We start from the raw sequence: 144,179 nt of genomic DNA on the forward strand, positions 1-144,179 counted from the left end.
AATCTTTAAAAAAAAAAAAGTGGGGCAGAACAGGACTCAAACCGACAACCATATGGGATGCTGGCACTGCAGGTGGCAGCTCTACCCACTGCACCACAGTGCCAGTCCCTATATTGAATTTTTAACATTGGCACTGCTTGGAGTATTTGCTTTCACCGAATTGTCCTAACTTGGGAAAGAGTCTTTGTCTTTCCCAAATTTTTACTACAGAAATTGTCAGGAGTATAGAAAACTTGAGGTAAGAATAGTTCAATGAGGGGCCAGTGCTGTGGCACAGCAGGTTAAAGCCCTGACCTGGGGCGCAGGTTCTAGTGCCAGCTGCTTCTCTTCTGATCTGACTCTCTGCTGTGGCCTGGGAGGGCAGTGGAGGATGGCCCAAGTGCTTGGGCCTCTGCACCCACGTGGGAGACCCGGAAGAAGCTCCTGCCTCCTGGCTTTGTATCGGCACAGCTCCGGCCGTTGCAGCCATCTGGGAAGTGAGCCAGCGGATGGAAGACCCTCTCTCTCTGTCTCTACCTCTCTCTGTAACTCTTTCAAATAAATAAAATAAATATTAAAAAAAAAGAATAGTACAATGAATAACCAGATACCCCCCACCTTGGGATTTTCAGTGTTTCCTGTGTGGATATCATTTGAAAGGTACTAACATCACAATTCACCTCTAAATATTGCAGCTGTAATTTCTAATAAGGATATTTTCATGTAAAACTATAATAGCGGGGCCGGCACTGTGGCTTACTTGGTTAATCCTCTGCCTGTGGCTCCAGCATCCCATGTAGGCGCCAGGTTCTAGTGCCGGTTGCTCCTCTTCCAGTCCAGCTCTCTGCTGTGGCCCAGGAGGGCAGTGGAGGATGGCCCAAGTGCTCAGGCGCCTGCACCCGCATGGGAGACCAGGAGGAGGAACCTGGCTCCTGGCTTCAGATTGGTGCAGCGCCGGCTGTGGTGGCCATTTGGGGAGTGAACCAACGAAAGGAAGACTTTTCTCTCTGTCTCTCTCACTGTCTATAACTCTACCTGTCAAATAAATTAAAAAAAAGAAACTATAATAACATTACTGCCCTTAGGAAATACAACAGCAACAGAGAAATATAACAACAATTCATCCAATACAATGATTTTCAAAATTCTCCAATTACCCCCAAAATTTCCTGTATAGTTTCTCTTCAAATAAAGAATATAATGAGATATTCAAATGTGTTTATTTGTTAAGTCTCTGGAAACGAAAGCTTTTTGAAGGATGAAAGTGAGAGAATTATTTAACCTGGGATCTAAGTGTTGGGACCAACTTAACAGTCGGTCGATTGCATTGAGCAGCCAGGTTTATTTTCTCATTGAAAGTGCTCTCTGTGTCTCCAGCAAATCAATTCAGTTGACAAGTGCATTGTATTTAGGAGCCTTAGGTCAAGGGTTCACTGTCCAGATGGGTCTCCTCTCACTCCATGGAGAATAACCCCTGTTCATGTGATGGTACCTTGTACTCCTTCTCCTAGGTAATCAGCTGATAAAAGATTGGCCTTTGTGACCAGCAGAAACTGAGTGACTGTACACAGACAGTGAGGTGAAAACCTATTACACTTTTGGGGAGGGACCTCAATAAATCATAAACTACTCTTTTGCTGAGGCATCTTCCTATACGGAATAGCCCATTGGCTTAAGTACATGCTTACATCACAGGGTGCTTTGCGCTGAGCCTGGCAGGGTCAAGGAATATGCCAAGAGAAATGCCAACGTTGGACATCAGTCTTGACCATCGCACCTGCCGAATCATCAAAGCATGGAAAATACTAAGTACAAATATTTGAGCCTACTTTCAAAGGCTAGTATTTTCTCCTTTCACTTCCTTTTCCCTCTCTGCCTCCTTTGTCTTTAATGGAAATGCCAACAGGAACTTGACAGTGATGAACGCCCGATAGCACCATAATGAAGTTTGTAGGTCTTTGTTTCTAGCTGCACAAGGCTGAGAAATGATTATAACTCACCTCTGTGCAAATATTTAAATGCAATATGATGTCCCGGGATGCCAAGTGCCTCGTCTGAAACGGTGAAACTTCAAGCTGTGTATTTGCTCTGTTGTTTTCAGGAATCCAAGTAAATGTTTATTAATGTTCTCTAGATCCTAGCAATAGAAAGTTCTCCTCCAAGCTTCCAATCGTGCCTGTGAGCTGTGCTAGAGAGGACACATGACCAAAACAGGAACATTTGCACTCTGACTACACATGAGGTACTACCTCGATGAGCCTCCGTCTTCCTTATAAATTCCTCCCATATAGTTCAATTTGGTTTTCTAGCAAAACAAATATCTTGGGTTTTCTGTGCAGGTTGCTTTTTTTAAGATTTATTTATTTATTTGGAAGGCAGAGTTAGAGAGAGAGAGAAGGAAAGACAGAAATATCTTCCATATGCTGTTTTACTCCCCTAAATGGCCACAACGGCCAGGCCGAAGCCAGGAGCTTCTTCTGGGTCTCCCAAATGGGCCATCTTTCACCGCTTTCCCAGGTACATTAGCTGGGAGCTGCATTAGAAGTGGAGCAGCTGGAATTCAAACCGTCGCCTGTATGGGATGCTGGCGCTGCAGGCCTTGGCTTAACCCGCAGTGCCACAGCGCCAGCTCTTCAGATTACTTTGTAAACATAAATGCTTCCAAGGGTATATTAGCGACAGTGATGATGGGATTAGCAGTGGTTTTGAAAGTTTGACGTGAACAATAATCCTCTCCACTTGTACGTAGCAGGTTTTAGTTTCAGGCTGCCACATGATTTGCCCTGCCTGTCCTGGATGGCAGGCAGGTGTTTCTACTCACACTGTCTTTCCTTTCTTTCGGGAAGGCCGCTTTGTTTTCAGTTGCTCCACCCCAGCCTAATGCTCTCCCTTGCCTACAGTGTGCTGGAAAGGCACACAGTTAGAGGTTGCAATAATTCAAATATTAGGGAATCCTCTGTAGTGCATTCTGTCAACATTCCCAGCCCACTGGAGTTAAACATGTCTATTACTGGAAAGTAAATGGAAATAGGGTTCAAGACTCTAGTCATTGCCGATGCTCCAAGACCTTGCCATTTTGTATTTAGGCTGATTCAGACATCAATCTTGAAACCCCACTGGACAGGACAGCAACTGGAGTTGGACATATTTCAGAATATGTCAGAAACTGCGATCACAAATAGTTGCTCATAGGAGAAGGGGGGGGGGGTCCAATTCACCTGTGTGTGATGGATGAATGGGAGATGAAAAGAGATTTGATAACCAGTTTTATGATTAGTGGCTATTTCTACAGCCAATTATTCCTCTACTGAGCCCGTAGCAACAGCAGGTTCACAAACCTGTGCATGTAAACATTATCCATCAGGAATGCTCGGAAGAAAAACATAGTTTGCCTTTTCCTGCTATGTGAAAATGATCGTTTTTTTTTTTTTTTTTGTCCCATAGCTCTATGTGTATTAGTTCCTATTTCTGTCTGCCATTCTGAACCTCAAGGAAAAAGCCTTCTGGGTAATAATAAATCACGTGATTGCTTCAACTAATATAACAGTGAATCGAGTATTTTGTTAATAGTGATATTAGGGAGACATTTAATAGTCATGATGGAAAGCTGTTTCAGGAAGTATATACGCACAGGACTGTCTTGCCAGTCCTGGATACATTTCAAGCTTTTATTGAGCCTTTTGGCAGCATGCAAAAAAGAAAATCACAGAAGCATATGGAAAGCTTGACTTTGTTTAAAAGATGTATTTACTGAAAATATTACAAAAGTACACAATAACCCAAAAGGGTTGAAAGGCTGCAACGTGGTTGCTCAAAGGAGGTTTTGGGATTTTGTTAGCACCTCTGTGTAACCCTGTAGAAGGAAGTAGGGTTGTGGACTGACCTGAAGTTAAAAGTGAAGCTCATGCAAGCCCTTCTAAGGAACTTCTGGGGCATTCGGAGTCCGTTGACAGGCGAGTTTCTCATGGCAGAATAGGGAAGAGATGCAGGAGACAAGGAGTTCTGTGCCTTAGATCGCATTGCTCCCACACCAGGGCCCCAGGTATGGGATTAAAGAGAGAGGCAGTAGGAATGAGGGACTCAAAGGGCAGGAATCAACAGGCGGTAGAGGTATTCCCTTCCCTACTGGGTAGCAAAGACCTTGGCTTCAGTGCAGCGAAGCTCCTGGGAATCCAATGTGGACACCATCTAGAAATAACCAGATGTGGCTGGGCATCATTCATGTCCTAGGGCCGGCAGCCTGGGAGTCGAAAGACGCCTGGGGTAGCTAAGACCAAAGTGGGAGAATATGCTTTTTTTTTTGTGAGTCCATGAGAACTGAAATTGGGAAATCTCAGAAATAAACAGATGATATTTTAAGTGGAACCAGGATTTGTATAGTATCAGGCAGGGGTACGAACCAGTGTTCTCCCATGAATGTTAGCCCATGTGCAATAATAACCATAAACAACATTTCCTCTGAGTGTCTTACATGTCCCAAATTGTCACCTTTATGAGACAGATGTATTATTAGCTCTGTTTTGCGTGTTTTTCTTTTAGATGAGAAAACTGAGGCTAGAGAAGTCAAATGACTTGCCTAAGGTCAACCCAGGGAATAAATGTAGAATCCAAATCACAGCCACACAGACTGTTTGACTCCAGACCCCTTCCTCACCCCCTTAACTACTCTGTCTTACAGCATGAAACCCTGGTCCAAGAACAATCAGGCTACATAATGACTTTCTACCTTAACTTTTGGAACGTAATCTAGTCATTATAAATCTAAGTAAAAATTAGGAACTGTTTATAAATACTATACATTAATTAGCATTGAAAGATGTCTAAATACAATTTGATTTACAAGACAAATGGCTCTCTAGGTTAGAGATGGCTAATGAGTGTTTAAAAGCACTAGACTTATTAATGTGAGAAACTTAAGTACTCATGACTAACTAGCAAATCAATGAAGCAAAATTAAAAATATTAAGAGGTTAGCTGAGGGAGCTAGGCATATGGACCGGACAGAGGGTGAGAAAAAGCAAATTTCACAGTGAATCTTTGGCTTCACTTTTTTTTTTTTTTATTGACAGAGTGAGTGAGAGAGAGAGACAGAGAGAAAGGTCTTCCTTCCATTGGTTCACCCCCCAAATGGCCGATCTGAAGCCAGGAGCCACACGCTTCCTCCTGGTCTCCCACACAGGTGCAGGGGCCCAAGCACTCAGGCCATCCTCCACCGCCTTCCCGGGCCACAGCAGAGAGCTGGACTGGAAGAGGAGCAACCAGGACTAGAACCCGGCGCCCATATGGGATGCCGGCACCGCAGGCAGAGGATTAACCAAGTGAACCATGGCGCCTGCCACTGGCTACACTTTCTTCCATATTCACTCTACTTCTTTAATGAGAGGCTCTAGTGAGTGACAAGACAGAAAAACTTTCAAACAAACAAGTAAACAAGGAAAAGCACAACCAGAAACATATAGATAGTTCATAGGAGAAAGCTACACCTCTGTTCATCACTACCTTCTGGAAGCCGATGTACTATATAGACTGATGGGGGTGTTTGAATCTAATGGGCCAGGGTCTGCTCTGAGCATGTAAGGTAAGCTGAAGAAGTGGTTACCTTCTGTGAATTCTAGTCTTAGGGGATTCAGCCTATGAGCGGATAAGAGCTCTTCCTCTCTATTTCATTGAGATGGGACTGTGCTTGTTACTTCAGGCTGAAGCAAAAGGAAATGTCCATTTTCACATTGCTTTCTGGCTTGCCATGATGGACAAAGGAGAAAAGGATTCAGGGTCCCAGCCCATCATGTCGGTGGGACTAAAGACTGCTTGATACTTGCACCCCAGCTCTCAAGGAACTTATGCAAGGGCGGAGATCAGAAAGGAGCCAAGTCTTCGTAACCTTGTAGTGAGTTAGTTGACTACTAAACATTAAGTGTCAGATTTCTGAATTCCACTTACAAAATGACTCCATCATTATGTGTCCTGCTTCCTAGAGTTGTTTTGAAGATTAGAGGAGATGACCTACTGATAACTTTTAAGAAACTAGAAAGATCTTGTTAAACCGAAACTCTTCAACCAAAGGGTCTCTGAAATAAGAGAGTTTATTGAAGGCGTTACAAATGCTAGCCAGAAAAGGGACAGATCTCAGGACAAGCTCCAGCAACGACCAGCGGCAAGGCTACACAGCAGGCAGATATACGTCTATTAGATTTAGACGAAAGAGTGTTTTTTAAACTGAAAATTTCGGACAGGAAGCATAAATTATTTGCATTGCACCTCATTCTGTACAAGGGAGGCAGGGTGACCCCAAAGAGAGAGCCTGTAAGGAGACATCCTTGCTGATTCTGGATTGGTAAAGGCTCAGTGAACAGGAGGTGCTGGGACCTGGGCGGTCAAGCACCAGGGGCTTTCCAGCCAGCGTCTTCACACAGATTCGGGAAGGTACAATAGTTGTTTTGTTGCTAGTTTGACCCACAGCTATCAACTGATTAACTTCTCTTAGTACTTCTCCCCACTATACTCAGCCCTTGTAATTAAATTTAGGGCACTTAGGGGGCTGACATGGTACTGCAGCTTGCTATGCCTGCGTCTCATATCAGAGTGCTGGTTTGAACCCCGGCTGCTCCACTTTTGATCCAGCTCCCTGCCAACATGCCTGGGAAAACAGTGGAATGATCTTCCAACTGCTTGGGTCCTTGCCATTCACGTGGGAGATCCAGATGGAGTTCCAGGCTCCTGGCTTCAGCCTGACCCAGTACCAGCCATTGTGGCCATTTGGAGAGTGAACCAGCTGACCAAAGATCTTCCTCTCTCCCCCTACTTCTCTTTGTCACCCCACCTTTCAAAAAAACTAAGTAAATATTTTTCTAAAAAATTGGACATTTCAAAATTTTTCTCTTATCAACCTTTTAACTAATAAGTGATAGCTATTAAAACTGTACATTTGTTTGCCACAGTTTTCCATTAATAGTTATGCTTGTCTCAATATTCTGGATTCTATATTCATTGCAAAAGCAGGGATTTTACAATGTACTTTAGAAATTAAGGTCCATCACACATTGATAGTCTGAATTCCTATTCAAGCTGAATGACTTTCTATTTTTGTATGTTTTAATATTTTCCTAGATTCTGAGGGACTTGAGTTCAGGGAATATTGCTTTTTTCTTTATTTTTAAGCCCCTGCCACTCAGTAAAATATGTGGCACTGGTAAATGACTATGCAAGCAATCAGCGATTCATTAATAGCCACCGAGGGGAATATGTGAAGAGAACAGGACAGAATTCTTTTCAAGTGAGAAATGGAGATTCTGAAATTTTTTTGAGAGAGCAACAATTTTGAATTATTTGCTAAATTAATGTATCAAATATCCTCAGTTCTTGTTTGACACGCTGGAGGTCCATAAATTATTCCAGGCCTCTCTTTTACTGGATGGTGCCCTGGTGACCTGTAGGATTCATGAAGGCTGGCTAATTTATGCCGGAGGCTGGCTCACTTCTCAGTGGAAGTCCCACACAGCATAGAGAAAGAGAGGCAGCAAGGGGTGAGAGACCGAAAAGCCTCACTTTGCCACCACCTGGCTGTGTGACCTTGGGCAGTCCACGCCTGGCTCCTGAGCTTGGCCCTCGACGACTACTGGTTTACCACAGACCTTGCACCATCAATAGTGTGCCTGCGTGTCCTGGACAAATTCCGAGGCAATGCTGCAAGGGAAGAAAGCCCAGAACTCCTCGGAGAATATTTTGTGTCTGGGGTTTTGTTGTTGTTGTTGTTCCTATTACGATGCAACCCAGGAATCTGGTGGATATATTTTTGACACAAGAGCTTGAAAGCTGATCCCTAACTCGTCTTCCACGCTCAGGTCGTGTGAGGGCTGTGAATCGCTGCGTAATTTTACCGAAGGAGACAAAGCTGGCCGGGAGCCAGAATTCGTTCTAGTGATCAAGCCAAAGCCTGCCCCTCAAAAATAATGAGCTGCTGAAGAGGATAAAGCTGTTTTGACGCTTACAGTGAGCAGCCTGCTTGTAATAAAAGGGCAGCAGATTTGAAGTTGAGAGTGTTCCATTCCCTACAAATCTAATATCCACATCAAATGAATCTGCCATAGACAATTAGAGTTGCAAAAATTAGAAATGATTGTTGTAATGTTTCCCTTAGAGTTTAACCAGATGTGACAGGGAATATTTTCAAGGTTACCTGCTGTATTTCACAAAGGAAGCCATTTTCTTATTCTGTGTGAAATGCTAAATCCCTTTCTAAAAAATGAAATGAGATAAAATGATCGTTTGCTACATCTCAATGAAAGAGAGAGGACGAGACAGTGTGTTCCAATCAGCATAAGCAGACAACAGAGATTCCCCCTTGTGCTGCAGTGCCGGATCTGATAGAAGACCTTGTGTCTGGCACACGTTATCAAAGGAGGATCAGAAGTATTTTGCGGCGTGACATAAACAAAGACACAGAGAGCAGAAGGGAGAAGAGAGCTGGAGCCGCCATGGTGGTAACTGAAGCTGCACAGCATTTCGTGAGCCTGTCCACAGTTCCAAGCCTCCAGAACGACTCTCAAGCAGGGAGTCGTTTCTGCAGGAGTAAAACTGAAATCAGAAGATTTGTAACAATTCTAAAGGAGCAAAGAACAAAACCCAGGTAATCACTGGGAGAATGTGCAATGACAGAAATAATTAGAAACAGCCAGGAGGAAAAGAATCAGTATCTAAAATGGAACAAATTGAAAACAAATAGCTCCGTACTGGGTTATGCCACTTTATATTGCAGCAAATCTGCCTTAACCTCCAGGCAGGCTCTGCTGGGCGGCTGGTTTTGTCTGGCTCTGCTTGGAGTACTGGTAGGACGAGATTTCTCGAAGAAAGCCATTGATCTATGTAATATTTTCAGGACTGAGAAGAGTTCACTGTAGGTGAACTTCTTGGGAGAGAATTCTCCACCGGTCTTCAGTGTTGCTTTCTGCACATGTTGTGACGGCCTGTTCTGCACACCCTCAAGGACATCTGGACAGGGCTCTCCGGAAAGTTCATGGAAAATGTGCATTATGGAAAGCCTATGCATGGATTTCAAGATTTTTTTTTGAACCCAAATAAGCTTATCTTTGAATTCCATTTTTTTCCATGAACTTAAGTCCTGTTGTATTGAAATAGACTTTGAAGATAAATGTTGCCCTTCAGAGCAAAGGGCAGATTTACTTACAGCCTCTGAGTATGTGGTAGCAGCCTCTAGAGCACTGGGCAGAGGTGCTCAATACCTAGTCAAACAAGGGTAATACCTCCCCCGCAAAGCAAAGGGCACACGCTTACTGCTCACTGGAAAAGATTCTGGCTTTCCAAGTCCAGGCTCCTTCCCTGTAACACACCCAACAGAGTGTTTCAACGTCACCCGTTGTCTTGTGGGAGCTGAGAATCAGGAAGCAGCACAAAAATTCTAACTGGTCTGACGGCGGCTACTGCTGTCCATCTGCGATGCAGGAGGCGCCCTTTCTCCCAGCCACCACGGAACTGTGGCCGCATAGTTTGTAAGCGAGGAAGTTGGGTGCGAATCTCAGAACCTGTGCAGTCCTTGGCAAATACTGAAACTGACAATTCTCTGGAAACCTTGTGGTCTCTTCCCAGGACTTTTGGTGAATAATGGGAAAGAAAACATCATGTGTTTGAGTGAATGATTTTTCAGGATACATGAGCAGAGTTTTACTGTCATGTAGGGAGGAGGTAGAAATGTGTGTATAGAATCTGACCGAGCACCCCAGTAATCAATTGTAATGTTTTAGTCCTTGATGCTGGTACAGGTCTAGGTACTAACAAAAGTCATATGTGATGCCGTTCAGTCTGTAATGCTGATGTGTTCACTTATATAAAAAGAATACAGTTTCCATGTAGATCAGAAGTTTGCCAGAAAAGTGTGGTAAGTCTCATCTCCTAAGTGCAAATACAGAGTAGCGATTAGAGAGACTGAAGCATTCTCGGTGGTTGGTGTCAGCAGGTCTGATACCGTGTGTGACCCTTTGGTAGAATCCAGGTTGGCCAGTCACACCGGTTAGGCTGGGTGCTCTTCTACACGTTCACCTGATTCCAGGTTGAACAGCCGCAGTAACTAGTTTGCACAGCAACAGCGCTTCTGGACCGTTCTGAATAACCACACGTTTTATTGTACAGGATTTCCCTTTCCAGAATCTGTTCAGACCACTCTCTCTTTTTTTCGGATGGCACATGTCAACTGATCACATTTTATCTCGCTCTGTCACAATTCCTTCCTAATAATTTAGTTTCACTGAAATACAGCCTTTGTACCTTGGCCGGGCTTGGGGGTTGCCCAGTCTTTTCTGTCACACACTTAGAGATAATAAAATGACGAGTTTCGCCAGTTGTGCTTTCACTCTCCAGATGAGGTCTGGGTCATTGCCCCTTACATTCTAAACACGTGCAATGGCTTAGAAGCTGTTTCAGGCTTTGGGTCTCAAGGTGTGGTCTCCAATCCACCATCATCAGCATCGGCTGGGAACTTGTTAGAGCGGCAACTTCTAGGATCCCAACCCGGATCTATGAGCCTGACATTCCAGGGGAGCAAGCTGGTACTCTGTCTTAACCTGCTCTCCAGGTAATTCTGATATATGCTAAAGAGCCGTTGTTTTAGTGAATTCTAATTAGTTAGAATGAACTCTAGGAGACTGCTAAAATTACTGGAAAATTTCTGATTTGCTCATTTAAAAATAAGCTAGCCACTGACTAGACTTGAAATATTTTGTTGTGTACAGAAATATATGTTAGGGATGGGCACTGCGGCACGATAGGTTAAGCCGTCTCTTGGGACACCTGCATCCCATATTGGAGGGCTGTTTCAAGTCCTGGCACCTCCACTTCCAATGCAGCTGCCTGCTGGAGCTTCCTGGGAGGCAGCAGGTCATGATTTGAATGCCTGAGCCCCTACCGCTATGTGGAAGACCTGCATAGACTTTCAGACTTTTGCATTCAGGCTGACCCAACCTTGGCTGTTACAAGGAGTGAACTAACAAATGAAAGATCTCTCTCTCTCTCTCCCTCTCTCGCTCTGCTTTTCAAATAAGTTAAAATAAATAAACATTAAAAAAATAGTATCAATACTTGTGGTCTTTAGGGGAAGCTGGATTAATGAGCATAGTACCTCTTTGCATTATTTTTATTACTTGCTGCAAGTCTAGAATTATTTTTAATTACTAAGTTTTTAAAAACTAAAAATGTATGATTTGTATAAGCAAGGGAATTTATTTTTATGTGGAATTAAAAGAAGTGCTCAGGGCACATAAATGAGAAAACAAAGATGTTTTCTATGCCACAAGTGCTCTACTGAAACTTCTCTCATATTTTTCTTCATACCAACTAGAGGGAAAGAAGGAGAGCTGTATCAATTCCAAAGATCCAGGTCCACTTGGGACCTGTATGACAAAAATATCAAAATTTAAACAATATTCCCTAAACAAAACTTATACAGGATGTGTGATTATATTCACAAAATTTTTTACAACTCTTAGATATCAGAATTTAATTCACAAACAGGTAGGTCTAAGTTATATGGATTTTAATTGACATGTTTATGCTTCAAAGGATAAAAAAGACCATATGTTAGAGGATGGGTGGCTTTTGTGTTAGTTCAGATCCTCTGAGAAGCAGATGCCACGTGGGATTAGATGTGCAAAAATATATTAGGGGAAATGTTTGTGAAGGATAAAGGGGAAGATGTATGGAGAGACAAAAGGAGCCATCAGACGACAGTGTAGGTCTCACATTGTGAGCCCCGCCATCAGGGAAGAGGATTAGGTAGAAGCCGCACACTGAAGCATGTGTCTAAGTAAGGTTTGGCCAGATCAAGGGAGAATCTTTGAGACAAAGTTGCCTTGGGGATGTTTCCTGCCTGCCGCTCCACTAAGCCCCTGTGTGCTTAGTCATCGTCTGGGAACAGCCCGGGGAAAGTCTGGCCCTGATCCATGTACCCTGCAGCAGGAGATCTGAGAGATGCATTTTCATGGCCACCGGTTTTCAATCCTGTGATTTCAAAAACGTAAAATATATAATTACATACACAATACTGCTCTGCCTGTTCAATCTGTGTAGTTATCAAGGTATCATTGTATCTCACACCTTCCACATCTCTTTCCTCTACCTGCGGATCTTTGAAATGAATATAACAAGTAGAGATTGAGAAATTTTCAAAGGAATTTTGTGTTAGAATTTTGATTATGTGATTTGACACCAAAATATCCTCATATACCACATGGTAAAAATTAATAGAATAGCTTTAATCCATACAGTAAAATACCCGGTGTAATTCTTTTGTGACTCTGCTGTCATGTGTCCTGTACAATGTGGGACACAAAGCCGAGCACAAGTTTGGCAATGACTGGCAAACAAGGCTGCAGCACCATTCAGAACTCTGTGATACTCCAGGTGCCCCCAGAGCAGCCATCAAAAACCTTTCTGTTTTTTATTATTACTATTTTTTTTTTTGACAGGCAGAGTGGACAGTGAGAGAGAGAGACAGAGAGAAAGGTCTTCCTTCCGTTGGTTCACCCTCCAATGGCCGCCGCAGCCGCTGTGCCAGGAGCCAGGTACTTCCTCCTGGTCTCCCATGGGGTGCAGGGCCCAAGCACTTGGGCCATCCTCCACTGCCTTCCTGAGCCACAGCAGAGAGCTGGCCTGGAAGAGGAGCAACCGGGACAGAATCCGGCGCCCCAACCAGGACTAGCACCCGGGGTGCTGGCGCCGCAGGTGGAGGATTAGCCAAGTGAGCTGTGGCGCCAGCTGTTTTATTATTATTATTATTAGCAGGTAATAATAATAATAATAAACTTCATGTTTTAGAGCAGTTTCAGCTTTACAGGAAATTTGAGTAGAAAGTACCATAAACTACTTCCCCCACCCACCCCAGCTCTCCCTGTTAATAATATCTCCCATTAGTGTGATTTATTTTATGAGCCAGTACTGACATAGGATTATTAACCAAAGTCCACAGTTTACTGCTGGGTTCATTTCTTTATGTTGCGTGTTCCGCAGGCTTTGATAAATGTATGGAGGCGTGCATTCACCCCTAAAAATCACTGTGCTCCACAGTGCCACCGCGAACCCTGGCAACAATCGATCTTTTCACTCTCTCCATACTTTTATCTTTTCCAGAATGGCATGCACTTGGAATCCTAACATATGCAGCTGTTTGAGGTATGCAGCTAAGATATGTATTTAAGCAATATGTCCTTAAACTTCTTCTGTATCATTTCATGACTTGATGGAAACTATCTTTTCTATATGTTTTTCAGATTTATTTATTTGAAAGGTAAAGTGACACAAAGAGAGGGAGAGAAAGAGAAAGGAAGAGAGCGAGAGCGAGAGCGAGAGAGAGAGAGAGATTCTTTCATTTCCCAAATGGGCTCAACAGCCAGGGCTGGGCCACGTAGACGCCAGGAGCCTGGAAGTCCACGCAGATCTTGCTCATGCGTGGAGGGGCCCAAGCACTGGGGCCATCTTCTGGGGCTTTCCTAGGCATGTTAGCAGGGAGAGGGATTAGAAGTGGAGGAGCCCCGTCTTGAACCAATGCTCTTACGGGCATCACAAGTGGTGATTTAACCCACCGGACCACAACCCCAACCCCTATCCTGCGTGACTTGTTATGCATCGTCTAGATAAACTACAGGGAGTTTATCCATTTATCTCTGGAAGGACATCTTGGTTGTCTCCAAGTTCTGACATTTACAAATAAAGGTTCTTGTTTCAATGTACGTTTTCAACAAATTTGGGTAAAATGAAGAAAGGTGATTGCTAGCTGATGTAAGAGTGTTCAGTTTGATAAGAACCTGCCAAACTGTCCTGCAAAGTGGCTGCATCACATGGAAGATGTGTCCTTTCTAGAGGGAGCGAGGCTGGGGCAAGGCTGGGGCTCCTCTAAAAAGCCAAAAGAACGCCTTTGTGAAACCTCTCCTGATGTTCCCTGTAAGAGCTGCTGTAGAAGAGAGTAACATGGGGGCCGACCCTGCGCCCGTGCTGGCATCCCGTGTGGCCACCGCTTCGAGTCCTGGCTGTTCCACTTCCGATCCAGCTCTCTGTTGTGGCCTGGGAAAGCAGTGGAAAATGGCCCAAATTCTTGGGCCCCTGTACCCACCTGCGAGACCCGGAAGAAGCTCCTGGCTTCAGATTGGCGCAGCTCTGGCTGTTGAGGCCATCTGGGGAGGAAACCAGCGGATGGAAGACCTCTCTCTCTCTCTCTGTCTCTACCTCTCTCTGTGACTCTTTCAAATAGAGAGTATCAGTCAGGGAGGACACACAGAGAACTTCTCCACTTCACATGGGCCACTCTCCGATCTCTAGCACAAACTAAAGCTATAGAGTAGGAAGTACTGTTTATGTCTCGGTCTGACTTAACATCAGCTACTCATTAACATCCTTTTGGCAAGAAAACATTGAGGTTGTAGCCTCAGCCAAAGCTTGTATTTCTAAAACTTTGTGAACAGTTGGTAGTTTCTAAATACGTTCACTGAAAATAGCAACGGAAGGTAACGCTGGGTGGTGGGGGAAGGTATTAATTTTCTTCCTCTAGCTTTGCAGTCAATGAGGACAGATTTTAAACCTGTTTCCCTCCCCTTAAAAAAAATCTCTACAAAGAGAAACAGATGGTCTACCCCACCTGGCACACCTGTTTTGTTGGTACTCGTAGACAATGGTTCAGACACAAAAGACTCACACCGATAGACTAAAACCATGGAAAATTATCATGGACCATGTTCGTCTGCAATATAAAGGACCTGAGGTGGTCTCCAATTTTTTTTTTTTTTTTTTAGTACTATTGTCATCAATAGAGTGAGGTTTCACTTTGCCATGGCTGTAAACATTTTTTATGTTCTGTACATTTTTTTTCAGGTCAATACAGTTCTAAATAATCATTTTTCAGCTGCTGAGTATTCAACTGTATAGCTATGTCATAAATTATAATTCTTATATCAAGTATTCTAATTTCTATGCTTTAAATGCAATGTTACTATATCTATAAAATATTCATGAGGATTTACTTTTATTATCTTCTTAAGATAAATTGCTACTAGTGTAACATCAAGTTAAAGCTTATGTGGTTTTTTAGGTTACATACTTGGCAAAATTGCCTACCAAAATGTTTTTACCAATCTGTACTCCTACCAACATTACAAAAGAATTGGCATTTTCTAACCAATTCAGCAACCACACATGCTTGATAGGTGAAAATAACAACAAAAACACTTAAAATGAAAAATTGTGTCTCAATTTGTCTCTAGTAGCATTTCTTTAAATCTTCGGTTAAACGTATTTCCATTGGCCTAGTGGCTATTTGTATTAATTGTGTACTTTGCCTATATTTTTATTAGACAACATTTTTTCTTACTGACTTGAAGATCCCACAAAACATTAGATTAAGCAAAAAATGTTGTTCCTAAAGAGCTGCCTTTTTGGGGTACATTTCTCTGTGGAAGCCTCAAGTTTTAAATCTTTTCTCTAAGTATACCAGCAAATTGCTGGCATTCTGCTGAAAAAACAAAGTGCATTTTGTTAGGTCAAAAATGATTCAAAAGTTTTTACTTTCTATTCTCAAAAGAGAATTAATGACACTTATAAAAAGATATATCCGATGATTATTTTAATGATAATTATCTGAAAAACTTTGTTACTGACTGGTAGTTAAAATCAAGGCAAACTAAACACAAAGCTGATTTACATATATGAACACATACAGCTTTCTGCTGTTCTTCTTTGTCAGTTCTCCTGGGCTCTAAAATGGTAACACATAATGTCTGCTTGGTGCGTGGTTTACGGGAAAGAATGAGGACTCAGGAAGTCAAAGGGCACAACAGAGCACTCCCTTTGTGAAAATGATGTAGCCACCTGTGTCCCAACGATGCTTTAATTAGGCACTCCATGTTACACCAGGGAGAGCAAGCCACTCCAAATTAATGGCTTTCTGTTGTTTCCTGAACATGGCAAATTCAGGCAGCTCCTCAATTCAGTCCCGGTTTTGCGTTATTTCAGGGAAGCCAAAGAATGTGAAATTCAGGCAGAGAGAACCCTCCCAAGTTTCTGAGCCTAGAAAACAAGGAGGTGCCACCGTCCCTGCTTAGCTAAGAAGAGTAAAATAAATAGAAAGATCAGGAATGTAACACACGTAGGTTTTTTGCCATTGTATAGGTTTCTTTGGTTAATTTTTACCTTGGCTTACTTCCAATGTAAGGAATAGATTAATTTTTAATCCATCAAAGATGTAATAGAAAATATGCAGATTTGTTGTATATAGAGACACTGAGTAGGGACTTAGGCTTCAGTTTTAGGTCATCTATAAAGAGATCTAGAACAGAATTCTGTAGCCTTTGTTACCTATAAAAAGAATACATCTCAAGCCAGAAGGAAACATGTTACTTAAACTGATTCTCCTCTCACCCCCATACAGTAAAAGGAAGGATCTGTTCACTCAATGTATATAACTGGGACATGATATTTTGCTCATGTAAGGTATAGAATCATTCATCTGGGTCGAGATACAAGTAATGGCAAGCAAACACTGAGCCTAGTGGTTAAAATGCCCACATGCCACATGGGAGTACCTGGGTTAGGTTCCCAGTTCTGACAGTGCGGACTCCAGGATTCTCTGATTCAAGTAACTGGAATCTGCCACCCATATGGGAGACTTGGATTACACTCCTGGCTCCTGAGCCAGCCCCAACCATTCCAGGATGTGGGGCGTGAACCAGTGGATGGGAGTGCTCTCTCTCTCTCTCTTCCTCTCGAATTAATTAAAACAAACAAAAAAAGACACAAATAATTAAAGATGAAAATTAAAGTGTGAATTCCTTCTTCCTCTAATATTAATTATTGCTAAAGGAAATGGTGGAGTGTGCCAAATCTTTGTATAAATCAGAATAAAATGTTATTTTTTAAAAAAAAATATAAATCTAGGAGCAGGTGCTATGGCACGTAGGTTAAGCATCTACCTGAGGCACCAGCATCCACTTCCAATCCAGCTCCTTGCTGATGGCCTGGGAAAGCAGAAGAAGAAGGCCCAAATGCCTGGGCCCCTGCACCCATGTGCTTCTGGTTCCTGGCTTTGGATCAGATCAGCTTCAGCCACTGTGGCCATTTGGGGAGTGAACCAGCAGGTGGAAGATTTCTCTCTGTCTCTCCCTCTCCGTGTTTGTAACTGTGCTTCTCAAGTAAATAAATAAATCTTTAAAAACAAAAAAGGATTTATTTATTTATTTGGAAGGCAAAGTTACAGAGACAGGGGGAGTGGTGGAGGGGGAAGAGATTCCATTTGCTGGTTCATTCACTGAATGGCCACAACAGCCAGGGATGTACCAAGCCTGGAACTCCATCCAGGACTAGCACGTGGGCAACAGGGACCCAAACACTGAGGCCATTCTCACTGCTTTTCCAGGAGCATCTGCAGGGAGCTGGATCGAAAGTGGAGCAGTTGGGACTCCAATCAGCACCCATTCGGGATGCCAGCATCGCAGGTGGCAGCTTTACCTGCTGTTCCACAGCACCAGCCCCAAGATGTGATTTTAAAAGTGTATATAAAGTATTGCCTTGTCCTTATGTTTACTGCTTGTTTTATAAGGATGTCTTATTTCTAACTTAGATTGTAAATTCTTTTTGGCCAGAGGATTTATCTCATTGTTTTTGTGTATTCCCTCACAGCATATATAATGAATATTTGTTTAAATTGCTTTGTAAGGATTTAGGAAAATGAGTTAAAAGATTTACCAATAGGGTGGGGAGTTGGCACAGAGCGGAAGCCGCCGCGTGGAGTGCCTGTGTTTCACACTGGAGCAGAGCGCTCCTCAGCTTTCTAAAAGCTTCCCAGTAATGGGCAACCCGGGAGGCAGCAGATGTGGCTCCATGCTTGTGTCCCTGACCCCTAACCTGGATTGACTTCCTGGGCCTCCTGTCACCCAGATGGAAGGCCTAGACTGAATTCCAGCTCCTGGCTTCAGCCTGGCCCAGCCCTGGCTGTTGGGGGCATTTGGGGAATGAACCAGTGGACAGAAGATCTCTGTTTCTCTCAAATAAATTAAATGAATAAAAATGATGAAAGAAATTTACTACATGCATTGTTTTGTACAGAGGTGCTTCATTTAGATGGTTGCTTATATAATGGTTTGCATTAATGTCATTTCGTAATGATTTGCATCCATATCACCATTCTGTATGGACCTTTGATCATGTGAAATACTTGGTGCAGTGAACACTGGTTTTAGTTTTTAAAATACATCTTAAAACATTTTAAGTTCGCAATAGACTGTTTTCAATAAATGGTTAAGTCTACATAACACACTATGAGTTAATTATACATAAAGTTGACTAAATTTGAACATCGAAATTCTAAAATAGCCTAGGAGTGTTACAACTGCTACCATATAATATCAAGAGCATTTCCAAACATATGTTTTTGTGGTTAACCTTTTTCTTCTTTTCCCAAAGCCTGCCATGTTTAAGAAGAAGGTGCACGTATGAATGGACTACACAGCGACTGGGTTACCAATGTGGCTGCTCCCACCCCAGGGAGAGGACAGTCAGTGCATTTTACACCCTGTGGCCCGGCGCCCTCACCTGCTAGTACGTGCTTTGCTCTCCGAATTTTTGTTTTAGTGAGAATCTACGTGGTATGCAGGGGGAAAAAAAAAGAAAAAGAAAACCAATAAGTTGCATGATCTATGTTTGCCCAAGTAGTCCATTTTCTGCAACAGATTCAGTTTTCATGCGATCCTAGAATCTGTCACTATAATAATATAAATAATTACCAGGTACTTAATGTGCCTCACGCTGCAAGTGTTCATTAAGTATTTAAAAATAACTCTCTGAAGTAGATATCACTAAAGTCATTTTACAGATGTAGAAACGGAGGCTTAGGAAATCTAGCGGACTTGCCCCGGGTCACAGAGCTAGTGAGTCACGCCCGGAGATTCACATCTGTTGCTCTCACTCAAGGCCTGTGTTTATCTCTGTTCCTTGCTTCAGAAACCTCTTAGCAGACACCATGTGTCAATTGCCTTGCTAGATGCTGAGGAAAATATAGGAACTGATTTCAACAGAGCTTATTAGGAAAGAACAATTAAAAAAAAAAAAACCAAGTAACTGAATAATTATGCATTTGTGTGAGGCGGGCAGTGCAGGCTCAGATGTTCTCCCTGACGTCCGCGCATCATCTAATTCATGGAAGACACCTGTGGTGGTCTTCATCCTGTCCTGTCCCAGTTCTCAAGCAGTGTGAAGGAATGGGACACAGCAAAGTCTGTGTTGGTGACGAATCCATCAATTGGGTCATCTCTCCCGCTCGTAAAGGAAGCTGGAAGAAGATGTGCCTCCGGAGATGAATCCGGATCATTCCAGAAGCTTGCCGACTGGCCCCAGGGACCAAACTGCCGTTCAGAGGAGACTCGGCCCCAGGCCTGCCTGCTGGATAGAGTCACATGTTTTCAGCTTGCACAGTAGCGCAGACAGCTTTGAGTTGATACAGACGATTTGGCTACTATCTCACTTTCAGCTAATTTTATGATTGTATGGGCACACGCTTTCCTAACAAGTTCCAATCCTATCTTGTGGCCAGTCCACGTCTTTCAGAATGTAGTGAGATTCATGGCTTCATTTTAACCTCGGGCTGTTTCCACCATTGAAATCTTCACATCAGGTTGCTAGAGACACACAGGATTGCCTTTAGTCACTTGACTTGAACAGGTGCCTTATGCATGTATTCACTGGGTGTTCCTCCCACACCTGTTCTCCTTTGGGAGCCTTACAAGCACTAATTACTATCAAGGAACCTAATCCAAATGGTCTCCATGGGTGCTCCAGTCATGAGGGCCTCAGGCGTTTTCCAAGCAGTGTCGAAAGTCTCTCTTTGCTCCATGTGGGAGATGGGTCAGTTTGCTAGGGCTGCTGTAACAAACTACTACAGACTTGGATGACTTGAGCAACAAGAATTTATTTTCTTGCTATTACGGAGGCTCAAGGTTTAAGATCAGTGGTTTGGGGGTTGGTTCTTTTGTAGATTCTAGCCATCATCTCCCTGGTCCTCACGTGGTTTTCCCTTGGTGTGTTTCTGGATCCCCACCTCCTCTTCTTAAAAGAACACCCTTCATATTGGATTAAAGCCTGCCCTAATGACTTTATTTCAGTTTAGTTTTCCTCCTCAAGGCCCTGTCTCTGCATACAGTCACATACTGAGGTCCTCGGGTTAGGACTTCAAAGCACAGATGTTGGAGGCAAAATCCAGCTCATAACGGGGCAGTGCGCAAAATGTAAGTGCGTTCCCGACAGACGTGTCACTTCGTGATGGAGTAGAGGGTTCATGGCACCTCCTCAATTCCCGCATATTCCACAGGGCTGGCCTGGAGCCACCTCAGGGCCTGCTCCCTGTCCCTGTACGGAGAGCAGCCTCTGCAAGCACAGTGTTTGCCCTGGACAGGACATGAAAGGGTGGAAATAACATTCACTCGCAAAGGGAAAGTGATTTAATTTCCTTGCAGGCCTGAGGAAGTCCTTGGACTGTCTCCGATTGTTGGTAATGCTTTTAACACTTGCTAATTCCTCCCTACATGCTCTGGAACCATTTTTTCTTTTCCTAAATAAACAGAAATCACTGTAGGCCCAGGAGCTTTTGGCTAGCAACAGCATCTAGCCCTAACGGAACATTGTTTTTGTTTTGTGTCTGTTAGGTTTGCTTTCATTCAATGCATGAGGTTACCTTGCATTTCCATTTGTGGTGAGTGACCGTGTTTTGCTATGGTTGTAATTTAGCATAATGCATTTACATTTTGGAAAGTGAAACTCCTGGAAGAAAAATATTAATGGTAGCACAGGTGGTTGATAGATACGGCAAGAGTATTTGCACCAGCCCCAAGAGAATGGAAGTCTTCTAAATGCTGCTGTACTGTGTAAGATATGCAGAAGACTGGTCTTCCCTGGTCTTACAGACTTGAATTGCCCATCAAGGCACATTCGTTCGAGCACCTGGCATCTCTGCTTCTAGTCTGAACCACAGCCTTGACTATTATGCCCAAGCTTGTTTCCAGGGCCATGTGCCACATCCCAGCACAGCGTTCCTTCTTTACTGGGGCTAGGAGGACACAGAATGGGGAAAAACTGCTTGCTCGTGAGGCAGGGTTCCACCCCATGGATTCCTCTCCCTGGACTCAGCGCCAACTCCAACAACAGTAAAGCCCTCGTCTGAATAAAGGAGCAATTAATGAGTTTTAGGACCAACACATGTCGACAGAGCCACATTTTTGGCTTGAATCTGAAAACTTGAGAAATCCCATATCTGATTCATAATTCTTTCCCATGTCACACTTCCGTGTTACAATTTGGAGTTTCATTCCTTCCTTCTCTACTGCATCTCTGATTTCATTCCAACTTTAAGGGCTCCGGTAACTTAATGAGGAATCTAGGGTTTTGTTTGAGTTGGCTATTCTGGCTTTATAAATGTTTTATCTGTAAGAGCGAAATATCAAAAAAAAAAAAAAAGAATAAAATCTCTCTCAAGATCGGTTAACCTCTCTTATAACTGTATGATGGTTTCAAAGGAATTAAGAGTACATATAATATTCCTGGTTATTTAAATGAAGAAAGTATGTTACAAAATAGCCGTTCTGAGCCGGCGCCGCGGCTCAATAGGCTAATCCTCCGCCTTGCGGCGCCGGCACACCGGGTTCTAGTCCCGGTCGGGGCGCCGGATTCTGTCCCGGTTGCCCCTCTTCCAGGCCAGCTCTCTGCTGTGGCCCGGGAGTGCAGTGGAGGATGGCCCAAGTACTTGGGCCCTGCACCCGCATGGGAGACCAGGACAAGCACCTGGCTCCTGCCATCAGATGAGCGCTGTGCGCCAGCTGCAGCGCGCCAGCCGCAGCGGCCATTGGAGGGTGAACCAACGGCAAAAGGAAGACCTTTCTCTCTGTCTCTCTCTCTCACTGTCCACCCTGCCTGTCAAAAAAAAAAAAATAGCCGTTCTGATAAAAGCAATAATTGTTTATTTATTTGAAAGGCAGAAATACAAAGAGAGCAGAGAGAGAGATATATAGAGAGAGGGAGAGAGAGAGAGAAAGAGAGAGAGAGATCTTCCATCCATCCACTGGTTTACTCCACAAATGGCTGACGCTGGGCCAGGCTGAAGATCCAGGAACTCCATCTGAGTCTCCCACCTGGGTGTCAGGAGCCTAACTAATTGGGTCATCTTCTGCTGCTTTCCAAGCAGCAGGGACCTGGATTGAAGGTGGAGCAGCCATGACTTGAACCCATGCTCATATAGATGCTGACATCACAGGTGGTGGCTTAACTCACTGTGCCACAATGCTGGCCCAAAGGCACTGATTTCTAAAAGCATCTTTGTACAGGCCAGTGCTATGGCATAGTTGGTAAAGCCACCATCTGCAGCACTGGCATCTCATATGGGCACTGCTTTGAGTCCCTACTGCTTCTCCGGCACTGTGGCCATTTGGGGAGTGAACAAGCTCCCTCCCCCCTCACTCCCTCCCTGTAACTCTATTTCAAATAAATAAGTAAATTTTTTTTAAAAAAAACCATCTGTGCATGTACTTGATTCATATACAAGCACATTCAGAGGATTGTGCTGTGTTGTTATCAATGTTTCTTTACATTGAAAATTTAAATGTTTATTCTTCATTCCATTGAACACAGACTTTATTTGCTATACTGAATTTGTATAAGATACAGCTAGTATTAAAAATTTGTTTTCAAATATTTCCAAGATGAAGTTGATCCTACCTAAAGGGGCGCCACTGTGGAGCAGGGCTTTCTCAGAAGTCTTTTGCCTTCTGCTGAGAAAAGTTTAACAGAGCTCCAGTTAGCCCTGACCCATTCCCTACCCAGAAAAACATCTTAGATATGAATCAGAGTCAACAAAGCACAATCAATTTAGTTGATTTTCCCAGAGCTGGGTTAGCTTAAAAAATTATTTCCCTTGAAATGAAAAAAAAAAAAAAGCAATAGTTTTTAATCATAGAATTTGTGACACCAGAACATGGAGAGAAAAGAGGCTGCCCCTAGAGCAAAGTATTCGTAAGCAGTGCACCATTTGATTCTTCCACACCACTGGTTCTGATCCCTCATCATCTCATTCCTGAGAATCTTGTCATGTCCTTCCCAAAGGACCCAGTGTGGATTCCAAGCATTCCTGGTGTTCAGTGGGAGACCCTGGTGCAGATGCAAATTTGAATGTGGAGAATTATAGCCGAATAAAAACAGTCTAGGGCTGCTGGTATCCCCTTCATTCGATCATTACTTCTCCACAATGTTCTGTTGCCTTTTATTGGATATTTAGAGCAACATCAAAGGCCACCACCTACGGAAAAGCTTCACTCTCTGCCTCCAAATATTCTTAATGCCACCCAAGCTCCATTGCTAGTTCTTCCTTGTTGGCTGTGCCTTAACTTTCTTTGTGTTTGCACGAACTTCAGGGAGAGGTGACTTCATCTCCAGCTTTGGAATGAGGCCTGGTTAATTCAAGGATAATCTCCACCTCTTGCAGCAATGACTGGTTTAGGAACAGGGCCCAAGAAATTCAGCTGCAGGATTTCGCTGACCACAGTAGTACAGGAATGAGCATGGGGGCCACAGCAAGCCAAAGTCTCCAATGCTTGGAAGGAAATTTCCTTGCTGCTGGGAGAAAGCGCCTGGAAGGGGCAAGCTGCCTTTCTCTGGCGGTCCCCATGTGCTGTTGTGACACGCAGGAGTGTCCCAGCCTCTCCCCAGCGAAGGAGGCTGACCCGAGAGTGAAACAGCTCGGAGACGAGGGCACAAAGGAGGGATTTGAAGGGACTGCACCAACCCTAAAAGCCCTCCTACTTCTCAGGTACCAGAGGTACACGTTTGCTTATTCTGTGAGCTGGCAGGATAAAGTCTACGTGCTTTTGCAGCTGATAGCATACTAACACGGATGCAACATTTGCCGTATTGAAGAATTCTTCAAGCTAGAAGCTGGCCGGAGTGGGTATTGGAGTAGTGCTTGATGCTGCTTAGGAACACCTACATCTCATAGCTGAGTGCCTAGGTTTGAGACCTGATTCATCTGCTGATTCCAGCTTCCTACTAACGTGCACCCTGGAGGCAGCAGACATGGCTGAAGCACCTAGGTCCCTGCCACCCATGTGGGAGACCCAGATTGAGTTCCTGGCTCCTGCAGGCATTTTGGGAATGAACCAGCAGATAAGAAACCTCAATCTCTCTCTTTCTCTTTCAAAATAAATACATAAGGACATAAATAAATAAAACTTAAAAACATATAAATTTGTCATTTTATCACACCTTGAGTTTCCCTTTCTAGGTTGAAAGGAATAAGAAAAGACAAGTTGCTTTAGTCTCGGACTATTGATTGAAGTTGGTCATCTAGAATAGCATCTTAAATATTAATTCTAAAAGTTTCCATTAAATACAACATGATAATATGGTTGGGTTATAAGAGATGTGGGCTTTTAACAGTCACAAAATGTCAATGATCTTAAAGCAAATCTCAACAATAGGATTTGTACTTAAACTATGTTTTACCTGTAATATCCTTGGGATCCAATCTTAAAATATCAATGCTGATAAGAAGTAATTAAAATACATTATTTTATGAATAATTTATGTATCACATCATCGAGTTGAAGACTTACATTGAACAGAGATTTTAACAATTCTTTAAGGTAGCAGTGGAAAGCAATACTTGTGATTTTAAAAGTGGGATCTTTTCAGATCATTTATCCCCTAATATTTATTGAAATCCTTAAAAATATTGTTAGAGCTTTAAAAATAAAGGCATAGAAATAAAGCTATAAGAAATAAATGTAAGTTTCTTTTTATTATTTTTAAAAAAGATTTATTTATGTATTTAAAAGGTAGAGTGATAGAGAAGGAGAGGCAGAGGTGAGAGAGAGAGAGAGAGAGAGGCCATCCTTGATTTACTCTCCAAGTGGCAGCAACAACCCAAGCCGAAGACAGAAGCCTGGAACTCTACCTGGAGCTCCCGTGTGGGTGGTGAGAACCCGAATACGTGGGCAATCGTCTGCCGCCTTGCAGGCGCGTTAGCAGAAAGCCGAGCTGGAAGCACAGCGGGCCCCGTTTCCACACCAGGCACTCTAATATGGAATGCAGCATCCTAAGCGGCAGCTTGCCCGGCTGTGCCGCAATACCTGCCCCTGAGTCGCTTTTTCAAAAGGCATAAAATGATCCCTCTCTGGTGACATGATTCCACGGTCCGCTTTGCAGCTGGTGTGTCTAGGAGGTCAGTACTTTTAGGATACAGTGAGAAGCAGAGGTGATGAAAACCGCATGTGAGCACGTGTCTCTCTTCTGGGATAAATCTCACTGCAGGTGTATGTCTTTATTTAAGATTACTTAGGTGCCAGAATACTTGTGGAACTTGTGTTACATTGTGATAGAAAACCTTCTGCCCTTCAGACATGCTCATTTCAGGTTTTCTACTTTCTCTCCATTAAACTCAGCAATATTTGTCTTGCAGACTACACATCCCAGGCACTCTGCCATCCATCTTCCATTATCTACTTAGATTTAATTTGCTGGATTCATACATTCCTACATATTATAATAGCATGAGGCCACTGAGGAAGTAAGGTATTCAAGCTAGCTGAATATTGATCATCTAGATTTAAATTGATTTCTAGTTTGCTGACACAAGATAGTAGGAAAAAGAAATAGGTACATCCAAAGAGAAAGCTCTTAAATTAAGGAAAAATGCATTAAATTAACTCTGTTCTCCTAGCATGCAGAAGTCCACATTGGAGATTTTAGAACGGAAGGCCATGAGAGATAAGGCCTAAACAATTAATGTGAGCTGATGTATAGGTTCTAATTATAAAAATCTAAAACATTTCAATCCAACAAGACTTTATTTTGAGGGTGGGAGACTTATAAAATATCTTACTGAGTGAAATTTTGACTGAACTAAAGAACATGTCTTCATATGTTATCATCTTTGAATATAGCCAGTATTTATTTATTGTAGGGCTATGGGGAAAGGAAAAATGTACTGAATAATTTTATCTCAATTCTGGTTATCAGAGCATTTAAATGGATTTGAAAATGCTGAATACAACAATCTGCTATGAAGTTCTACCTTTCCATGTGAAAATGCTAACATTAGGGACCCACACTCATGAGAACCAGGCTTGGTAGGGAGAAAGCTAATTGATCCAGGCAGAAACACTTTCATGGAAAGGAGAAGAAAAGCAATCTGACCACATGTGTAAGTTGAGTGCTCCCTGAGCTCTGCTGTTGGAGCGCTAAGTTGCTCTTTGGATGGGGTGATAAGCCGGCCCATTGAGATGCATTCACTATGCCATTTAATACTTTATAAGTAGAAGCAAATTCCAGCTCTTGTATGCCTGCTCAGTTTTCCTAAAACTGAGATGCTTACTTTAATAAAAAAAAAAAAAAACAATAACAGTGAACTCTACTGAAAATATATACGATAAATTCATTCAATTTCCCTATGTAAGTTCAGAGGTAAAATCTTTCAAGATATACAGTGATATGGGCTTGGATATTTGAAATTTAAGGAAACTCTTGGGAATCTTATGGTGCCTGGTGGTTCTATGTTGGTCCAGTTAAGAAAGAGAAGAAAATTTCACAAAAGTAGTAAACTACTAGCAAATATAATAAGGTGATACTGTCACATTTTCTTTTGAAGAAATCAATAGTCCAAGAAAGGGTTAGCATTTCCATAAATTTACTCTGCAGTAGGAGACAGTACTCCAATACAGGACGTATGTAGGGTTAGCATTAGAGTTCATCTCCTGGCTAAATTCCATTATAGCTTTGTCCATTCACCTGACAAAAATATGGAATTCCTATGGAATGGCAAGCACTATTCCAGCCCTTGAGGATTGGGAGTTAAACAACCACCCTGTCTGACATTAATTAATTAAATCTCTGATATTAATTAATTGTATATCACTGTGCTAGTGATATAACAACTTGTTAATTTAAACAAGGATTTAGGCTGCACCATACCAAAATAGTGCTAAAATTCCCAACAGGAACATAGTAAATAAACAATAAAATTTCTTTTTCAAGTTCACCCTCCTGAAGCGACATCATTTGGGTGTACTGCTGTTTCCTGATAGAGTTCACATGAACCACTTTGTTTATAAGCACTGCCTGTGGCCAGGCATTTAGTGCAGTGGGTTAGGACTTGGCTTTCCTGCTCATGTCCCATGTCACAGTGTCTGGGTTCGTGTCCTGGACTCTGGCTTCCTGTTAATGAACACCCAAAGTCTGCAAGTGATGGCTCAAACAGCTGAGACTCTCCATCCGTGGGGGAGACCTGAATTAAGTTCCCAGCTCCTGGATTCAGCCTGACCCAGGGCTGGCTGTTAAAGACATCTGGGGAGTGACCAAGCAGATACAAGATCTCTCTCTCTCTCTCTCTGCTTCTCAAACAAAATAAAGTAAAACACAGTAAAATAGATAAAACATTGCCTAAGTGGCATATATAATTGTAATACCCCACGTTCTGATACCATTCAAATGTTATATGAATAAAAATTATTAGAACTGATAGGTGCATACTATTCAAAAACATATTTAGGGGCTGGCGCTGTGGCGTAGTGGGTTAACGCCCTGGCCTGAAGTGCCGGCATCCTCTATGGGCGCTGTTTCGAGAACTGACTGCTCCACTTCCGATCCAGCTCTCTGCTATGGCCTGGGAAAGCAATGGAAGATGGCCCGAGTCCTTGGGCCCCTGCACCCACCTGGGAGACACGGAAGAAGCTCCTGGCTCCTGGCTTCAGATCGGCACAGTCCCAGCCGTTGCGGCCAACTGGGAAGTGAACCAGTGGATGAAAGACCTCTCTCTCTCTCTCTGCTTTTCCTCCCTCTGTGTAACTCTGACTTCCAAATAAATAAAATCTTTAAAAAAAATAAGAACATATTTAGAAAATACCTCTTCTGTAGACTTCAGTTCTACAGACCCCTAGATTTTTAACTTCTTCCTCCCTTCCTCTCTTTCCCCCACCATCCTTTTCCCGCCCCATTCCTCAGGCCCTTCCCAGCCTTCCTCTAACACCCTAATGAGCCATCCTCCCTGACTGTGGGCTTCAGTGAGAAATGCAATGTAGCAGGAGTTTGGTATTAGGTCTCTCTCCTTATCTTTTTCTTAGATTTTCCTTTTCCCTGTTAGCATTTGTAGGGCACACTTTCTCAAGTTAACCTACTCGCCCTCCCTGTGACATTCCTGCCAAGTCACCTGTGTGGAGCCAGCCCAGCCTTGGAGCCTCTCCCCAAATCACCACTCCCTGCCCTTCTCTCCTTCTCAAGTTCAATAAATAATTTGTTTTTTGTATTATTGAAGAGTTTTTGAATTCAAGTAGATTAAAACTTTTTTCTCCATGTATCAGAGAATGGCTAGCAATTTTCTCTGGTCAGTCTGAACAAGACAATGTCCCAGCTGTATTTCTTGATTTGCATCTAATTATGTATTCACCTTTATGTACTCTACGAATAGGAATTATATCTCAATAGTCTCTATCAGTAATGCAGATACAATTTAACATTGTTGTAAATGTAGCCTAATTCATTTATTTAACCAGAAGTATTGAGTCTCTGCTACAAATTTATTCAAGATACTTCTAGGTACCAGGGATATGGTAATGAACAAAATGCACAAATTTTATGACTTACTATAATTTACACTAGTAAGATTTTGAAATGTATTTCTGGCTAATGTTAGGATAAGCCAGTCAATGTTAACACTGTAGATTCTTAGTCAAAAATTTTTGGAATCAACTCTTATATGGAACATTAATCAGTTGTATGATTAAAAATATAACTCACATTTGTAACAACTTACAGTACATAGATATTTTGTTATCATATTCAACAATTTTAAGAGTACCTCTCATTTTAATATCCACCCAAGTGAGAAAGATCTTCAAAAAGTTCATGGGAAAATGCTTATAATGAAAAAATTACATTGGCTCATTCCATTTTCCACAGCATTTTTCTTTTTTTTTTTTTAAGATTTATTTTATTTATTTGAAAGACAGAGTTACAGAGAGAAGTAGAGACAGAGAGAGAGAGAGAGAGGTCTTCCATCCTCTGGTTCACCCCCTAGATGGCTGCAACGGCCGGGTCTGTACCGATACGAAGCCAGGAGCCAGGAGCTTCTTCCAGGTCTCCCATGCCGGTGCAGGGGCCCAAGGACTTGGGCCATCCTCCACTGCTTTCCCAGGCCACAGCAGAGAGCTGAATTGGAAGAGGAGCAGTTGGGACTAGAACCGGCGCCCATATGGGATGCCGGTGCTTCAGACCAGGGCTTTAATCCGCTGTGCTACGGCGCTGGCCCTTCCACAGCCTTTTTCAAGGTACCCTCATACATATGGAATAACTAGAATTTTCAAATGAGTCTTCCTAAGACCTTGCCTCACTGTATTGCTGGAACAATCATTTTAACATGTAACTAGGATAATAGCTTTAATCTTCTCCAGTCCCATTGAGTATTATGTAAAAGTAGGACATCACTTCCCCTTAGATATTATATTGTCCCCTTTGTGGTTACAAACAGCTTTTTTTTTATTAAAAAATTATTTATATATTTGAAAAGCAGAGTGCAGAAAGAAAAGGAGAGACAGAGACAAAGATCTTCCACCTCCCAGTTCACTTCCCAAATGCCTATAAAAGCCAGGGTTGGAGCGTTCCAAAGCCAGGAACCTGGCAGGTGTCCACGCAGGTCTCCCACATGGGTGGGAAGGGTCTAAGTACTTGGGCCATGATCTGCTGCTTTCCAAGGCTCGTTAGCAGGGATCTGAATGAGAAGCACAATGGCCAGGTTTGAACTGGTAGGGACTTGGGCTCAACTCACTGCACCACAATCCCATCCCTCCAAAAAGCTTTTAATGTGACCATGGCTCAAGGACATAATGAGTTTCTCAAAATCAACCAAGTGGCCCCATAAGTGTAGGGAACCATGGACAGTGTTTTGGTGGGATGAGGGATAAGGATGTGATCCAAAACAGAGTTCGAGATATTATGTTTTATCTTTAAAAAGTCAGGCAAAAATGGATTATACCTGCATACTCGTATGTTTGTTTTCATGTATTTTAATTTCTTGCCACTTGGTGAACATTATGACTCACAATATGATGCACTGTGTTTTGCACAATATGATGCACTGTGTTTCCTTTCCTGGCATGGCTCCATGGCTCAGGGCATGTGCAAACCCCCATCTGAGAATCACTGTGGTGGCTTCACATGAGCACTGAGAAGACTGAAGTACTGATTGTTACCAAAGTGTTCAAGTTACCCAACTTCCAGCATTCTTAACTGTTAAAATGTAGCTAAAAAACCAAAACACTTTCCTCTCAACTGTGCAGAAATGGGGAACCTTTGTGCTGCCGAGGACCATCTGGGTATTTATAGCATCATTTGTGGGCCATACAAAATTATCCACTTAAAAATGAGCCTGCTTTAGATTTATTGAACTTCAAGTTACACCTGCAGTGACCTTGGCAGGGCCAGACCACATGATTTTGTGAGCAGGTCATTTCTCACCCTTGGTTGCTGGAAAGATCAGAAGATGCTAAAGGTATAATTTGTTTATTCAACAACCTGGATTTGTGTTACGTACACTTACGAAATGGTTCCATTGTCCCCAATGACTGCTTTCAAGTTTGCTTCAGTGAGTCCCCCTTTCCCCGCCCCTTAATGACAACTTGGTCAGATCCAAGGGCTTTTCAGCTATTAAAATGTCAGTTCAGTCCATGTAAATCCAAAATTCCACTTCCTCTTGGATGTCATCTCCCATCCCTCCATTCCAGCAGTTTCCACTGAAGGCACTTGGCGTGCAGAAGTGGGATCAGTTTTTCCGCCCCCTTTCACTTCTCTTCTGGGAGCATTCTCCTCCAAAGAATTGGGCTGAGAGGGAGACTGCAAACACGCGTCACGGAGCGGACGCAGGTGTGCTCATCACGTGTTTGCTGCTCCTTCTCTATCCAAGATCCTCTGAACGGCGCCCAGGCAGAGGCAGACTCTCTCCCGGGACGCGTGTCAATTAGCTCTAGGGGTGGAGCTAGGGGAAGGGCTTTACCATGTGTCTGTCAGTCCTGGGGGACTGCTTAACTCGGTGAACCTGCTTAACTTGGTGAACCTGCTTACCTCTGCTCCTGCTCGAGTGTTTCTGAAACCCAACCCATTCCCTCCCTGGGCTCTACACTCCCCTCCCCAGCATCTTGCTCCTGCTGCAGCCTCCTCATCTCCTGGCCTGTCCCGTTGGACAGCAAGATGACTCCATCAAAGTGACCCTCTACTGTGTTCTTCTTTAAGATTTATTTATTTTATTTGAAAGTCCAAGTTACACAGAGAGAGATGGAGAGGCAGAGAGAGATAGAGATACGGGGCGGGGGGGGGGGAGGTCTTCCATCCGCTGGTTCACTCCCCAGTTGGCCGCAACAGCTGGAGCTGCACCAATTGAAAGCCAAGAGTCAGGAGCTTCTTCCGGGTCTCCCAGGCGGGTGCAGGGGCCCAAGGACTCGGGCCATCTTCCACTGCTTTCCCAGGCCATAGCAGAGAGCTGGATTGGAAGTGAAGCAGCCGGGACTTGAACCAGTGCCCATATGGGATGCCGGCTGCAGGCAGCAGCTTTACGTGCTAAGCCACAGCGCCAGCCCCCCACTGTGTTCTCTTGAGTCACAGAATCTCACACATTTTTGTCACTGCACAGTGCAGATGCAGTTTGCTAATCAATCAGCCAGCTCTCGCTCTCTGTCTCTGTCTCTCTCTCTGTCTCTCTCTCTCTCTCTCTCTCTCACACACACACACACACACACAATCTGTTTCTTTCCTCCCTGCTCCACAGTGAGCTGCTAACCAGCAAACCCTTCCATCTTTGCGTGAGATTCTCTTAGACTCACTCCCTTTACTAGGCTTGGGGCTGAGAGGGGAAGCGCTGGCCACTTCTAACAGAACTGGCTTCTGGCGCATTACTCACCACGCCTGCCTCTTCATTTATGCACAGAGTGCTAGATGAGTGCCAACTGATGCTTGTGAGTAGCCAGGTCAGCTTGGTCCTCTCTTACCCAGCCTGGGAGAAGTCTCTGGGCCTTAGTTTCCTTGGGTGCTCTTTAGAATATGGGGGGACATGACACCTGTTTGTCATCTTTGAGGGTCAAGAGTGACAAAATCAAGGCAACAGCAGATAAAGTCCTCTCTCAACATCCTCTTGGCTGGTATGCTTGCTAGAACCTGCTTGGAAAGAAACACAGTCCCTCCAACACACGCGTTATGTTGGCAGCAGCAAGGCACGCCATCCGTGAGGAAGGACGGTTTGTGATGGATGCAGTCACCCAGTGATGAAAACTTTGTCACACTCCTGGTGCAACCTCTGGACAAGCTCGCCAGCGGTGGGCTTGGGGAGCTCCTTGCACTATCGCTTAGTGAGGTTGAGGAAGGCATTTGTCTTCTCTGATTCCAGGCCATACATCTAGAACCTCCTTTGAATTCCAAGGAAGGTGTTACTGCCTGTTGTTGTGTTATGATTATTTGTTCATTAAAATCACAGCGAAGTAAGGGACAGCGTTATACCCCCTAGGTTATTTGTAACATCACAGATTAGTGGAACCCTGGAACCAGAGATATCTTGTAGTGTGGATCACTCTCTGTTTCAGTTTATTGGTATCAGACTTCCACCACCAAAACACCCCCCAGAATTTCACCACCAGACAGACAAGGGGCTGGCACCAGCTTTTCCATCAGTGTTGGCTTCAGGGTGTCAAAAGGAAGTTTTTCAGAAGAAAAAACAAATGACAATGACACACATCAGACATTACACAATACGTGACTCAGCAGTCCATGGCCTGCATCTCAACATCACAGTGTTACAGTGGCAGGTCTTTCATCCCAGCACCCGCCATCTGCCCATGGCATTGTCCTTGCAAAGCAGCCTGGGCATTATTTTCTCTTTGCCACAGTTCCATCAGTGTCACCAGTTCTGACTGTCCGCTGCCTTCCCCAACCCTGCACTTTGCCCTTTGCTTCAGAGAGAGCCACCCTGGCACACACCACGACACGACAGGGTGGCTCAGAGCTCAGTGTAGCCTAAAGTAATCCCATGAAGCCACAGCACAGAAGAGCGCATGCAAGAAATGTTGCTTTCCTTTTTTATTTTTAAAGACTTATTTACTTATTTGAAAGGTGGAGAGAGAGAGAGAGAGAGAGAGAGAGAGAGAGAGAGAGAGAGATTGAGACTTCCATCCACTGGTTCACTTCCTAAATGCCAGCAACAGCCAGGATGACGTCATTTGGGTCTCCCATATGGGTGGCAGGAATCTGAGCATTGGGGCCAAAGTCCCAGCTCTTTCTGCCTGCCAGCTGCAGTCCAGTCTCAACATCACTCGGGCTGCCCCTTCCACACAGTGTTGAGCAGTGGTCTTGGAGTTCTCACTCGGAGCGAAGACTGAGGGGGCCTTGCTGGTCACTGATAAGCTGTCCAATATCCAGGTCAGCCCGGCCTCTGTTAGTCTAGTCAGTTGACTGATTCTGAGTCAACCCAGGGCATGAGCATCTGTGCAAAGGATGATAGGTTGGGGCCTACGTCTTCCCTAAGGATTCCATGGGGTGTTCCCATTCCCGTTCCAAGTCCTGCCAGACGTGAGTGGCTCCTCTGCACGTTCATCCTAATCCCTTTTGTGCCCAGTTTTAGGTCATCTCTTCTATTCTCCTTACCACTCTTTTTTCTGCCCTCCAGAGACACCCGTGGTAGTCACGATCGTGAATTTAGACTACAGATAAGTAAGGTGCGACTGATACAGGTATTTGGTGTGGCTCCTGCAGTCTTTCTGTTTTTAAGGTGAAGTTCATTACCAGCACTTACATTTTGATGAAATAACATCAAAATCCATAATTCTAGGTTCCTATGAAAATCTAGCTACACGGCAGTGACCAGCTGTGACAGGGAAGGTGGAGGGATAGACAGGGTGGTGCCACCCTTCCGCAGGCCATGTCTAGCCCACTGCTGTCATTTATAGCTCCAGCCTGACCTGCAGGTGTGGTTCACTTGGGGATGTCTCCACTGTGCTCTTTCACAAAAATCCAGGGACAGGGACTTTTGGGGGGCTGTCACCTTTAGCACATGGATATTGGCCAAGGTGGGGGAATATAAAGAATCTGATTATTTTTGCCTTGCAGAACCAGAAAGGGGGAAAAAATCGTAAAACATTACCACAACAGATGGTCCCTCCAAGCTCACAATAAGTGACCACATCACGGTCTCAGCCCCTCGTAGAAGCAGTGCCATTTAATCCTCACACAAGCCATGTGACATAAGGGTTATTCATCCCGTTTTACAGATGGAAAAACAGAGGCTTGGAAAGAAGCAACCTGGCCATATCACAGGCTAATACATTGTGGATTTAATCCTGGTATGAATGACTCTTTGAAGCTCTTTCTGGTCTTTGATGTTTGTGTTTCTTAAGATATACATTAGTGGCCCTTCTTTAAGGGATTAAAGGCACCCCAATTATTTGCTGAGTGTAGTTGGATCAGATCCTGCATGGAAAGGGTCATCTGGGCACTAAATGGAGGGGTCCTGGTTACTGCTTTCACTCCCATTCCTTCTTCTACACGGGGACTGTTTTCTACCTCTTGAAAGGCAGGGTTTGGCTCTACACATTTACAAATAACAGCTACTCAACAAATTTGCTGATTTGATTAGTCCTGGCAGCTTGCCTCAAATTGTACCAGCTTTGTGTATGAGTTTGTGTGTGCATGTCTGGGGAATGGGGATAAAACAGGGAACTACAGCTCCTGATCCTTCCTACGGTGGGCTACTGAAATTGCTGAAAAGATGAAAAAATACAGAGAAATACTAAGCATTTTTTCCACAGCATGAAATAGTTACCTAAAAATAAAGGCTTAAAATGGATTCAGAACCTATCAGTTTGAATTAACGTGGTGGTATGCTTATAGGGCAGTGGATCACACATTCTCTAATAGATGAAAATTACATATGTTATTGGTGTTTATTTGCTACGTATTTTGGAACAGTAATTGGTACTTCATATACTTATAACAAAATTTTCCTTCATGAATTTAAGCTCAAATGTGATGATTTATGCCAGAAACTGAAGTTACTCCTGTTTAACATAGAATATGAAAGGAAATTAGATTACAGACTAACAGATATAGATGGTAATGGAATTATAATTCCATTTGTAGATGGGAAATTTCATATTTATTAATTTTGTTCAGCCTGTAAAAAATGCACCATGCCAACAAAGTTGATGACTGTTTAGTATCTGTGATTAGGTGATTTTATAAGTATTAATGATGTTTGTGAGGGAATCTAGATAAAGAGAACTGTGTGAGATTTTTACCACGTAAGAAAGTTTCTTAGTTGATATAATGATTGGTTAGATTTTTCTATGACTTGGATTTTTCTCTGGCATGCAGTGGTAATTTATAGTCTAGGTTTTTAGCCTTGCTCGGCATCCCATCGCACAAGAGCAAGATGCATGGATGGGCACTTCCTGGGTCTTTTATTGCTATTTTGTAAGGCCTGAGACTTTGTAAAAACATAGTAACTGGGGCAGGCCTGGTGACTAAGATGCCAGTTAAGGCGCCCATGAACCACATCAGAGTCCCTTGGTTCAGTACCCAGCTCTGACCCCTGACTCCAGCTTCCTGCTTAGGTAGACTGTGGGAGGCAATGGTGATAGCTCAAGTAATTGGACTCTTGCCTCCCACGTGGGACACCAGGGGTGAGTTCTCAACTCCCAGATTTGACCCTCTCGCCCCAGGCCATTTTGGGCATCTGGGGACTGAACCAGTGGATGGGAGTTCCTTCTCTCGCTTTGCTTCTCAAACAAGTGAAACATATAATAATCAAGTGGCGTTTACTATATTTAAATCTTAAACTAAGAAATCTTGTATGCCATCATTTTATAGCTGAAACCAAGGCTCGAAGAGGTAAAATGGTTTGTCTGGAGCTACCTGGAATTTGACAGCTAGAGGTCCCCTAGGTGTCCAACACAAAGCTGGAGATTTTTGGTCGGGCTGCATGGTTCTCGCTTTATATACAGTTTAATGCTGATTACTCTTTTCGCATATACTTTTCTTGTTGCCACTGATTGTTTCCCAATCTATTAGAAACGTTGTCACCGTGAACATACTTATTAGATCTCTCAGCAGAGGCTACGTTCAGTGACAGCACGGCCCTCAGACCACCAGGATTTACGCTTTGGTAAACTAAGGCAGAAAAAAAGCATGCAGGAATGAATTCTTAGATTAAAAGAAACAGCAGAGGTACCAGACAAGCGCATGGTGTTCTGGACTTGTTCGGACCCCGATGTAATCAAACCGAATGGAAAATATTAGACAGTGAAATCTGACAGCTGTGTGATGATGGTAAGGCATTACTTCTGGGGGTGCAATCATGGAATTGCGGTTAGCATTTAGTATTTTTGAACAGGTACACCAAGAGGTGAGTCGGGTAGGGATTTCCTTCAACATACAGCACCATGCAGAGGGCGAGCTGGTCACCGCTGCAGCTGGTGCCGGGCCTGGCTGGATCCTGCCTGCTTCCGCGGACCAGGATGAAAGCACTTCAGGAGCGCCCCAGGGGCCCGAGGGGCCGGGGAGGAAGCCTGCAGGGCCTCCGCACCCTCCTCCTCCTGGGGGAATGATGGAAAAGCCAACCGGGGCCGGAGACGGGCCCTCCGCTTCCAAGCGGGGCCTCGGGCTGGGTGAGGAGCTCGCCCCAGGCAGGTGTCCGGCCCGGGCTCCGGAAGACGCCGCTCAGGCCGGCGGGGAAGGCGTCGCCGGGTTCTCTCCCCGCGCACGCCCCCGTGTCGTCGTTTGTTCGGGGATTTCGGAGGCGCAGGACATTCTCGGGGCGCTGACGTCAGGGCCCAAGTGACGCCGGGGCGGCTGCGTGAGGAGAGCTGGGGGCTGGCCAGTCCAGGCGTCAGCCATTATTTTTCTGCGACTTGTTTTTTTTTTTTTAAGCAGCCTTGACTCACGTCCCCTCAACGCACGGCAGGCGTGCGCTAGTGTGTTACTTCCCACAGGCCTACGTGACCGTTTGGGGACGGCCGTCCAGCACACAATACGCCATGCTTAGCCTCGCCGGTCCGGCAGCAGTGCGCCTGCGCGGTCAGGCCCCCTCGGCTCGCCCGCCTCTCCCCGCTCAGGTCAGCAGGGGGCGCTGTGAAGTCGTGGACGCGCTTTCTCCCTGGGGCTCCGGAAGCCAGCGGGAGGCGAGGCGGGCTGACGGGCGCTCTATCCTCGCCGGCCCCGATCTCGATCGCCCTTGGTCCTCCAGCCTCCCGGCGGCACTGGGCCTGCGGGCCTGGTTGCTAGGCGGAAGTGCGGCGCGGCGCAGGCCGCGGCGGCTGCCCGGGCGTTTGAAAAGCGGCTGACTGGCGGCGAAAGGTCCTCGGGCGGCGGGCTGGTCTTCAGCGGCACAGGCCGGGCAGGGTTAGGGCCTGGGCTGCCGACGTGGGGCAGGGGGGCCGGGGCGCGCTGAGGCGGCGGCTGCGGGTCCCGGCCTCGCAGCGGGGTCGGGGCGTCAGGGGCCGTGGGCGGGCGGGCGGTGGGGACCCGGCCGGGGGTCCCGGACCCCCCGGCCTCACGGAGACCCTCTGCCCCGCCCGCAGACCCCGCCGGCCGCGACCATGGTGTCCAAGTCCGACCAGCTGCTCATCGTCGTGTCCATCCTAGAAGGTGAGACCCCGGCCCCTGCCTGCGCCCCCGCGGCTGCCCGAGACCCCGGGCCCTGCCTGCGCCCCCGCCGGTGCCCGAGACCCCGGCCCTGCGTGCGCCCCCGCGGCTGCCCGAGACCCCGGCCCTGCCTGCGCCCCCGCGGCTGCCCGAGTGGCCCGAGGGTGCGTTCACCTGGCCGGCGGGTGGTCTCTGCGCTTGCGGGCCCGCCCGCCTGTGCTGCGGTCGACTTCAGGCTCCGGTGTTGAGCGCGACCGTGGAAGGAGCCATGGCCCTGCGAAGCCGCTTTGTGGGGGGGCTGCCGGGTGCAGAGGGAGCACGTTCGGGCCGGCCCCCCTCTCCTGTCTCCGGGGGCGTCCCGCCGCGGCGGTTAGCAGATGTAGAGCTGAGTGTCCTGTGTTGGCCGGTGGGAGCGGCCGTGTCGGCTGGCGGTGTCACCTGGTGGATCCCTGTGCGTGGGAGAGGAGAGCCCTACCTCCGACCCCGAGGCGGTCCGGAAGTTGTCGGTGTTGAGGGAGGAAGGCTGCAGCTTGCAGGCTCAGAGCTGAGCTGGGGATGGGGGCCCTGCAGGTGCAGCAGCCCGAGGCTGCGGCCGTGAGCAGGTGCCCCGTGGCGTCAAGTGTCGCTGTCCAGGCTCCGACTGTTGAGTTTGGGTGATCCCGGTAACTCAGAATTGCACGGGTAAACGTGGTTCCCCAGTTTTCGGTATCCCTATCTGTATACTTTGTACACAACAGTCGCCTAGAGTCCTGGGAAGGCAAATGAGCAAAAACAGATGTACTTGGGCCTTACTGTTCCTGTTGACTCAGTTACCAGTACTTTGCAAATTAAAGTGAACGCATGTATGCGTTCTGTTCACAAGGACAGTGCTCTGTGCAATCAAGAAATACTAAACAGGGCCGGCGCCGTGGCTCAATGGCTCAACAGGCAAATCCTTCGCCTGCGGTGCCGGCACACCGGGTTCTAGTCCAGTTTGGGGCACCGGTTCTGTCCTGGTTGCTCCTCTTCCAGTCCAGCTCTCTGCTGTGGCCCGGGAGGGCAGTGGAGGATGGCCCAAGTGCTTGGGCCCCTGCACCCACATGGGAGACCAGGAGAAGCACCTGGTTCCTGGCTTCGGATCGGCGTAGCTCCAGCCGTAGAGGCCATTTGGGGGGTGAACCAACGGAAGGAAGACCTTTCTGTCTCTATCTCACACTGTCTAACCCTGCCTGTCAAAAAAAGAAAAAAAGAAATACTAAACAGTTCTGTCTGCACATCACTTTGATTTGTACCAGCTGACTCCACGTCCGCAGTGTTTAGAGCCAGGTATTGTCTCAGATGATGGGTTGGGAAAAGTGAACCCGAGCACTTGCCCCCCGGGAACTGAGCATCTGGTGGGAAGACTCAGTCTTGAAAACCCGGGAACAGAATGCTGAAGAGCAGTAAGGAATTAGCACCAAGAACCCTGCACTGAGCCAAACAGGGGGCAGGGAAGTTATTAGGTAAATGGAACAGTTGGGAGGCAGGACCACAGGTGCAGTTAGAGTGTCCTCACCTCCACGGGAGGGAGTTTGCTGGAGTCCTCCTACTCTTCGGGGCTGAGAGGGAAGGAAACATTGTAAATCTGAGTCTGTGAATTGTTAAACAGGAGGCCAGAAGCTGTGAGGAATCAGGGTAGATGACTGACTGTTTACACGTGGGGAACCTTTTTTCTGCAAAGGGGTATTTGGGTATTTGTAACAACATTCAGGGGCCACGCAAATTATCAACATCAAAATTAGCTGGCTATAGATGGATTGAATTTTAAGTCTCACCTGCGGTTGCATTGGCAGGGCCTGGATGTATGTAGAGGCTGTCAGTGTGGGGAGCTCAACGTAAGGTGCCGTACGGTACACGAGTATGACGAGATGTGGTATGATACTGACAATACTGGCAGGCATTTGGTGCAGTAGCCGAGTTGCTGTTTGGGATGGCTCCTTCCTGCACTGGAGTACTTGGTTTGAATTCTTGCTCCTCAGCTTCTGACCCGGCTTCCTGCTGTTACACACGCTACGAGACAGTAGATAGATGATGGCTCAAATACTTGGGTCTTTGCTACCCACGTAAGACATGCCCAGTTGAGTTCCAGGCTCCTGACCCAGCTCTGCCTGTTGTGGTCATGTGGGCCATGAACCAGCAGATGGAGGATCTCTCTCCATCTATTTCTCTGTCTTTGAAATAAACTGAAAAGATATAAAAAATACATGACATATATTGTAGCAGGTTTGGCATTGAGGTGGTGGTGGCGGAAGTATCTTCAGTAATGAGTAAACTTTAGATAGATGACGGTAGAAGGTCGCTCTGTGTGATTGGACAACCCAGGCCGAGGTGGCGATGAGCGTGAACAGTAGGACGTGGAATGGGTTAGCAAGATGACCAGGAATACCATGATAAGTAGGCAGTGTGTAGTTCTCAATAGAATGCTTTTCTCCAGTTCAGTTCAAGGTCAGTAGAGTTGTGCAGGATAGAATCTGGAGGCAGGGCTGTCAGTTACGTTGTTGCTACAAACACAACTGGCTGTGGTCCACGCTTCAACTTGTTCTTGTGTGTTTGTGCTTCCATTCATGGTAGCTACACTGTTGACTGAAACCAAGAACCTGGGATTCATTGTCATCCAGGCTGTGTCTCCATCCCCAACTTCCAAATAGCTATCAAGTGTTAGTGGTTTCATTTTTTAAGTATTAGCAGGGGCTACATACAGACTGCTGAATGGACGAGTTTCCATCGCTGTTGCCTTTGTTGGAGGACCCCGCTATCCACTGTGATCTTCTCAGTACTTGTTTTCTGAGTGTTTTCTTCCCTTCCAGAAACAGCAGCTGGGTAGTCTGACTGAACATACAAGCTCTTTGCTATATGTGAAATCCCTGGGGGAACTTAGTACTCTTAGGATAGCAGAAGTGGGGTCCTAAGAGGCTCCTGTGGGCTAAGAGTGAGGCGTCTCAGATGAGAGCTGGGACTACAGCTCACATGGTTTGCAGTCGAGGTGTGGATTTTTACTTAACCATGGCTGCAGTTCCTCGCACCTTGGAAGAGCGCAAGGTTTCCAGTGCTGCTGCTTTGGTGTTCTTTACCTTTCTCTTTGATTCTTCCCATCAGGCCCACAGTTCTTGGAGGGTGAGCTCTCTTTTGCTCTTTTTGCAGCCCACCATCTAAGATAATATCTAATTTTGAACATGCCTTCATTAAGTCACTAATTTTGAACATGCCTTCATTAAGTCATGGAGTTAAGCGGTACAAATTAAAAGTGATGCATAGGGGACCGGCACTGTGGTGCAGTGGTTTGGGCGCTGGTTCCAGTCCCGGTGGTGCCTCTTCGAATCCTACTCTCTGCTGTGGCCCTGGAGAGCAGCCGAGGATGGCCCAGGTGCTTGGGCCCCTGCACCCACGTGGGAGACCGAGGAAGTGCCTGGCTCCTGGCTTTGGATTGGCGCAGCTCCAGCCGTTGCGGCCATTTGGAGAGTGAACCAAAGTACAGAAGACCTTTTTCTCTGTCTCTCACTGTCTGTAACTCTACAAGTAAATAAAAAAAATTTTTTAAAAAGTGATGTATAGATAAAATATTTTAATATTTCTTGATTATACATGGCATTGTCCTTTGAGAACAGAGTTAATGTGCTATGAGTGCTTATTTTTCTTTAGCTGATTTGGAAAATAACGGGAAAATTCAGGTGCAAGAAATTTTTTTTTAAGATTTTTATTTATTTGACAGGTAGAGTTACAGACAGAGAGAGAGAGAGACATTGGTTCACTCCCCAAATGGCCGCAACAGACGCTGCTGCACCGATCCGAAGCCAGGAGCCAGGTGCCTCCTCCTGGTCTCCCATGTGGGTGCAGGGGCCCAAGCACCCGGGCGTTCTCCCACTGCTTTCCCGGGCCACAGCAGAGAGCTGGACTGGAAGAGGAGCAACCAGGACTAGAACCCGGCGCCCACACGGGATGCTGGTGCCGCAGGTGGAGGATTAACCAAGTGAGCCACGGTGCCGCCCCAAGAATTTATTTATTTTTCTTGCTAATTAGCTTTCCCATTTCTTCAGGCAGCTGTTCTGTATGAGGTATAGACTGGTGATAACTCAAACTCGGATAATGACTTATTTAGCTCTGGAACTCCAGATGTCACTGAGACCATTGCTGCTCAGAAATGTGAGCTGAGGACAGTCGCACTGATATCCCCTGAAGTCTTGTTAGAGCTGCAGAATAGCAGGCCCACCCGAGACAGCTGAACCAGAATCTCCTTTTGAATAGGATCCTCAGGTGACTCATGTGCATGTTAGTGTTTGAGAAGCACTGACTTACAGCTTCCAGTTTGATGTTTTTGTGAATTATGAAAGTGAGTATGTGTTCGTTAGTTTATGAAATATGTGAGAAGTCAGCTGTCTTGAAAACATGCCTATTTGAGAAGTCTGTGCTACATGATCCTATTTTAATTTTTGTACACTACCGATTCATCGTCCTAGTCTTGTTTCTCCAGGTCGTCATTTTCCCAAGCGTCCAAAGCATATGCTTGTAGTGGAAGCCAAGTTTGACGGAGAACAGCTGGCGACTGATCCTGTGGACCATACCGACCAGCCAGAGTTTGCCACTGAGTTAGCCTGGGAGATTGACAGGAAAGTGCTGCATCAGCACAGGTGACTGCTACTTTTACTCGAATTAGCATCTTTATTGGTCTTTGTCAGGTGGTTATAAAAAATAATTTTCTGTTTCTTAGATTATAATGATCATTTATTGTTTTTTAATGTGCTGGGAAATTTTCATAGTGGTAGGCCTTCACAAGTCCTTTGAACATGAGAACACCTCTCTGAAGTTGCTGCTTTTGTTTCCCCCTGCTACAGATAAAAGAACTGAGCCCTGCAGTTAAGTCCGTTACATCTGTGGGCTGTGTGCTGGTAGACTCCAGTTAGTCTGGGCCTAAGCTTTTAACTGCAACACAACACGGTTTATGATTCTTTTTTGCTAGTGTGTGAAACAGTACATACTCTAGAAGTACCTAGATTATGGCTACTCAGTGTTAAATATGTGTTGGAGTTCATTGTAATTGTTAAATCATTCATTATATGTCTGCCTGCCTTGCAAGTCATATAAAGAGGTTTCCAGTGAAAAATTAGAGAAGTAATAATGCAAGGAGTCATGGAGCATGTGTGTTCCAAAAAACCTATGCATGCATTTCAGAGTTCTTTGTGCCAAAATAGACTGATCTTTCAATTCCGTTTTCCATGAACTTTTTGAAGACCCTTGTATAAGGGATTCTTTCTAATGAATTTTATATTTTATTTTATTTATTTATTTATTTAAAAATTTTTTTTTGACAGGCAGAGTGGATAGTGAGAGAGACAGAGAGAAAGGTCTCCCTTTTTGCCGTTGGTTCACCCTCCAATGGCCACTGCGGCCGGCGCACCGCGCTGATCCGAAGCCAGGAACCAGGTGCTTCTCCTGGTCTCCCATGCGGGTGCAGGGCCCAAGGAGTTGGGCCATCCTCCACTGCCTTCCCAGGCCATAGCAGAGAGCTGGCCTGGAAGAGGAGCAACCGGGATAGAATCCGGTGCCCCGACCGGGACTAGAACCTGGTGTACCGGTGCCGCAAGGCGGAGGATTAGCCTGTTAAGCCACGGCGCCGGCCTTATATTTGATTTTAGACAAATACTTTATTAGTGTGTAAAATAAAGTTACGGCATCTCATTTTTTTCATGAATTCAGTGACCAGAAGCAGGCAAGAACAGCAATAATTTTACTTATTAAATAAGATTGAAAATGTATTACCTTTAAGGAAACATAGTTATTTCAGTATTTACTCTTTCTCAGCACTAATAAATCAAATGAAAATAGAAACTTGTTGCTTCATCAGTTGATGAGTTTATTTAAAGGGGTAATTCCTAGAGACCATCACAATGTTGTATTTCCTTTCTGTGGTGTCAGAAGTAGCAGCAGAGTCCTGCTATGACATGCTGGGCCTGAGTTTGTGCTCATGTGTTCAATTGTGTTAGTACCAAGTGGTGCCACTGTGATTGTTGTAGGCTGAGGAAATAATACCGATCAATTGAATCTGTGCTAAGTACAGTTTCATACTCAAGTGCCCATGGTGAGGGCAAGGTCAGTGCAGTGCCTTGTCTGTTTTAGGGGCTCCAAAACAAAACAAACCGATGCTCTGCTGGTGAACATGCTTACAGAGCATTGTCATGGGTTATACTGAATTATTAGCTTAAACTTCAGTAGCTTATTTTATGGTTTTAGATGATTTAAGCTGTGAAAAGAATCATAAACACATAGGTGTATTTGTAAGGTTCCTGATAGTTTTGGACTTGGAAAGATTTCTATCCTTGTATATTACAGCAGTTTAAAAACACTGAGCTAGGGATTGGCATTGTGGCACAGAGGGTTCAGGTGTGACTTGCGATGCTGGCATTGCGTGTGAATGCAATTAGAGTCCTAGCTACTCCACTTCCAACCCAGCTCCCTGCTAATACACCTTGGAAAGTGGCAGAAGTGGCTCAAATCACTGCGCCCCTGCCACCCACGAGGGAGACCCAGATGGGGTTGAGGTTCCTGGCTTCAGCCTGGCCCAGCCCCACCCGTTGAGGAGTGAACCAGAGGATGGGAAGTTGATCAGTCTCTCTCCCTCCCTCTGTAACTGCCTTCCAGATAAATGAATTGTAGAAGCCACTGAGCTAGACGGTAGCTTTTTAGATGAGGCAGACTAGGGTTTTGACATGGCTTGTATGTTACTTAGTAGATATTGAGGTAAGTAGATAAAACTAATGCTTCTTATCACGTGTAAAGTTTCTTATAGAGAGTGGATCGCTTATCCATGAAAATTGCATTGTTTTGATAAATGGGTATTTTTTTTTTTTTTTTTTGGACAGGCAGAGTGGACAGTGAGAGAGAGAGACAGAGAGAAAGGTCTTCCTTTGCTGTTGGTTCACCCTCCAATGGCTGCTGTGGCCGGTGCGCTGCGGCCAGCGCACCGCGCTGATCCAAAGGCAGGAGCCAGGTGCTTCTCCTGGTCTCCCTTTCGGGTGCAGGGCCCAAGCACTTGGGCCATCCTCCATTGCACTCCCTGGCCACAGCAGAGAGCTGGCCTGGAAGAGGGGCAACCGGGATTAGAACCCAGTGTGCTGGCGCCGCAAGGCGGAGGATTAGCCTATTGAGCCGCGGTGCCCACCGATAAAGAGACGTTTTTTTAAGGCTAATATAAAGTCAGCACAAGGTAAGCAAAACCAATTTTATTTACTACTTGAATTGTAATGTTACAGGCTACAGCGGACGCCTATCAAACTCCAGTGTTTTGCCTTGGATCCTGTATCTTCAGCCAAAGAAACTATAGGGTACATTGTTCTGGACTTAAGAACTGCTCAAGAAACCAAGCAGGTATTGACCTTTGGTGCTTTGTTAATGATAATTTTCAGTAGATACCAAATTGATGAAAAGGATACAAACTAATAGACCTGATGGCTCAGGCATAGGCTTACATGACCACTTTTGCTTTAGTTTACAGTCACCAAACTTTTTTTTTTTTTTTTAAAGATTTATTTTATTTGAAAGACAGTTACAGAGAGAGGTAAAGCCAGAGAGAGAGAGGTCTTCCATCCACCAGTTCACTCGGCAAGTGACCGCAATGGCCAGAGCTGTGCTGATCTGAAGCCAGGAGCCTGGAGATTCTTCTGGGTCTCCCACATGGGTACCGGGGCCCAAAGAACTGGGCCCATCTTCCACTGCTTTCCCAGGCCATAGCAGAGAGCTGGATCGGAAGTGGAGCAGCTGGGTCTTGAACTAATGTCCGTATGGGATGCCGGTGCTGCAGGCTGGGGATTTAACCCACTGTGCCACAGCAGTGGCCCCAGTTCCAAGTTTTTAATCATTCCTTTGATCAAGAATTTTTTCTATAAGAAAATTGTCCCCGAGCTCAGTCCTGTGTTCTGGTTGCTGTTAACTCAAGCTTAACAAACATCGTTCAGCCTGTACGCTCCCTTTTCCGAGATGGACCTCTTCTCTTCCCATGTTCCTTGGGTTTGTTACCTCTGCTGTCGTGGTAGTCTCTCCTGCTTCATCACTCCTAGCACTCCTTATGTAGTAGAGCGAGTGAGCGTGTTGAAACACCACGTGTTGTATCCAGCAAACTGTCCCCTCTCCCCTCAACAGCTCGGGGTCCTGATTCCAGTCTTCGTGCTTGTTACTATTGAACGTGCTGCGTCCTAATGTTTTTCTAAGTTCCCTCAGACCTTTCTGTTCTTGCTGACTTGGAGCAACCATCCTTTCAGGTTTTCTTTGGTCACAGTGTTTTTAAAACAAAATAAAAAGTTTTTTAGAGATGTTTAAAATGTCTCTATTCTGTATTTTAATTTTAAATTAGAATCCTTGAAGAAAAATGTGTCATTTACTAAAATTTTTACTGCTGATAGCAAAGATAGTTGTACATGAAACAGACCACCCCAAAATTGGAATCATGTAAAAGAAGCAGAGATTTTAAAGTGCTTTAAAAGAGGACCTGTATTTCCCCTAGCCTTTGGTTACTGGTCACCTGTCTGCCTATAGGCACTATCCTGAAGAGCATTTTTTTTTTTTTTTAAGATTTATTTTTTATTTATTCGAAAGACAGTTAAAGAGAGGTAGAGAGAGAGGTTTTTTCCATCTGCTGATTCGCTCCCCAGATGGCCACAGCGGCCAGAGCTGCGCCGATTCGAAGCCAGGAGCCAGGCGCTTCTTCCGGGTCTCCCACATGGGTGCAGGAGCCCAAGAACTTGGGACATCTTCCTCTGCTTTCCCAGGCCATGGCAGAGAGCTGGATCGGAAGAGGAGCAGCCAGGACTAGAACCGGTGGCGATATGGGATGCTGGTGCTTCAGGCGAGGGCTTTAACCTGCTGTGCCACAGCACCGGCCTCAGGGTTTTCCTTCTTTATTCTTAAACTTGAACCAAAGGCCCTGATTGGGTACCTGACATTTTTTTAGGCGACTTTTCTCTTGCCACAGGCATAGCACTGGAAGGCACTTGTGCTTTGAGTTTGGTTGCAGAGAACACAAATGCTCTTTGGATGGGAAAGCTGAGGGAAGAGGTGATGTCCCTCGGTGTCCTTGGTGTTCCTGGGCTTCAGGATAGTTGGTTGGCGTATTTGTGAACCAAGTCAAGGAGACAGGGTTTGAAACTATTAGTTTTACGAAAGCCGAATGCTGTCCTGCTTGTCCTCTTCTGCTCACCAGCAGAAGTGCTTGAATTGCCCAGTGCAGTAGTGAAAGTCCAAGGTGCAGTGGCTGTCTGTACAAAAGTAGTAACTCAACAAAACCACAATTACTTCTCTAAGTTACATAACGGAAAAGTGAAATTGTGTGAGTAGCTAAAAATAGTTTTTTCCAGCTTATCCTTAAAATTAGAAAATATTTGTCAAATACAGTAAAAATACACTATATTATGCATTTTAATCTTTAAAAATCAGTGATACATATATTTTTTAACAAATCGGAAAGCCTCGCCAGTGCTGTTTTGTGTACCAGATGCAACTGAACCATGAAGTAGCAGATTTTGGTTGTCATCAGCATAACCAGCAGTTACTGTGTTTTTACCTAACACTGGTCAGGGAGAGAGGGCTGCTTCCAGGAATGTAGATGGTGGCCCCACTGACCAGTGGTTCCTGTGCCCAGAGCCGAGGCTTGTTTCTGGCTGGAGTGAGGTGGGGTGATCTCTGAGGTTCTCTAGGGAAGATTTGAGGTAATTGAGAATACTTGCGTTCATGAACAGGCTTTTGTTTCAGGAGCAAGCAAGTGCCTGACTAAACATTCAGAACTCTACTGTCAAGCCTTCACTGTAGTTTTCTTTTCCTAATTTGATGTAAGCAGAATAAAGCAGGAATTGGCAGGAAGAAAATGTATAATAAAGTGGTGGGAAATTACAAGGTGGAGAAACAAAAAGTTATAAGTTTCTTGCTGCTTAAGGAATGTAGTGGGATTGGGCCTGTAAAGTTCAAAGATACACATACGGACTCTTCCTTCTCATTGCTCTACCTTTTGAAGCATGGGCATGTATGCAACAAAGACAATCCAAAGTTCTCTCTCTTTTTTAATTAATTTATTTATTTGAAGGGCAGAGTTACAGAGAGAGACAGAGAATCTTCTATCCACTAGTTCACTCCCCAAATGACTGTAACAGCTACGGCTGTGCCAGGCTGAAGCCAGCAGCTAGGATCTTCTTCCGGGTCTCCTATCTGGGTGCAGGTGTTCAAGGACTTGGACCATCTGCTGCTGCCTTCCCAGGCGCGTGAGCAGGGAGCTGAATCGGAAGTGAAGCAGCTGGGTACCCATATGCAATGCAGGCGTCACGGGCAGCAGCTTTATCTACCACGCCATAATGCCAGCCCCAACATTCCAAACTTCTTTGTGGTATTTTCTAAGAGACAAGCAACTTTTGGCTAGCTGAAGCAGGATTAATTTCTTTGGGGGAAGTCTTTTTTTTTTTAAAGAGAAAGTGCTGCAAAACAACAGCAAATTAATCACGACCTTATATATACATTTTCTAGTCCTTCTACTTTCCAATTGTTAATGAGTTTTGTTGTTATTCTCTAGGCACCAAAATGGTACCAGTTGCTGAGTAATAAATACACCAAGTTCAAGTCAGAGATACAGATAAGCATCGCTTTGGAGACAGATACAAAGGCACCCGTGGATAGTTTTAAAGCAAAAGGAGCCCCTCCTCGAGATGGAAAAGGTCTGTTGTGCATCATTTCTAAACATATGTTTTGAGACATTGATGTTTTGAGTAGAACTTTAGGAAGGCAAGGGAGAAGCGTATGTTCTGGGGATCTGTGGAGGTTGTGAACTGATGGAGTGTAGTGTATCAGGCAGATACTGTGACGTTACGTGCATGCAACACTTGATGCTCTTAACTCTTGTGTTTACGTCTTAGGGAAAGCTTTTTTCCTGCTTATTTTGTGTATAATGCAACAGTGCAGGATTTAGTATTGTTTTTGGAAATTTCTACTTAGGAATATTTTCCTCCTGGATGAGTGTAAGGAAAGCCCAATGTGATACATTGTTCTTTATTAACTATAACTTAAAAAAAACCTTACGTTTTTCCTTTTTAACCCATTCTGTAGTTTATATTAGTAGCTGCTCTGCAGATACCTGCGTAACGAGGTGTATATCCTGTTGTAACAGAATCTAGGGTATTTAGAAGATCTTCTGTCTCCTTCCTTCCTGTTGATCCCTTGCTCCCTTCAAGCCTAGGGCAATGAAGCCAGCTTCTGTACTAACTGGCTGTTTGACATTTTTTGCCTCTTTACATAGACTTTGGACTCACTTTGTCAGTATCTTCAAAATAACTTGTTGGGATTTTGATTGGGAATGCTTGAATATATAGATCAACTTGAGCTCTGATGCCTTGGCAGTACTGTTTCCCTATCCATCAACAAGCATTATGTCTCCATTCATTTAGTTATTTGATTTCTTTGATCAGAATTTTGTAGTTTTCTGCATGCAGATCTTGTATATATTTTGTCAAATTTGTACATAAGTATTTCACTTTTGTGGATATTGCTGTAATTGATAATGTGTTTTATTTCAAATTCTATTCATTGCTTGTGTTTGCCTGATCTTGATCTTTTTTTGAATGTTTCAAGTTTCTTAAGTATGATGTTAGCCATAGGATATTTGTGGGTACTTTTTTGTATCTGTTGATGCAATCACATGACTTTTCCTATTTAGTCTGTTGATGTGGTTGATTACCTACATTGATACATGAATGTTGAATTAGCGTCATATACCTGCTATAAATCCCCCTTGGTAATGGAGTTCTCATATAATTCACTCTATACTTTGTTGGAGTCACTTTGTTCATTGAAGATTTTTTGCACCTGTAAGTGTGTTCCTAAGAGATATTATTGGTCCATCTTGTTGATGATGACTTTAATATGATTTTTTGGTATCAGGAATTTGCTTGCCTCATAGAATGAGTTAGAAAATTTCCCCTGTTTTTATCTTCTGAAAGGATTTCTAAATTGCAAGACAGAATTATGCCAGTTAGCAAGGCCTTAGAGAGTTAAACGAGTTTGGTTGAACTTGCCATTGAGCCTGTCTGGACCTGCATTCTGTTTTGGACGTTTGTTAGGTATTGATTCAGTTCTGTTAATAGTCTGTTAAAGAAACAGACTGTGTGATTTTGGCAGAAGTTGTCTTTCAACAACTTAGTCCATTTTTATCAGGTTATCGAGTATGGGAGTAGACTTGTACTCAGCATTTCTTTATTATCCTTTTGATATCCGTGGGCTATGTAGTGGTGTCCCCTCTTTCATTTCTGAAAATAGTTTGTGTTCTTTCCCTTCTATATTCTAACTTAGCCTGGCCAGAGGCTTTCTTATTTATTTACTTTTTATAAATTTATTTATTTGCGATGCAGAGTTAGAGAGGGAGAGACAGGGAGAGAGGTCTTCTATCTGCTGACTCTGTCTGCTGATTCATTCCCCGAAGGGCCTCAATGGCTGGAGCTGGGCTGATCTGAGCTGCTTCCAGGTCTCCCACATGGGTGCAGGGGCTCAAGCACTTGGGCCATCGTCCACTGCTTTCCCAGGCCATTAGCTGGGATGCCAGTGCCACAGGCAGAGGCTTAACCCACTATGCCACAGTGCCAGCCCCACTTTCTGGCTTTTATTTACTAATTTATTGAACCAGCTTTTGATTCTGTTGATTGTTCTCCACTGATTTCTTATTTTTAGTTTCAAAAAATTAAGAGGTCAGTAAATTTTCTTTCGCTTACTTAGGACTTCAGTACCCTTCTTTTTCTAATTTTCTAGGGTGGAAGTTAAGATGATTGATTGTAGATCTTTGATCTTTTTTGATGTATTCCCGTGCATTCAGTGCTATCAGTTTCCCTCAGAGCAGTGTTATCATTGCATCCCACAAATTTTGTTGTGTTAGCATTTTCATTTACTTCAAGATAATTTTTAGTCTCTTGTGTGATTTCTTCAACTCTTGTATTATTTTTTTTTGTTATTTGACAGGTAGAGTTATAGACAGTGAGAGAGAGAGAGAGAGAAAGGTCTTCTTTCCATTGGTTCACTCCCCAGATAGTTGCACAGATGCGAAGCCAGGAGCCAGGTGCTTCCTCCTGTTCTCCCATGTGGGTGCAGTGGCCAAGCACTTGGGCCATCCTCCACTGCCCTCCCGGGCCACAGCAGAGAGCTGGACTGGAAGAGGAGCAACCGGGACTAGAACCCTGTGCCCATATGGGATGCCGGTGCCGCAGGCAGAGGATTAACCAAGTGAGCCATGGCGCCGGCCCCTGACTTACATGTTATTAAAAAGTGTGTTGTTTAATACACAAGTATTTGGGATTTTTCAGCTGTGTATCTTTCTGTTACTGTTTAGCTTATTTCTGTTGTGGTCTGAAAGCAGACATGTCTTTGATTACGAAACTTTTAAATTTGTTAAGGTGTGTTTTGTGGCCCAGAATATTGTCTGTCTTGGTTAATGTCCATCTACGATGGAAAGGGAAGTGTTTGCTGCTGTTGTTGAATAAAGTGGTCTAGAGATATTCTTTTTTTTTTTTTTTAAAGCTTTTATTTAATGAATATAAATTTCCAAAGTACAGCTTATGGATTACAACGGCTTCCCCCCCGCCCCCATAACTTCCCTCCCACCCGCAACCCTCCCCTTTCCCGCTCTCTCTCCCCTTCCATTCACATCAAGATTCATTTTCAATTCTCTTTATATACAGAAAATCTGTTTAGTGTATATATATATATATATATATACACTAAAGATTTCATCAGTTTGCCCTCACATAGCAACACAAAGTGAAAAATACTGTTGGAGTACTAGTTATAGCATTACTTCACATTGGACAACCCATTAAGGACAGATTCCCACATGGGACGTAAGTACACAGTGACTCTTGATGTTGATTTAACAATTTAACACTCTTGTTTATGGCGTTAGTAATCTCCCTAGGCTCTAGTCATGAGTTGTGGAGGCTATGGAAGCCTTTAGGGTTCGCTGACTTTGATCTTATTCCCATAGGGTCATAGTCAAAGTGGAAGTTCTCTCCTCCCTTCAGAGAAAGGTACCTCCTAGTTTGATGGCCCCATTCTTTCCACTGGGATCTCACTCGGTGAGATCTTTAATTTAGGTCTTTTTTTTTTTTTTTTTTTTTTTTTCCCCAGAGTGTCTTGGCTTTCCATGCCTAAAATACTCTCATAGGCTCTTCAGCCAGATCTGAATGCCTTAAGGGCTGATTCTGAGGCCAGAGTGCTATTTAGGATATCTGCCATTCTATGAGTCTGCTGTGTCTCCCACTTCCCATGTTGGATCGTTCGCTCCCTTTTTGATTTTATCAGTTAGTATTAGCAGACACTACTCTTGTTTGTGTGATCCCTTTGACTCTTAGACCTATCAGTGTGATAAATTGTGAACTGAAATTGATCACATGGACTAGTGAGATGGCATTGGTTCATGCCACCTTGTATTGGAATCCCCTGGCACGTTTCTAACTCCATCATTTGGGGAAGTCCGATTGTACATCTCCTCCCTCTCTTATTCCCACTCTTACATTTAACCGGGATCACTTTTCAGTTAAAATTTAAACACCTAAGAATTATTGTGTGTTAATTACTGAGTTCAACCAACAGTACTAGAACAAAAAATACTAAATGGATAAAGTATTACATTATACAACAACAGTCAGCAACAAGAACTGATCAAGTTACTGTTTCTCATAGTGTCCATTTCACTTCAACAGGTTTCCCCTTTGGTGCTCAGTTATTTGTCGCCAATCAGGGAAAACAAATGATATTTGTCTCTTTGGGACTGGCTTAATTCACTCAGCATGATGTTTTCCAGATTCCTCCATCTTGTTGCAAATGACCGGATTTCATTGTTTTTGACTGCTGTATAGTATTCTATAGAGTACATGTCCCATAATGTCTTTATCCAGTCTACTGTTGATGGGCATTTGGGTTGGTTCCAGGTCTTAGCTATTGTGAATTGAGCTGCAATAAACATTAATGTGCAGATGGCTTTTTTGTTTGCCAAATTAATTTCCATTGGGTAAATTCCAAGGAGTGGGATGGCTGGGTTGAATGGTAGGGTTATATTCAAGTTTCTGAGGAATCTCCGACTGACTTCCATAGTGGCTTAACCAGTTTGCATTCCCACCAACAGTGGGTTAGCGTCCCTTTTTCCCCACATCCTCTCCAGCATCTATTGTTGGTAGATTTCTGAATGTGAGCCATTCTCACTGGGGTGAGGTGAAACCTCATTGTGGTTTTGATTTGCATTTCCCTGATTGCTAGTGATCTTGAACAATTTTTCATGTGTCTGTTGGCCATTTGGATTTACTCTTTGGAAAGATTTCTATTGAGTTCTTTGGCCCATATCCTCCTAAGTGGGTTGTTTGTTTTGATGTTGTGGAGTTTCTTGATTTCTTTGTAGATTCTGGTTATCAACCCTTTATCAGTTGCATAGTTTGCAAATATTTTTTCCCATTCTGTCGGTTTCCTATTCACTTTCTTGACTGTTTCTTTTGAAGTACAGAAACTTCTCAATTTGATGCAATCCCAATAGTTAATTTTGGCTTTGACTGCCTGTGCTCCTGAGGTATTTTCCAAGAAGTCTTTGCCAGTACCTATATCTTGCAGGGTTTCTCCAATGCTCTCTAATAGTTTGATGGTGTCAGGTCATAGATTTAAGTCTTTAATCCATGTTGAGTGAATTTTTGTGTAAGGTGTAAGGTAAGGGGTCTTGCTTCATGATTCTGCACATGGAAATCCAGTTTTCCCTGCACCATTTATTGAATAGACTGTCCTTACTCCAGGGATTGGTTTTTGGATCCTTGATCAAATATGAGTTGGCTGTAGATGTTTGGATTGATTTCTGGTGTTTCTATTCTGTTGCATTGGTCTATCCATCTGTTTCTGTACCAGTACCATGCTGTTTTGATAACAACTGCCCTGAAGTATGTCCTGAAATCTGGTATTGTGATGCCTCCGGCTTTGTTTTTGTTGTACAAGATTGCTTTAGCTATTCTAGGTCTCCCGTGTCTCCATATGAATTTCAGCATCATTTTTTCCAGATCTGAGAAGAATGCCTTTGGTATCTTGATTGGTATTGCATTGAATCTGTAAATTGCTTTTAGGAGAATGGACATTTTGATGATATTGATTCTTCCAATCCATGAGCATGGAAGATTTTTCCATTTTTTGGTATCCTCTTCTATTTCTTTCTTTAGGGTTTTGTAATTTTAATCATAGACATCTTTAATGTCCTTGGTTAAGTGTATTCCAAGGTATTTGATTTTTTTTGTAGCTATTGTGAATGGGATTGATCTTAGAAGTTCTTCCTCAGCTGTGGCATTGCCTGTGTATACAAAGGCTGTTGATTTTTGTGCATTGATTTTATATCCTGCTACTTTGCCAAACTCTTCTATGAGTTCCAATAGTCTCTTAGTAGAGATCTTTGGGTCCCCTAAATAAAGAATCATATCATCTGCAAAGAGGGGTAGTTTGAGTTCTTCCTTCCCAATTTGTACCCCTTTAATTTCTTTTTCTTGCCTAATAGCTCTGGCTAAGACTTCCAGAACTATATTGAATAGCAGTGGTGAGAGTGTGCATCCCTGTCTGGTAGCAGATCTCAGTGGAAATGCTTCCAACTTTTCCCCATTCAATAGGATGCTGGCCGTGGGTTTTTCATAAATTGCATTGATTGTATTGAGGAATGTTCCTCCATACCCAGTTTGCTTAGGGTTTTCACCATGAAAGAGTGTTGTATTTTATCAAATGCTTTCTCTGTGTCTATTAAGAGAATCATATGGTATTTCTTCTGTAGTCTGTTAATGTGGTGTATCACATTGATTGTTTTGTGAACATTGAACCATCCCTGCATACCAGGGATAAATCCCACTTGGTCTGGGTGGATGATCTTTCTAATGTGTTGTTGCATTCTATTGGCCAGAATTTTTTTTTTTAACTTTTATTTAATGAATATAAATTTCCAGTGTACAGCTTATGGATTACAATGGCTTCCCCCTCCCATAACTTCCCTCCCACCCGCAACCCTCCCCTCTCCCGCTCCCTCTCCCTTCCATTTGCATCAAGATTCATTTTCAATTCTCTTTATATACAGAAGATCAATTTAGTATAAAGATTTCAACAGTTTGCACCCACATAGAAACACAAAGTGAAACATACTGTTTGAGTACTAGTTATAGCATTAAATCACAACATACAGCACATTAAGGACAGAGATCCCACATGAGGAGCAAGTGCACAGTGGCTCCTGTTGTTGACCCAACAAATTAACACTCTAGTTTATGGCGCCAGTAACCATCCTAGGCTGTCGTCATGAGTTGCCAAGGCTATGGAAGCCTTCCAAGTTTGCCGACTCTGATCATATTTAGACAAGGTCATAAAAGACAGAGTGAGGATAGTAACCAATGATCCTAAGAGTGGCATTTACCAGGTTTGAACAATTATACAGCATTAAGTGGGGAAGAGGACCATCAGTACACACAGGTTGGGAGTAGAGCCATTGGTGGTAGAGTAGAGGTTATGATTACAAAGGAATGAGGCCCAAGTGCACTAGACAGGGCCTAGAACAAAGGACAGAGTCATTATTAGAGGAGCTAAGAAAGGTGCTGTCTAAGCTACAAGTAATTTTTCTGATTGAGAGGCAAATAGAACCTGATAGAAGGGGCTTGATAATAATCTGGTGGGCTTTAGGCCTTGTAAATTCAGAGGCCCAGGCCTATCTATCTCTTCACATGGGGTATATCCTAAGGGAGGTGTGAACCTCCTAGGGGAAGGCACTCTGTTGACTTTCATTACTTGGCTGGCCTGGGAGGAGAGCTGACCAGGTAAAGGCAGGGGGCATCTCTAACAAGAAATTTACAGTTCTGCCTGCAATGTTGCTGACCCTACTTGACCATCCCCTCAGCTGCAGTGGTCACTTTGGAAGTTGGGCTGAGTGAAGGGCTTTTCAGCTTAGAGCCAATAAGATCTGTGGCTCTGACCTGGGCATCCTTCGACTCCAGGGCAGGTCCATTTCCAGTGATCCAACTCTTGGCAGAGCTGCCAGGGCTCTTCACAAGCTGACTTCTGCTGAAGCCCAGGCTTACCACATTGAAAGCCACTGCAGTGGACTGGCCTGTTGGGTCTCCTTGAGGGCAGATCACTGTACAGATCAGCCATTAATAGGCCTGCCACCCATTGCTTCTGATGCCGAGCTTTCTTTTCCTCCTGGTTTGTGTTAAAGCAGACCAGAGGATGCAAGTCAAGGGAGTGCTCGTGTCCCATCTCTAATCTTCGGTGGCCTGAACTACAAGTCTATAGTCACAGGCATGTTCTGTAGTAGTTTTTCTAAGGTAGACAATGCCCATGAGGAAAAGTATATTCTCACTTTAAAACTTTCTTTCCCTTTGGTCTGAAAGGGAGGTTTTTTCTACTTACTGTATACTTCGCTGATGGCGAAGTGAATCTAGCTATGAGATGATTATTTAAGTTCTTATTTTGGCTATGCTATTGCAGAAAAATGTTAGCCATCTCTTGTATAAGGTCTAAAGATTAAATTGTGCATCCTACAGATTCCTTCATAATAGAATTAGTTTCCTACCTTGAAGAGAATAGAGAAATGAAAGAACAAGTTGGGCTTAGAATAGAGAAATGAGGGAGCAAGTCCTAGTTCGCTTGCTGACAATAGCAATATCACATGAATACTTAGCAAACCGTTTCAACCATTAGATAACAACTTAAGAAAACATTTACCAGAAGGTCCAATGCCTTCTATAAATTTTAAGAATCATGTATTTGAAAACACCTCTTAAATATCTAACATGGTGTAGTTTGTTTAGCCAGTAAACTTAAGCACAACCATCTAAAATGTTTTTAGTTTCTTTCTACCAACAAGTCTAAAACATATGATACACAGATTCAGGTCCCACAAATTAAAATGTATCTTTGATTGATTTTAGCAGCTTAAATTTATGGACAATCTTATCTATAAGCCATTTAAAATAAAACTCTTAATAAAATTTCCCCATGTGGACATACAATATGTACACACATATAATATAGCATAATAGACCAATATAGCAATTTTAATAATAGCTTTTAAAATCTTTAACTCTTTTTGTAGATTGCCAATTGATTTGAATTGCTTTTTCTTTTTAGTAACCTCAGTTAACCATACTTTCTCTCAGTTGGTACTGTTAATACATTATTGGCTTCATCTGTTTACAGAGCCATCCCAAAGTACTGAATACAATAGAAGTGGCTGGAAAAAGTCCATATGAACCTATAGGAGGACAGCTAAACACAGAACCAACAACGCTTTAGTTTTATGAGCAGCACATCATATATAACTGTGGATGACAAAAGACTTTAAGTCGCCATGTTTAAAATTATAAACTCATCAACCAACAAGAGGCACTTGCTTACTTCACAGTATTTTTGAAAGCACCTGTAGGATTTTACAAGTATTTAATCCTTTAGGCCTCTGGGGCTTTCTCATTAAGATAACTATCATGTCTAGTAACACAAGATCATTAGACTTTTTAATTCTCAAACATTTGTATTAATAGCATTTTCCATTATAGAAACTTAAAGTGTGGTACCACATCACATCTTGACAGTCCTTCTAATATACTCCAAATAGACTGATTAGTTGGTGTCTCTATAAGATGAGAGACATAGGTCCTTCGATTTTTTCAGTTGGGCCCAAACTGGAAAAACCAAAGTCCAGGATTTACTGGAAATTTAAGAGACCAGATTGTTTGAAACTTTGATTTTTTGAATGCCTGTCAAGAATGCCAAGAAGGCTCAAAATCCAAAATATCTGGTTGAAATAAGATTTCTTAAAATCATGACATAACATAGACCAAATTTGATCATTGTTACAAGGTGATTATTCAAATTTTTGAAAAAAGCACATATTTAACCCATAGCTCTTAATAAAAATTCAGCTGTTTTTGAACAATTAGAATTTAACAGACATCAAGAGAACATAATAGATTACTTTAACACATTGCTTTAACAGAGCATCAGAGTTTAATTCTATGTCAAAGAGAAATTGAGCTTCCAGTGATCTTTTGCTGTGAGGTTTCCTTCCTTTACCTTCTTTCATATTGGTGACCATGTTTCTGTGTTTCTATGTGTAACACATCTTTAAGCATCTTTTGCAGGGCAGGATGAGTGGCAACAAATTCTTTCAGTTTCTGTTTGCTATGAAAAGTCTTAATTTCACCTTCATTCACAAATGAGAGCTTTGCAGGATATAGTATTCTGGGCTGGCAGTTTTTCTCTCTTAGTACCTGGGCTATGTCTCGCCATTCCCTTCTAGCTTGTAGGGTTTCTGATGAGAAGTCTGCTGTGAGTCTAATTGGAGATCCTCTGAGAGTGATCTGACGTTTCTCTCTTGCACCTTTTAGGATCTTTTCTTTATGTTTCACTGTGGTGAGTTTGATTATAACATGTCGTGGTGAGGATCTCTTTTGGTCATGTTTATTAGGGGTTCTATAAGCTTCCTGTACTAAGATGCCTCTGTCCTTCTCCAAACCTGGGAAATTTTCTGCTAGTATCTCACTGAAAATGCCTTCTAATCCTTTCTCCCTCTCCATGCCTTCAGGAACTCCTAGAACCCAAATGTTGGGTTTTTTAAATAGTATCCTGTAGATTCCCGACAATATTTTTTAGATTTCTAATTTCTTCTTCTTTTCTTTGGTTTGCCTGTTTCCTTTCCTGTTCTCTGTCTTCTAAGTCTGATATTCTCTCTTCTGCTTCGCCCATTCTGTTTTTAAGGCTCTCTAATGTGTTTGTCATTTGATCTGTTGAACTCTTCATTTCATTATGATTTCTAGTCACTATCAGAGTTTCTTGTTCCACTAGTTGTTTCATTTCATTTTGATTCCTCCTTAATATTTCACTTTCAAGAGAGAGATTTTCTATCTTGTCCATGAAGGATTTCTGTAGTTCAAGAATTTGTTTTTGAGAACTTCTTAATGTTCTTATCAATTTTTTGAGATCCGCTTCTTGCATTTCTTCGATCTCATCATCTTGATAATCTTGAATTGGGGTGTCTTTTTCATTTGGGGGCGTCATAGTTTCTTCCTTGTTCTTGTTAGCTTGGTTTTTGCGTTTGTTGTTTGGCATGTTGGAGATATTTGGTTTCTTCACTGTGGTGTTTTTTCTTGTTACACTATGGCTCTATATTAAGTGGACTGTCTGCTTTCAGTGGACCCTTAGAGGCTTGAGATGAGTGTGGACTGAGAGCTGTGTTTGGTTCCTCAGGGTTGAGGGTGTGTCAAAGATGACACTCGCAGGTTAGGTGTGGTAAATCTCTTTCTTTTTTTGATTCAAAAGGGAAGTAATTCCGCACAGCTGAACGTAATTGGAGGTAGTTAGCAGGCAAATGATATACCCACAGGAGCCAGAGATTGGAAGCTCTTTCCCAAGGACCACACAGGGAATCTCTGCTGCCCTCAGTGTGGGCTCCAATTCTCCTGCAGTCTCCCACTGGGTTGTATTGGCCAGAATTTTATTGACGATTTTTGCATCTATGTCATCAGGGATATTGGTCTGTAATTCTCTTTCAATGTTGCATCTTTTTCTGGCTTAGGAATTAAGGTGATGCTGGTTTCATAGAAAGAATTTGGGAGGATTTCCTCTTTTTCGATTGCTCTGAATAGTTTGAGGAGAATTGGAGTTAATTCTTCTTTAAATGTCCGGTAGAATTCAGCAGTGAATCTATCTGGTCCTGGGCTTTTCTTTGTTGGGAGGGCCTTTATTACTGTTTGAATTTCTGTTTCAGTTATGGGTCTGTTTAGATTTTCTGTGTCTTCCTGGTTCAATTTAGGTAGGTTGTATGTGTCCAGGAATGTATCCATTTCTGATAGATTTCCCTGTTTGCTGGCATACAAGTCCTTGTAGTAATTTCTGATGATTCTTTTTATTTCTGTGGTGTCTGTTGCAGGGCTGGACGAGTGGTGACAAATTCTTTCTATTTCTGTTTGCTGTGAAAGGTCTTTATTTCACCTTCATTCATAAATGAGAGCTTTGCAGGATATAATATTCTGGGCTGGCAGTTTTTCTCTCTTAGTACCTGGGCTATGATCTTGCCATTCCCTCCTCGCTTGTAGGGTTTCTGATGAGAAGTCAGCTGTGAGTCTAATTGGGGATCCTCTGAGAGTGGTCTGACGTTTCTCTCTTGCACATTTTAAGATCTTTTCTTTCTGTTTCACTGTGGTGAGTTTGATTACCATGTGTCGTGGTGAGGATCTCTTTTGGTCATGTTTATTAGGGGTTCTATGAGTTTCCTGTGCTAGGATGTCTCTGTCCTTCTCCAAACCTGGGAAATTTTCTGCTAGTATCTCACTAAAAAGGCCTTCTAATCCTTTCTTCCTCTCCATGCCTTCAGGAACTCCTAGAACCCGAATGTTGGGTTTTTTAATAGTATCCTGTAGATTCCCGACAATATTTTTTAGAGTTCTAATTTCCTCTTGTTTTCTTTGGTTTGCCTGTTTCCTTTCCTGTTCTCTGTCTACTAAGTCTCTCTTCGGCTTTGCCCATTCTGTTTTTAAGGTTCTGTAATGTGTTTGTCATTTGATCTATTGAATTCTTCATTTCATTATGGTTTCTCGTCACTATCAGTTTCTTGTTCTACTAGTTGTTTCATTTAATTTTGATTCCTCCTTAATATTTCGTTTTCACGAGAGAGATTTTCTATCTTGTCCTTTAAGGATTTCTGTAGTTCAAGAATTTGTTTTTGAGAACTTCTTAATGTTCTTATCAATTTTTTGAGATCCGCTTCTTGCATTTCTTCGATCTCATCATCTTGATAATCTTGAATTGGGGTGTCTTTTTCATTTGGGGGCATCATGGTGTCTTCCTTGCTCTTGTTACCTTGGTTTCTACGTTTGTTTGGCATCTCGGAGGTGTTCTTTGTTTCCTTCGCTGTGGTGTTTTTTCTCGTCATACTATGACTATAGATTAAGTGGACTGTCTGCTTTTGATGGATCCTTAGTGGCTGTGATGGGTGTGGCCAGAGAGCCCTGTTTGGTTCTTCAGGGTTAAGGGTGTACCCAAGGTGACTCACCCAGATTGTTCTCTGGCTGGCTAGCTTGCTCTCTCTCTCTCTTTTTTTTTTAAACCCAGTTGGGAAGTAATTCTACACAGCTATTACTGTGTTGCCTAGGTTACTGAGTTTGTTTTACATATGTAAAATGGCGCCTGCTCTTTGTCTTGCTCGGCTTTGTAAGGTGAGTGGAGAGAGAGGCTAGTGACCCTGCTGGTTCCCCCTATTTATTCGCTTTTTTTTTTTTTTTATCTCTTCCAGTCAGCCTGGTGCAGTTTCCCCAGTGGGGCCTCAGGCCTCGTTCTGTCTTTCCACGCCAATGTCTTGGGTTACCTCTCGTTCTAGCGCTGGCGCTCAAATTCTGCGGCTGGGCTCCCGTGGCTGGGCTGGTTCCACACTCTCGCAGCTCCGCTCCCACAGTGCGGCGCGGCGCGCCTCGGCGTTGGGCGACCTTGCTCTCCCGTAGGTCTTCTGTGTCACATCCACTAGATCCGGAAGAGTTTCCTCTGCATTTTTTTTTCTGAGTCTCTTCCTGAGGCTACAGTAACTCCACTTTTGTTAAACTATCTTTTCCCGGACTGTTGGTGCGCGCCCTCACTCTTCTGCCATCTTCGCTCTGCCCTTTTTTTTTTTTTTTTTTTTTTTAAGATTTATTTATTTGACGGTCAGAGTTACACAGAGAGAGAAGGAGAGGCAGAGGCAGAGGCAGAGAGAGGTCTTCTTTCTGCTGGCTCACTCCCAAGATGGCCGCAACAGCCGGAGCTGTGATGATCCAATGCCAGGAGCCAGGAGCTTCTTCCGGGTCTCCCACGTGGGTGCAGGGGCCCAAGGACTTGGGCCATTTACTACTTTCCTAGGCCACAGCAGAGAGCTGGCTCAGAAGTGTGGCAGCTGGGACTTGAAATGGCGCCCACATGGGATGCCAGCACTGCAGGCAGTGACTTTACCCAATAGGCCACAGCACCGACCCCAGAGATAATCTTTTTTTTTTTTTTTTTTTTAATTTTATTTGACAGAGTTAGACAGTGAGAGAGAGAGAGAGAGACAGAGAGAAAGATCTTCTTTGTGTTGGTTCACCCCCCAAATGGCCGCTATGACTGGAACTACGCCAATCCGAAGCCGGGAGCTTCCTCCTGGTTTCCCATGCGGGTGCAGGGGCCAAGCACTTGGGCCATCCTCCACTGCCTTCCTGGCCACAGCAGAGAGCTGGACTGGAAGAGGAGCAACCGAGACTAGAACCCTGCGCCCATACGGGATACCGGTGCCGCAGGCGAGGATTAACCTAGTGAGCCACGGCGCTGGCCTGAGATATTCTTAGTATCCAGTGGATTGATGATATTGTTCAGTTTGACTAAGTCTCCACCGATTTTCTGCTTGCTGAATCTGTCCATTTCTGATAAAGGGATAGTAAGGTTTTCAGCAATAGTATTGGGTACAGCTATTTCTCCTTGCAGTTTTACATGGTTTTGCCTCATATACTTTGGCGTTTATGGTTACATATATACACATTAAGGACTGTTAGATCTTCTTGGTGAACTGACTCCTTTATCATCACCTAAGGCCTCTCTTTATCTCTTAACTTCCCTTGATCTGAAGTCTTCTATGTTCGAAATTACATAATGGTTCCCACTTTATTTTGATTAATGTTGGCATGGTATATCTTTCTCCATCCCTTAATGTTTGATCTGTATTTGTCTTTATATTTAAAGTGAGTTTCTTATAGATAACATACAGTGGGTTTTTTTTTTTTTTTTCTTTTTTGGTCTGACAGTCTTTGTCAGAGGCTCCACCCTAATAACTTTATCTAATCCTAATGACTTCAAAAAGGCCTCACTTCAAATGGCATTCATTGTCAAAATAAGGTTACATCCTTTTGATAGCTCATAATAGATTGAATTTCCACACATGAGGCCTTTGGGAGTATTCAGAACACACTCATACCAAAACAGTATTGTCAGGCATATTTGTTTTCCATTTGTTCTCCCCGTTCTTGTCCCACTCTTTTCGGTGGTTCTATATGATTTCATTTTCTATTTTCATAGCATGTCAGTTATACTTTTGTTTTCTACTTTTTAAAAAGTGCACTAAAGTTTTCACCATGGGTAGTTTCAGTCCCTTATAGTAAGCAAATGTTTTTGTTTTTTGTTTTTTTTTTTTGACAGGCAGAGTGGACAGTGAGAGAGAGAGACAGAGAGAAAGGTCTTGCTTTGCTGCTGGTTCACCCTCCAATGGCTGCTGCGGCCGGTGCACAATGCTGATCCGAAGGCAGGAGCCAGGTGCTTCTCCTGGTCTCCCATGGGGTGCAGGGCCCAAGCACTTGGGCCATCCTCCACTGCATTCCCTGGCCACAGCAGAGAGCTGGCCTGGAAGAGGGGCAACCGGGACAGGATCGGTGCCCCGACCGGGACTAGAACCCGGTGTGCCGGCACCGCAAGGCAGAGGATTAGCCTAGTGAGCCGCGGCGCCGGCTTAGTAAGCAAATGTTAATACCGTCCTCCTGTATTGTGTATCCTTGCTTTCACTTTACTTGCTAGTAAGTATATAGGTAGACACACACAAGCATCATTGAATAAAGTGCTGCTGTTATTTTGGCTTCACACCATTAGGTCAGTTAAGAATTAGAAAGAAGTTTTTTCACCTCATTTAGTTGTTCTCCGGTGCTCTTCAGTTCTTTGTATAGTTCTGAGTTCCTGCCTCGTCGCGTTTACTTGAAGAATGGCGATTTGCTTGTTTCACTAGGGTGGGCAGGTTTGTCTGTGAAAGTCTGTATTTCCCTCTCACTTTCTGAGGATTGTCCACCAGGCACAGGATTCTAAGTTGGTGGATTTTTTTCTCTCAAGACTTTAAATATTTCACTCCACTCTTTTTTTTTTTTTTTTAAGATTTATTTATTCATTTGAAAGCCATAGTTACACAGAGAGAGAGAAGGAGAGGCAGAGAAAGAGAGAGAGGTCTTCCATCCACTGGTTCGCTCTCCAATTGGCTGCAGTGGCTGGAGCTCCGCCAGTATGAAGCCAAAAGCCAGGGACTTCTTCCAGGTCTCCCACATGGATGCAGGGGCCCAAAGAATTGGGCCATCTTGTACTGCTTTCCAAGGCCAAAGCAGAGAGCTGGATTGGAAAGTAGAGCAGCCGGGACTCGAACTGGCGCCCATATGGGATGCTGGCTCTGCAGGTGGCGGCTTTATCTGCTGTGCCACTGTGCCGGGCCCCACTCTTTTCAGGCTTACATGATTTTTGAGTAGTCAGATGCAATTCGTATCTTTGGTGCTCTCTAAGATTGCTGATTCTGTAGTTGGTTGTCTGTGCTGAATATGGTACAGTTCTCATTAGTGTTGCTTCATGCACTGCCTTCATTCCGTTCGTTTTCGTATCTCCATTACGTGCTTATTACACATTTTGTAGTTCTTACACAGTTCTTGTATATTCTGAGTCACATCTTTTTGTTTTGTTTTTAGAATTTTCAGTCTTTTTTGTGTTTGCTTTCTAGTTTTGGAAATTTCAGTTGTCATAACCTCAACAGTGCCCAGTCTGCTAATGAACCTATCAAAGAGAATCTCCTTTTCTGTTGGAGTATGAAAAAAATTGTTAAGAATAAATTAGAGAGTGGAGAGACAGAGAGCTCCCAGCTGCTGATTCAGTCTTCAAATGCCTGTAAGCACAGGGCAGAAGCTGGGAGCTGAGAACTTCATCTAGGTCTCCTGTGTGGACTGTGGGGACTTAGCCATTTGAGCCATCACTGGTGCCTCCCAGAATGTGCGTTAGCAGCAAGCTGGAGCTGGGAGCAGCAGTACCTAGTACAGGAGGTGGGCATCCCAGTCTGTGTCTTAGCGGCTTGGCCATGCACCTGTTGAGTGCTGCTTTCTATGGTAGAGAACTCTAAGAAGCCTTCAGAGCCAGTGTCACCTGCCTCTTGGGCATCTTCATTTGATTGGCTTTATAGGTACTGTTAACTGAAGAGATGGACAAGTGTCAAGACATGCATTTTGCCAGGAATGGGCCATTCCGAAGCCAAGAGCCAGGCACTTAATCCAGATCTGCCATATGGGTAGAAGGACCCAAGTATTTGAGTCATCTCCCCTGCCTCCTAAGGTGTATATTAGCAGGACTGTAATCTGGAACAGACCTAGAAGTTGTATCAGTGAACTCTGGTCTGGGATATAGGCTGTGCCAAATTCTTTTTTTTTTTTTTTTTAAAGATTTTATTTATTTATTTGAGAGGTAGAGTTACAGACAGTGAGAGGGAGAGACAGAGAGAAAGGTCTTCCATCCCTTGGTTCACTTCCCAAATGGTCACAGTGGCCGGAGCTGTGCCGATCTGAAGCCAGGAGCCAGGAGTTTCTTCCCTGTCTCCCATGTGGGTGCAGGGGCCCAAGGATTTGGACCATCTTTACTGCTTTCCCAGGCCATAGCAGAGAGCTGGATTGGAAGAGGGCCTGCCGGGACTAGAATTGGCACCCAACTGGGATGCCAGCACCGCAGGTGGAGGATTAACCTACTGCGCCATGGCGCCGGCCCCAAAGGCTGTGCCAAATTTTGCTCTCCTCCCTCACCCCCCACCTCCACTCCAACCCCTACCCCAGCCCTTTAATCAAATTGAAAAACCCTTGTCTCTGTACTGTCATGTCATACTGAAACCTACTTGGTTACATTGGACTCTTTCAAAATTGTGTTTTGATTTTCTCTGATTCTTAGAAAGCTGTACAAACACTTCAAAGTAGTAATCAAGGAGACCCTTTATGGTGTGACCTCTGCTTATCTCTCCAGCCACACTTCTTTATGCTAGTCCTCATTCTATGATTTAGCACACACACTTATGTTGGTTTTTCAGCTGGAAGCATTTGCTTTCTTCTTTGTACATATTGCTTCCTGTCTAGGACACTCCCTGTTGTCTGTTCAGTCATCTTTGTCTTTGCCAAGTTTGGTTCATTCTTAATTTCCCGTCACTAGGAAACCAGTGATAAATGCCTTTTCTATGTGATTTATTAAATGAAGTTTTAAAATGTCCCATTTCAGAATGACTCTTTATGTACAGCAACAAAGTGGTGATTAAGTTAGGTTTCTTTGGAGAATGTGTAAGAAATTTGAAACTTGATTGAAATGTTCTCTATGACAGTTGCCAAATAAGTTAGAAAATACAATCAGCTTTTAAAAATCTTACGGTGGTTTATGACGGACTGCCAACTCATACATGTTTTCCTCTCCACAGTACCTGCCGGCTTGTCGAGACTTGATCCCAAGGATATCGTGGTGGTGCTGAATGAGGAGGGAGGCTACCATCAGATTGGACCTGCAGAGTATTGTACTGACTCCTTCATTTTGTCAGTCACTATAGCTTTTGCCACCCAGTTGGAGCAGGTAAGGCTTTGCTAAGGTTAATGATTCATGAATTGCAGAACATTCTGTTTTTAAACTCAACTTTTAGTATCAAAGATTTGCAGGTTGGCCTTTATACTTTTGAAAAATTCGTTTAAAAAAATGTTTTCTTACATACTGGAAAGCATTTCTGCTAAATAGAGTTTGATCTTGGTCAGTAAGAGAATATGTTAAATCTCAGACTTTAGGAGAATGTTAACCTGTTTCCACTTAGATTGTGTGACGTTGTCAGGACTGACATAAAAGGAAATTCATTATTTGAACACCGGCGCCGCGGTTCAATCGGCTAATCCTCCGCCTTGCGGCGCCGGCACACCGGGTTCTAGTCCCGGTCGGGGCTCCGGAATCTGTCCTGGTTGCCCCTCTTCCAGGCCAGCTCTCTGCTGTGGCCAGGGAGTGCAGTGGAGGATGGCCCAAGTGCTTGGGCCCTGCACCCCATGGGAGACCAGGAGGAGCACCTGGCTCCTGCCATCAGATCAGCACGGTGTGCCGGCCGCAGCGCGGTGGCCATTGGAGGGTGAACCAACGGCAAAGGAAGACCTTTCTCTCTGTCTCTCTCTCTCTCTCACTGTCCACTCTGCCTGTAAAAAAATAAAAAAAATTTTCTTTATTTGAGAGGAGATTGCAAGATGGAGGAATAAGTAGGGAGCTTACTGCTCTAATCTAGGGGAAGCTAGTTTAAAAAAAGTGTGGAGAGTGCAGTCTGAGGGAAGAGTGAGGGAGAAAACCGCAGTGGAAACTCCACACCAGTTAGAGGCATGCTGTGGATCCACGTGGAGGGTGTGGAAGCACAGCACGAGCAGCCAGGAGCCTCTGCACCAGCTTTGGAGAGTGAGGTGAGACTGGACTGCAGCAGCCCAAGCCATTGGCAGTAAAGCTATGGGGAGAGCCTGGCGTGAATTCAGCTTGGAGTCCTCTGACGGACAGTGTACCTGCCAGCCTAGAGGGGAAATAAAAGGAGCACATTTCTCTCCCGAGCTACTCGACAACGGCATCCTGTAGCAAGCTGAGAGAAGGCGGGTGCCTTATTGGACATACAGCTGTACCAGCTTGTGTCTGCACTCCCAGGAACCAGCTGAGAGGAGATACCTGAGTCGTGCTGGGAGAATTGACAGGGTGCTGGGTACCAGTGACTGTGGGAACCTGTGTGCTGGGACTGTGAAAATCCTGGTTGCATGGGAGAGCACAGAGTGTGGTTGGGACTCTGGGCAGAAGCTGTGAGTGGCTCCACACACTTGGGGCTCCCTGATATCTTGGGGAGGGCCATTGCTGCAGGATCTATGCTCACACTGAGATCTACATGGATCCTGTGTGTGGTTTTGGGTGAAAATTGCACCCGCTGTGGCTAGCTCATGAGCATTGGTAGCCTTGGAGGAGAGAAAGTGAGTGTGAGACTACACCAACAGAGCTGAGCAAACCACCCCCTCTGAAAAGAAAAAACATCTACCATGCCCAACTTGAGTGTCACCTTGGACACTTGCCTCACCCTGGAGCACTGAACAGAGCTCCCTGGGCACACCTAGCACATGCCTCTAGGTATTCAGCAAAATAGCAGACAGTCCACTAAGCCCACAGAGGTATAGTTGAAAGATAAAAAAAAAAACGGGAAAAAAACCAAACCAAGTATCTCTACAGATGTTTGAAAATAAACACAGAAATTCAAGAAACAACAACAATAAGGAAAACAGCATGATGCCCCCAAAAGGCATCATGGGTAGTATGGTGAATGGATTAAAAACCAAGACTCATCTATTTGCTTCCTACAAGAAGCACATCTCATCAACAAAGATACATGCAGACTGAAAGTGAAAGGATAAAAAAAGATACTCCATGCTAATAGAAATCCAAAAAAGAGCTGGTGTAGACATCTTAATATCAGACAAAATAGACTCTAACACAAAAACTGTTAAAAGAGACAAGGGCACCATGTAATGATTAAGAAAGATGTGACTAATAAACCTATATGGACTCTATTACAGGGTAACTGGCTATTTAAAATAAATGTTAATGGATCTAAAGGGGGACATAGGCTCCAATACAATAGTAATGGGAGAACTTCAGTAGTCTACCTTCAGCAGTGGACATACCACCCAGAAAGAAAATCAGCAAGGAAAAATAGTTAATAAACACTATAGACCAAATGGACCTAACAGATATCTATAGAACGTTTTGTCCTACAGTTGCAAAACACATTTTTCTAAGTAGCCCATGGAACTTTCTTTAGGACTGACCACATGCTAGGCCAGAAAGCAAGTCTCAGCAAATTCAAAAAAATCGAAATCATACCACGTATACTTCTCAGACCACAATGGAATGAAGTTGGAAATCAACAATTCAAGTATCTCTAGGGGGCCGACACTGTGCCACAGTAAGTTAATGCTCCACCTGCGGCGCCGGCATCCTATGTGGGCACTGGTTCTAGTCCTGGCAGCTCCTCTTCCAATCCAGCTCTCTGCTATGGCCTGGGAAGGCAGTAGAAGATGGCCCAAGACCTTAGGCCCCTGCATCCGCGTGGGAGACCAGGAAGAAGCACCTGGCTCTTGGCTTCGGATCGGTGCAGCTCTGGCCATTGCAGCTATTTGTGGAGTGAACCAGCGGACAGAAGACCTTTCTCTCTCTTCCTCTCGCTGTCTGTAACTCTACCTTTCAGATAAATAAATAAAATCTTTTTTTTTTTTTTTTTTTCAAAAAGAATCTCTAGAACACATGCAAACACATGGAGACTGAACAACATGCTCCTGAATGAACAGTGGGTCACAGAAGAAATCAAAACAGAAATGAAAAGACTTTAGGAAAACGAATGAAGATGACAGAACAACATATTGAGACATACAGGACACAACAAAAGCAGTGTTAAGAGGAAAGTTTATAGCAGTTGGTGCCTACATGAAGGAATTGGAAAAGCACCAAATAAATGAATTGTCAATACATCTCAAGGACCTAGAAAATCAACAGCAAACACAATACAAAATTAGTAAGAGCAAAGAAATAATTACAATTAGAGAAGAAATAAACATTGAAACAAAAAAAATGCAGATCAGCAAAATGAAGAACTCATTTTTTGAAAAAAACGAAATTGATGCACCATTGGCCCAACTAATGAAAAAAAAAAAAAAACAGTGGGGAAAGACCCAAATCAGTAAAAATAGAGGCACAAAAGGAAGTGTAACAACAGATACAACTTTATATTAGCCTTAAAAAAACGCCTGTTTATCGGCCGGCGCCGCGGCTCACTAGGCTAATCCTCCGCCTAGTGGCGCCGGCACCCCAGGTTCTAGTCCCGGTCGGGGCTCTGGATTCTGTCCTGGTTGCCCCTCTTCCAGGCCAGCTCTCTGCTGTGGCCAGGGAGTGCAGTGGAGGATGGCCCAAGTGCTTGGGCCCTGCACCCCATGGGAGACCAGGAGAAGCACCTGGCTCCTGCCATCGGATCAGCACGGTGTGCCGGCCGCAGCGCGGCGGCCATTGGAGGGTGAACCAACGGCAAAGGAAGACCTTTCTCTCTGTCTCTCTCTCTCTCACTGTCCACTCTGCCTGTCCAAAAAAAAAAAAAAAAAAAAAAAAAACAAAAACAAAAACAAAAAAAACTATGAAAACCTGTGTGCTAACAAATCAGGAAATGTAACCAAAATGATGGATTCTCATACGCATACAACCTACCAAAATTGAGCTTCATAAAGATCTAGAAAACATAAATACACCAATAACCAAGAATGAAATTGAATCAGCAATTGAGACCCTCCAAAAAAAGAAAAGGCTGGATGGCTTCATAGCTGAATTCTACCAGACATTTCAAGAACTAACTCCAATTCTCAAACTATCTTTTCATGACAAAAACCATAAGCAAATTGGGTAGAGAAGGAACATTTTGCTTCAACACAATCAAGGCAATTTGTGACAGATGCATGGCCAGCATCCTATTGAATGGGGAAATGTTGGAAGCATTCCCACTGAGATCTGGAACCAGACAAGGATGCCCACTCTCACCATTGCTATTCAATATAGTCCTGGAAGTCTTAGAGCCATTAGGCACAAACAAACAAACAAAAGAAATCAATGGGATATAAATCAGGGAGGAGGAAGTCAAACTTTCCCTATTTGTAGATGACGTGATTCTTTGTGTAGGGGATCCAAGAGAGTCCACTGAGAGACTATTGGAAAGTCAGTGCCATGTCTGAGAAACTTCTAAGATCAATCCCATTCATAATAGCTACAAAAAAAATTAAATACATTGAAATAAATTTAAGGGTGTTAGAGATCTCTATGATAAAAATTATAAAGCATTAATGAGATAGAAGAAGACCCCTAAAAAGGAAAAATCTTCCATGTTAATGGATTGGAAGAACCAATATCATAAAAATGTCCATACTGCTGAAGGTAATTAATAGATTCAGTGTGATACCAATCAAAATACTACAAACATTGTTCTCAGATGTAGAAAAAATGATGCGAAATTCATAAGGAAACAGAGGAGACCCTGTGAATAGCTAGAGTAATCTTGAACAACAAAAACAGATCTCACAATACCAGATTTCAAGACATACTACAGGGCAGCTATCATCAAAACAGGCTGGTACTGGCACAGAAACAGAGGCGTAGACCAATGGAACAGAATAGAAAGGCCAGAAATCAATCCACGCATCTACAACCAATTTCTTTGACAGTGGAGCTAAAGTCAATGCCTGGAGCAAGGATAGTCTCTTTTACAAATGCTGCAGGGAAAACTGGATCTGCACATGCAGAAGTATGAAGCAGGAACCCTACCTTACACCGTGCACAAAAATCCACTGAAGGACCTAAATCTCTGAGCCGATAAAGTCCAGTTATTAGAGAATGTTGCAGAAACCCTGGATAACATTGGCATAGACAGTGAGTTCTTCGGAAAGACCCCAGAAGCACAGGCAATCAAAGCCAGAATTAACAAGTGAGATAACATCAAATGGACAAGCTTTTGCACTGCAGAAGAAACACTAGGTATAGGGAAGACTCAACAGACAGAATGGGAGGAATTATTTGCAAACTATGCAACCGATAAAGGCTTGATATGCAGAATATAAAAAGAGTTCAAGAAACTCAACAATAACTAAACAAACAATCCAGATAAGAAATGGACAAAGGACTTAAACAGGCGTTTTTCAAAAGAGGAAATCCAAATGGCCAACAGACACACGAAAAAATTCTCTGGATCACTAACTGAGGGAAATGCAGATCAAAACCACAATGAAGTTTAACTTCATTCCTGTCAAGATGGCTTTGATAAAGAAATCAACAAATGACAAGTGCTGATGAGTACGTGGGGGAAAAAGGCACCCTAATCTGTTGTTGGTAGGAATGTAAACTGGTGCGGCCAATGTGGAAAACAGTATGGAGATACCTCAGAAACCTGAACATTAACCTACCGTATGACCCAGCCATATCACTTTTGGGAAATTACCCAAACTGAAATAAATCAGTATATTGAAAGAGTGGTCTGTACCCTTAATTTCATTGCAGCATAATTCACAGTAGCTAAGATATGGAATCAACCCAAGTGTCTGTCAGCTGAGGACTGAAGAGATCATAGGGTATGTATATCATGGAATACTACACAGTGGTGAAAAGAAGAAGTCCTGCTGTTAGCAATAAAGTGGATGCAACTGGAAAACATTCCTAGTGAAATAAGCCAGTCCCAAAGGACAAATACCATGTGTTCCCCTTTAGGTATTAATCGAGTACCTAAGATGTAATCTATAGAAGTAAAATGACACTTTGAGAAATGATGACTTTGGGCCGGCACCTAGGCTCACTAGGCTAATCCTCTGCCTGCGGCGCCGGCACCCCGGGTTCCAGTCCCTGTTGGGGCACCGGATTCTGTCCCGGTTGCTCCTCTTCCAGTCCAGTTCTCTGCTGTGGCCCGGGAGTGCAGTGGAGGATGGCCGAAGTCCTTGGGCCCTGCACCCGAAAGGGAGACCAGGAGGAGCACCTGGCTCCTGGCTTCGGATCAGCACGGTGCGCCGGCCACAGCAGCCATTGGAGGGTGAACCAACGGAAAAGGAAGACCTTTCTCTGTGTCTCTCTCTCTCTCTCACTGTCCACTCTGCCTGTCCAAAAAAAAAAAACAAAGTGATGACTTTGAACAGTGCTTGTCTCAACTGTTGAGGAACAGTTTTTCTTTTTTTTTTTTTCCTATACTATTTGTTGAACTCTGTACTTAGTGTAGTGTTAATCTTATGTGTATAAAGTTAATTGAAAACAGATCTTAGTAAAAAAGTAAGAATGGGAATAGGAGAGGGAGGAGGAAGAAAGATGGAAGTGTGGGTGGGAGGGAGGGTAGAGAAGGAAGAAGCAGTATGTTCCTGAAGTTGTATTTATGAAATGTATGAAGTATGTATACCTTAAATAAAAAGGCTACTGGGAAAATTTATTATTTAAGTAATGTACTTCTTGTAGAAATTTGAAGTGTTAGGAATACTTTTCCTCTGTAATATGTAATGCGTGTTCACAGTAGCTCCAGGGTGCACACTGCATTCCTCAGGAGATAGTGAATACACAAATGTGGGCTTTCTGTACATGAAAGGAATAGAGTACTGATACATGGTGCAGCACGCATGAGTGTTGAAAATATGTTGAGTGAACATGTCTAAACAGAAAAGATCACATACCATATTATTATTTTACGTATTGTATCCACAATAGGAAAAGTAGCAACCAAAAGCAGGTTTGTGGTTTCCGGGGGTTAGATACGGGAGAATGGGGTGAGTGACTGCTTAATAGGAATGTTTTTGTTTTGATGAAACTAACCATTTAGCTTTTTCTTTTTTCCTACTCAGAGGCAGAGTGAGAGGTGGATTTTTGGCCTGCTGGTTAAGATGTTGATTGGGGTGAACTAAATATATTTAAAGCCATTTCCTGCTGATGGACACCTTAAATGTTTACAGTTTCGTGTTTCACAATGTTCTAGTGAACATTAAGGATCTCCTAGTAGATTCTTTATATTTTATAGGACGGGAATCCTGCCTGTAATCATCAGACTGGCAGCTCGGAGAAGTAGTGCGGAGGGCATCCTTTTGTAGCTGTTAATTCACAGTTCTCCAGGTTTTGGCAGAGTAACTAAACAACTTTTATCAAAAGCCAAGGGTAGATATTATATGTTAAATCGCTTAAATTAAGACTTTGTTTTAAAAGTAGAGCCACTCTGAGGGTGGAGTAAGGATGAGAGAAGATAAAATGTGTGAAAATAAGGAAAACTCAGTTTAAAGTATTTGTCCTGTTTCTTCTAAAAACAACTTTGACATATTTATTCATAGATCATTTGAATGAAGTAGAAACACTAAAACAACATAAATCTATAAAAGCCTTTTATAGGCTCTGTATTTTTCTCACAGTCCTTGAAAAAAACCAAACTGGAGATTTGGTGGAGATTTATAAACTTTGTTTAAGTGCTAAATCTTAAGGTTTCAAATAAAGAGTTGGCAGCATTTTAGCCAACATTTTTGGAATGTAACAGACTCACTAACCATATTTAGTAGTTTAGAAAGTAATGCTTTTCTTTTACCTTCATTATTTAGTTAATTCCATGTACCATGAAACTTCCAGAAAGACAGCCTGAGTTCTTCTTTTACTATTCTTTGCTGGGAAATGATGTTACAAATGAACCCTTCAATGATCTAATCAACCCAAACTTTGAGCCAGAGAGAGCATCTGTTCGCATCCGTAGCAGTGTGGAAATTCTTCGTGCTTACCTGGCACTTCAGTCTAAACTACAGGTAAGTACTGCAGCAAATTATGTTTTATTGAGGATGGATTTTTAAACATTAGTTTAGTACCTGCGTTCTGTCTTATTTCAGTAGAGGAGGCCATATTTGTGCCGTATCTTTTAACTTGTTAGGTATTTTTCTGAGTCATGAAGTCATTGCTTAAGAGATGATGCATCCTTGCCCAGTTCTTGAGGAAAGAGTTAGATCAGTTGTCAATCCTTTGCAATAAAAAACTTTACCCGGAGCCTAGAGCTGTAGTCACAGCTCAAGTTTTGGTGTTACAGGTCATACTCTAGATAGCAAAATTTTTTAGTGTAATACTCTGAAAAATGAAGAGAGAAAACAGTTTTCTAAAACTTGAGTTGAGGTGGAGTGTTGTTTCAGTTTTTTGTACTCCTTAAAGTGGATCATGTTTTAAAGTGAACCTAACCTCATGATAACTACTTTTGTTTTATGACAGTTGCATTTGATGAGACTGAAGTGGAGCAGTGAAATCCAAGGTTAGGTAGCCACTTGTTGGGAGTAGTGGCAGTCATGAGACTGCTTGTGTTTTGGGTAGGAGGTGAGAAGAGACATTTAGAAATTGGAGTGGAAATGTAATTTAGGGGGGTGGTTCAGCTAAACCCAAGGTAACTGGGAAACTGAAGGCTATAAAATGATGAAATGCAGGAAAAAGCAGTTTGCATTGTGTTCTGCATCTAACAAAATCGTTTCTTACTGAAAAGATTGCTTTATTTATTAGTTTGCTTCTGATGGAGAACATGCAGTCATAAAAATCCTTCCTCTTCAGCCCAGGGAAATGTCACACCTAATAACATAAAGATCAAGTTACAGATGTCTCTTAACTCTGTCACTGCTTATATTAGAACTAAAAATATCTTTTGTATAGCGAATGCTTGTTATAGGAATGGGAACTGTTCCAAGGCTTTAATATAATGAAGAGAAAGAACAAATCACATACTATATAGCTGTAATCTGTTTGTAGTTGTCAAAAGGTGGTGATGTTGACCTTTTGGGTAGTTGTCCATGGTTAAAAGCGTATTCTATGCCAGGAGTATTTTTATTTCTTGAAGATTTTATTTATTTAGTTGAAAGGCAAAGTTAGAGGAGAGGAAGAGAGAGAAAGAGGTCTTCCATCTGTTGATTCACTCCCAAATGCTGCAGTGGCTAGAGCTGAGCAGGGCTGAAGCCAGGAGCCAGGACCTTCATCCAGGTCTCCCGTGTGGGTGCTGGAGCCCAAGGACTTGGACCAACTCCGCTGCCTTCCCAGGCACGTGACCAGGGAGCTGGATTGGAAGTGGCTTATCTGCTGCGCCACAGTGCTTCCTCTGCACCCCCCACGCCCCCGGGTATTCTTGTAGCTTTTATTGTTAAGCTTCTTGTTTTATATAAAGGATTTATAAAATGAGAAACGAGCAGAAGAAACACTCAGTTCTTTAGTAAATGACTAAAATAAAATTGAGGTTTTTTACATTCCAAATAGGGTTGATGCACTGAATTTTAGGGCCGTGCTTACTGTTAAAATGAAAACGGCAAGAATGTTTGAGGTATTTGCTTCCTAATTAAATTTATGTACTCTGTTGACTAGGTTACATATGTAAAGTACTATAATGAAATTTTTGAAGCTTATTTATTTGAAAGGCTAAGCAACAAGGAGAGATCTTACATTCATTGGTTTATTCCTCAAATGCTTGCAACAGCCAGTACTAGGCTAGGCTGAAGAAAGGAGCCCAGAGTTTCATCCATATCTCCACATGGGTGGTAGAGTCCAAGTACTTAGTCATCTGCAGCCTCTCAAGATGCTCCTCAGCAGGAAACAGGATCAGAAGCATAGGCAGGAGTTGATTGTAAGCATGGCGATAAAGGATGCAGGAATCCCACGTGGTGGCTTAACCTGCGCCATATTCCGCCTCCACGTAGTGAAATAATAAAGTAACCATAACTTGCCAAAGAAACAGAAAAAAGGTGATAGCGTGACTACACAGTACTGCAAGAAATTAGGAAGCAGTCATAGCTTCTATTAGCAGTAAAACTTTGTATGTTATTACCAGTCTTGAAAGTCATGTGTAAGCATTCATTAGTCACTTGCAGTTCAGTGAGATAATTAGATTGTGTTTTCCTTTGATGAATCATTTTGTCGCCTTGTGGTATTTAGGAGAGAAGAGGAAGCCTAAAGCCCTGTTGTGATGTTCTCTTTCGTATTAGATCCATCTCTGCTGTGGGGACCAGTCACTTGGAAGTACAGAAATACCTTTAACGGGATTACTGAAAAGGGGCAGTGCAGAAATCAACCAGCACCCGGTCACTATTGAGGGTGCTTTTACCCTTGACCCTCCCAACCGCGCCAAACAGAAGCTGGCTCCTATTCCAGTGGAGCTCGCCCCGACGGTGGGAGTGTCTGTGGCTCTGCAGAAAGAAGGCGTGGACTGCCAGGCAAGTCGTGGCCTTACCCCCCCCCCCCCCCCAAGCATGTCTACTCAGAAAATCAGGCAGGAGAGCTGCCTGGCCTAGGGGTTTGTTTTTCACTCTTAGTAAGTGGCCTACATTATAGGATACTTCTTTTGGGGGAGGGGGCCTGTCTGAAAAGGTCTGTACTTCCACTGCTGGCAGTTGTTAAGTGTGCCCAGAGCCCTCTTAGCCTTTGGGACTGTCTTGTTTGGTGGAACCCATCTCTCACAGTGATCATCGACTGGCAGCAAAGGAGCTCCTTTGTAAACAAAGTTTCTGTTTGGCAAAATCTGAGCTGAAGTCAGAATCTTGGTTCATTCGTGCTTTGTATTCCTCATTCTCTCTTCAGGCAGATTCTGCAGTAGACATGCGCATTGGTTGAAATGTGCTTTTTGATTTTAAATATTTCCAGAATCAACTGTAATGTCTTGCCCTCTCAAGAAGCAGTGTTTCCATAGGTAGTGAGTTAACATTACAAAACCTAAAGACAGAGTTTTAAAAAATTTCTATCTGTGTATATATATATACATACACGCACCCACATGTACCAAGTTGGTGTAGGAGTAGCTACTCTCAAGGATACTAGTGCATGCCATCTTTTCTCAGATCTCTCTCAGCCACAGATACTCCTCCTTATCCATTAGGATACAGTTTGGTACTGCGCTCTGAATATCATATTTCCTTCCTGTTCATCTTCCTTTTTCTGGTCCTAGATGCTATAAGGACATTTGCAAATTATGAAGAAAAATAGACTAGGAAAATCCAAACTGGGAAAGGAAGCTTATATTAAAAAAACAAATGCAACGCCAACTTTTTGCTTAATTGTGAAGGAAAGTTCTTTGCAAATTATACTTTATTTAAAAATTGTTTTTAGTCTTTAATTGAATTAAAGACCCAGAATGGACATGAACCAGAGCATTCAAAGAAGAGAGTTTTAACCCCCATCAAGGAGAAGACACTTACTGGGCCAAAATCGCCATGTATGTCACCTGTTGCACCATCTAACCATTCACCTCCAACAAAAGATGATGCCACAGAAAGTGAAGTAGAAAGCTTACAGTATGATAAAGACACAAAACTGAATCCAAAGGGTAAGACTGTTTTTCCCCAGATCTTGTAGGTATGGGTTTGTAGCCATCTTGTAAATGACTATGAGTGCTTTCATGGGTTCTTAGTAAGACTCAATCGTAGATTTTTTTAAATAACCAGTAATATGTCTCTACATAACAGTGTTTCAATTTAAATGCAATATATTTAGCCTCATGATAGAATTTGCTTAAGGTAAGAGAGTTTTTCATGTTATACTGTAAAGAGCCTAGTCAAAAGAAATCAAAGAATGTAGCTCTTTTAGGTAAATTTTTATTTTTTTTTTTTTTTTTAAGATTTATCTGTTTATTAGAAAGAAAGTTGGAGTGACAGAGAGGGAGACGCAGAGCTTCCATTTGCTGGCTTACTCATGAGATGTCTACATTAGCCAGGTTGGGCAGGGCTGATCCAGGCGCTTCCTTCAGGTCTCCCATGTGGTGGCAGGGGCCCAGCCATCTGCCACTGCCTTCCCAGGAGCATGAGCAGGGAGCTGGATTGGAAGTAGAGCAGCTGGGATGTCAGCATTGCAGGGGGTGGCTTAAATGTACTACAGCACTGGCCCCTCAGATACATTTTTAAACTATTAAACTCTTGACTCTTAAATTCATTGGAATTTTAGAGGAAAGAACTTATAATCAACTCAAAATAATCATTTTTATCCTAATGATGAGAAAGCATGAGAATATATGTTGATGTCGTTTTATTAAATTTTCCATCCATTGCATCAGGTTCAACAGTTGCACTTTGTAGTGTCAGTAACTAGGGACAGTTGGAGTCTTGAGTAGTGGTAGGACTTGGGCCACTCACTGAACATCCCTGTTCTATAATGAGGTTGACCTAGTTAAGTCTTTCTTCACGTTCTAGCATTTTGTTCAGATTTTTCATATGTGTTTAAAATAACTAAAGTACTTTTAAAAAGGTGGTATAATTATTTCTGCTGCAAGTCTCAAATATAACCCTCTGAAAGCTAGGTTATGTGTAGCTGCCTCTTGAAAATGAGCTATGCCTGCCAGGCTGCAGTCACACGCTGTTGCGTCAGTTCTATATGTGTGCAGTGTGTATTGTGAATAAGCTCTTTGTTTACACAGCTTTAGAATGGGAATTAAAACTTTCATAATTTTGGGCAAATAAATTTTAAGATGATTATCCCTCAGTTCATTAGTTTATGAAACAAGATAGTTTCCCTGCTGCCTGAAGGTAAATGAGATGATATCTTTAAATCATTTGAACAACTAAAGAGACACTGTTAACCAATGGAATTTTTTGTTTTATTTTTATGTGTATTTTAGCTATCAGTTCTTCGGTGCCTGCCTCACTGCCTCAGCCAGTGGCTGCATCCAATGCATCGGAAACAGCCTCAGGGCAGAAGATCGCTGTTCCAGCAACATCACATCATTTTTGCTTTTCAATAGACTTAAGGAGTATCCATGACTTGGAAATGGGTTTTCCAATCAACTGTATATTAAGGTGTGATTTGATCTTGTTTCAAAGTGTTACTTTCTGAGGAGAAATGCCTTTCTTCTATTTGGAGATTGGCACAAAGAGAAATTGCACCAAAGAAGTTAAAAGATGTGTTCAGTGACATAGAAGGGGGTAAGGCTGTATCCTAATGACTTTGAATGTAAACCAGGGTGGCATTGGTGGTGTGAGAAGTAACCATTCTGACCTATTCTGATATAATAATATATTAATGCTGCCAGTTGAAATACAGTGGTTCTTGACCTTGAGAGGGGTTTTTCTGGTAAAAGGTGCCTCAGACCAAAATAATACGAGACTAGTATCTGATTTTTTTGTGAAGCTGTGTTAGATTGGAAATTTGTATTCTTGAAACCTATATTTTATAGCTGTGAATCTAAATATCATAGTTAGTGAGCTCTAAGTGGAATATGTCCAGTCTCATCCTTATAAAATCTGTCAGTTAAATGATTGGCTTTATACAAGAATTTGTTAATGCTACATTTTTATAGACATTTGTGACTGAGATGTTAATGAAATGTAATATAGTAATGTGTTGTGTTTGGAAGGTTTAGGCGATCATAAATTTCGCAGAGTCAGCATTAGCATTTGACATAAAAAGTCTTGGTCTTTATGTGACTGAAGTGAAAACATGTGTCTTGACATTCTGATGAATCTCGGGAACTACACATCGCCTCCTGCATGAATGATGGCCAGAGCTGAAGGGACCCTGTGTGGAGTGTGATTGTGAATTCATAGGGTTCACCTCTGAATTCTGCGGTTCACCTGTCAGGTGCTGGGAATTAGTCTAGAATGTTTTTATTTGAAATTTGAGGTCTGAATGAAGGTTTTGAGTCTCATAGATAAAGCTTTTGTCAAAGTTTTTTTTAACACCTCAAAATTGCTTTTAGAAGTACAATTATTATCTTTTACTTCTTTTGTCCAGCTTTTTCAAAATCTCTACTTGTTTCACTGAGCTCTAACTCCTGCTGCTGCTTGCAGAGTCTGATCTTAGGATGCCTAGAGAGGATGTTTACCAGAGACACAGAAACAGGGCTGATTTAAAAATCACAGCTGTCGGGAAAGCCTGGCACAAGCCCAGTTACAAGGCACTTACTATAAGGTTTTGTGTTTACTTCTTCTCCTGAGGACCAGTTACTTAATTATTAAACACCTACAGTAGGCCTCATACTCAGGGTGCTGAGCCACATAAACAAAGAGCTCAACCTCGTGAGGAAGACAGGGTCAGAAATTGGGTTTTGAGGGAGAACAGTGTTTGATTTGATAAAGAAAAGGGGAAATGATGTTCTAAACCGAGGAAGTGAAAGTTAGGATCCGCTTCCCAGTGTCCGTGGAATTCTTCTGGTGATCAGGGTTACCAGTTCTGCCCTTGATTCATTTTAAGTCATTTTTAAAAATGCTTCTCATTTTTTTGTCCGTTGGACACATTTTATATTGTGCACAATGATATGAAATTGTGGTTTGCAATGTAATGCAATATGTGAGGTAGGACTGCTATTTGAAAAGCTCAATGTATAAATGACTTGATTGTAGTAGATTTGGAATTCTATAGGAATTGGTGAATGCCTAGGATTGTTGTCACAAAAATTATTTCTGTAAGTACAGTTAAAATTTGAAATTTTATGTGTAAAACGAGAGTATATATAATGAGACAAGATAAAATTTAAGTGAGCAGTATAATATCTTCACATTTGGCTTCAAATACAGAGTAAGATTAGGCCTTTGTTCATTTAATCTAATGTGGTTTTTATGTTGAAAGGGAGAGATACGTTTGTGTCAGTCTTTGTTTCATCCATAATTCATCTGAGTTGCTTTCATCCCTCTGTCTGTTCAAAGACAGATTACCATAGATGTATCCTTTTGGTGTTGATGAGGGGTTTTTCTTAAGCCTATAAAAGATCAGAACACTATTGGATGAAGGAAAGTAGGTGTGGAAATGAACTTTGCAAGCACTTCTTGAATGGTTCCTTACTGTAAGGCAGAAAGTCCTGGTTTGTACCTGGTCCTGCAGAGGAGAAGGTAGGAAGCGTGTTCTCTTCTCAGATGGCAGCTGGGCATTCCTAGTGTATTCTATTTTAAAAAACGATATTTGCTCCTAACAATTGTATTTTACTTTTACGACAAACACTCTGTTTTTCTTAAATTCTAGGTACTCGTATCCATTCTTTGGAAGTGCGGCTCCTATTATGACTAACCCTCCTGTAGAAGTTCGGAAAAACATGGAAGTTTTCCTTCCCCAGTCTTACTGTGCGTTTGATTTTGCAACTATGCCTCATCAGCTGCAAGATACTTTCTTAAGGTAATGTGCATGCATTCTGTATATTTTATTACTTAAAAGGGCAATTCATACGAGCTGAGATCCAGAAAATGCAACACATCTGAGACTCAAGATGCAAATTTATTTACCAGGAATGTCTGTGACGTTTGTGCTTCCACTAGTGGTTTATTTTATTTATTTATTTATTTTTTTTTGACAGGCAGAGTGGACAGTGAGAGAGAGACAGAGAGAAAGGTCTTCCTTTGCCGTTGGTTCACCCTCCAATGGCCGCCACGGTTGGCGCGCTCCGCGCTGATCCGATGGCAGGAGCCAGGTGCTTCTCCTGGTCTCCCATGGGGTGCAGGGCCCAAGCACTTGGGCCATCCTCCACTGCACTCCCGGGCCACAGCAGAGAGCTGGCCTGGAAGAGGGGCATCCGGGACAGAATCCGGTGCCCCGACCGGGACTAGAACCCGGTGTGCCGGCGCCGCAAGGCGGAGGATTAGCCTAGTGAGCCGCGGCGCCGGCACTAGTGGTTTATTTTAAAGGACTTTCTCTACTTTCATACTTTGAGTTTAGATATTTGAACTTTGTTAAAAATAATCTGTGGGTTATTAAGGAGCTTTAAAAAATGGCCTTGCTTCCCATTTTCTAATATGTAATACAAGGATGTTTGAAGAAACTGGGAAAATCAAATCAAAGAGTAAGTTTATTTTGGTGTAAAAACTTTTGAAATTTGTTCATGGTTTTTCACAGTATTCATTTTCGTAGATTTTTGGAGACTCATTTGTATGGATTTTAAAATTTCCTGTTTTGAGATAAGCATCTTTTAATTTCATTTGCTATGACCTTTGTCAAATACTTTTGTTTGTATCTGAAGATAACTAACAATTAGTTTTTGTTATTGACTGGATGAATATAGTGTGTTACTTTTTCTGATTTTTCATTTGTAAACTGGAGGTGTTAATGTAGCTGTATGAAATGGATTTGTGAAGAACAATGAGATCTTTGAAGTAAATATCTTGGTTGCTCAGAGTGTCACCATTCAAATATATGTTTTTTTTATATTTTATGTTATGTATTTATTTATTTTTTGACAGGCAGAGTCAGACAGTGAGAGAGACAGAGAAAAAGGTCTTTCTTTATCCATTGGTTCACCACCCCCCCCCCCCCCCCCAGTGGCTGCTGCGGCCGGTGCACCGCGCTGATCCGTATCCAGGAGCCAGGTGTTTCTCCTGGTCTCCCTTGCGGGTGCAGGGCCCAAGCACTTGGGCCATCCTCCACTGCTCTCTCAGGCCACAGCACAGAGCTGGACTGGAAGAGGAGCAACCGGGACAGAATCCAGCGCCCCGACCAGGACTAGAACCTGGTGTGCTGGCGCCGCAGGCAGAGGATTAGCCTATTGAGCTGCGGATTTGGCCCAAATATATGTATTTTAAAGGAAGAATGACATGTAACTGAAAATTATGTAGCCATTTGTGGGAATAAACGTGTTTGGAGGGTTTTCTTTATTGTCTAGAAAGAGGTGCAGGAAGCGTGGTAGCGTTCCTTATTTAGTCCTTTATTCTCAATACTATATTTGGTGACATTCCAGATAACAGAAACGTCTTTGGCTACAGTGAGGGTGTTTGGAGATTTTAGTTCTGAGCTGCTGAGTATGAACATATGTTTCTGTCTTCCATAGGATTCCATTGCTGGTTGAATTGTGGCACAAGGATAAAATGAGTAAAGATTTACTTTTGGGAATTGCAAGGATTCAGCTTTCCAATATCTTGTCTTCAGAAAAAACACGCTTTTTAGGTTCTAATGGTGAACAGTGTTGGCGTCAAACTTACAGTGAAAGCGTGCCTGTGATAGCAGCACAAGGGTAATGCATTTCACAGAATGGGCCTTCACTTGTCTTTTTATTTGGGTGGTGATTCTGCTTAGCTGGCTGTTATTCCGTGGTGTTTTTTTTGAGTAGATAACTTCTAATAGATACAAATTTTGAAAGTACAACTTTTGGATAATAGCTGTTACCCCCCCGCCCCATAAGCACCCTCCCACCTGCAGACCATCCCATCTCTTTATTCCTTCTCCCATCCCATTCTTCATTAAGATTTATTTTTAATTATCTATATACAGAAGATCAACTCTATACTTAGTATAAGATTTCAACAGTTTGCACCCACACAGACACACAAAGTACTGTTTGAAGAGTAGTTTTACCATTAATTTTCATAGTACAACACATTAAGGACAGAGATCCTACATGGGGAGCAAGTTCACAGTAACTCCTTTTGATTTACCAGTTGACACTCTTATTTATGATGTCAGTGATCACCCGAGGCTCTTGTCATGAGCTGCCAAGGCTATGGGAACCTCTTGAGTTCATGACCTCTGACCTTATTTAGACAAGGCCATAATCAAAGTGGAAGTTCTCTCCTCCCTTCAGAGAAAGGTACCTCCTTTTTTTTTTTTTTTGATAGGCAGAGTTAGACAATGAGAGAGAGCCAGAAAGGCCTTCCTTTTCCGTTGGTTCACCCCCCTAGTTGTCCGCTACGGCAGGCGCGCTGCGCCAATCCAAAGCCAGGAGCCAGGTGCTTCCTCCTGGTCTCCCATGCGGGTGCAGGGCCCAAGCATTTGGGCCATCCTCCACTACCTTCCTGGGCCACAGCAGAGAGCTGGACTGGAAGAGGAGCAACTGGGACAGAATCTGGTGCCCCAGCTGGGACTAGATCCTGGTGTGCTGGCGCTGCAGGTGGAGGATTAACCTAGTGAGCCACGGTGCCAGCCAAGGTACCTCTTTCTTGATACAGCGTATGTCTTTGACCTGTGTGGGCTGCATACCGTCAGTTTTTTCTTTATCTTTCTGATACCCATTTGTTTTTTTAACAAAGATTTATTTATTTAATATTTCAAATTCAAGGAGAGACAGAGAAAAATCTTCCATCCACTGATTGACTCCTGCAATGGCTGCAATGGCTAGGGCTGAGCCAGACCGAAACCATGAGCCAGGTTCTTCTTTTGGGTGTCTTCCCTGTGGGTCCAGGAGCACATGTACTCGGGCCATCCTGCCGCTTTCCCAGGCACATTTGCAGGGGGCTGTATTGGAATTGGAGCAGCTGGGACTTGAACTGGCACCCATATGGGTTGCCAGTGTTACAGGGGTTGGGTTTACCACCACTACTCAATGCAGGTGCCAGACAGTGACATTTTTAATTGAATGTTTATGACATGAGAAAATGGGATGAGGATCAAACTACACACACATGCATCTAGATCTTTCAGAAAACAAAGGGAAGAAAGAAAGAAACTAAGTATCAGCAGTCATTATCTGTGGACAGTAAGATTTAGTTTTTCAGAAAATGTGCAGGTGTAGTCATTTTGTAGCAGATGTGTGTGCACACCACGGGGTTTGTGATGAACACTTGGAGTCTTGGATGTGGAAGGTTGCACAGACCATGAGGCGGCCGCCGCGGCACACGCTCAGAGTGTCACCTACTACTCAGCACTGAAGCTCGGAGAGAGAGGGATGGGGTTCGCAAGTGTGTGCTTGACTTGTACAGTGTTTGCTGTTTCATCTGTAGGTCAAATAACAGGATAGTGGATCTTTCCTACACAATCACTCTGGAAGATTACGGGCTGGTGAAAATGCGTGAGGTTTTCGTCTCTGATTCATCACAGGTAAATAGAGCATGTGAGGGCATTGCTGGCCGTAGTCTGTGTGTGAGGCCACTTGTGTAAATGTGCCTTCTTGTTGGCATCCTAGGGTTTTTCCGCTGTCCCTCAGAAGCTCTCCCTTCCGCCTGCACCTTGCCCCTCAGAGATTCAGCCGGAGCCGCGGGAAACCCTAGAATACAAGGCAGCCCTGGAGCTGGAAATGTGGAAGGAGATGCAAGAAGACATTTTTGAAAATCAGGTGATTTTAAAAACATTACTTTAAAAGTATTTCTGTTAGCTTGGTGTATTTTCTTTCTTCAGAGCAGGGTTTTTCCCCCTCATTGTTCTATCTCTAGTTTCATTGAATATCAACAGTGCCTTACTCAGACAAATTGAGATTAAAAATTTGACGACGTGGAGAAACCCACCAGAAAGGTTGCACTGACTTTGTCGGTGACTGTGGGGCTAAATGAGGAATGAGGATGATTGCCTTGACCTTGGGTCCTCATGCAGTGTTCCCGCCTGGAACGGGGGACGTCAGTCTCCAACCGTGGGAGCTTTGGTCTCCTGAATGATTCTCACACGGCTCTTACTTGCTTCGGGCAGCCTCCTATTTTTTTCTAACAATAAAAAGAGTGCCTGAAAAAAATTAATATGGAGTAGTTCTGTAGCTGAAAATAAATGATTGGTTTCTTTGTAATAGTTGGGTTTTTTATGATTTTTCCCCCCCTCCTTTTGTAGCTGAAGCAGAAAGAACTGGCTCATATGCAAGCTCTTGCAGAGGAATGGAAGAAGAGAGACCGCGAGAGGGAATCACTAGTAAAGAAAAAGGTAGAGGTGGGGTGAAGGTGGAAGAGGACAGGAACCCTACTGTAACATCTGACACAGGCAGTGAGGAGACTCTGTAAGAATAGTGACAGTGCGGTGAGCACATGGCTCAGGGAACAGACGGAAGCTTGGCGCTTTGTGGGCTTTGAAATATACAAATATACCATCTTTTTAGGAAAGTAAGTATTTTTAAAAAGAATACTCTGGAGAAAAGTGCTGCCTCTGTATGAAAAACAAATTAACACATGTACCTGTGTATAAATTGCATTATAATTTATAAGTAACTCAGAAACTTTCAAGCTGTGATTAAGAATTAAATCCTAAATCACAGCTTTAAAAATGGTAACACCAGACCACCTGATCTTATTAAGAAAGCAATACAAAGTTAAGTTTTTATTCATCTACACCCAAGGTTCTGAATAAAACAACGCTGGCAATGAGACTCAGGTTGAGAATCTTCTGAGTGTCTCATCAGCGTTATGTGATGTTCAGCCTCAAACACTGCAGGTCACCAGTGCCCACTCAGTGTGCACCTCCAGCCTCTCGTGGCAGATTGTGGTGGCCCCGTCCTCTCCCGTCTGTTTCCTCAACTGGGCAGCAGGAGTGGGCTCTGTGTGGTCTTCCCGCCTTGAGACACAATCTGGAACTTCCTCCAGGACAGTAAGCTCAAGTTACTGTGTCCTGAATTCCCTGCCTCTTAGGAATCACAGTCCTGTGTTCACTGTTCCCTGACACCTGGGAACAGCCATTTCCTGCTATTGCTCAGTTTGTCTTTTGTGGTTGGAAGCTGAAGTCCCCCACACATTCGACTTCATTGATTTCAACTTTTTCTAATGTAATTCTCAAGCCATTAAAACTTGAATAACCATTGAGTTTTTTAAAAAGCTAAAGGAGAAAAACTTGATTACTTCAAAGCCTCTATTCTTAAGAAATGTTCAGCAGTAACAAAAATTTAAATTAGAAACCCTTGAACGTATTTAAATCTTTTACTAGTTCTATTGTTGCTCAAAAGTAGATTTTATTTAGTGCAGTGTTTATAGACCTCATGTGTTATGTATTAATTAAAAGTAAGGGATTTAGAAAATATCATTTTCATGTCCTTTAAGGCAAGATGGGTTTATCTGTAAATTAATTTTTTTTAATTCTGTTAAAGACTTTCTTAGTACTGAGGTTTTCAACATTGAATCATGAAAAATTTTGAAAAGGTAATAAAATTGTGCCATAATTGGACTTTCTGTTGATAACAAAACAAAAAAAGTGGGTCAGTGTAATGGGGCAAAGGAAAAAAAAAACTCATCAAGTAATAAACACAGGGTGTTTTCCCATGTTGGTAATAATGATATTTTCAGTTGAAGTTTTTCATTGGTTTCCATGTGTGCAACTTCTTCTACCATTTCAGCTTGAATTGGTGAGCTTTTGCTATTTAAGAACTCCAGTCAGAAAACAGAGTATGGTGCTTCACTAATAAATTTTGAACTGCTTATCTGATTTAGTTATATTATAAAGGTAGATTTGAGTTAGTGATTTTCTTTAAAATTAAGTGCACTTAAATAAGTACTGCAGTACATGTATCTTAGAGTGTCCTATCTTGAGAGAATATTGTGAACGAGGAGATGCTGACAAAGGTGATAGGGTTTTAAAAAATTCTGTAAGCCAGTGTAGAATCAATAAGGAGGAAAATGGAGATGTTGTTTATTTTCCTTATGATGAACTCTTAAAAATGTATTTGAAAGGCAGAGTTAGAATGAGAAAAGGAGAGACAGAGAGATCTTCCATCCTCTGGTTCACTCTCCAAGTGGCTGCAACAGCCAGGACTGAGCCAAGCCAAAGGCTGGAGCCAGGAGTTTCTTCTAGGTTTTCACATGGGTGCAGGAGCCCAAAAACTTGTGCCTCAGGCACATTAGCAGGGAGCTGGATAGGAACTCGGACAGCGAGGACTTGAACTGGCAACTGTATTAGATGTTGGCCCCGCAGACAGCAGTGTAGCCGCTGCCACATAGCACCGGCCACGATGAAATCTTGTTGAGACTAAATATTCTGAGAATCTCATTGTAGTATTTTTCATATCCTTGATGTGTGAGCCTTTCATTTATTTTGTTTTATTCAGCTGAAGCTTTTAAAACTAAGACTTGGAAAGTGTATCTGAAGGAGTGTATGCATCCTGTTCTGCTCTGTGGAAGAGCTGAGGTCATGTTTCTTCTGTTAGATGTTCCTGCCCGTTAGATAGCTGGAGAGGGGCTGTCATGTGCCTCCAAGGAAGGGATCGGGGGAAGGGTCACACAGGGAAGGTGGCGTTCGCATTTTGGTGAAGATGAGTAGAGACTGCCAGGTGGATGCTAAAGGCGTTCAGAACAGGAACAGCCTCATGGACAAAGGCAGAGAAGTTTGAAGTAGGCCCCGCAGGAGTAGAATTGTATACCTTGATGTGGGAGGAAAAGAGGAGATAGTGTGCTTCAGGGAGTAAGGCGGGAGGGTTGGTGGCCAGTGGGAGAAGGGTGTGGGTTCCACCGGATCCTGTAGGACTTGTCAGTCAGGGCTCCCAGAGAGGAGGGAACCATAATGCCCTGAGGCACCTGTTGTGGGTGGGGAATCAGCTCTGTCCTCTGTATCTAGAATGGTAGAGCTAGTTACCATTTTAGAAGAGGATGGAGAACATAATCATTCAAATTCTTTTCGGTGTTCTGTCATTCAGATGGCGCAGACATTGGAGAAGCTGTTCTTAACGGGAGATTTTTTGGAAAAGATTTAATTTTTTGAAAGGCAGAGTTAGGGAGAGACAGATACGGGGAGAGGTTTTTCTATCTACTGATTTATTTCCCAAATGGCTGCAAAGGCCAGGACCAGGCCAGACCGAAGTAGATAGGGAGTGGAGCAGCCAGTACTCGAACCACTGCCCCTATGGGGTGCTGGCATCACAGGCAGTGTCTTCACCCATTAGGGCACAGTGCTGGTCTCTAAAAGGATTTTAGATAAGGGAGAAGCTGTCATCTTAGAGCAGTCATTCTGGTGGAAATGTAGTGGGTGGAATCAAGGAATGTGAAATTAAAGTTGGGGAGCCCAGGAAAGCAGTAACGTGTACAAGAAAATGAAGGCGTAAACTTAGAGTTCAGATTGTTGACGAAAGGAGAGTGGGTGTTAAGGAGATGCTGGTAAGCTGAAGCCTCGGCGATCCGCAGAACCAGTAGAGGGGCTGACTTGGAGCTGACTGGCCCATCTAGCCAGCAGTACTGGTTCCAGGAAAAGGCTGGCTGAGGGGGCTCCAGAGGCTCCTGGAGCATTGCGTAAGGCAGGACCTGAGGAGCCGCGTTTGGAGTAAGTACAAGATTTTACCAGCACTCTGCCTGCCTGGATGGAGAGCACGTTTCCTGAGTAGCACTGGAGATGTCGAAGCAGAAGCTAAGTGGACTTCCACCCTCAGAGTGCAAAAGAAAGAATTCCACTTTGAATTGCTGGATGCAATGTATGACTTTCCTATCCTCAGATGCTGTGGTCCTGTTTCAGTGAAATGGTACTCTTTTCCTTTTTTTTTTTTTCTTTAGAGAGATTTGTTTGAAAGAGTTACAGAGATAGAGGGAGAAGCACAGAGAGATCAATCTCCCATCCACCGGTTCACTGCCCAGACATCCGCGATGGCCAGTGCTGGGCCAGGCCAAAGCCAGGAGCCAGCTGGCTCTTTCAGGTCCTCCCACATGGTTAGCAGGGGCGCAAGCATTTGGACCATCTTCTTGTGCATTTCCCAGGTCATCAGCAGGGAGCCCGATCGGGAGTAGTGCAGCCAAGTCATGAATTGTTGCCCATGTGGGATGCTAGCATGGTAAACGGCGGCTTAAACTGCTATGCCACAGCGCTGGCCTTGCTACATATTTTTGAATGTACATGTTAGGAATATGGAGAGAAGGTAACTTTTCTTTTACTGTATTGTAGGTGGCTGAATATAGTATTCTAGAAGGAAAACTGCAAAAAACCCTGATTGACCTAGAGAAACGAGAGCAGCAGCTTGCCAGTGCTGAATCCGAGGTACTCCGTTCATCTGTCTTCAGGTCACAAAGTTTACAGAACTCACGTATTTTGTTTGCTTGATACTTCCATAAAGTGTATTTCATGGAAATTGTTTTTCAGATACTAGAGAGAGTTGCCATTTTAGGTGCTGAGGCGTGTTTTCTACGTTAGGAATATGTAGCTACCAGTGAGGCAGCTTTTGCTCGCTGCTTTAATGGTGGAGGTCTTTGGTTAACTTTCCCTCACTGGGGAAGGAAAGGGTGGTTGTACTGTCTACAGAGAAGAAAACAGGCTCAAGAAAAAGAATATTGCTTTTGTTTCAGGAAGAAAATAATTGCCTTCTTTCCTGCCCAGGGAATAGGAGACTGTATATTAGTATTATGCCTAGTTATGTTTGTGTTTTTTTTTTAAAGATTTATTTAAGTTGTAAGTCAGAGTTAGAGAGAGAGAGAGAGAGATCGTGTCCGCTGATTGATTTCCCAGATGGCATCAGTGGCCAGCACTGTGCCACGCCAAAGCCAGCAGCCCAGAGTTTGATCTGAATCTCCCTTGTAGGCAGCAGGGACCCAAACAGTGGGGCCACCATTCGCCGCTTTTCCTAGGCCATTAGCAGGGAGCTGGCTGGGAAGTGGAGCGATCGGAGCATGAACTAGTGCCCATCTGAGATACTGGCCTCGCCGACAACATGATCCTCTCACATTACATTTTTATGTCCATTTTTAAAACTAAAGGTTTGTTATAATTTTCTTAGCAAATCACATTAAGCTTCTGATTATACATACAGTACATGTGTGTTTCTAATGCAGAGGCGTCGTTACCTCCAAAATGAATGAGCAGAGAATCAGACGTTTGTAATAGAAGAGAAGAAACTTGGACACACTTGGTTATATAATAAAAAAGGGCTTTAGTCAAGTGGGAACTGTGAGTGGTTAAGATCTTTTCAACTGAATTTATACAAGTTGCATAGGGGTTCCACATGTATTTATAAATTAACATTGATGATAAGAGACTGTCACACAGTGTAGTGTAGCAGCAGTAGACCAGCCTCTGTAAAGTGCCTTTATTTGCAGCTTCAAAGAGAAAAAAAGGAAGTTCAGTCAGAACGTGAGCGGAACCTACAGGAGCTTCAGGACTCGATCCGGAGGGCCAAAGAAGACTGCGCTCACCAGGTGGAGCTAGAGAGGGTCAAGATCAAGCAGCTGGAAGAGGACAAACACCGGCTTCAGCAGCAGGTTGGATGAAATAATTGTCGTCGTCTTACACTTTTTGAATTGGCATTCTAGAATTAATAGAAATAGTGTCCTGAAAAGTGATGAGAATCAGTGATTGGACTGTTACTCGTGTACTGCCTTGTGAGTCAACTATGCTTTACGTTGGGTCGTTTTCTAAGTCAGGCTAACTTGGAATAGTTTTCCTGCCCTTGGAACTGTGTGAAACTGCACCACATTTCAGGTGACTTCCAGTGTACGGTTTTTACTCCTCATGTAGCACTGGACCAAAATGGGCCCATAACCAGAACTCATAAGGGAATTCTGTACTTCTGTCCATGTCCTCACCATACCCTCCCATCTTAACCCATCGCACACCGATGTGTGTCCCCAGCACGCCAGCTGTTTGTCAGAGAAGCCCTCAGTGGTTAAGTCATTGAGGTCAGGGACAGTGTAATGTCTTACCTCACTAAAATGCACTGACATCATCAACACTATGTCCTGTCTTCTCACGTTCTCTGCTCCTCCTCTGCCATCGCTCTGAGTAGTCTTCTGCCTTTTCTGCTGCCGCTCTGGCTCTCTGGCAGGCTATGTTCTTGGATCCAGCCATCAGAAGTTGGACGTAGCCATGCTCAGAATGTAGGATCATTTAGTTTAGGTCACAGTGTGCCATAAACACTGTTTTGGTTCATAGCTGTATTCCTGGAGCCCAGCCTGGTCATCAGCACGTAATAGGAGCACAATAAACAGTGCTGAGGAGGAGGATCAAGCCATGAGAAAGCAAGCGCATCTATGTGGAAAAATTTCTGTGTAGCCAGATCTACGTGATGAATGCCTCTGCAGTCTTTACTCCGTCATGAGGAACAGGTTCCCTAGCAGCTCAAGGTCAATGACAGTGTCATTTAGGTAGCGCTGGATACGAATTTGATGGTTATTTTGAGGATCTCATTTAAAATAAAGAGAGAAAATCGTGCATTTGGGCAGTTGTGATCTGATTCAGCAGTCACATGTCACTTCTTCCTCTTGGGAAGACTCAACCTCATAGATTAAAGACCCCTAATATGTTTGGCAGTCACTACGGGAGCTCTCAAGAAGTATGTATCTGTGTTCTGTCCCCGACAGGTGTCTTTAGCTTACAGCTTTGTAGGAAGAGCCTTGGTGGGAAAATTACCCAGGGTATACATCTTATTGAACTACTGTTCTAAGATTTGGGGAAAAAGATAAATCTCCAAGATGCCCAGATTATACATTTCACATTGTATGTGTTGAAAAACTGCTTTAAGCCTCCCTCTGACCAGGTTACATGCTTTTTTTTTTTTTTTTTTTTTTTGACAGGCAGAGTGGACAGTGAGAGAGAGAGAGACAGAGAGAAAGGTCTTCCTTTTGCCATTGGTTCACCCTCCAATGGCCGCTGCGGTAGGCGCGCTGCGGCCGGCGCACCGCGCTGATCCGATGGCAGGAGCCAGGTGCTTCTCCTGGTCTCCCATGCGGGTGCAGGGCCCAAGCACTTGGGCCATCCTCCACTGCACTCCCTGGCCACAGCAGAGAGCTGGCCTAGAAGAGGGGCAACCGGGACAGGATCGGTGCCCCGACCGGGACTAGAACCCGGTATGCCGGCGCCGCAAGGCGGAGGATTAGCCTAGTGAGCCGCGGTGCCGGCCAGGTTACATGCATTTTACACAGAGTTTTAATGAGCTGGATAGAGAGACAGTTAAGCATACTCCTGGTGAGAACTGATGAAGATAAAGGATCTGTCCTCCAGTAGATAAATTTTGGGCTGTGTAGCAAAAGAAGAAAAGAGCTCAGCATGACTTAATAGCTTGCTGCTTTATTGCATGATTGTAGTAACCGTTCAGGATAATGTCCCTGAATGGTCAAGAAACTGCCACATGGAGTAAGTTTTGTAGATTTTGTTGAAGAGGAAAAAGTGAAAAAAGTATTTTAAAAGGCCCAACTTTAGATGTTAAAAAAAGAAAATCAACTTGAGTGACAGGGAAGATTGTCAGGTTTGGAAATGCCTGGCCTGCACTGGCTGCTGCAGGCGTTGTGGAAGTGCACCAGCAGGTAGAGGAGTTCTCCTTCTCCCTCTCCCTCTCTCATTTGGCCTTTCACAAACGTGAAAATAAACCAACACCGCAAGAGACAGATGCCCTGTGTGCCTGGTGCGGAGTCCTGGCTCCGTTTCACAATCCGAACTTTGAGCTCACGTGCATCCTGGGAGGCAGCAGGTGATGTCCCAAGTACTTGGGCCCCTGCCACCCGTGTGGGAGATCCGAATTGATTGGCTGCGTCCTGGTGTTGCCTGGCCCAAATAATGTAGTTCAAAAACAACAACAAAGGGGCCTGCGCTGTGGCGCAGTGGATTAACGCCCTGGCCTGAAGTGCTGGCATCCCATATGGGCACCGGTTCAAGTCCCAGCTGCTCCTCTTGCAGTCCAGCTCACTGCTGTGGCTCGGGAGGACAGTGGAGGATGGCCCAAGTGCTTGGGCCCCTGCACCCGCATGGAAAACCCAGAAGAGGCTCCTGGCTCTGGGTTGGCGCAGCTCTGGCCATGGCAGCCAATTGAGGAGTAAATCATGGGATGGAAGACCCCCCCCCCCCAATATAACTCTCACTTTCAAATAAATAAAAATAAATTAAAAATAAATTTTATACAGAAGTTGTGTAGATTTGTTGTCAGTTGATTTACTGAACTTAATTATGAGCTATCTGTATTTTCCTCATTTTGCATAATTTGCCAGTTTTCTACTCAAAGCATGGTGTAGGATAAGGAATAAATGACACTGTTGAATTGAATTCTGTAATATACTTTGCATATCATTGTTTTCAAATGACTATGTTTTTTTAAATACAGCTTAGTGATTCTGAAAATAAATACAAGATTTTGGAGAAAGAGTTCCAGCAGTTCAAAGATCAGCAAAGCAGCAAGCCTGAAGTCCGTCTGCAGTCTGAAATAAATCTTCTCACCTTGGAGAAGGTAGGTGTGCTGTCGCGGCGATGCTGTATACATGCAGTGAAGGAGAGGCACGTGTGCGGTGTGCTGGTGTCCCTTGTAGTGTGCTAATGTCAGGTAAGAGCATACTGGGGAATTGAAAGCCTGTGACTTTGTTGAGTTGTTGGCAGCCAGCACCACGACTGACTGACCCTGGGAATAAAGCCTAAAAAACGGTTCGAAATTGTGCGCAGGAACTAGCGGTGGCAAAGCCTGGGCAGTGTCCTTTCTCAGGACAGCCTGTGTAGGATGCTCTTGGTGGAGCTGCCGCCGTCATGTCCCTGGATTGCAGACTCCAGGGTTGGAGTGTCACAACAGCACTGCTGGGCTGTGGGAGCCCTTGGGACTGCTCTCTGGACGGCGTGTTCATTTAGGTCACTGTCTGCATTGTCACTCAGCGTGGAAGGAGGCAGCGCGCTCCTGTTTAGTTTCTGCTGGCTAGAAAGCTTGTATACTGGGATTCCCCTTAAACAGAGAGCATCGAGGGGGCTAGGCAGTAAAACAAAAAAAAGTGTGATGCCAACAGGTATTGAAGTTTGACAATGCCTGTTTTTGCATTTTGTAATTTAATTTGTAGGTATGATTAAAAAGACATCACACACACACAGGAGGAACACACAGGCATTACTCCTAGAAAGTGAGCTTCAGCAGTGTCGTCATCTAGTTTTTGTGCCAGCCCTTCCCTGTGTTCCTCTTGCTCCTGATAGCTTCCCTGCACTTTGCTCTCTGTAGACTCAGCCACAAGGGGGCAGTAGTGAAAGATGCGGCGCTGGGAGTTGGGAAGATGCAGGGATCATTTCTCTACTCTTTCCTGTCTCTGGTTTGTAAGATTGGCTTATTGCATGTAGATGAAGAACGTGACTGTAGTAACAGTAGGGACACTAGGGAGCATGAGATAGTCTTCAGCTTTGTGAGAAAGGACTAAAGGATAGCAGCAGATGAGAGCTTAGAGTCGAGTCACGTCACGTGTGGTCCCCCCTTGGAGTGCTGCAGGGAAAGGAAGAGTACTGAGCTGCTTGGAAAACCACTCAGCCTGAAAGCTAATGTTCAGATGCGGGTTAGATTCCTTTCAGAACTGTAATACTGTGACTCTGACAGCTACGCCAGTCCAAACTGGCTTCTAAACTCGTCCAGGTGGAAAGCATGGTGTAGCTATTTTCCTGTGATCTGTGCTCAGGACAGCACGCTGTGCCTTGTGCACCAAGTAAAAATGTATCGATAGTAGTGCAAAGTCATCTTTGCCACTCGGAGTCTTCATGTATTCGTTCCGTGAGTTCAGTTGAGGGAGGACATGTGGTTTATAGCTTTGTCAACTTGGTACAAAGGGGTTTTTGAGGTGTTAAGTTTGCATCTCTCAGTTCACCGTCCATTTGGTACGTTTGCTCTGTGTTCCCAGGTTGATTGTTAGCATTGAATTAAACGAGATACTCCTCAAGCAGCTCTATCCTAGAGGAGTAAATAAATACTTTTTGGTAACGCTAAGCAATAATTAACAAAAAGGAAAAGTGTTAGAGTGAATGTGGCAATGGAGAGGGCATGGCAGGACAACGAAGCAGGGCCTCTTGGAGGAGGCAACACGTGGACGGGATCTTGGAGAAGGGAAGGAGCCAGCAGTGCAAAGACCTTGTGTCCAGGGAGCACCTGCAAAGGTATTGAGGTGCAGCCAAGCCTAGATGGTTTGCTGGCAGGAGAGGGTGCAAGATTAAAGTGTTTTTTTTTTTAATTTTTTTATTTATATGAAAAACAGAGTTACAGAGAGAGAGAGAGGTAGAGCCCAAAAGAAAGAGAGGTCTTCCATTCTGTTGGTTCACTCCCTAAATGACTGCAATGGTCAGAGCTGCGCTGATCCAAAGCCAGGAGTTTCTTCCGGGTCTCCCACGTAGGTGCAGGGGCCCCAGGACTTGGGCCATCTTCCACTGCTTTCCCAGGCCATAGCAGAGAGCTGTATCAGAAGTGGAGCAGCTGGGAATTGAACTGGAACCCATAAGGGATGCCGGCACTGCAGGCTGGGGCTTTAACCCGCTGTGCCACAGGGCCAGCCCCAAGATGAAAGTTTATAATAGGGGCCTATAAAGCCCTGGCAAGGAAATTAGGTGGCACATAATAGTAGTTGACAGTGACCTTGGGCAAGTAATTTTCCTTCCATGTCTTTGAAATGAGGCTAATAAAGTTGATAAAAGAATTAGAACCTGGGGTATTATTTATTTTACTTAGCATGGATGTAAAGCAGATGCTTGCTCTCTTTACATTGTAAGTCTCTGTAAAAAATCCAGTAAGAGGACAGCATTTGTCTCTCACTGAAGTCCCACTGATGCAGCATTTTCTCTTATGTGCTGGACTTGAGACCCTTTTACACAAGGGTACTTCAAAAGTTGATAATTTTAGTGTAAAGTTTTTTTTCCATAATGCATTTCCCATGAACTGTTTAAAATTGATAGATACAAGAGGTCTTTGGAGTACCCTCATTACTGGAAATGAAAACTGGAGAGGTTTAAAAATTTTTATTCATGCAAAAAATAAACTCAGTACATAGTAGCAGTTACTTTTTAATAAAAGTGTTATCTATTTCCTAGAACAAGAAATTGTGTTAAGAATGACATTGTTTTATGTTATTGCAGTTCCCTTTAGTGTCCAGGTAATAGAAGAGGGCTGGATTCTTGTATCTGCTTTCCCATTTCGTCTGTTGTGATGTAAACATCAGGTGGCCTCTGGCCAATTGTAGGCAGTGTTATCTTGGAGAAGAGAAGGTAGTGGGATTATTGTCAGAATAGTGTCTTTTGTCCTTCTGGACCCTTGAGGTCGAAACTTCAGGCTCAGATATCCCAGAATATCCAAAATTAAACCCAGTCATCTTTCCTGAAGCCTGGTTTTCATCTGACATTTCTGGATGCGTGAACTATCTCTGTAATCTCTCAGTTGCAAAGCTATTTTCTGGTCATCTTCTTATTCCTACTTTCTTTACTTGCAAAGTATTCTTGATTCTGTGGCTTGAATATTTCAATGGATAGTCTCTTCATTTCTCTACTAATGAACGTGAATCCAGTTAGACAGTGCCCACCCTTTTTGATAAAACCAAGTATTAAAGTATTTCTCTGCTTAGAAATATGAATTATGTAGTCCTTTTCCGGAATATTTGAAGTACTAACTAGATAATACCTCACCACTTCTCACAATAACTGTTAGGTAAGAGGTGTCAAAGAGTAGTTCCATTTTACTTTGGTACAATTTCGGAACCCAGATAACAATTTTAACAGAAGCATTATCTTATTTTGCCCTAAATAAAAATATTATGTAGTTCACTAAATAATAACTGCATAACTGCCATAGAAATTTTAAATGGTTTAAAAAGTTCCTTCTTCCAAGAGCACTTTTGTTGAAACAATCAAGGTTGTCGAATATTAGAAGTGTAGCTAGTATCCTGTTAAGAAGGAAATGTGTCACTGTGTTGCCTCTGTGTAGTAGACCTAGTGAATTAATCCGCACACTGAAGTGCCTAGTAAAACAAAGCTTTTCTGCTATTGGAAAAAAACCTTGTGTAAACCTTTTCGGAGCCAGAAGAGGGCAGAATTTTATTTCTCAAAAATAGTAACAGAAATAAGAGCACAACAAGGAGACCGTGGTAGAAAAGTTATGCCTTAGTTATTCCAGTTGTGTCTGAGTAAAGGCCTTTTTTGTTTTCTGATCACTCATTCTGTTAATGTAACACAAATATTTTCATTCTTATTGAAGTGGTCTAAAAATGAGTTAGCATTGAGATCCATTACAGTAATTACTGCTATAATTTTTGATTAGTATATAATAAGTAAATACTTTGTGGTTTACTTTTACCTATAAACATTTTTTGCATAGTTTGAAAATAATTGGAACTTTAAAAAATAAAATATGGAAACTCTACAATTTAGTGGGGCATACAGAGGTTGCAAAGACAGAAAACAAATGAAAAGAATGTAGATGGTTTCAACAAAAGTCAAACGTGTCTACCCTTGACTTAGGGCAAATGGGAAAGACAAGCACATGGTCATTTGGGGACATTACTGTTTGAGAGCTTGTAAGGTAATTTGGAAGGTAGATCAGAGAGCAGTAAATGACTTTGAGTAATCAAATACCAAGGAATGTAATAAGAAAGAAACCGTTTGGAGTTTAGAATATGGCAGTTTTTAAGACTGCTGCAGGTAGTGGTAGGAGTTGAACTGAGCCTTAAGGTTTAAGTAAGCCAAGAAGATAAAGAATAGGCAGACTCAGGAGCTGACTTGGGAAAGGAGACCGGAGCCCCGGGGACAAAGACCTGTTGAGGAATACTAAGACGGCAGGTGTTGAAAAGGTCATGGAAAATGTGTACCACGAAAAATTGTGCATGAATTTCCAAAATGTCTTGCATCAGAATAAACTTAGTATTTAGTCCCATCTTTCTGTAAACTTTATAAAGTACCCGCAAGTGTCTTGGAGTGCCTTGAATCCCAGAGAGAGAAGTTAGGCTTGATACTATAGGCCAGTAGTAGCTCTTGTAGACGTGTTAGTAGAGTGAATTAATCTAATGGTGGTTTTAAGATTGTAGCTAGAAGAGATGTGTGGCTGAAAAGACATGAGATCCTCTTACAGAAGAGTCTGGGCTTTGGAAGTGGCAGTGGGAATATAAAGGAATAAACTTTGAAAATCTTTTAGGGGAGAGATCCGCAGTTCCTAATGGCAGGTGGACCTAGGAATAGGGGATTAGAGACAAAGTCAATTCCATACTTGTAGCAGAGAACTGTAATTGTGAGTATACGAAGGGTAGGAGGAGGGAAATTGTGCTTTTCAACTCTCCAGGCTCTAAATAGGAGTTTATCATTTAGCTTACAATTCATTACTTCCCTGTGGACAAGTGCAAAAGTTCCAGAAGGCTCGGATCCACTTACAATAGAGGCTCTTAGCTGGGGTCTCTGAGTGCCTAGAGTTTGCTTGTGTGCATTTTTCAGGAAGGTGAGTCCATCTATTTCTTTAGATTCAGAGATTTCTTTATTCTTTAAAAAGGAAAACACAAATTGTGCGTCCTTGATTTGGTGATAGGAATGAGTTGTTTGTGTCTCAGAAATACTAATTGGAGGCTTTTAAGAATCAAGAAATTATACATTAACTACACAGGTATTTTAAATTACTATGAACAACTATGTACTCGTGACTTATTTTAATAATGGTGGCAAAACTGATAGAACCCAGGTGGTTTTCTAGCACAGCTCGTCCACTGGGTCTAACTTACACCTCTAGGCTCATCCTGGTTCCCCTTCAGGATGCAAGGCCTTCTGCAAGACCGTGGACACAGGCGCTTCCGTCGTTGACTGCCCCCTTTATCCCACAGCTATAAAAAAGATCTGTTCTTCTGAGGTATGGCCTCTTGTTAAATTACCAAGTAATACTTATAAATCTTGGGGGGATAAGTGGAAGAGATCATCCCCGATAATCTCAGCAGTATTATTCGACTTAAGATGCTTGAGTCTGGTTGGAAAATGTCAACACGTTTAAATCCGAGCACTAGGGATTTGTAAAGCAGAAAAGACCTTGACTCCATGTGGTCATATATTACTGCAGCGAATGTTCTGGTCTCTTGTGAAGGGAATTTGGCAATCTGCTTTTCCTTCGTTTTATTTTCATAGGAGTTTTCTGAAGTGTGAATTTTTGGGTAGTGTCTTCGCTTTTGTTTTTCTACAAAACATTGGAAACTGTATATATGGAAAAAATTAATGTGATCTAAAAAAATTTGGTCAGTTCCAAATAACAGTGCTTTACTGTAATTCAAGCAGATTATTACATTATCACTTAATAGTAAAACTGTCTGTTGGCTCCATGAGTTTGTTTGGTACTTGGTTTGAAACCGAGTGAGTACATTCCAAAACACTGCCAAGTTGGCTTCAGTTCACGCACAACAGATTGCCTGCTGCAAGTATAAATAACCATCGTTTTAATTGAATCACTTTAGTGTTTTTCTTTATGTATTTGAGGGGAAAAATAAAAAGTAAAAGTTTGATAGGTTTTATGAAGGACTTTTTTTCACCCTTTGGATTTACTTTAACATTCTTCACATATTTTTCACTTTATACTCATTCTTAACAAACTACTTTTTGATAAAACATTTGAGTGTTTTGAGCATTCCATGGGTTTGCCAAAGTATGTTTGTAACGATAGGACTCCAGAAGGGAAATGGGTCTCTCAGACGTAGAATGCCAGCGAACTTGGAATGTTAACAGAACTGCTTTCTGTAGAAAATAATGTAATTTTTTCTCTATGATCTTTATGTAATATACATGTTTAAATACTTTTATAGCAACTGTCTGGAGGCTAAGACTAATTCAGTTCTTCTTGGTGTAGGCTGTTAGGCAATAAAAATAAGACCATATTTTAAACAAGAAAATGTTCATGTGCCATAATATTTATAGTAAATTATATAACAGTTTTAGATGATGTCGTATGTTTCACTATATAAACTCTTTTCTTCAGCCAGACTCTTTGTATATATTATCTTTCAGTGATTGTACACAGTGGTATAGTGTTTCACTTGATATGATTTTAATCACTGTTAGGTTGAACTTGAAAGAAAGTTGGAATCTGCAACTAAGTCTAAACTGCATTACAAGCAACAGTGGGGACGAGCTTTGAAAGAACTTGCCAGACTTAAACAGGTATGTAGTTTATGGCTTACTCGTTTTATGTCTTTTTCCCTTCTTTCTTTACAAGTTTGCATGTTTCACAGTATCTGTAATGTTTAGATGTCTGCATTTGAAGCATGACTGCTATTCTTTGAGATTAGAAGCTTTAAAAAAAAAAGTGTTTGATGTAGGATCCTCCTTTTTCATAATTAAAAATGGAAACATTGAAGTGCCCCCCCCCCCCAAGTTGTCAACTATCCTCTTTCCCCAAAAGAAGTTTGGAGTCGTTTATCTAGCTCTCACTTAAAAATAACTCCCTTTACCTCCTTAGTGTTAATCTTCCCATTGAGAGTAGTACCCTGTGGGGGAGGGTGGGAAGGAATTAATTTTGAAGAAGTGTTGTCTTTAAGTGTGACAAAGTATTTAAAATATTAATCATAGGAAGATGGAGTAATTCAGTTGAGAAAAGGAAACATGGCCGATTTTGCAGAATTTTGAAAGAGTTTAAAAACCCTGATCGTTGTGTCCTGAGTTCTTCTGATACTGCTTACCTCTTTTCTTGTTACTAGACAACAAATTATATTAGTTTTATCAGGAAACTTGCAAGAGTACTAGCAGTATGCATGAGAATTAAATAGTAGTGGACAATTTACCCTAATGTCAGTGGATATAAGCTATTTCATACAAAGTGAATATACTGATTCAGAGTCCCATGTCCTAAATGCTTGGGACCCAAAGCGGGGTGGGGGGCGGGGGTTCTTCAGCTTTTGAAATACTTGCATATGCATAATGAGGTATCTTGTGGACAGGATCCAAGAGGAAACATGAAATTCACTGTACCCCTTAGCCTCAAAGTCATTTTATATAGCATTTTTAGTGTGCCTGCTTTTCGACCAGAAACAGTCCTATCAGCATTCATGCCTTGACACCACAAGAGGAAAATCCCATACCCGGCTTCACGGGACAGAGGAAGACACTGTCTATAGTGCTACAGGATGCTGTCTGTTCTCTCAGGGAGCTGGTACTTGAGTAAGGAGGAAGAAACAACTATACATAAACCATTTACTGCCTGATGGCAGGAGCCTTGGAGAGAACTACACAGAGCACTTAGGCAGGGAAAGTTCATTTATGTAATAGGAGTGAGGAAAGCTGTCTTAGAAGAGGAGGTGTTTGAGATCGACCTCTGAAGGTGAACAGGTCGGATTGTAATGGAAGAATGGGTTGTAAATTAATGAAATAGTGGGGAAATGTAGACAGTGAACAGAATGGGCACAGCAGAGAGGCATGAAGTGGGAAGGCACGGATTGTTTCTATGTAACAGAAGAGGGCCCACGTCAGATCATTTCAGGGAATAAAGACTGGAAATAAAGGTAGCAGGAAGAATACAGTAAGATTCTTGTCACAGGAGCGGAGCTGTAGTGTCTGAAGAGTTTCCAGTTTTGGAAATAGTTACTAAGAAGCTGATTGGAGCATGGGAAGGAGTTAACGATTTGCAAAGCGGGTGCTGTAATTTTTACGGAAACAAATTCAGTAATTCAAAACAGGGATGGAGGAATCCTTTGCGGAGATAAAATTTGCACCTGTGCCACAGAGAACTGATAGGAAGGTACTTAATAAAGTTCACAGTAATGGATTTCAGTTGGTGTTGTTTAAAAAAAAAAAAAATACTGAAATCCCGGAGTAGTTCTGCGATACTCGTTTTCTGTGACCTTGACAAAGGAGAGCTGAGGAAGACAACAGCTACTAGATACTAGTAGGACGGGGCCAGGGAAGGCTCACTGCATCACGACTGAGCTCAGCTCTTTGATTTAGTCCCGACGGAGTTCCTGAAGAACATGATCCCAGTTCCCAGGTACTGATGACCAAAGGGAGCCCTAAAGAAATGAAGGTGCATATCATCATGCAGGCATGGAGCAGTGGGGCTAAGTTTTTTGGTTATGTTTTGTTGAAGATTTTATTTCAGAGGTAGAGTTAAACACAGTGAGGGGGAGTGAGAGAGAGAAAGGTGTTCTGTCCGTTGGTTCCCTGCAGCAGCTGGGCCGATCCACACCAGGAGCTAGGAAGTTCCTATGGGTCTCGCACACAGGTGCAGGGGCCCAAGCACTTGAGGCATCTTCTACTACTTTCCCAGGTGCTTTAGTAGGGAGCTGGATCGGAAGTGGAGCAGCTGGGACTCAAACTGGCACCCATTTGAGATGCCAGCACTGCAGGCAGAGGATTCATCTACTGCGCCACAGTGCCGGCCCCTGGAGCTAAGATTGAAATCGTCTGACCGAAGTCCAGGTTCAGAATCTTTGCCTTTCATAATCCAATGGTTTTGGGCCACAGCAGCAAGCAACAGAAGGTTTTCAAGGAGAAGAAAATGAGCCATGGCAGACAGGGCTGTCTGATCAAGAGTATTGCCCTGGAAGAAGCTACCTTGAAGGCACAACGCCAAAATACACAGGTGTCGTACAGTACAACAGGTAGGAGTCCCTGTGGAATTGGGGGCAAGGAAACAATGTGATGAGAATAGCTGTTACGAGGCACAGGACACAAATTCTGACAGAAGGATCGTAAATCCTCTTAGTAGTTAAGAACATGATCTCTCAGTTAAGAGAGCTGGCTTCGGTGTGAGCTCTGCCTCTCATTACCACTGTTACTTTGGCAGTTGGTCTAATGCTAGCCTCCTCTGTGGTAGAATGAGAAGTACGTGAGTTGTCTGTGAAGTGTTTAGCACAGAGTTTGGTATGGAGCATGTGCGTCGTAAGTGGTGCCTTGTCAAAGGGAGAGGAGCCGTAAAGCTGGTGTGTGGTATTTGCAGGAATTGTGACCGAGTAGCTGGTGGAAGAAAGGATCAGCAGTAACCGTGGAGTAGGGGATGTTGTTCCAAAGTGCCAGAGGCAGGGAAGTAGGGGAGAACAGAGTTGAGAAAGAACAGCACTTGGTACTGGATGGTCGTTTTAATCACTGTTGTACAGAGGGACACAAGACCACATAAGGGCCACATGTTGAAGATACGCAACATGGCATCTTTAAGTGTGAAGAAATATCCATCGTTTAGTTGGCCATCCTGTCATTCCTGATGTTGTTGAGAGCTGTTTTGCACCTTTGCACGGTGGTATAGATACAGCAGTTGTCTCCCATGTGCAATTGAAAGTTCAGCTTGGGGGACTGGTATTTTGCAAGAATACAGCAGAGTGGTGAGACATCCAAGTGACGTCAGTAAGTGTTAGAGAAAATGTTTCAAGTAACACCATTAGAATTCTTTCAAGTTTTAAAGTAGAGAATAAATGAGAAGTGGAAGATAATTCCTAGCCTGCCCTCCCCCCCCAAGAAGTTGGAGTGAATGCTAACTAATAAAATGACAGTTATAAGACATTATCAATATCAGGTGAAAAAAATGTGCTGCATAGAAGCCCCCTCCCCAAATCCATGCTTATTTGTTTTATAAATGGGAAACTGTGTAACAGAGGGCCCTGCGGTCCCTCACCTTCCTGACACATGCATCCTCACCCATGTTTGCCATCTTCGGGCAAAGTAAAGTAGCTTCTTTTTCCTAAAAAGACAATTATAAACGGTCAGAGGCCCCCTTCTTGAATTACTGTGAGTGCATTAGGAAAAGAAAGCAGTGTTAAAAATTAGTAGTTCATCTCCCAAACTTGTGCTTCATGACAGAAAATACAGTCATCTTGTTCTCTGAGTGCCATGATATTCATTGCTTTGTCATGGTAGACCAGGGCTACTCCGTATCCCAGAAACTTTCTGCTGTGGAAACACCACTGCAAACAAACTTGGAGGTCACTAGGAACGGTTGATGAGGTGCAGCCCTTTAGGATGAGAAGTTGTAGTTGTGGGGATTGCCATAGTGAACTGGGCTCAGCCGCTCACTGCTTGGAACGATTGAAATTAGTAACTTCATCCGATCCACACACTTTATGTGTGTGAAACAAATTCACTTCAAAATTGTTCCCAATATTTCTTAATAAAAACACATTTATTGTATTTGATATAAAATTGGCATCATCTGTCTGCTTTTGTGCACAGGATTGTTTGTGCAACTTCTTGTTTAAATTGGATTAGTACCATGTTAATTTTACATTGCCTCCGGTGAATAGCCACGGGGCTATAATCTCTGCCAGTGATTTGTCACATCAAAACCCTCCAGAGGGCCATACAAAACATTTGTGTAGTACGAATTAGACGGTGAAAGCCGTATCTTAGATTGTTAATAAATGTTGATGACAAAACCCAGCTGGTGAAACTTGGAAACAAGATCTAATGCTTGGTGCCCATTGCCAAAAGAATGTTTACACAGCGATTTCCATTACTCAAAGGTGACCTAGAATAGTCCGTTTGTGAATTAAGAAATTATAATCTTGTTACTGTTTAGAAAAAAATCTCTTCTTTGGATTCACAACTGTAAAAGTTGTGCTTCCAAATAGCAGCTTTTTGTGTTCTTTGGTAACTGAAAAGGCAACAGCCGTAAAATATACCTAAGTGTAACAAAATGAGTCCTAATTTAGAGAACAAGCAAAGGATCCCCTCACCTTCCAGGTTTGGGCACTTGGGACAAAGTTCAGAGTTCCACTTGCTCGACGTTTCAGGGGTAATTCAGTTTTCTTTTTCCCTTCTCCGTGAAGACATACAATGGAAATGTTTAAAAAACAAGATTTCTTTACTCATCTGTATTCTAAATAACACTTCTATATTTACTTAACCTTTGACACCTTACAGTGATTTCTGTAAGCAAAATAAAGCCGCCTTTTTTTAAATAAATGGATCATTGTTATGAAGTATGAATTGTGTCACAGAAAATGTAACATTTTTATTAAGTCAAATGTATTCTATCGAGGTATCTGTGTTCCCAGGACAGGGAGCAGGACTGAGATTTTAGGTGGGTTGTGGTTCCCTTACCATATTTGTGCACAGTAGATCTGTTTAAAACCAAACTGATACATTTAGTTAAAACAACACAGACTTCATCGGCTGACATCAGCAGTATCTTGTCCAGCCTTCTGCTTATCCACTCAGAGTAATTAATTTGATTAATTTATAAGTAATTTAGCCAAGGATGGGATGTAAATCTTTGTTTAAGAAAACAGTTGGAGGTCCAAGTCTTGGTTAAAAACTGTGTCTTGAAACCATCCAGGCCCTCCTACTGACTTGTCAGCTCTGGGTTATTTTCAGAAAACTTGACTTGAGTTCCTTGGTTCAGTTGTAAGTTTTTTCCCACAGACTTACATGGTATGTGTGAGTGGGAGAGTAAGTAGTGGCCACTTTATAGCCGCTGTTTAGTCTAGTGTGTGTATGTTTACATCTCCTCTCTGGATTTATAGGCAGCCAAGGCAAAATAAAGATTATACTCACTTGATTGAGGAGCCTTTAACCCAGAGCACCTGGCAGTAGACAGGATTTCCTTCACAAACCTCTAATTTGTGTGTGCATGTGCGATTATTATTAATACTGCATACTTGATTAAAAATTCCAGGCATTTAAAGGAGACAGGGTAACCTAATGCTAAAGTGAGTGAGTTTTATTCTTTTTTCAGCTTACACTCATTTTGCTTACTGTAAAACCAAATTTTGCTCCACCATGTATATAACACAGAAATAAAAAATCACCAATAATCTTATCTCCTCTTCCGCCAGAGCTAACAATTTGGTATTTCCGTCCCTTAAAATATTTTTAAATCAAATATGTCTCACATCTCAAAGGCAGGAGTCTTGTACACCCTCCACACCTGCCATCACGTTTAAGAAATACAACTTGATCAGTGCTGTAAAAGCCCTCTGGTGCCTTTCTCAACTGCATCTTCTGCTTGGTTTCCACAAGTGGCCACTGGCCTGAATGTAGGATTTATTGCTGCTTTGATTTTCTTTATAATTTTCTAACTTGAGGATATTTTTAAATTTGCAAATACCAGTGCTTCTGCCTGTTTTTAAACTTTCTATGTGTGGATGGAATCAGTCTCTGTCAGTATACTAAAATGTATCCGTTCTTTTTGTCCTCCCTAGTGAACAGGGTTTGTATAGCTAAGAGTTTGTCTAATGTTTACTATCTGGTAGAAGCGAACTAAAAATTGCTTGCAGTTGGATGTACAGATTTGCAGTTTCCAATGCTAGTGTTTTAAGTATGTGCAATTGGACACCCCTCTGGACGAGAATACAGAGAGCAATATTCAGAGAGATACTGGCTGAGAATTTTTTAAAGTTGAGTCTCTCAGTGCACAGATTTAAGAAAATCTGGGAACTCCAAGCAGCATAAAAGCAAAGAAAATGTTAAAAGCATCTGGGAGCAAGGGCTGGAAGGTAGTTACATACTGCTGTCTAACAGTCAGACTAACAGATGACTTTTCAATCAATGTCACAGAATTCCCAGGACAGTGGCATTCTATCCCTAAAATATTAAACGACAGTGACTACCAACTTACAATTCTGTACCCATCAAAAAAAAAAATTCATATAGTAAAGTGACCTAAGACTTTTTACACCAATACAAACTGGGAGAATCAGTCCTGCCAACCCTGAGGTAGATGACATAGAAGATACCTGTCTTTTGGACAGAAGGAAAATGACCACAAAGGACGACTCAAATTCAGAACACTCAAGAGTAATGGAAATTAAATATCAGACTAAAAGTTGTAGAAAAACATTAAGAACTATAACACGTTGATGTAGGGGGAAAAAAAAATCAATGATAAAATATTTAAAGTCATCAAAGTAGAAAATACGATGAAAAGATTTACAAGATTTATCAGTTGTTTTGCACATTAATGGACTAAGTGTCCCCATTAATAACAAACATTAGATTAAAAAGTACCCTGTGAAAAGGAAGTCCAAAAGTAAGGTAAATATGGGGGGGGGGGGGTGGCAGTGCTGTGGCACAGCAGGTGCAGCCCCTGCTGGGATTGCTGCGTGCCATACTGGAGTACTAGGATGAGTCCTGGTTGCTCCGCTTCCGTTCCAGCCACTAATGCACCTCAGAAAGCAGTGCAGAAAGGCCCACGTGTTGGAATGTCTGCCACCCACGTGGGAGAGCCAGATGGAGTTCTTGGTTTCTGGCTTTGACGGGGTATAACCCCAGCTGCTGCAGCCATTTGGAGAGTGAACGAGCAGATAAAACATCTTTTTGTTTCCCTCAGTCACTCTGCCTTTCAAATAAGTACATCTTTATTTTTTTAGAAAGTATAGTAAATAAGGAACATACCTTAAATATCCGGATACAGCATGCTTGGATTTTGAAAGAAGGAGAAATAGGTACTGTATTAATACTAAAAGTTCTGGGGGCTGATGCTGTGGTAGAGTGCGTTAATGCCCTGGCGTGAAGGGTTGGCATACCTTCTGAGTGCCAGTACGAGACCTGGCTGCTGCACCTCTGATCTAGCTCTCACCATGGCCTGGGATCGCAGTAGAAGGTGGCCTAAGTGCTTGGGCCCCTGCACCCACGTGGCAGACCCAGAAGAGGCTCCTGGCTTCAGATCAGCGCATCTGTCTTTTTCTCTGCGTTACTCTGTGAAGTAAGTAAGTCTTTAAAAAAAAATACTAAAAGTTCTTGCAGCACTTTGATCGGGCAAGTTGATGTTAGGGCAGAAACCATTACTGTAGGGAGTATTCTTCGTCCTTTAAGAGGGTTAATTCACTTTACCTAACTTTCCTGAGAATTGACAAAGCAGACAACAGAAAGTCAGCAAACAGACAACAGAATTAACCATTGGTTATGTCTAGAACACTTCATCAAGAAAGAGGAAAGTCCAGGATAGGTGTTCTCTAGTGCACATGGAACTTTCAGCCACATCGCCCACATACTAGATTAAACCACAATTCTTAACACATAGCTGAAGATGATAATTCAGAATATGTTCTCAAACCACAACGAGATTAAGCTGGCAACTGAAATGTAACAATACCCCAAATGCTGCAGTATTAAATAATATACTTCTGATAACTCATGGTACATTGGAGAATAAAGGTAAGTCTAAAAATACTTTATGCTGAAAAATAAGATTACAGCATATCAAAGCATGGAACTTGGGGAAGCTATGCCTAGAGGGAAATCCTTTAGTGTTTTTCAAGAAATCAGTCAAAGAACACCAAATTCAAGGAGTCCTTTCCTTAGTAAGAATGTTCAAGGGCAAAATGAGTATGCAGTTACTACCAACATCAAGAATTTTTTAAAGGGACAAATTCCAGGGGCCCTGAGTGCTTAGAGATAAGGGTGGTAAAAAACAACTTACTAAACTGACCAAAGAGCAAAACACAGAACACTTGCCCCCCCCCCCCCCCCCTTTAATTAGACAAGCGTCACCTTCATGCTACATTAAGATTAAGGATTTCTGTTAGTCAAAAACCAATAAAGGATAAAGAAGGCAAGATAAAGGCTGTGGGACTATTTGCAATTTATGTAACAAATGGATTAACCAGTATATACAAGTATCAGTAAGATGCTAAAACAAAGTAGAGTTGCACAGGTTGAATAGAAACTTGATACGTCAAGATATCCGCATGCCATTAAAAATATGTTCATTACTCTTTGGAAAAGTGCCAAAGAAAATCATCCTGAGATACCAGTGTATCATCTGTCAGAGTGAAGAGAACGAAAAATTGACATTACCAAGTGTTGGCAAGAAAATGGAGCACTGGAATGCTCCAATTGCTAGGACTACTTTTCAGACTGTTTGGTAATACAACCAATGCTGAAAAATGTCCGTCCGCTCTGACCCAGCAGTTTGAATGCCCGGGAGAAACGCATGCAGTAGTCTCCACGTCAGCAGTTATTTCTAGTAATACTTGACTGCAACGTGGCCAGGTGTCCTTTTGCAAGTAGAGTGGAGGAAACTATGTTCTTTCAGTGGTGCGTTATATTACATGACTGTTTAAGATGTTCAGTTACACAGAGTAACTCCAATCATTCTCGCAAATAATGCTAATGAAAGACGCCTGAACGAAAACACGTACAGCACCATTCCAGAGAAAGCCCAGAGCGCTCTCACGTTGGCTCCTGTCTGGTTAGGGCAGCAGTTACCTGGGGTGAGGGTGGGCGCCCCTGGGAGCAAACAGTACTTGTGCAGACCTGGCCGTGCTCTTTTTTGGGTCTGCATAGTGGTTCTCTTAGCACAGTATTTACTTGTAGTTTCACTGTCCCTTTCAATAAACAACTCAGTGCAAAAACCTAGATGATACATTACTAATGACCTGGCTTTCCCACTGGGGGACTGTGTGGAAGAATTCCTGTGCAGAAGATAGTGTCACAGTCTGGTATTGTAGCTCCAGAAAGGTCTGTTACGGAGAGACTGCTCGATGAAGTCCAGGAACAGCCTGGGAAAGGTTAGATATGTGTTTTTTTTTTTTTTTTTTTTTGACAGAGTGGACAGTGAGAGAGAGAGAGAGACAGAGATAAAGGTCTTCCTTTTCCTTGGTTCACCCCCCGCAATGGCCGCTGCGGCTGGCATACCGCGCTGATACAAAGCCCGGAGCCAGGTGCTTCTCCTGGTCTCCCTTGCGGGTGCAGGGCCCAAGTACTTGAGCCATCCTCCACTGCCTTCCCCGGGCCACAGCAGAGAGCTGGAGTGGAAGAGAGGCAACCGGGCTGCAGGTGGAGGATTAGCCTATTGACCCATGGCACCTGCCAGATGTTGTTTTTAAAAGATTTTGTCTTGACCTGGAGGAATACAGAATAATCCTGACTAACACAACCTACGGTGTATTTTGTAATTCCATTTCTGTGTGTGCTCACAAAGGAAGACCTTATTTTCTGGGGTGGGGCTGGAATTAGTAACGGGTCGAGGCTGCTTTAATTAATTTGTGTGTGTGTATGTGTGTGTTTTCACAGGCAGAGTTAGACAGTGAGAGAGAAACAGAGAAAGGTCTTCCTTCTGTTGGTTCACTCCCCTTATGGCTTCTACGGGTGGCGCACTGCACTGATCCGAAGCCAGGAGCCAGGTGCTTCTCCTGGTCTCCCATGCGGGTGCAGGGCCCAAGCACTTGGGCCATCCTCCACTGCACTCCTGGGCCATAGCAGAGAGCTGGCCTGGAAGAGGGGCAACCGGGACAGAACCGGTACCCCAGCCAGGACTAGAACCTGGGGTGCTGGCGCTGCAGGCAGAGGGTTAGCCTAGTGAGCCGCGGCACCAGCCTAATTAACCTTTCTAGGAACTTCTTTACGTAATGATCCATTTCTTAGATGCCATTCCTCATGCTGTGTCTTGGGGTAGCACAGCCTCCTTGTTCCTGTCACCTTTACCCTCAGCTAATTGCAGTCACCCGTTGGACCCTGAACGATACGACTTATGGCAAAAAGACAAGTTAGGATTTTTAGAGAAACTCTGAACATGTCTAGTTTATACATCACTTGCCGATTAGACAGTGCCTAGCTCTCTATCATCCATCAGTACTGTCATAATAGGATTCTGATCCCAAGTCAAGGCCTATGAAATCTCTGACTCCCATTATATATCTGGCTTGTTTCTGTTTTGAAGAGGGAGCAAGAAAGTCAAATGGCTCGCCTTAAAAAACAGCAGGAAGAACTGGAACAGATGAGACTGCGTTACCTGGCCGCTGAGGAAAAAGACACCGTCAAAACTGAACAGCAAGAGTTACTGGATATCAGAAATGAACTGAACAGGTACCAGCAAGACTTGCTTTTCTAAAAAGAACAACAGTTCTGATGATCTTTCTTAAATCAACATTTTTCCTGTCCTTAGGAAGCTTTTAGTTTTTTTTAAGATTTACTCTTTAGTTATTTGAACGCAGGGTGACAGCGAGCTTTCTAGTGCTGGTTCACTCCCCATGTGGCAGCAGCGGCTGGGGCCGGGTCTCACCTATAAGGTGGCAGGGCCCCAGCGTGTGGGCCATCTTTGCTGCTTTTCACAAGCACACTACCAGGGAACTGGATCGGAAGTGCAGCATCCAGGACTCAGATGAACGTGGAATGCCTGTGCTGTAGGAGACTGCGAAACCTGCTGCATCACAGTGCTGCTCCTTAGGATGACCTTCAGTCAGCATTGGTCCCGGGAGCACACAAGCTTAGGTCTTCCAAGGACCAACACAGAGGCCGGTGCTGTGCTCTTCCAGATTAAGCTGCTGCTTGCAAGGCCCGCATCCCGGATCAGAGTCCTGGTTTGAGTCCCTACCATGCACAGGGGAGCCCCAGACGGACTCCTGCTTCCTGGCCCTTGCTGCTGAGGCCACTGAGGGAGTGAACCAGACCCTTCTTCCTGTCTCTCCCTCTGTTTCCCTGTGCCTTTCCAAAAAACTTAAACATCTTTAAATAAATAGATCACAGAAGAAATGTAGGGAAGCTACTTCAGGATTATGCTATTAAACGGAATTTTGAATTATATGAAGTGTAAGAAATTTCCAGTTAATTACATTAATATCAGTAATGCAATGCCTCGTTTATTGAGGCTCATGTGTCAGACACCAGTTTTGTGTTTTTTTTTTTTTAATTACAGTAGTCCCTGCTTTCCTGCAGTTTATCTTTCCTGTGGTTTTAGTTACATACAGCTAACTGTCCAAAAGAGTCCAAAAAATAGTATGCAGAAAATTCCAGAATTATGCCATTTGTAAGCTTTGAAATGCATGCCATTGTGAGTGGTGTGATGAAATCTCATGTTCTACTTCTCCTTCCTTGTCTTGAGTCATCCCTTTTCCACCAGAGCCACACTGTACTTAGTACCTTCCTGGTAGTCACTGAGCAGCCAGCTCCATGGTCAGAACAACTGTCTTGGTGTCACATTGCGTGGGTACAAGTAGTTTTTATTTATTAGCCTAACGATGCATCACAAGGCTGCCATCATGTAGCTAACCCCATCACATCATATAGGTACTACCTCACCACACAAGACCACAAGAAAGCTGAGTATGGTACAAGAAGGTATTTTAAGAAAAATTACACGCTCATGATTTTTTACTTCAGTGCACTGCTTATTATTTGTTCTTTTTTTGCTGTGTCCGACTTACACCCTACACTATCATAGAAAAAAAGCATAGCATACATAGGGTTCAGTACTGTTTGCTGCTACAGGCATCCATTGGGGTTCTTGGAGCAGATTCCCCCTGGAATGTGTAAAGTCTTTCTGGAGGGTAGTTTGGGGAAAAAACCGTTTTGCTTAGTTTATCAAGGCACTGTAGTACATTTTTGTTACAGCCCAGCATACCATCTGAATCGCCTGAAATTGCCAGGGCAGAGAACAGAGACTGAAGAGCTTAAAAGTCCAACCTGGCCACGTTCAGAGGACTGCCATCTCGCTGTGTGCTCACGAGATGCAGAGAGAACACATTCTGGTAGTTCTCCTTGAAGGAGCACTAATCTTATCATGAGAGCCCCACCCTTACGGTCTCATCCACACCTGATTGTCTCCTACAGGCCCTATCACGTGGGAGCTCGGAGCTCCAACGTCAGAGTTTGGGGGATACAGTTCGTGAAGTACACACACATATTTGACGGAAGAAGTATCCTGTGACATCTCCATGTTTGTGCTGCACACATGCTGTCATTATATTAGATGGGTTTCAAGCTGAATTAAGCAGCTGTATTTGAAGGCTCCATGAGCAAATATCAGTTGTAAAAGGTTGATGAAAAGCACTGTACCGGCAGGGCCAAACCCATGCTGTCATTCAGCAGATACTCAGTATCTACAACGCTGTAGACGTGGAAGAAGTTACAGATCCATGAAGTATGCCATGAGCCTTGTCTTGCAGCGCTTTTCATCATAAATAGCTCTCTGCTGTTTGCTAAGTGTTGTTGTAGTGGCTTCCTTAAGGATAGCCACTGTGCCTGTCCAGTGTGTACATCATCCCAACTTGAACTGCACTAATCTCTTACTACAAGATTCACAGAGAACTGAAATCAACAAAATCAATATAAGGGACAAAAGCAAAGGAGCACTCTGTATGAGAAAAAGGTTAAGTCATAGGCAGGGTAGCATCGGACAGCTCATATGAAAAAGCCAGAGAGGTCTTATGTACTAATAACAGTGGTCAATATTCACTTTTGAAAAAAATCAGCCTCCCAGAGACAAGGGGGCTGTCTACCAGGTTGTCCCAGAAGGGGCAAGGAAAGAGGAAAGATACTGATCCTTGGGGAAGACAACACCTGGACCACGTGGTAATATTACGCTGCCTTCATGAATCTAGAGGGCTACCATCCGATAAAAAATACACAGGCTTCTCTCCTTGAGCAGAAAAAAAATATATAGAAGCTCACCTAAATCACTGCGAGAAGGAACTTTCTGACCTACACTCCAGTAGGTTCCTAGTGGCAGCAAGTTTACTCTGGGACATTGTCTACATTTCCTGAATTAACTATATCTGTGTGCCCAGCTAACAGGTTCTAAAATTATGTAGTGATCATTACTGCTAATTTCCATGTCAGTAAAGATTTGGTAGGGATATAGTATGCATTGTGTAAAACTAGGATTTGTCATTGTTGCGTAAGCAAGGCCCAAGAGGGAAGTGTTTCAACTTCCTGGTATGTAGGGAGGCACTGTGCAGCATTAATTTGCTTGCAAGACCCCTTCTTCCAAGGTAGCAGGAGACTTAGGGTAGGGGCATCAGCTGTTCAGAAATCTGCCATTGTCCTCCCCTAGGAGTTGGTCAGATTACTTGGCAAGTTTTGTACCATTATCTCATTTAATGGCTGATTTTCCACCAAGGTCTCCGAGCGTTTCTGAGCACAGTGCTCCTCCTTGTTTACTATTTTTTTATACGAGTGATGAAGCTACTTGGTGTCCTTCTTAGAATCCTTCAGTGTCCTTTTCCTTTTCAACAAATTATGGGAGTTTGAGATTTCTGAGGAACTAATCAAAGGAAACCATCTACTTCCTGGATTCCTGCACCCTCCAGGGCCTGGTCCTCCTGGGGTGTCACAGCGGGACTCCACTCCTGAATGCTGCTTCCTCCCCATCTCGCCCCAGGCGTGGATTCAGATTCAAAAGTTGACTTGCCTCTCATTGGTTTTCCTACTGTGAAGATCATGTTAAAGAGAGGCTTAGCTTCAACTGCTTTGTCTTTCTTATAAAGATACAATTTAGGAAGACTTGCACATCAAAACATTGTAGCCAGTGCTGTAGAGGAATGTATCCTAATTGTGTCTCCTACATTAAAACATACCTGCTCTGTGAGTCGGACTGCAGCCTTGCCTAGGCGACTTTGTCTACCGTTTGTGTTTTGAAAGCCCAAGGTGCTGATGTCAAAGCATAACAGATAGCAGTGTTTCCCTGTTTCCTCTCCTGGCCAAATCTCACAAGAGGTTGGGCTTCCATGCCTACAGCTTTCCCTCACTCCACGGCTCCCACCCCACAGAGTGGGAACTGGCCCGACCCTGTGTCAAGACATTTCTCTCAACTCTTGCCGTTCTTCTGGTGCTACTCCATGCAGGGGTCAGTGCAGCAGCTACAGGTGAGGAGGAACAGGGAACATTGCAGTTGACTGTTCTCGGTCATGGATTACCTGCCACTTGCTACAGAGAAGGTTGGAGGTGGGGAAGGCTTTTGTGTCACCCCACCTAGCTCACCAAAACTACAAAGATATGCTGTCATGGTCCCTTCTGGAAGTTTCTGGTGCCATTTCTGAACTGTTACAACCTGTATTTCCAAACATGGTTCGTATTTATACTTTGCAATCCAAATAAAGATAACCCTTACTCCATAAAAAAAAAAAAAAGTACTAGCTCTACTCTGTTTTCCTGACATAATGACCAACCTATCTGCACAGAACCTTAACATCGAGAATTTTGCTGTCCGTGAATAAGAGAAACTCCACAGTAGAGCCTCTCCTTCTTGACTCAATGCAATATCGCTAAAACCTGTTGAGTACAAATATTTATTGAGTGAATTTAGAAACAGAATTCCATGTTCTAAACCATAGCAAAGGCTTAATTACAACCTAAAGGTCAACAGTGAAGGATGATTGAATGATGGGCCTTGCGAATGATGGAATGTTAACAAAGAACAGTGATGTAGGAAGATATTCACTGTGTAAGTGAAAAAAATTGACAGCATTGCAAATACGGTATCAATTGCTTAAAGAAAAAGTACATATTTTTAGATGTACATGTGTGTACTTTTAAACTTGAAAAGAAATACACTCACTGTGACTCAGATGGGTTATCTCTGCTGATCGGTTACAGACGATGTGTTTTTCTTCATGCAGCTCCAACATTTCTATAGTTTATGTAGTTCCCAATTACAATAAGTATTGTTTTAAAAACTGCCTTAAGTGTGACTGACTTAGCCAAGTGGAACATCACTTTGTTTTCTTTCTGAAAATGGTATTAAAAACTGACTTTACCAAGGAATCACGTTGTTTTTAAACAGTGCTGTTAAGAAAACCTAAACAGTATTTGTTGCCTGCTAGAGTGCCATTTGTTCTTGACTCCTCAGGTTAAGACAACAAGAACAGAAACAGTACCAGGATTCCAGAGAGATTACAAGTGGAAAAGCAGACGGCCCCCACGGCACTGCACTCGAAGAGGGTTTGGATGATTATTTGACTCGCCTGATAGAAGAAAGGGATACTTTGATGAGAACGGGTGTGTACAATCATGAGGATCGGATAATAAGTGAGCTCGACCGACAGATCAGAGAGGTTTTGGCAAAAAACAATGCAAGTAATTAGTAACGTTGGAAAAATCTTCACACGGACTCCAGAGCTAAATTTTACTGACATTGTAAAATCCTCAAAACTTCAGAGAAAGGGATTTTTGACATGCCATTTTCAAGTTTTTCTAAGTCAAATTTTGTATGTCATTGTATAGTATTTATTTAATGTTATTTACTTTATGCTACCTCTCCCATGCTCCTTGTATTTCTGATTGTATTGTGTACACTTATTTTGTATGTTCACTTTAAATGACTTTTCAGTGTTTTCTGGTGTGTAATCTGATGGCTAACCTTCAAAACAGCTTTTCATTGCGTTGGTCCTAGGAGATATGACCACAGTGGGCTAATTTTCATGCTGAGCCAACACAGTCTATGGTGCACTTCACAGCTGCCATGTCTTTTTCCATTTAAACATCTGGATCTGAGAGATGGAGACACAGTTGTAAATGTAAACTCATTTTAGATGACCTAACTTACGTCCTCCACTTTTAATATGTGCTAGTGACAGCTTCCGAAACAAAGCGGGGGTCCGTGCAGACAAGCCACATGGCAATGGATTAAACGTTAGTCACTGATTTAAATAGAGCGAATATACATTAAACTCCTCTCGAGCCGTTCAACTTGGAAGTTTTCCGTAGACTCCACTTTTAAGAACACAGAACACTAGCTGTCTGATAGGGGTTTCCCTGTTGGTCTCCTGCTCAAGGTTGCATTATGTATTTTTTTTATTGTTGAGATTAGACACTTATTTTCCAGGGAATGACATACCGGCTGTAAATGCAAACCCTCTCCCAGAGAGTGTGGAAACAGACATGTTAAGGCTTCAGCTGAAAACACAGAGTGAAAAAGCAACTGTTTTTCACTCGTAATTTGAGGCTTTTTCAGAAGTACGTGAGATTGAGTTGCTGGATCGATGATGTGTGGTGTCCGTATAAGCTTTACAAGTCCTTTGACATCGTACTTTTCAAAGCCAGCATTCTTCTCACAGCAAGACTTCTATACCTCCGTCAACAGGAAGGTTTTGGATAAACAGGTTGTGTGATTAAAAACTTGGATTCCTACATGTCGTAGATTGAAGTATCGGAAGGCACTTCAAAACAGTCATGGAGGAATGCACGTCGACGTGTATGCACATTTCCCACGACTGTTTTCAAGTGCCATTGGTATACTCGAGGAAGAATCTAGTATTTATCAGTAAGTTCCATAAAATCAGAATAGGATGCTTGGTAACATTAAATGAATTTTCTGTACTTCCAAAAGGTATAGTATTTGGAAAACTAAATCCTTATGTTCATTAATGTTTTTTTCTTAGTAACAAAGTATTAACCTTTTAATAACAACCCAGCAGTAGATTACAAAGAAGTGACTGCCGGAGAGAATAATGACTCTGTTAGTCACAGCAGGAATTTGCAATGCTAATGATGGTTATTTTCTCTCACTGATTTTTGGGCCACGTGTATAGAAGTATTCTTTTTGTTGTGGGAGGTCTAGGGTGGTGACTGGGTGTACTTTCAGTTGCACTGTGTGCTGCCTGTGACTATCTTCAAACACTAGAGGGGGCCTTAGATTAAAAAAAAAAAGACTTTTTAAAAAATGGATGTGTGCTTTATTTTGCCTTCTGTAAAGTGATCTTTTGGCTATTGTAATTTAATAAATAAAATCAAAATTATAAGTATCTCTGTTCTTAAGTAGCCTTGCTTATGTTTCTAATTAGTGGGGCAAGCCTCATTCCTTTCCTGTTTCTAGTCACTGTGTTTCAAGGGCTTAGTCTTGCAAATACTTTTGGAGCCTTACAGTTAGCAGAGTTCCAATGGAAGAGTCTCTGGAGTCCTTCAGCAATCGACATTCCATTTGCAAGTGGCATGGGAAGTCTTCAGACCAGTGACCAAAGTGCAGTCCATGTCTAGCAGTCAGCAGGCGTGAGTAGGCGGGACCATGCGTGACCATGCTTCCTCATGGTGATACGTCAGCAGAGGCCTTTCATCCCACATTTCAGGGCAAAGTAAAAGTGTTGCATTTGTCATGGAGAAAGCCTAGGGTTTCCCCATCTGGGGCTGGCGTGTACTACGTGGGAGGAGCCTATCTCATCCACCAGCTCTGCCTACACCATGTCTGTATGAACTCCAAGTTCCTCTGTACTGCATCCCAGGAGTTTTTATCAGGATCTGAGTTCCTGTTGCAGCAAGCCCATCTCGAGTTGCAGTGTGGTTAAGGGACCTGTCACGGCCATTGCACAGATTCGGGCTGATGACCTCATCTGACCAAACGGTGGCGCCTCTCCCTGCTGCCCTGCCCAGTTGCTGCCCAGCCTGAACCTGGGTTCACGGACAGCCTAATTCATGGTGCTCGTCTGCACCCTTTTCAGATTGGACTGCTGTGGTTCTCAGAGTTCACAAGAAGGGCCCTCAGGGCTGTACGTGGACTCTTTGGACACTGTTTCACTATCATTTGTGTGTAGGTTGACTGAATACTTAATTCATTTTTGAAACACTAAGGTGATTTGCCTACCATAAAAATACCATTCTATAGTATACAATTCCATAGGTTTGTCTGCGTTAACAACATTGTGCAAGCATCACTACCATCCAAAACATTTTCACTATTCAGAAAACACAGTACCCGTTATCTGCTACCCTCTGCCTTCTGTCTATGGATTTGCCGAAAAGTGGAATCCCAAGTTTCATATTTACAATTGAAAATACTAAAAAAATAGTTTTCTGGTTCATTTCTGCAGTATCCAACATTTTGTATTTTTGTATATAACATTTTGTATACATAAAACATTTTTGTTTACAACAAAATCATCAGGGTTTCAACTGGAAACATTCTTTTCTACGTATTTTGTTGAGAGATCAAGTGAGAGAGATCCTATCTGATGTTTCTCCCCCACATTCCCAAAATGGTCGGGGCCTCACCCTGGATCCAAGAACAAAATCGGGGTTTCCCAAGCCGGGGCAGAAAGCCAGCTGCCTGCACCGCTCCTGCTGGATCCCACCCTTCTGTAGCCCCCACCCCCACCCAAGGTCTGCATTAGCCTTAGATCCTGGGGATCAAACCCCACAACTCTGATGTGGGTCTCAGTCTTGACAGGCATCTTAAATGCTAGACCAAATGCCCACCCCAAGCCTCAGATGTGTAATGAGATCTAGAACACTAACATGAGGGCAGAAGACTCATCATGAGTTAGGAATAAGGCCTGGAAAAGCACTGTTCAAAAATCATGAAAAACACGTCATGGTCTGCTCTTAACACGTCTGACCTGGCGCTGGACATGGATGATGGACACGAGGTGTGTGTGATGCCGTTGGTATCATCAGAACTGCATCCTGTTCGTGTTTCATAGAGCAGCAATGATGGGAACAGAGACATCCAGAACCTAAGGCCTTATGAGAGCAGAAACCAGGTGGACATCTCCACCATGTGCCAGAACTGAAACAGTGCCTGCCGTATGGAGGCAGTGCCGACAGGCCAGCTGTCCTTCGGGTTTTGGGGTATGAGGTCCGGGACCCCCTGCGGAGACCACACTCTGCAGGTGCTCAAGTCCCTTTATCTGAAAGGTGTATTTGCATATCATGCATATCATCGCTAGATGGCTTACAGTGCCTCCTACCAAGTGGATCGCAGTTGTGCTGTGTTGTACAGCAAACTGACAAGGCAGAAAAGGCTGCACGTGTCCTCAGGCACAAACTGACAGTATTTTGATCCACGCTGGTTGAATCCAGGAATGCAGAACTCACGGGAGGCAGAGGACTGACTGTAATTGCTAAATTCATGAAATACCTGGGGTCAACACTGTGTATGGGGTGTATGACGACAGGCGCTGGGCAAATACGCTTCCAGGTTTATGAGCTGACTGCCCTGGTCCTGTTGGAGTTGATGGTTTCATACATTGTTTTTACTCTAAATAAGCATGCTTAGATTCACAGAGATAATACAAAGTCAAAAAGGCATTACTGGAGGGGATGAGTGAGGTTAGTGGGCACAGATTCTGTTGGGGACGATGAAAAAATTCTGGATCATGGACAGTGACAATGGGCGCACTGTGACTACATGAAGGCTCACCAAAAAGTTTATGAAAAAATATATTTAAAAATCATGTATGGCTTTCAAAAAAATTTTTGAACCAAAACAGACATCTAATTCCATACTTGTACATAAGGCCGCTCGATACACTTAAAATGCAGGTGGTCATTGGGCCTAGCTGTTAAGACGTTCATGTCTCACAGTGGAATGCCTGGACTTCAGTCCCTACACTGGCTCCTAACTCCAGCTTCCTGCTCACGCAGACCCCGGAAGACAGCAGTGACAGCTGAGAGTTACTGGTATCCTGCCACATACGGGAGACCCGGATTGAAGTCCCAACGACCACCTTCAGCCCAGCCCAGCCCTGGCTACTACAGGCATTTAAGAAATGACCAGCAGACAGGAACTCATTCTGTCTCTGGAACTAATAATTTTCATATTCTACCCCAAATCTGTCTACCCAGTGTTCTCAAACTGAAAAGTTTTTTGCACAAGGGTCACTGGCAGGCCAACAGGAGATACTGTCGAAGACACTTCTTCATAGGCTTGTAGTACCTTTGTTAATACAATCTGATAGTAATGCAAATTCATGACTACCTTTTTTAGAAGATTTATTTATTTATTTGAAAGGCAGTGTTACAGAGATGCAGAGGCAGAGAGAGAGGTCTTCCATCTGCTGGGTCACTCCCCAAATGGACGCAACAGCCAGAGCTGGGTCAGGCCAGAGCCAGGAGCAGCTTCTGGGTCTCCCACGTGGGTGCAGGGGCCCAAGGAGTTGGGCCATCTTCTCCTGCTTTCCCAGGCCATAGCAGAGAGCTGGCTGAGATGTGGGACAGCTGGGACTTAAACGGCACCCATAGGGGATGCTGGCACTGCAGGCGGTGGCTTTACCCCACTACGCCACAGCGCCAGCCCCTAATGACTACTTACAAATTCTGAGTTATAAATGTAAATAAAATTAAGGTCTGCTTTAAAAAAAAAAAAAAGTGGCTAGCATTGAGGCATAGTGGGTAAAGTCAGTGCCTGCAACACCAGCATCCGATACGGGTGCCGATTCCAGTCTTGGCTGCTCCGCTTTCAATACAGCTCCCTGCCAATGTCGCTGGAAGATGGTCCTGGTACTTAGGCCCATGCTACCACGTGGGACTCCCAGTGGAAGCTCTTGGCTCCCTGCTTCAGGCTGGCCCAGCCCCAGCCACTGCAGCCATATGGGGAATAAACCAGCAGATCAAAGCTCGCTCTCTCCTTCTAATTCTACCTTTCAAATAAATAAATCTTAAAAACAAGTGAAAAGCATAGGTTTCATAAACTAAGCAGACAATTGAGAACATAGACACCAACTGGAGAATTGTCTCTAACAACTGATCACCAGTTCCCAAGTTACCCTTCATGTCTTACTGGTGATTGGTGGTCTAAATCAAGTGTGGCTGAGTCATTTTTCATTAGGACTTTTAAATCCATCTTTGATGGGAGGGGGTCTTCGAAAAAGCTCCTGGAGAAAGCTTCTTGTGAAAAAACTGGGGCATTCAAGATTTCTTTGCACCAGAACAACCTTATCATTTAGTTCCACTTTTCCAGTCTGTTTTAAGCACCTGGGTCTGTGTCTTTAGGCAATGACAGAATAGCCTTTCGAGCCAGGACTTGGCAGCCTCAGCTTTTCCTGCCGCCTGCTCTAGGGCCTGGCCATGCCGATGGCTCTCTGCTGCCCTGATTTGAGGACCACGGTGGGACTCCTGCACCCCCGGAGTAAGTGGGCCAAGAGAACTGCTGTAGTACCTACACTGTACCACGGCGCGAGACCGAGGCTGCTCCCTGATTTCCTTATATAACCGCTGTGTGCCTCCGTGTTTTCATTAGAAATGTTTTCACAGATGTAGGCTCTTCAGATATGAAGTTGCTCAAGTGGAGACTCAGACGTTTTGCTTTCAAACCAAAGGGTGCAAATCTGCTTAGGAAGATTAATTTACAGATAAATAATTTCCTGACTCCACCATACTAATGGCCAAGAATCCCTAGAGACTTTTAACGATGTAGTCATTATATTCTTAAGGTTTCCAACAATGTTAAGCCTGTCATTCAGAGTAAGAAAGAACTAAAATAGAGTCCATTTATACTTTCTTCTTGGAAATACTTCACTCACAAATTCCTAGATAAATATTTTTTCTTTTCCCAATAACTCATCCAATAGTCGGACAGCACAGCCCTTTTCTTGGTTAACATGTTAACTCGTCAAAAGCTTCCAGAGGCACTGCATGAGTGATTTTCTCCCACCGTTTAGACTGCTATTGGGCCAGAGTGAACAGAATATTGCCGCAACAACTCCGCGTTGACATGATTGCCCATTTCAGTGAATGTCAACCCAGCAGTGAGAGCCTGTGCTTGGTGAGCCACGATAGGTTCGTCAGCCCTGGGGCAGGGTTTCGTCTACAGAGTCGACCGAGCAGGAAACAAAGCATTCCTGGTTTTGTGTCTCTGCTGACTTTCTGAGATCTGCAAAGATGACCAAGATTTCATCACTACAATTTCTGTCTCCTGGAGAGACATTCAGTCTCGAGCTGGGCTTCCGCACACACTACGAGAAGAGCAGTGAAGGCATCAATACCCAGCATGCTTTGCGGCGCCCATCAGAGGGGAGAGTGCAGCAGAGTGCGCCAGGTTCACCTGGCTGCTGCCTTGTGGACGGAAATTTCAGTTCCTGATTTAGCTCCGTCATGGGCAGATGAGATAATGGTCATGACTTGGCTTCTGGCAACTGACTGGCGCAAGGAAAATAAAGGTACCAAGCGGGAGATAACTGTGTAAACAGGGTTCTGCAGCCATGTGCGCCCCCGACTCTTGGCTATTTGCAGGAACAATTCCATTTCTATGGGCACTTGAGCCTCCCCATCCTTTCCTCTATCATCAGTCTGCACTTCTTTCCCTTCTATGAATATATTAATATTTACCAGCAATGAATGACACCCAGATTTCTTAAGATTCTTTTGAAAACCCTGAGAGGAACAAAGACAGAAATAGCTTTGCTGTATGTGTATAGTACTCGTTTTAATAACACCTGTCATCTATGTATATATTTGGCGTAATGCCTAATGACACACCCTACCACCAAGTCAAAGATAATGTGCCAATTTACTGTGATCAAACAAATGGAAATCATCCACTCAACGCAACTCAATGTATTTAGCATCTAGATGGAAGGGTCTCATTTACTATAAAATTTCACGTACTTATGTAGAAAGTGTTCCTATTGTTCCTCCAATTATGGTATCACGGCGGGGAGGTTTCTGAACTTCCTCTTAGTAATCAATTGTGAAGGCCACAGTAGGCTTTTCGCTACCTTCGTATCATCAACAGCAGAGGTGACTAGGACAGTGCACCTGCCCTTTCCTCCTCACGCTACATTCTTGTTCATTACCAAAGGTGACTGGCAAAGGGTGGGCTCAGGAAGGAGTCTCAGTACACTCGGGTGAAGTGCGAAGTGGCCTGAGCACCCCAGATCCAATGCGGTCTGTTTCATGGGATAATCGCTGTTCTGGAGTACCGGTGATGCTGTGTCTGAAGGTACGTGTCCCCGTAACTCATGGCGACTCAATTGGTGATGTGGTATTAGGAGGTGGGGGACCTTTGGGAGGTGATTAGACCCCGAGAGGGGACCGCTCATGAATGAGGGGAGTGCCCTTAAGATAAACGCCCCAGTGGACTGTGTCTCTTCCACCATGGGAGGAGACTGCTGGAAGCTGCCACGAGGCGAGCGGTGCCTTTCTCTTCTTTATAAGCTACTCGGCTGCTGACGTTCTTGGAAAATAGCCCAAACACACTAAGACGAGTGATACTGCTAATCAGGTAAGAAAAAGTGTATCACCAACTCCAACATGCCCTCCTGATCGTCAGAAAACTCTCCAAACTAAGAACGGAAGAGCTTATTCAACCCGAGAAAGGACACCCACAGAAGTTGCTGTTGTCTCTTCCTGGTAGAAGAGTTCTTTCCCCAGGATTAGCTACAGAACCAAGAATAATGGCTCTCACTCCCTCCGCTTCATTTTTCATTGGAAGCTCATAAACATCAAAATAGGCAGAAAAAGAAATTAACGCATCCAGAATGCAAAGACAGGAGTAAAACTATTTTCTTTACAGACGACATGATTGACTGCCTAAAAAAATCCACTGGCATCTACAAAAAGTGGCTAGAATTACTAAGTGATTTTTGCAAGGTTGCAACACACAAGATCAATAAGGAAAAGATACAAAAATCAGTTCCATTCCTGTATATGAGCAACAGACAATTCCAGTCACATGAAAAATATGTAATACTAAAGCAATACATGGGACAAAGCATGAAAGACCAATAAATGTGACAAAATGTCAAAGACCTGTGCACTTAAAACTAGAAACCATTGTTGAGAGTAGTTAAAGAAAACCTAAATAACTAGAGACTTGGCATGTTCACAGATCACTGGAGTTCATATTGATGAGCAGTCATTCTCCTTAAATCAATCTATGGATTCAATGTCGTTCCTATGAAAATATCAGCATGTGGGTTTTTTTTTTTGGTAGAAACTGAAAAAATGGATTCCAACATTTGTATCGACACGCAAAGCACCTGGAATAACCTAAACAATTTCCACAAAGAACAGAGAACACTCCACCAGGCCTGAGGAGAGGAACCCAACAACTAAGTCGGAGCTGCGTGTCTGTAGATGAGTGCCTGACGGAGAAAACTTGAGCTCAGCAAGAGCGATGCAGGGACCCACAGGACAGAGACCTGGCATGACCGCAGCAAAGTCAACCAGCAGCTGCCACCCGGGTCCCATGCTGGGGAGAATCCCCATTGCAGGGCAAAGTGGGGAGAGGAGAATCCTAGCAAACCCAAACACCCAGGTGCTGGCTGCCACCAATCCTAGCCTCGAGAGGGGCCCACAGTCATCACAGGCATGGGGTCCAGTAAGGAGACCTGCAGGATTCGTGGCTGTTTTCTTTCTGAAGACTAAATCGCATTGTCTCCCCCAACCCCCGGAGCACCGGGTGTAGCAGTTGGCACCATACTCAGACACAGTCACTGTAGGACTCCACACTGCCTTAGAGAACAGAAGCCCCCACACATCCTCGTCTCTGGACCCCACACACTTCCCCCTGCACTAGTAGAGGAACCAAGCCTCAGGAACCCAATGGCAGCCCCACCACCCTCGCCCACTCAGTGCCCTGTGCTACAAGGACAGGTGATCTGGTCCTGGTTGTAGGTGTGCTTGTTCCCTTGAACTTGAACTTTCCCCCCAATGGCTTCTCCTCTGGCTGGCAGGGAAGTGCTCATTGTTGCTGCTGAGACCTGAACACACACACCCCTGCCCCACCCCACCCCAGCTAGGACTGCAGCCAGTGTTCCTGCAGTCCCCACTGTTGCAAGCCAACGCGGGGGCTCGTGCAACCTCTCCAGGGGTGAGCACAGATGCTCCTGCAGGTTAATACCAAGACCACACACCCCACCAGGCTGCTGGCCAAGTTTCAGAGCCCCAGCTCTCCTCCTGCAGGTTGCTACCAGGACCCAGGAGACGCTACCAAGACTCGAGGCAGGACTGCCATGACCCTGCTGCCACCACTGTGGGCCTCCGCTGACGCTGCCGAACCTTGCCGGCACAGAGAACGTGTGCTCCAGGCTTCTGCCCCTGGTGCCAAACACCACAGGAGAATAAGGAGATGGTAACAGGAGTCCCACTGAAACTGAAGCTAAGTAGCCTCCCAAATGGAAACTACGGACACATGGTTAGGAAAAAGCCCTTCATAAAAAAAAATTCACCCTAAGAGAAAAGTGACAAGCCAGATATACAACTATCAATGTAGGAACACAAGAAGTATGAAAACCAAGGTAGGGTGACACCCTCCAAAGAATATAATAAAGCTTTTAGCAACAGATTCCAAGGAAAAGGTTACTGGTGAAATGCCCAGTACTTCAAAAGGGTAAGAGGAAATTTGAGATACATGACAAATACAGACAGACAGCTTATTAAAATTAGGAAAAGAACTTGTGCTATGAGTGAGAAATTCAACACAGAGATGGAGATCTTGAAAAAGACCCAAATACATGTCCTAGAAATAGGAAAACTAAGTAGGTCAAATTTTTAAAAAATGCATCTGGAAGGCTCAGTGACAGGTTAGGTCAAACTGGACAAAGATCATCTAAACTTGAAGACACATATTATGAAATATCCCCATCAGACAAAACACACATGCATATAGCTTCCAAGTTTTTGGAACGCCATTAAATGAAAAAATACTGGAATTTTTAGAATTCCAGAAGGGGGGAAATTGATTCAATGTAGTCATCACCGAAAATTTCCCTAATATTGAGAAAGATTTTGGATATTTAGCTGCAGAAGCCCAATAAAACCCCAGACATGACCACAAAAGATCCTCACAGCAACTGATTACAGTCGAAGTGTCAAAGGTACTACACAAAGAAGGAATCAGGAATCCCTATCAGACTAACTGCTTATTTCTCAACAGAAAACTTACAGGCCAGGAGCAAAGGGAATGATGTAGTTCAAGTTCTTAAGGACAAAAACTGCCAATCAAGAATACTATACGCAGCAACATTATCCTTCAGAAACGAAGGAGAAATAATTAGTAAGGCAAACATGAACTGAGGGAATTCATTCCCACTAGACCAGCCTTTTATTATTTAATTGCATTACTAATTGAGTCCCCCATCCATCACGAAAACACAGACCATATAAAACTCACTAGAAGAACAGATACATAAAAAGACAAAGATCCAAAATTCATTAATAGAGTATCACTAAATCACACACATGAATGACAGAGAAAAGGTACCACAGAGTCATTTTTTTTTTTTTTTAACAAAAGGCCACCATTTTGGTGCAACAACACCAACGTCCCTATACGAGTGCCGATTCAAGTCCTGGCTGCTCCACTTCCAATCCAGTTCCCCGATAATGAACCTGGAAAAGCAGTAGAAGACGGCCGAAGAGCGTGGACCCCTGCCAATCATGTCGAAGACCCAGATGGAATTCCTGGCTCTGGGCTTCCACCTGACCTAGCTGCAGCCATTGTGGCCAATTGGGAAGTAGCGCGCGCTCTCTCTCTCTCTCTCTCTCGCTCATATATATATATATATACACACACACACACACATATATACACACATATATATATATATATATATATTTTCCTGCTTGTGTGTATTTGTGTTTGAGTCTCTCTGTAAATCTGCCTTTCAAATATAATAAATCTTTAAATTTTTTTAATGAATGGACTGTTTCATTTGTCAATCACATTGCAAATGGACTAAATTCCCCAATGAAAATACACTGACTTACTAGATCTTTTAAAACCCGATATGCTGCCTATAAAAAACTCATTTCATCAGTAAAGACCTGACAGGAAGTGAAAGGATGTAAAATGATAAAAAGCTTCTGAAAGTTCATGCAAGAATGTAACTTAAAGGTAATGTGGGTTTGCCATGAATTTTTTGGAAGCCCACTCATGTTTTATGCAAATTGAAAGCTAAAGAGAGCTGGGGTAGCTAACCTAAATCAGAAAATACATACTGTAAGAAAATGTAAAAAGACACAAAGAATTTAACTATTACGTAATGATCAAGGGATTGATCCCACAAGAAATAATAGTTATAAATATATATGAACCCAGTGCAGGGTTACCCACTTATATAAAACAAACATTAGATCTAAATGGAGCCACAGACTATTACAATATTAGCTGGTGACTTCAGTATCCCATGTTGATCAATGGACAGATCATGCATCTCTCTCCTAGACCAAATGAGCTCAAGGGATAGTAACAGACCACTTCAATCAATAACTGCAGAATATACACTGTTTTCATCTACATACAGAAAACTTCCTGGAATACAACATGTATTACTCGGTAAAACAAACCTCAACAAATTAAAAAAATATTGAATTCATGCACATATCTTTTCTTACCACAAAAGCCTGCAACTAAATATTAACAAGAGGAACCTTTAGAATTCATGCAAATATATGCAGACTGGGGGCCGGCGCTGTGGTGCAGCAGGTAAAGCCACCGCCTACAGTGCCAGCATTCCAGTTCGAGTCCTGGCAGCTCCACTTCCGATCCAGCTCTCTGCTGTGGCCTGGGAAAGCAGTAGAAGATGGCCCAAGTCCTTGGACCCCTGCACCCACGTGGGAGACCCGGAGGAAGCTCCTGGCTCCTGGCTTGAGACTGGCACAGCTCCAGCCATTGCAGCCAATTGGGGAGTGAACCAGCAGACTGAAGACCTCTCTCTGTCTGCCTCTCCTTCTCTCTGTGTAACTCTCACTTTCAAGTAAATAAATCTTTAAAAATATTATGTGGAGACTGAACGCACTTCTGAAAGCATTAAGGGACCATGAAGAAGTCTAAAGGGAAAAACACCCATTCATCATAGCTACAAAAAAAGGCCAAGTACCCAAGAACAAATGCAAGCAGAGGTGAAAGTCCTCTGTAATGAACACTACAGAGACACTACACAAGAAATAGAGGATGACACACAAAAAATGCGAAGACCTCTCATGCTTGTAGATTGCAAGAATTAAAACATCCATACTCCCCAAAGTGATGCACAGACTCAATGCAATTGTCATCACAATCCAGTAGCATTCTTCACGCAACTAAAAAAAGGATCTTGAAACGTACACTTAATCACAAAAGACCACAAATAGCCAAATCCACCCTGGAAAAAAAAAAGTACCAAGCTAGCATAGTGGTTAAGCCACTGCTTGAGACACTTGCATCCCATGTCAGAGTGCTGGTTTGAGTTCGAGTCACTTTGCTTCCAGTTCAGCTCCCTACCAATGCAGAGCCGGGAGGCTGAAGTTGATGGCTCAATTGTTCGTGGCACTGCCATGCACTTGGAGACCCAGAGGGAGGTTCAGACTCCTGGCTTCCCCTCAGCCCAGGCCTGTCAGCTGCAGGGATTTGGGGAGCAAACCATTGGATAAAACCAATCACACTCTGCCTTTCAAGTAGATAAAAATAAACAGACAATGAAAAACCAACAAAGCTAGAGGCATCACGACATAACTTTACTTCATAATACAGATGTATGCTAACTCAAATAGCATGGCACAGGCATAAAAACAGACACCCAGACTTCCGAACATAACAGGGATCCTGGAAATTAATGCACACAGCTATAGCCACCTGTGTCTTGACACAGGTGCCAAAAACATTCACTTGGGAAAGCACAGCCTCTTCAATACATGCTGCTGGAAAAACTGGGTATCCATAAGCAGGAGAATAAAAAATGACCCTATTTCTCTCATCTCATACAACGGTAAACTTGAAGATCTAAATGTAACTCCTAAAATTAAGAAATTACTAGAAGAAAATATAGGGAAAACACTTTAAGACAGTGCCATAGGAAATGACTTTTTAATTTGACAGGCAGACTTAGACAGTGAGACAGAGAGAACCTTCCATTGGTTCGCCCCCAAAATGGCTGCTGCGGCCGGCGCTGCACCGATCCTAAGCCAGGAGCCAGGTACTTCCTCCTGGTCTCCCATGCAGGTGCAGGGCCCAAGCACTTGGGCCATCCTCCACTGCCCTCCCGGGCCACAGCAGAGAGCTGGACAGGAAGAGGAGTGAACGGGACAGAATCCGGAGCCCCAACCGGGACTAGAACCCGGCGCCCATTTGGGATGTCGGCGCTGCAGGCAGAGGATTAACCCAGTGAGCCACGGCACCGGCCCCAGGAAATGGCTTTTTTGATAAGATTTCGAAAACAACCGGCATCAAATGCAAAAACGGATATATCAGATTACAGAAAGCCACGACACTTCTGCACAGTACCTAACAGAATGCAAGGAAGTAAGCACAGACCAGTGCCCGTGACAGAGGATTAACATCCAGGATCAAAAAGGAACTCAAGAAACTTTAATACCGAAAGGCAAACATCAACCAATTTAAAAAGGGCAGATGATGTGAACAGCTGCCTCTAAAAGAAGAAATGCAAATGATTAACAAGCTTATGAAATTTTCAGCATCTTAGATATCAGGAAATGCAAATCCAAACCACAGTGAAATATCTCACACCGGTTAGAATGCCTACTAACAAGAAGACCAAAAAAATGGTAGTGAGGGTGTGGAGAAATGACAACTCTTAACACACTCTTAGTGAGAATGCCCGTTAGTGCAGTCATCTCAGAGAGAAGTATGGAGGTTCCTCCAAACGCTAAGAACAGATCTACCCTACAGCCCAGCAGTCCCATTTCTGGGTATATATCCAAAGGAAATGAAATTAGCATATCCAGTAACACCTGTGCTCTCATGTTTATTACTGCACTACTCACACTGGCCAAGACAGGGGATTAACCTACACCCTATCAAGTAACATATAAAAAATGTGTTCATGTTCATGTGTAAATACACATCAAATGGCCAAATGATATGAAAAGTCACTTCTTGGTGAACGCTCATAGCAACACAGAAACACACACACACACACACGCACAGGAAGTTTTCAGCTTTAACAACGCTAGACCACAGTTTGCAGCTAAATGGATGCAACTTGAGGGCATCATGTGAAGCGAATTAAGTCAGACACAGACAAATATGCACGCGCTAATATGTGGAAGTTAAAAAGCAGTCGGAATGCAGAATAGTGATTACCTGAGGCTCAGAAGGGAGGGACATGAGGGGATACAAGGAAGATGGACAGCAGCTGGGTAACAAGAATAAATTCTAGTGTTCCACAGTACAGTGGGATGACTGCAGTTCAAAATAACCTACTGCATATTGTACAAATATGGAACTAGAAAGGCTAGAATTCCCCCAACAATGAAATGATAAGGATAAGGAATCCATTACCATGATTTGTCAACACTGTGAACATTTATTGAAGTATCACACTGCTCCCCATAAAATGCATAATTATTAACTGTTAATAAAATATAATTTTTTATTTTAAAACACAAAATACTAACTAACCTGATTTGATCATCATATGCTGCATACACATGTTGAACCTCACAAATATGTACAACTGAGAAAAAAGAACAAAATAACAGTTATAATACATTTGAAGCTATTTCAAAAAGTTCATGGAAAAGGGATAAAAAATGCTTACTTTGGTGCAAAAATTGTTTAAGTCTATGCATAGCTTTTCTTTCTTTCTTTTTCTTTTTTTTTGACAGGCAGAGTTAGTGAGAGAGAAAGAGAGAAAGGTCTTCCTTCCATTAGTTTACCCCTCAAATGGCTGCTATTGCTGGCGCGCTGCGCCGATTGGGAGCCAGGAGCCAGGTGCTTCCTCCTGGTCTCCCATGCGGGTGCAGGGCCCAAGCACTTGGGCCATCCTCCACTGCCTTCCTGGGCCACAGCAGAGAGCTGGACTGGAAGAGGAGCAACCGGGACAGAACTGGCACCCCAACTGTGACTAGCACCCGGAGTGCTGGCGCCTCAGGCGAAGGATTAGCCTAGTGAGCTGCGGCGCCGGCCAATGCATAGCTTTTCTATAACATGCATTTTGAAGAACTTTGCGACAGAGCCTCATACGCACCAAACACCAGAGCCCATAAATATATGAAGCAAACATTGACACATTGCAGGAAGAAATAAACAGCCATGTAATATTAGGAGACTTCAACACTCCACTCTCAATATTAGGAGACTTCAACGCTCCACTCTCAATGATGAATATGTCAACCAGAAGGAAGATCAGTAAGTATCTCAGTCAAGTGACGCTACAGACCAAGTGGCCCTAGCCGGACTATGATGAGCGCACTCCTCAACAACAATGCAATGACCAATTGCCTCCAGGACACAGGGGACAGTCCCAGCAAAGGGCACACCTTAGGCCCCACAATTAATTTTAACAAACTGAAGAAGTCTGAAGTCTCATATAGTATTTAAAAAAATGATAAAAATCAACCTAGAAATCCGTAGTAAATGGGAAATTTGAAAATCAACAGATGTGTGGAAACCAAGCCACACTTTCTTAAACAACCACTGGATCAATGAAGAAATCAAGGAAAACTAAAAATGATCTTACAACAAATGACAATGCAAACACAACAGAAGGAAAGAAAATAAAATTCAGAGCACAAACCAAATAACTACTGAAGTAACAGAAAATAGTGAAACTAAGTTGGTTATTCAGAAATAAACAAAATTGACAAACCTTTAGCTAGATTAAGAAAATAGAGTGAAGACTAACATCATAAGCAAAAGAGGAGACAATACTAGTGATTTTTCTAAACCAAAAGTATTTGGGACTCGTGCTGTGGCACAGTGGGTAAAGCCACTGCCTACAATGCTGGCATCCCATATGAGCACTGGTTTGTGTCCTGGCTGCTCTACTTCTGATCCAGCTCCCAGCTAATGGCCCAGAAAAAGCAGAGGAAAATGGCCCAAATGTTTAGGTCTTTGCCACCCACGTGGAAGACCCAGATGAAGCTCCTGGCTTAGTAGGGGTCATTGCAGCCATCTAGGGAGTGAACCACCAGATGAAACTCCTCTCTCTCTCCTTCCCTCTCTCTGCAACTCTTACTTGCAAATAAATAAATAAAGCCAAGGCCGGCATTGTGGTGTAGTGGGTAAGTTGCCACCTGCAGCATCAGCACCCCATTTGGACACCAGTTCAAGTCCCAGCTGCTTCACTTCTGATCCAGTTCCCTGCTAATGCTCCTGGGAAAGCAGCAGAAGATGGCCCACACACGTGGGCCCCTGTACTCATATGGGAATCCCAGAAGAGGCTCCTGGCTCCTAGCTTCAGCCTGGCACAGCCCCACTATTGCGGCCCTTTGTGGAATGAACCAGTGGATGGAAGATCTCGATCTCTCGCTTTCTCTCTCTCTGCCTTTTAAGTAAATAAATCTTACTTAAACAAACAAATCTTCAAAAGACAAAAAAGAACTATAAAGAGTATTATGAGGGGCTGGCGCCATGGCTCACTTGGTTAATCCTCCACCTGCGGCGTCAGCATCCTATATGGGCGCCAGATTCTGTCCCGGCTGCTCCTCTTCCAGTCCAGCTCTCTGCTGTAGCCCGGGAGTGCAGTGGAGGATGGCCCAAGTGCTTGGGCCCTGCACCCGCATAGGAGACCAGGAGGAAGCACCTGGCTCCTGGCTTCGGATCGGCGCAGCACGCCAGCCGTGGCAGCCATTTGGAGAGTGAACCAATGGAAGGAAGACCTTTCTCTCTGTCTCTCTCTCTCAGTCTAACTCTGCCTATCCAAAAAAAAAAAAAAAAGTATTATGAGCAATTTTAACATCAAAATTGGATAACCTAAATGAAATAGACTAATTTCTAGAAACACATAACCTTCTGAGTTCTAAAGAAACAGGAAATATCTGTAACTAGTCAAGAAATTTAATAATGAATTTTACAATGAAATATTTCCCAACAAGGGAAGGCCCAGTCCCAAATCACTTTCCTGGTAAATTCTATGAAATATTTAAATAAGCAACACCAATACTGGTAAAACTCTTTCAAAAAATTGAAGAGCGGGGCAAACTTAGAAACTGACTATATGAGGAAAACTAACCCAATCCCAACGCTAGAGCCAGATAAAGACACTGTGACAAAACAAGCCCAGAACCAATATCCCTGATAAACACAGATGCGAAAACCTTCCAAATGCACAGCAATCAACAACATAATTAAAAATTATACACAATGAACAAGTACATTTATTCCTGGAATGCAAAAATGGGTCAACATTGAAAACATAATCAATTAAAAATTGATGTATTCCATCCCATTAACCTAGTGAAGAAAAAAATTCCACATAATCATCTTGACATAGACAATTTTTGACAAAGTTGTGCACCCTTTCGTGATGACAAAAAAACAAACAAACTAGGAATAGAAGGAAACTAGCACAAAATAAGGACATATACAAAATCCTATAGCTGACATAATACTCAGTGCTGAAATAGAGTATTTCTTCTAAAAGTGGGGACAAAACAAGGAGCCTAGTTTCATTACTTCTATTCAACATAGTTCTAACCACTCAGAGTAATTAGGTAAGAAATAGGTAAAAAAAAAAAAGTCATCCCCATGAGAAATGAGGAAGTTAAATTACCCTTTCACAGATGACATGATCGTTCTATGTAGAAAAAATTTCCTCAGAAACCTGTTAGAACTATTAAATGAATACAGCGGCGGCAGAAAACATTAACAGGAGAAAAAAGTCAGCTTTGTTTCTGCAGAGTAATGATAAAGTTTTGGAGAACAGTTCTGTTTTGACTACTATCAAAAACAATACTCAGGAGAGTGGTACCAGCAAGATGGCAAGGCTGGAACATTTCCACATACACACAAACTCCAGGAAAACTTAAAAACCAGTGTTCCACAGTATTTGAGCTCCTGGAATACAATAGAGTTGTGTAGAGATGCCACGGAATATGGAGATCCAGGATGGCCTTATAAGGAAGGGACCAGAACATGTTACCTATCTGTCATCCTGTCTCTGTGGCCAACATCAACCTTGAACCAAGAAGGACCTCACGTGGCAGAGAGTAAGCATGCAGGAGGCTCCCACCACAATGGGACCTGAAGTATTGGCTGCTGGAGAAGCCTATAGCTCTTACAGTCCCTGGGCCATGTGGGGGATTCTGGGAGAATCCACACTATTGTACTGATCCAGACAAAGAACTCAGTCCATGTAGTACCCTCCGCTACACAGATTCCTGCTACACAGTGCCTTCTTGAGCGCCTACCCACCCACAATGCCTTGAAGCAGCCTGGCAGCCACATTCACCTACAATCCCAGCCAACAAAATAAAATAGGAAGTCAGTTCTGAGCATTTTGGCCTACTGTGGCCCTGCAAGGGCGCCTGAGCAGTCTGCAGACTCTGACAGATGCCCTGCCCAGGCTCAGCATTTCATGTGCTTTCATGTGGCCCCCAGATACCGACAGGTACCATACACCTCTGTTCTGACAACCACGCATTTCCTGGCAATGCCTAGAAGGATGGTTTTCCCTTCATGCAACTCAAACTATGCCCAGAGATGCCAGCAAACTCATCTTCACTAAGAGACATGGATCTCAAATTGTAGAGCTATGCCAAGAGACTTTATGCTGTAGGTGACCGAAACACACTTTGAAGTATGACTGACATTAATTACAGCTGAAGAGGCTACAAAGAAGCTACAATACTACGTCCACCTGGAACCAAAGTCAACACATTCTAACCCAACCAGCATACTAGGACATATCACCAGGACGAGGTCTTTTATTTTAAAGCCACTCTGTAAATACTATACAGCAGTAAAAAACAATGAAATCCGGTCATTTGCAACAAAATGGAGGAATCTGGAAAACATCATGCTGCGTGAAATAAGCCAGTCCCAAAGGGACAAATATCATATGTTCTCCCTGATCGGTGACAACTAACTGAGCACCAAAAAGGAAACCTGTTGAAGTGAAATGGACACTATGAGAAACAGAGACTTGATTGGCCCTTGTGCTATTAATACTTTATCCCTTTCAGTATTTTTTTTTTGTTCTACTTAATACTATTGGTTGAACTCTTTAATTAACACAATTATTTTTAGGTGTTGAAATTTAACTGAAAAGCGATCCCTGGTTAAATATAAGAGTGGGAATAAAGGAGGGAGGAGATGTACAATTTGGGGCATGATCAATCAGACTTGCCCCAAATGGTAGAGTTAGAAATGTGCCAGGGGATTCCAATTCAATCCTATCAAGGTGGCATGTACCAATGCCATCTCACTAGTCCAAGTGATCAGTTTCATTTCACAATTGATCATAATGATAGGATTAAGAGTCAAAGGGATCACATAAACAAGACTAGTGTCTGCTAATACTAACTGATAGAGTTAAAAAGGAGAGAACTAACCAACATGGGAAGCAGGATACATGGCAGGCTCATAGAATGGCAGATGTCCTAAATAGCACTCTGGCCTCAGAATCAGCCCTTAAGGTATTTGGATCTGGCTGTAGAGCCCGTGAGAGTATTTTAGGCATGGAAAGCCAAGACACTGTGGCAAAAAAACAAACAAAAAAGCAAACAAACTCAAAGATCTCTGCCAGTGAGATCCCAATGGAAAGAATGGGCCATCAAAGGAGGTACCTTTCTCTGAAGGGAGGAGAGAACTTTGGCTTTGACTATGACCTTGTCTAAATAAGATTGGAGTTGGTGAACTCAAAAGGCTTCCAGAGCTTTGGCAGCTCATGACAAGAACCTAGGGTGATTACTGATGCCATAAACAAGAGTGCCAATTGTTAAGTCAATAACAGGAGTCACTATGCACTTACTCCCCATGTAGGATCTCTGTCCTTAATGTGTTATATAATGTGAAGTAATGCTATAACTAGTACTCAAGCAGTACTTTACACTTTGTGTTTCTGTGTGGGTGCAAACTGTTGAAATCTTTACTTAATATCTACTAAATCGATCTTCTGTATATAAAGATAATTGAAAATGAATCTTGGCCAGTGCTGCAGCTCACTAGGCTAATCCTCCACCTTGCGGTGCTGGCACACCGGGTTCTAGTCCCGGTTGGGGTGCCGGATTCTGTCCCGGTTGCCCCTCTTCCAGGCCAGCTCTCTGCTGTGGCCAGGGAGTGCAGTGGAGGATGGCCCAAGTGCTTGGGCCCTGCACCCCATGGGAGAAGCACCTGGCTCCTGCCATCGGATCAGCGCGGTGTGCCGGCCACAGTGCGCTGTGGCGGCCATTGGAGGGTGAACCAATGGCAAAAGGAAGACCTTTCTCTCTGTCTCTCTCTCACTGTCCACTCTGCCTGTCAAAAAAAAAAGAAAAGAAAAAAAAATGAATCTTGATATGAATGGAATGGGAAAGGGAGTGGGAGATGGGAGGGTTGTGGGTGGGAGGGAAGTTATTGGGGGGGGAGCCACTGTAATCCTAAAGCTGTACTTTGGAAATTTATATTTATTAAAGTTTTTTTCAAAAAGCCACTCCATAAAACTGGTAGAAGAAACTCATCTTCTAGATGCACACAAACCAACATAGGGACACCACAAGCATGAAAAAATCAAAGTAACGTGATGCCTTATATTATCTCTAGTAGCAGATCCCAAAGCAAAGGAAATAAAAACTGCTTGAAGGGGCCTGCACTGCGGCAGAGTGGGTAAAGTCACTGCCTGTGGTGCTGATATCCCATATGACACTGGTTTGAGTCCCAGCTGCTCCACTTCTGATCCAGCTCCTGCTAATGTACCCAGGAAAACAGCAAAACATGGCCCAAGTACCTGGACTCGTGCACCTGTGTGGGAGATCCAGAAGCAACTCCAGACTCCTGATCGGCAAAGGTCCAGTCATTTGGAGAGTCAACAAGGGTATGGAAGATTTCTGTCTCTCTCTCTCCCTCTCCCCATTTCTGCAACTCTGCATTTCAAATAAGTAAATCTTTTCTAAAAACTGCCTGAAAAGGAGTTCAAAATTTATGATTCAGCAAAGAGATGGAGAATATAAAAATAATGTACATCTTGGTGCTGAAAAACTCAATAAATTAAATAAAAATATACTTGGGTGCCCCAACAACAGTCCTGATCAAGAAGAATTTCTGCACTTGAAATCAACAGCACTGAAAACCTTGGTCAGATAGAAGAAAATATGGGGAAATAAGAATTAAGAAAGACTGATACTCACAGGACACACTAAAGAACAAATATTTACATTAGAGTTTCCAGAATAAGAGACTGAAAAGGCAATTTTAAAAAGTCATTCAATATAATAGTAGCTAAAAAATTTCTACATCATAAGAAATATGTGGACATCTAGCACCAGGAAGCTCAAGGACCCCAATTAGATTGGACCCAAAAGCTTCCTCTCCAAACTGTCATACACACAACATAAAGAATTTTAAAAAACAAGAGAAATTCATTAATGACATGGAAGTGATAATGATAGATTAACACCTGATTTCTCAGAAGAAACTTTATAAGCCAGAAGGCAGTGGGATTCTATACTCAAAGTACTGAGAAAGAAAAACTGCCAAACAAGAATCATATACCCAGCAAAACTATCCTTCAGATACAGAAAAATTAGTTCTTTCCAAAACAAGGAGAACAAGGGATATGAAAGGATGCTAACCTTGATTATACAAACATATAAATGTGCAAAACTCCCTTGTAGAGCAGAAACATAAAAAGCATAGAGAAGAGACTCAACGTTATCTATTTAGATAACCATCAAACTACAAAGATGCTTAAGAGAAGGAGGAGCAGCTAAAGATAGACAAAACAGCCCAGAAAAATTTAATAAAATGACTGTAGTATGTCTTTACTTATCATTAATAACTGAGTGTAAAAGGATTTCATTTCCCAAATAAAAGACTTAGATTAGAGGATCCAAGATGGAGGACTAGGGAAAAGACATGCTAATTTTGTCTATGAGAAGATAATAGAAGGAAAAAAGTATCTACAATCCTAGGGAAAAACTGGAGGGAAGTCTGCAGTGGAGATTCTAGATCACTGGTGACTCCTGCAGCCAGGGGCTGGGGGAGACACCATCTCTTGGAGCAAGGTGGGAGGAGTCTCTGGCAGCCCATGTCACTGGTGACATGGCCTGAGGGGGAACCTTGCAGACAACACTGACTTTGAGTCCAGCCTGGAGTGCTAGAGGGGAGGCAGGGTGCCCACCTAACCCTGTGAAGGGAGAGCATAGTGACTTCCCATTTCCCCAGAAGAGCACCTAGTGGCTAGCAGGGGTAAAGGCCTTTTTAATAAGCTGGGTACAGGGTGCTACAACTATCTTATGGACACCGCTTGGGGATTTTATTAGAGGGAGCAATCTGCAGTCCCTACTGACTTTGAGAGTTGGTTGGGAGGTGGGGGCTCCCACTTAGGCCTGTGAGGCGCTCCCCTTCTCTCACTCTATCATAGGTGCTGGACTCAAACTGTCCAAGTGGAACATTGACAGAAGGCTGGCTCTGAGAATGCCTTGGCTCTCTTGGTAGACAGGGAAGGCTCACAGGGCTGAGTGGATCCCCGGCTCCCTGTGACTGTGGAAGCCCTGTGTGCTCCTAGTGTGGGAATCCTATGACTGCATGTTAGGGCTTGGAGGGTAGCTGGGTCTCTGGGCAGTCATTGTGTCTGGCTTCAGAGGCTCAGAGTTCCCTGAGTGCCTGGGATGGGTGAGAGGATTTCATGCTCACACTGAGGACCACACAGATCCTTTGTGTGGTTCATGTACCTCCGTGGAGGGTTGTGTACCCACTGTGAGCTCATCCTAAGCACTGATCACCTTGGCAGAGCAGAGGTGTGGCTGTGATAATGTCATCCAATGTGATCACACCATTCCCTCCTCCTGACAATAGAGTAGATCTACTACACACAACTTGGGCGTCACCCTGGGCTTTTGCCCTATCCTTGAGCACTGCCCAGAGTTCCCTGGCCCCACCCTGCACAGGTCTCTGGGTATCCACTGAAAGAGCAGACACTCCACTAAGTCACAGCAGGATAATTTAAAGATGAAAGCCACAACAGGGTATAACCAACAAGTGTTTCAACAAATGCATAAAAATGAACATAAAAATACAAGAAACATCAACAGCCAACACAGTATGACTCCCCAAAAGGAACATACCAACACTTCAATATTAGAATGTAAAAACAAGTAGATTGAATTCCTTTTCAGCATTTCTTCAAAAGAATGATCATAAAATTACTCAAAAATATGAAGAAGCAAATACAGGAGTTAAGAAAACCATACATGACATTGCTAAAAAATGTTTCCAAAAGATAGAGATACTGAATAGAAATCAAACTCAAATATTATAAATGTAATATTCTATTTGTTAGATCAAAAATACAGTGGAGGGGCTGGCACTGTGACATAGTGGATAAAGCTGCCACCTGCAGTGCCGGCATCCGATATGGGTGCTGGTTCGAATCCTTGGGCACCTGCACCCACGTGGGAGACCCAGAAGAAGCTCCTGGCTTCAGATTGGTGCAGCTCCAACCCTTGTGGCCACCTGGTGAGTAAACCAGCAGATTCAAGAAGACTCTCCCTCTGCTTCTCCTTATCTCTCTGTGTAACTCTTTCAAATAAGTAAATAAATCTTTAAAAAAAAAAAAGAAAAAAACACAACTCCTTCCAAACCTTGGGGAAGTAGGCTCAGAGCACACACAACAGAGAAATCCTGTCCTCCCATTTCCTCTTTGTTTTTCTGATGAAGGATAATATTTATATTTCATTTTTAAATAACTGGTAAGTGGCTGGCACTGTGACATAGCAGAAGAAAGGATATTTGAATTAAGAGACAAATCTTTGGAAATATCTCCGTCAGACAAAAAATATGAAAAATTACAAACACTGAAAATAGTGTTCAAGATTTACAGGATACTATCAAATGAACTAACATACATGCCTGAGGAATTTCTAAAGGTCTGGAAATAGTTCACTTAATAGGTATTCTAACCCATTTTCTTACAGCAGAAAACTTCCCTACATTCGGCAAAGAAAGGGACATCCAAGTATAGGAAGCAGGTAGAACTCCTAACAGACATGATCAGAAAAGACCTTCAACTTGACACATTATAGCCCAACTTTCAAAAGTAAAGCATAACTTAACTGCACACCAGAGAAATACCACCGCCTGCAGTGCCTGCATACCATATGGATGCCAGTTCTAGTCCTGGCTGTTCCATTTCTGATCTAGCTCTCTGTTATGGCCTGGGAAAGCAGTTCCAGATGGCCCAAGTCCTTGGGCCCCTGCTCCTATGTGGGAGACCTGGAAGAAGCTCCTGGCTCCTGGCTTCAGATCGGCACAGCTCTGTCCAATCAACTGGGGAGTGAGCCAGCCGATCAAAGACACCTCCCCCTCCGCCCCTCCCTCTCCCTCTCCCTCTCCCTCTCCCTCTCCCTCTCCCTCTCCCTCTCCCTCTCCCTCTCCCTCTCCCTCTCCCTCTCCCTCTCCGCCTCTCCCTCTCCCTCTCCGCCTCTCCCTCTCCCTCTCCCTCTCCGCCTCTCCCTCTCCGCCTCTCCCTCTCCGCCTCTCCCTCTCCGCCTCTCCCTCTCCCTCTCCGCCTCCGCCTCCGCCTCTGCCTCTCCCTCTCCCTCTCCCTCTCCACCTCTCCCTCTCCCTCTCCCTCTCCGCCTCTCCCTCTCCGCCTCTCCCTCTCCGCCTCTCCCTCTCCCTCTCCCTCTCCCTCTCCGCCTCTCCCTCTCCCTCTCCGCCTCTCCCTCTCCCTCTCCCTCTCCGCCTCTCCCTCTCCCTCTCCGCCTCTCCGCCTCTCCCTCTCCGCCTCTCCCTCTCCGCCTCTCCCTCTCCGCCTCTCCCTCTCCGCCTCTCCCTCTCCCTCCGCCTCTCCCTCTCCCTCTCCCTCCGCCTCTCCCTCTCCCTCTCCCTCTCCGCCTCTCCCTCTCCGCCTCTCCCTCTCCCTCTACGCCTCTCCCTCTCCCTCTCCCTCTCCGCCTCTCCCTCTCCGCCTCTCCCTCTCCACCTCTCCCTCTCCCTCTCCCTCTCCGCCTCTCCCTCCCCCTCTCCCTCTCCCCCTCTCCCTCTCCGCCTCTCCCTCTCCGCCTCTCCCTCTCCGCCTCTCCCTCTCCCTCTCCCTCTCCGCCTCTCCCTCTCCGCCTCTCCCTCTCCCTCTCCACCTCTCCGCCTCTCCCTCTCCGCCTCTCCCTCTCCGCCTCTCCGCCTCTCCCTCTCTCCCTCTCCCTCTCTCCCTCTCCGCCTCTCCGCCTCTCCCTCTCTCCCTCTCCCTCTCTCCCTCTCCCTCTCCGCCTCTCCCTCTCCACCTCTCCCTCTCCCTCTCCACCTCTCCCTCTCCGCCTCTCCCTCTCCGCCTCTCCCTCTCCCTCTCCGCCTCTCCCTCTCCCTCTCCGCCTCTCCCTCTCCCTCTCCGCCTCTCCCTCTCCCTCTCCGCCTCTCCCTCTCCCTCTCCGCCTCTCCCTCTCCCTCTCCACCTCTCCCTCTCCCTCTCCGCCTCTCCCTCTCCCTCTCCCTCTCCGCCTCTCCCTCTCCCTCTCCCTCTCCGCCTCTCCCTCTCCCTCTCCGCCTCTCCGCCTCTCCCTCTCCGCCTCTCCCTCTCCGCCTCTCCGCCTCTCCCTCTCCGCCTCTCCGCCTCTCCCTCTCCGCCTCTCCCTCTCCGCCTCTCCCTCTCCCTCTCCCTCTCCGCCTCTCCGCCTCTCCCTCTCCCTCTCCGCCTCTCCCTCTCCGCCTCTCCCTCTCCGCCTCTCCCTCTCCCTCTCCGCCTCTCCCTCTCCGCCTCTCCGCCTCTCCCTCTCCGCCTCTCCCTCTCCGCCTCTCCCTCTCCCTCTCCGCCTCCGCCTCCGCCTCCGCCTCCGCCTCTCCCTCTCCCTCTCCCTCTCCACCTCTCCCTCTCCCTCTCCCTCTCCACCTCTCCCTCTCCCTCTCCGCCTCTCCCTCTCCGCCTCTCCCTCTCCGCCTCTCCCTCTCCCTCTCCGCCTCTCCCTCTCCCTCTCCGCCTCTCCCTCTCCGCCTCTCCCTCTCCCTCTCCGCCTCTCCCTCTCCCTCTCCCTCTCCGCCTCTCCCTCTCCCTCTCCGCCTCTCCCTCTCCGCCTCTCCCTCTCCGCCTCTCCCTCTCCCTCTCCGCCTCTCCCTCTCCCTCCGCCTCTCCCTCTCCCTCTCCCTCCGCCTCTCCCTCTCCCTCTCCCTCTCCGCCTCTCCCTCTCCGCCTCTCCCTCTCCCTCTCCGCCTCTCCCTCTCCCTCTCCGCCTCTCCCTCTCCCTCTCCCTCTCCGCCTCTCCCTCTCCACCTCTCCCTCTCCCTCTCCCTCTCCACCTCTCCCTCTCCCTCTCCCTCTCCGCCTCTCCCTCTCCCCCTCTCCCTCTCCGCCTCTCCCTCTCCGCCTCTCCCTCTCCGCCTCTCCCTCTCCCTCTCCCTCTCCGCCTCTCCCTCTCCGCCTCTCCCTCTCCCTCTCCCTCTCCCTCTCCCTCTCCCTCTCCACCTCTCCCTCTCCCTCTCCGCCTCTCCCTCTCCGCCTCTCCGCCTCTCCCTCTCTCCCTCTCCCTCTCCGCCTCTCCCTCTCCACCTCTCCCTCTCCCTCTCCGCCTCTCCCTCTCCGCCTCTCCCTCTCCCTCTCCGCCTCTCCCTCTCCCTCTCCGCCTCTCCCTCTCCGCCTCTCCCTCTCCCTCTCCGCCTCTCCCTCTCCCTCTCCGCCTCTCCCTCTCCCTCTCCGCCTCTCCCTCTCCCTCTCCGCCTCTCCCTCTCCCTCTCCGCCTCTCCCTCTCCCTCTCCGCCTCTCCCTCTCCCTCTCCGCCTCTCCCTCTCCCTCTCCGCCTCTCCCTCTCCCTCTCCGCCTCTCCCTCTCCCTCTCCGCCTCTCCCTCTCCCTCTCCGCCTCTCCCTCTCCCTCTCCGCCTCTCCCTCTCCCTCTCCACCTCTCCCTCTCCCTCTCCGCCTCTCCACCTCTCCCTCTCCCTCTCCGCCTCTCCCTCTCCGCCTCTCCCTCTCCGCCTCTCCCTCTCCCTCTCCGCCTCTCCCTCTCCGCCTCTCCCTCTCCCTCTCCGCCTCTCCCTCTCCGCCTCTCCCTCTCCCTCTCTCCCTCTCTCCCTCTCCCTCTCCGCCTCTCCCTCTCCGCCTCTCCCTCTCCGCCTCTCCCTCTCCCTCTCCGCCTCTCCCTCTCCCTCTCCGCCTCTCCCTCTCCCTCTGCCTCTCCCTCTCCCTCTCCCTCTCCGCCTCTCCCTCTCCCTCTCCGCCTCTCCCTCTCCCTCTCCCTCTCCGCCTCTCCCTCTCCCTCTCCCTCTCCGCCTCTCCCTCTCCCTCTCCCTCTCCGCCTCTCCCTCTCCCTCTCCGCCTCTCCGCCGCTCCCTCTCCGCCTCTCCGCCGCTCCCTCTCCGCCTCTCCGCCTCTCCCTCTCCGCCTCTCCGCCTCTCCCTCTCCGCCTCTCCCTCTCCGCCTCTCCCTCTCCCTCTCCCTCTCCACCTCTCCCTCTCCCTCTCCGCCTCTCCGCCTCTCCCTCTCCGCCTCTCCCTCTCCGCCTCTCCCTCTCCGCCTCTCCCTCTCCGCCTCTCCCTCTCCCTCTCCGCCTCTCCCTCTCCGCCTCTCCCCTCTCCGCCTCTCCCCTCTCCGCCTCTCCCCTCTCCCTCTCCGCCTCTCCCCTCTCCCTCTCCGCCTCTCCCCTCTCCCTCTCCGCCTCTCCTCTCCGCCTCTCCCCCTCCCTCTCCGCCTCTCCCCCTCCCTCTCCGCCTCTCCCCCTCCCTCTCCGCCTCTCCCCCTCCCTCTCCGCCTCTCTGCCTCTCTGTGTGTATCTCTGACTTAAAAATAAAATA

General features: G+C 43.8%; 1 protein-coding gene and 1 long non-coding RNA gene across 3 annotated transcripts; both read left to right on the forward strand.

The window, feature by feature from the left end:
• The first annotated feature begins 10,317 nt into the window (after window positions 1-10,317).
• On the forward strand, window positions 10,318-21,499 carry LOC133758608 (uncharacterized). Its single transcript, XR_009865808.1, has 3 exons — window positions 10,318-10,564; window positions 13,114-13,155; window positions 18,430-21,499. It is a non-coding gene; the product is annotated as an uncharacterized LOC133758608 (long non-coding RNA).
• A 15,778-nt stretch (window positions 21,500-37,277) lies between these two features.
• Window positions 37,278-117,635, forward strand: CEP120 (centrosomal protein 120). Of its 2 annotated transcripts, none has more exons than XM_062189257.1 (21): window positions 37,278-37,380; window positions 37,605-37,671; window positions 42,155-42,311; window positions 44,931-45,045; window positions 48,230-48,371; window positions 65,924-66,072; window positions 73,635-73,832; window positions 76,029-76,256; window positions 77,146-77,362; window positions 78,647-78,824; window positions 80,983-81,132; window positions 82,775-82,957; window positions 84,660-84,756; window positions 84,842-84,991; window positions 85,474-85,563; window positions 89,485-89,577; window positions 90,630-90,791; window positions 93,623-93,745; window positions 100,315-100,413; window positions 110,837-110,982; window positions 115,742-117,635. In XM_062189257.1, the coding sequence occupies exons 2-21, from the start codon at window positions 37,623-37,625 to the stop codon at window positions 115,974-115,976; spliced, it is 2,961 nt and encodes a 986-aa protein (XP_062045241.1). In that variant the 5' UTR covers window positions 37,278-37,380; window positions 37,605-37,622; the 3' UTR covers window positions 115,977-117,635. The 2 variants fall into 2 exon arrangements, with proteins under 2 accessions (XP_062045241.1, XP_062045242.1); XM_062189258.1 differs by having other exon boundaries at window positions 37,336-37,425.
• The last annotated feature ends 26,544 nt before the right edge of the window (window positions 117,636-144,179 follow it).

The sequence above is a fragment of the Lepus europaeus genome, chromosome 4 (genome assembly GCF_033115175.1).
Source record: "Lepus europaeus isolate LE1 chromosome 4, mLepTim1.pri, whole genome shotgun sequence".
In the NCBI taxonomy this organism is placed as follows: Eukaryota; Metazoa; Chordata; class Mammalia; order Lagomorpha; family Leporidae; genus Lepus; species Lepus europaeus.

Coding starts and splice junctions, on each gene's coding strand:
- CEP120 (XM_062189257.1), top strand. CDS start 37,623: ATGGTGTCCAAGTCCGACCAGCTGCTCATCGTCGTGTCCATCCTAGAA. Junction 45,046..48,229: donor CTGCTCAAGAAACCAAGCAG/GTATTGACCTTT, acceptor GTTATTCTCTAG/GCACCAAAATGGTACCAGTT. Junction 90,792..93,622: donor AACACCGGCTTCAGCAGCAG/GTTGGATGAAAT, acceptor TTTTAAATACAG/CTTAGTGATTCTGAAAATAA.